This window comes from Dipteris shenzhenensis, chromosome 10, assembly GCF_047967505.1.
Source record: "Dipteris shenzhenensis isolate YYH24624 ecotype China chromosome 10, Dip_SZ_1.0, whole genome shotgun sequence".
Classification (NCBI taxonomy): Eukaryota; Viridiplantae; Streptophyta; class Polypodiopsida; order Gleicheniales; family Dipteridaceae; genus Dipteris; species Dipteris shenzhenensis.
Genome location: NC_141605.1, coordinates 11207530 through 11329425, shown reverse-complemented (window position 1 = coordinate 11329425; position 121896 = coordinate 11207530). Strand labels below are relative to the sequence as shown.

Here is a 121896-nt window from a genome sequence, read left to right as displayed (position 1 = left end):
ACCTCTTGAAAATTTCATTACCTCACACAATCTCTTTTGCATTCACTAGCTTGCAATTGTGATTGACCCTTATCCCAATATGCTAGATATTAGAGCAGTTGACCACTTTCGCAACCAAATTCAAATCATAATGCAAATCTTGTTTTCAAAAAAAGTTCCAAACTCCAAATGCAAAAGCATGCATCAATACAATCTCTCTAAATAAATAAGCACATCACATCAAGATAAAGGCAAGTTGCACCATCTTATTCACACAATGGTAAAGACGAGTTACATCATCAAAGAAATTGAAAGTGTATGTATGTGTGTATGTTGGTAACCTAAAAAATGTGCATAGTGAGACAGGCTCACATACAACAATTTTAGTGTTCTAAATGTTAATGAGAGCTTGGTCCCCAATATTGAGTACTAGAGACAATTCTTTCCTCTATGGTGAAAGTTTTTAATTCTAAGGTTAAATAAGAATCACTCTAATCCTACTACCTTTATTCACATGTTTCTTTACCAGTTATGATGTTAATGTCTTTGCTATTCTATCTATGGTAGAAGAAGAACTTTTGATGTAAGGGGTCCTTTTTTTTGTAACTCCCTATAATGAGGAGATATGGAGGATCATGTAAAATCTTTTGATACATAAATAAATACTTATTTTTACCCAAAAAAGAAATTTTCTAAGCTCTCCATATTGGTCTAGCTTGTCGACCCTCCTATGTACATAAGCACAAGGCTAGAAAAGATTTAACAAATTCAAAAGACCATAAGAAATCATGTTCTCCATGAAAGATGTTCCTAATCATGATCCTAGACTTTGAAAGAAAGAAGAATGAAAGCACATAAAGTAGTGGCATTTAGTAAAACTCCATGTAAGACCCAAACCACAAATAACAACATGGTTTTCACAACCATGGTGTCAAATTTTGGAGCCACAATAGCTGATAATTGCATGCAATATGATCACATAAAATAAGTTTTGGGTCACACAATCACTGCCAACCATCACACTTTTCATTGCATGGACAAAATCATAACTAGCTGCCATGTCCATTGGCTTATCATCCAACTCTCTAAGGTGCTAAACCACCCCCCCATGAGAAGATCTCCTTAACAAAACCCCCCCCCCCCACCAAAATAAAAATAAAAATAAAATCGAGCAACAAAATTCATACTAGACCATTGAAGTTTAAGGCATGCCAAAATAATCAAAGACCACTGCAATTAACAACACTGAGAGAGACAAAAAATGCCAAAGCTACCACCTACACAAGGCATGATAACAAATTTCCACCCACATAGGGCAGGACACCAAAAATAGCTACCTAGATAGGTCACAACCCCTAAATATGATCTCAATTAGCATAGATCATCTTCCAAGCATAGTGCACATGCTTCAACAAGCACTTTGAGTGCAAATTACTTCCTCTTTTGGTTGTAGCTCTTGCATTTCTTGGTGTCTAAATCACAAAAGTTTCTTGATCAATTCTCTTGATTCTGTCTCACAAACCCTCAAACTGTAGTGGGCATTCACCAAAAGATGATAAAGAATGAAGATTGTGCTTTCAAAATGCCTCCGCTCCAAACTAGGACAAAGCACCAGGGCACCTGCAATGTTCCACAAAAAGTCCTTGTTCTCAAAACTATGGTGATATACCAGGAGAGAACATAGCCACATGCATTAATAAATACTCAATGCAATGACTTGAATGGATAAAGCCTCTAAGTGGGCATCCACATCCAAGACAAATACAACATAATCATGGAAACAGTAAGACATAAAAATATTTGAGCCCATGGAGAGGATGGAAAGTGTGTTATGGCATCACACTGATTTCCTTGTGATGTTAGTGGAGGGGTCAACAAGCCCAAGGGGGTTGACAATGCTTCAAGGGAATATAACCTACGATAGAGCACTGGCAGCTATCAGTATGTCTAGTCTGCTATGGATTCCTAGACGTGGCCTTATGTCGAACAAGTGCCACTATCATTTCCATCGGCCATGCCTACAATATTGTGAAGATGGAGGGATGTCCCCAAGCATGATCTATGCATCAAGCCGTTGGTGAGCACATCATGTCTGTTGCCCTAAATTCAACTCCATCGTTTCCTTGGGGCTTGCTGGTCTGTGTTGTCTTGCTAGAAAAGCTTAGTGATTGTGCTTTGAGTGGAGTCTAGTACCTCTGGGTCTTGATTAGATGCTCTTTGTGTCGAACGGCCTCATGAATAAAAGTCACTATGCATCCTTGATCTCGGTGAGGCACGAAACTAGAGAGGGTTCCAAAACCATCCCCGAAGAGACAATGGCAATGATCTTCGATCTCATAATACACAGGGTAGCTGATAGCAAAGTTCTCTTAATCTCCTACTCAATCACAGAGTTTAGAAGTGACCCTTTCTAGGTATGCTCTAAGCTCATCCATTCTCAATGCGTAGGGGTACGATGAGACACAAAATTTTTTGATCGTTATCCTCAAGGAATTGTGGAGGGGGGGGGGAGAGAGAGAGAGAGAGAGAGAGAGAGAGAGAGAGAGAGAGAGAGAGAGAGAGAGAGAGAGAGAGAGAGAGAGATATTAACATCTGCAAAAGATCTTGTGGGGTCTACGAGGCAAAGTACAACAACCAAAACATGACTTACTATATTTGGATAACTAGAGAATAGAGGGAGTGCATAAAGCTCCTCGTAAGTTATTATAAAGCATAATAATGGTTTAGTATTATCGTAAGGTGGCCTTCATAACATCAGTTTAAGAATGAAAGTCTTTGGATCTAGATTTAAAGTCCTCTAATCAATGCTTGGCCATCTTGATAAACCACGCATTTTCCTGCTTTGCATGCTTCCTTTACTTTGGTGACTTCACTATTTCTGGATAGGGGTCAGCTCCTCAGATATCCAAGTCTTTGTACCCTTTAGCTTTGTGTTAGTCTGAGGATCTTAACTCTTGCTTCCCTCCCTCTAAATAGACCTGTGCTTATTGATATTGCATGTATCATTTTCATCCCATTTCAACTTATGGTACTTCTTTCTTACGGCATACAATTATGTCATTCATGTCTTTCTACTCATCATGACGAAGCTATCCATCTTTCAACCCTATAATGCATAAGATCATTCTATTTTCCACTCTAGATTCTTGGTCCTTTACGTCCATACAAAGATCAACTTTATTTACTCATCTCTTCATTTACTTGATTAGTGATCATGTCCTTAACCATGGAGACAAATTGTGGTACTAGTTGAGATAAGCTACATTTGAGTAGTAATTCTACCATAAATTATTGTTTTCCATTGGAAGGTCCTTGAGCTTTAGAAATTCCATGGTGGCTTGCTTGGATTGGGCACCTATTTCTTAAAACTAACCTCGGGTTAAGCTAGGGGTTCATTCCTACTCGAGATTAGGGAAGAGAGGAAACTAAACTAAACCTATACACTGAGGTAAATTGAGGTAAAAGGCAATTGAAAATGAAAGGACTAGGCTAAACTAAGTGAAGAGACGGGCTTGGAGCTTGTTGGTAGCACAAGGCCAAATGAAATGAAGAAATGAGCTATGACTTAGGCTAAGGGTTGATGTTGGCACTCTCATGATGGGATGAGCTACATCTTAGGCTAAGTTATAAAGACAGTGTCCCCACGAGAGAGAGAGAGAGAGAGAGAGAGAGAGAGAGAGAGAGAGAAGGGGGGGAGAGAGAGGGAGGGAGAGAGGGAGAGAAAGAGAGAGAGAGAGAGAGAGAGAGAAGGGGGGGGAGAGAGGGGGAGGGAGAGAGGGAGAGAGAGAGAGAGAGAGAGAGAGAGAGAGGGGGGGAGGGAGGGAGGGACAGAGGGGGGGAGAGAGAGAGAGAGAGAGAGAGAGAGAGAGAGAGAGAGATTAGCATCTGTAGGAGGCCTCACGAGCCTATGAGACAAGGTACAAAACCAAAAAAGTAACTCATACAAGCGCTAAAGCAAAGGCCTCACTAAGGCCCCTACTGAAAGCTAAAGTGGTAAACTAGTGAGCAAAATGGAAAAAAAGTATTAGGTGCTCACAGCTAACGCGCCCAGGTTCCCATATATCCAGGTACTCTGGTGGCTCTCTGATGGGATGTGAGGAGCTCTTGTATCTATGTCTTTCAAGCTGTCTCGAGGCGATAGATTGAGGCTACGTCAAGGGTAACGCCTCAATCTTTGGCGGTCTCCTCTGAGGAGGGCTTGTGCATGCTTTAGTCACTCCCCATGTAGCATGTGGAGTGTGTGACTCTCATGTGGCAGTACCATGGCAGAGACTCTCACTACTAATCCATGATGCTCTCATCTCATCAAGCTCCTCTCCCTCAGTCTTCCCAACAACGGAAGCAAATGGATAGAAATCTATAACATGTGTCTGTCCTCTGTCAATCTCAGTGACCTATGGCATCACCCCCTGCTGCTCTATGCTCTGTCGTATCAGTATATCTTTCTATTGTTGGCTCTTAATCAAATAGAGCCCGACCCAAATCTGGTTGGGAAAAATGGACCACTCGTGTAATTGGACCAAAGTCATGCCGCTCCTAAAGAGGTAGTGATATCGCCCTTGGATCTCGTAGACTGGGCTGACACACAGAAAGTGCTCCTCTATATCGACCTCCTCAATCCGCCATAGTAGTGTGCAGATCCTCAGCTTTTTGGGTATGCCTACAACTCCTCTCCTTGCCTCAATCCTCACTTGATGTCATGAGACATGCAACTATGCTACGGTGATCCTCAGTGCATGTGAGACCTATTGTCGAGGTACTAATGTCTGATGACGAGACCATGCTCAGAGATCCTCAGGAAGTGGTCATGGTAGAACTGGAGAGAGGGAGAGAGGGGGAGAGATGCAAAGAGAGAGAGAGAGAGAGAGAGAGAGAGAGAGAGAGAGAATTCTTCAAAACATTGAAGGAAAGAATCCAATATATAATGAGTCGAATGGATGGAGCCTCTAAGCCAGCATCAACACCCAAGACAATACAACAATCATATTCATATACATATGTGTGTTTGTGTGTGTGTGAGTGTGTGAGTGTGTGTGTGTGTGTGTGAGTGTGTGTGTGTGTGTGTGTGTGTGTGTGTGTAGATATATATACAATATGTATATATGTATATATATACATATGTATATATAGATATATACATATACATATGTGTATATATACATATACATATGTGTATACATACATATATATGTATATCACATATACATATATATGCACATAGACATAGACATAGACATAGACATAGACATATACATGCACATACATACATACCTACATAACATACATCCAAACATATACATACATACATACATAGATACATACATATATATATATATATATATATATATATATATATAGAGAGAGAGAGAGAGAGAGAGAGAGAGAGAGAGAGAGAAAGAAAGAAAGAAAGTTTATTAAAATCTTCGGAAGACCGATGGTCTATGAGACTAAAAAACCTGATACAATGAGCTATGGTAGTGAAGCTACTAAACGAGCATCCATACCAATGCAGAATGCAAAAAAATGAGTGTGAGAATGTGGTCCATGGTCCCATGATCCCGCCTGAAACCGGCTTGTCCCGCTGCTCTCCACAAATCTACTGACCTCAGAATCAAGTACTGATGCATAAATCTTGGACATCGCATGTCCAATCATGATGGTCCTGTGGTTCTCCGGATTCATGGGATCCCCTGCCTTGTGGATGGGTAAGATCGGGGCTAGGAGGTTAATCCCATATGCAATGAACTCAGTGCATAGTCCCTCATGATCCTTCACTCGGCCATTATGAAGTTTCGTTACGGCATCCTTTAACCCCCCTAGTGAAGAGGGTGTAGGATGTGGGGCGTGGCATATGTGATAGGTTAGGGGCTGGCTGATTTGGGATATCATAGAGCATGCGTGCATAATCAGAGAGAGAGAGAGAGAGAGAGAGAGAGAGAGAGAAGATTCTTTTAAATACCAAAGGGTCCATGAGATTGAAAGAACTCGATCCAATGACTAGAATGGATGGAGCCTCTAAGTGGGCATCGACATCCAACAAAAATACAACATAATCCTGGAAACACTAAGACAAAAAAATATTTGAGCCCATGGAGAGGATGGACACTTTGTTATGGCATCACAATGATATCCTTGTGATGTTAGTGGAGGTGTCAAGGCCAAGGGGGTGTACAAGGCTACAGTGGCATAGAACCTACAATAGAGCACTGGCGACTGTCGGCATGTCTAGTTTGCTATGGATTCCTAGCCGTGGCCTTATGTCGAACAAGTTACACTGTCATTTCCATTTGCCATGACTACAATATTGTGAAGATGGAGGGAATGTCCCCAAGCATGATCTATGCATCAAGCTATTGGTGAGCATATCGTGTCTGTTGCCCTTAATTCAACTCCATCGTCTCCTTGGGTCTTGCCGGTCTGTGTTGTCTTGCTGGAAAAGGTCAGTGATTATGCTTTGAGTGGAGTCTATTTGTACACCCTGATCTCACCTCTGTGTCTTTATTAGATGCTCTTTGCGTCGGACAACCTCATGAATGAAATCGCTAGGCATCCTTGATCTGGGGAGGCAAGAAACTAGAGAGGGTTCGAGGGACAAGACAATGGCAACGATCTCTGTTCTCATAATACACACGGTAGCTGATAGCAAAGTTCTCCTCTTACTCAATCTCCTACTGAAGTGGCCCTTTCTAGGTATGCTCTCAGCTCATCCATTCTCAATGCGTAGGCGTGCGTAGGCGTACGACGAGACACAATTTTTTTTTATCGCTATCCTCAAGGAATTGTGGGGGGGAGAGAGAGAGAGAGAGAGAGAGAGAGAGAGAGAGAGAGAGAAAGAGAGAGAGAGACCTATTAACATATGCAAAAGACCTCATGGGATCTATGAGACAAAGTACAACAACCAAAACACGACTTACTATAATTGGATAACGAGAGAATAGAGGGAGTGCATAAAGCTCAGCTCCTTGTAAGTTATTATGGAGCATAACTATAGTCTATTATTATCATAAGGTGGCCTTCATAACATCATTTTAAGATTGAAAGTGTTTGTTTGAGTTGGATCAGGGTGAGCTCCTCAAATATCCAAGTCTTTGTACCCTTTCGCTTTATGGTAGTCTGAGGATCTTAACTCTTGCTTCCCTCCCTCTAAATAGACCCGTGCTTATTGATATTGCATATATCATTTTCATCCCCTCTGGCTTGTGGTAGTTCTTTCTTAAGGCATACAATTATATTATCCATGTCTTTCTACTCATCATCAAGAAGGGATCCATCTTTCAACCCCCTAATGCATAAGGTCATTCTATTTTCCATTGTAGATTCTTGGTCCTTTACGTCCATACAAAGATCAGCTTTATTTACTTTGTTGCTAGCATCAACAATCATCTTTTCTTTGATAGAACTTACTTGATGAATGATCACCTCCTTAACCATGGAGACAAATTGTGGTACTAGTTTAGATAAGCTGCATTTGAGTAGTAATTCTGCCATAAATTCTTGTTTTTCATTGCTCTCCATGTCTTGTGCCTTCCTTCGAAGAGATGAAAGTTGTTAGCTTGAGCTCGTGTATTTCCTGTTATAACCAATAGATATGCTCTTGCGTGTCCAAAATGATCCTCCATTTCTAAATTTTTGCATAGGGGGAAGGCGATGGGAGGGCTCCAATGCTCGAGTAAGAGACCTTAGTGGCTCAAGGGTCTTGACCTTGGAAAATTCCATGGTGGCTTGCTTGGATTGGGCACCCCTTTTTTAAACTAACCTCGGGTTATAGGCTAGGGGTTCATTCCATTTCGAAATTTCGAGATTACAGAAGAGAGGAAACCTATAGACTGAGCTAAACTAAGGTAAAAGGTGGTTGAAAATGAAAGGACTAGGCTAAACTAAGTGAAGAGACCGGGACTTGGAGCTTGCTGGCAGAACAAGGCGAAACGTACATTGTGAGAGAAAGTCCAACATATTTGTAAGGTCGTTATAGAAATATTTACTGCAACTAGTTTCCAACTACATTATCATCATAAAACTAGTGTGCCTAACTTGGTTGTTTTATACTTCTACATTCTTTCAAAATGCTCCAAGGAATTTGCTCTATGGTTGGACATATGTGAGAGGGTCGTATCCTTTATGCCTACCAAAATCCTTAGTTAGAAGGTTATATGGGAAGTTGTTGTGATTGTATAGAAATTCTAGCGAGTATCCATATCAAGTGCCTACTGAATAAATAAGGTGGGAGGAAAGAGTTCTCCATGAGATGTCTAGTGGGTGTAAGTGCCTCGCACAGCAAGGCCGGCTCTCAAAACAAAACAAAATATCAAGTAATCAATTGTTCATATAGAAATTTTATTGCGCTTCTAGCAACCTCTTTCCTTACTGTTCTAGCCTTTGTCCATTTATTGAAATAGTATGTCGCAACAATGATATACCATAGTAGGTGTATAGGTAATCAATCCTCTGTTCTTCAAATGGGTTATGAGAACCACTATTTTTTAGAGATTGAAATCCTTGTGTTGAGGTCTATTAGTCCTCTAGCACACATTACTTTTTTAAACATATTTATGTGTGTCCTTCCATAGCCGTAGGGCCACTTGTGGTGAGCGTGGTCTTCCTAACATCAAATATCCAACAATATATCCATGTAATTTAGGAACATCTATTTGGAACAGGGGATGCATCTAATAGATCATCTTCTGTTATGTTGGTGCGTCCCCATCGCTCCCATGGGACATATGTTTTGCTATGTAGTGATAAGCTCTCGTTTGCCCCACAATTTTTAATCCAAATTGATGTAGTAACAATAGCCATCTTGCTATCCTCTCTACTATGTAGGCTCAAATAACCAAGTGTAGCAAGTGCCTGAAGGTTAGTGTAAGAGATGAACAATTTGTGGTGAGTTACTTCAATTTTCAAAGGCGTATGTTAAAATCAATTCATTCAATGGCATTGGAACATATTCTCAATATAGGAGACCATTGTTCCAAAGCAAAGATAGTGGTCCAAGAAAGGGATGTTACAATGATATTTGTTCAATGGTATTGGAACATACAAGAAAGCGATGTTACAATGATATATAAAAATGTTACATTGAGAGGAAGTCCTCCAAATTCATAACTAGTCATCCACTACTGATCTTCAACCCAAGTCACTTGCAATCGCCTCCTAATTTTCTGTACAAAATTTCCACCACTAAACGTCTACCCCCCTCCTACGCTTCATCTCTCTGATTCATTTAATTAGGCATGCTCTCATACTAATTAACCTAAGCTAAAGTGCTCAGTTAATTGACTGATGAGGATGTGTTGGTGGGCTCATGCGTGAGAGCGAGTACTGAAAGGGAGAGCAAGAGCGCTAGGGGTGGTGCGTACGCTGGCAATGCTTGTGATGGGGGGCGCCCAAGCTCAATGAAGGGAGCTGACAGATGAGGTGTGTTCTCATGCTGAGGGACGTAGAGACAGAGAGAGGGGGAAAGGATATGTAGAGAAGCGAAAGGCGATGAGGCTTCCAAAAGATGCAACCAGAACTTTCAAGATTAATCACAGTGCGCACCCTTTACTTAGCTTAATCAAAACTAATCCCCCCCTCATCTAATGCTAATACTCAATTAAAAGTCATCGTGGGACCTATTTATAAGGCCGTTGTTGAAACATTGCTCCAGCCACTTTACTCTCATAAAGCTAGTGCGCCTAACTTGCCTTTCTTATACTCCTACATCCTCCCTCTAACATTCCATTACGGTGACCACTTTTAAACAATTGTGTCCTCATAATGCTCTACCTCCTTATGGGATCCTTATTGGGTATTTTGATGTGCACACCTCCTCAAATTGGCCTAGTTTTTCAAAACTACAATACATAAGCTTAGCATACACGTAGACTTAATTTACTAACGTGGCACGATAGCTCAAGGCCCTTTGCATGGTAGCCTTATGCTTGCAAGCTACAATAATGTCAAAATTTGAGCAATTCTTGCTCCTTGTATGTACCTTGTATCAAATTCAAATGGAGATTATACATATATGCGAGTGGTTACAATCTCTCTCTGTCCCTTTCTCTCTCTCATGCTACATATAGACCATCAAAGTTTCACAAGCTAAAAGAGGAAACATTACTACATCACAGTTCTCAAATTAGTTCATTTGTAAACCATACTCCCTACTAAGAAGTTGCCTTATGTGAAGGTCATATCCTTTACGCTTACCAATCTCTATAGTTGAGAAATCATATGTGGTTGTATGAGAAGTGGCTGTCATGCCATGGAAATTCTTGAGAGCTAGGGTGTGACCTATGCATGTGAGAGCCATTAAGTGCTAGCAATCATATGTATGGGGATGCATTACATTTTTTTCTTTGGTAGGAGGGACATAGCACCTTGCAATAGACAAGTTGCATTTGATGAATTTCATGAAGATTGACCATTTAGGACTCTCCATTCAACCAATACGTCAAGATCCACCTCTACATCACCTTATTGTGTTACTTTCCACTTACAAGTTACATACACCCTTTGTGATTGTCATTGCTTGGATGAGTAAAGCAACATGCATAACAAAGCCCGAGAAAGAAAGAGATAGGGGCTCATTGTTCAATGGTATTGGAATACATTATCAATATGGGAGATCATGATCATTGTTTTGATGCAAAGAACCCAAAAAATGGTTCCTTCTTGCATGCATATAAGAAAGTGACGTTGGAAAGAATTGGTTGCTTCTTGCCTGCATACAAGAAAGCAACTCTGAAAAGAGATTTTAAAAGTTGTTGTACTTGAGAGAAAATCTAACCTTTACACTGCTTGTTCATAATGTACAATCAACAAACATGGAATATAGGTCTGTGGAGGGAACTGGTATGCGAAGTAAATTAGAAATGACTCCAACTCATCTACAATGTAAGCTCTGTCTACTTTTTTCCAGAGTCTATTTTGTTTGCAGGATTAACAACTTCTTAATTGTCAACCAAAATAAAGGTGTAGGATATTTCTTTTGTGGAGCCGTTTCTAAGCTGTTCTGGGGCAGTTATGTGTGCATCAGAGAGAGAGATCTCCCTGTGCACTATCAAATGATTAATCCATGAAACATAAAAGAGAGAGACATCAATAAATTTATGTATTAATTAAATCAATTTGTGAGTTTTTATGTCCAATAGGACAGTGCCATGACACAACAATTTGGCTATTACAATTTATGTCAATAGACTTTGCCATATCTTCAATGTTTAGCAACACCTACACTTCTATTGTTTATTGTGTGGACTTGCCTTCCTGCGTTCTACAACTTGATCTAATGTCTATCAGGACTTTTTTCCGTGGAATTGCCTTGCTATGTTTTATAAATTGATACCCTACTGCTATGAAATGTAACTGTGTGCAAACAATAACAATTCCTTGTGCAACGCATAAAAATCAATCTGGCTTTTTGTGCCTCTTCTTTGTCTTATCTCTAAAAATTGCTTTATGTGCAAACCCATACATAAAGAAGGAATTTATTTTTCAATACTCCTTGCGAATCTAATATCAAATACATCAATATGATTGAATCTCAAAATTAGAAAAATTGTTGTATTGCACTCTTAAGGTTGCCAGCTTGAGTAATACTCTGCTTTGAACGATATGGGATTGAACCCTCTAATGCTATTATAAATTATAAAGCAGCCATGACATTCAAAATAAATTCCCAGACCATACAGATCCTGTTCCACGATAACCCTGATTGGAGGATAAAGATACGGGGCTACCTTGAAATTATCTAATAGGAACAAACATACTCCAACGATGCAGATGGAATCCAATTTCACCTGTGACCAAGGAGAAGATTCATTTTAGTACGGAACGCTTCAAAAGGAGCAGTAAAGATAGCATTCTAATGGAAATGCCTGCCCTATATTTCATAATCCCTAGACAATTTACCAACTTTACAATCCAAAATAGTTTGCTTACTAAGGCCAAGGTGTGTTGAGCTCTGGAACATGAAAGACAGATGGAGATCACAAGCTACAACGTTACAAACAAATCTCTGTTCTTGTTGCTTCAACCTGTAGCTGCACTGTGCTGGAAATGGAATGTACGCAATATAGTAACTGCAAATGTGGCAATATGATTAAAGGCCTGAATAAAAGAGATCTAACTTGAAATGGAAGGTCTCACTTCTCTTTTAACTCTGATAAATCACATACAAATGATTGGGTGGCTATAGATTACACCTGAATTTGATAGAAAACTGAGGGTTACCCTGATAATCAACCACCATAAAACATTATAGCTGTTTTATAGACCAATATGCAGCCAAATATTCCTCCAAACATCCTGCATCCCATGAAAAATCCTTTGACATGGCATTCTGCATCAATTTCCTCCATTTCTGTGAATCTTTGGTCTGCATTCCAGTTCGACAAACTCAAACACTACTCGACATAGACGATATAGCCACAGTCCCCTTTAAAGACGATAATTGCTAAGTATTCATGCATGAGGATACCAAGCAATCAATAGCTCTGCTTAAAGCAGCAATCAGTTCAGGTCCTGTTGCAGATCGGAAAATGAAAGCGTTCGCTTCAGACTGGTGGGAGACATCATCTGCATCCACAAAACTAAAAAAGAAGTAATAGAGAAATAAGTCACTCTCATTGAAGTAACACAACAATCCATCATATGAATGAATCCATAGACAGCAATAACACAGCCTAGAGCTTTAGCAAAGATACTTGCCTTCCATTGAATCCCCCTTGTTGCCTTGTGACAGGAATACTCCCGTACTGCATGGATATAAGCTGAAATAAAGCATTTCAGTTTCAACTAGGGGTGGCTGACTGTCAGTTTGAAAAGATTTGCTTAAATGTCCAATTAAATCTTTAAAATATTGCACTACTTGAACATAATAAAACTCTGAAGGACTCTCACAGGCAATTGAGCTGTGGGTTCATTGACAGAAACACAAATCAAAATGTCTGATGCTGCCAGAACAAGATGTGCCATGGATTCATCATATTTGACTAATGCTCTTCCCCCTTTTTCCTTCACGTCACACAAAAATAAGTATCAAGAATAACAGTGCAAAAAGTACACCGTCCAATGGCCATTCAAACCTCACACCTTGATTAAAAAAGATGTCAATAGGTTTTTTATTACATTTCAAAACAGACCCTAGACGTTAATCATCAATGAGGAGGCCAAGTGCTTTTGGTGTTAATCTTCCAGCTAGTATGAAGTATAGCATATTTTACAAACAATACCTTGTTGATCCCTGGGTAGTGGTGAAGCATGACTTTGGTGTTACCTTATTACCTCAATGCTTACTTACAAAGTAATTCTTTTGACGGGATCAAGCAAGGCCCTAATTACCTCAAGCTCAAGCTGAAGGTCTTCGATAATCATTTGTACATGCTTGATCTTGCTTTCCCCTATGAAAACAAACTGGATGATACGGCAATGTCAGAACTAAATTTTTTAGCTTTAATACAAAAGGAATGAACTTGAATCACATTTTGTGAGAACGTAAGCACCAGAAACACACCTTAGATCCTTGCATCACTGCACAATCAAAGGCTGCTTTGATAAGTTCTACTTCATGCTCTGAAACTTGAGGTGCTAAACACCCAATCTGTTTACCAAATAAGATTTCATTTAAGGAACCTCATTTGGCCTGCATGAGCCCAATGATGGGAAAAACAGAGAGAGAGAGAGAGTGATGATGAACGATTGTGTTAACATCCACAGAAGGCCAAATGACGTGTGATCATATTACTGGTACAGGTTTGTCAGAAGATACATCAGCTCCTCAAAATAAAACGTGAAAAGGGACATTGTAACACAGAGAGAGAGAGAGACAGAGACAGAGACAGAGAGAGAGAAGGGATCTGTAGCTATAAACACATTGGTATTCCAACGTCACCAAAAAACATTCAGAATAGATACTTGATTTTCTATGTTGTGATGTACTGCTTTACTTTGATGCATTGTACTCATATGCGCAAATGTATTGGCAGAGTATGTCCAGAACATACACGGGCAGCAATTAAGAAAAGTATGTTTCAGATAAAGCTCACTCACCAGTGGTATAGAATCATCTGTATTTTGCAGGCCAAGTTGCTTCAGCAAATGTGATTTACAAAGTCCCTTTCCCACCAAATTCTCAAAAGAGTACGTCGATGGTAAAAAAGGATCATCCCTAGGGTTCCAGATGGATCCATCTAGTCCATTGTAAATACCTAAAAACTTACTTCTGCACATAATTCCACCATACTTTAAGACACACGAGAAAGACATGAAAACACAGCTAAAAGTGGAAAATAAAAATAAAATATTGATCAAAGGTATGCTCAGTACCCAAGCATAAGCTGCCGTACTTTATCACTTGACAGCAAAATCACACTCTCACCAAGTTCCTGCACACGCTCACTTGAACTGTCTGAGAATACTTACTTGTGTGTAATGAGAGTAGACTCAAGACCATGGCCATGCTCCCTGGTCATGACATCAAGAGCATACATGGGGGACACAGTTGTGACCTTGTTTGAATAGATGAGGCCTCCCTGATCAAATAAGCAAGCAACACCAACAGCTCAATGAGATGCAATTTAGGATGAATATATACCCAGACTCTCTCTCTCTCGCTCTCTCTCTCTCTCTCTCTCTCATACACGCAAGCACACGCACGTGTGCAATCATCAAATATGCAATCATCTATATGTGCATATAAACATACATGTGTATGTGTGTGTGTTTGTGTTTGCGTGTCCCTCCCCCCTGCCCCCCACCCAAACACCACACACACATACAAAAATGTATATGTGCATGTGGATTAAGTACAGAGTTTATACATGCAGAGAGCAACTATATGGGAAAGGAGAGTCGGAAAGACGAGAGCATTGCAGTGGAAGAGGGATGAAGCATGGTGGCATGGGGCAAGGGAGGGAAAGAGAGCACGAAGGAAAAGTGGAAGGTTCATGGTGGAGTAAAAAAAGCATCTATTATATACCTTTGTAAGACTAGAATAAGTCCAATCATACAAATTTAAATTTTTCGTTGTTCTAAAGACCAAAAATCTACACAAAAAATAAAAGAGAAAATGAAAGAGAAGAAAAAAGAGGTAAACAAAAACTTTTATGAAAAACGAAAGGAAGACATACTTAACAAGCAAAGCACACTTATGTCGTCATCAGTGCCGAAGCATAAGCAGCTACTACTGGGTTTCTAAAGACCCGCAGAGTCTGTTAGCATGTATTGGCATCTATTAGCATGGAAATGATACAAAAGGCGCTAGCAAGAGAGGAAGTGTTTGTGTCCTCTTCTTCCATAGCTTCCTCTTATAGCCAATGTCAACATCAATAAAGAGGCCTCCCACGTACGTAAGGGTATGAAGACAATTTGATGCTGGCACAAAGATACTTGCCACCTCCCTTCCTTGGACTACGTACAACCAACCTATTCAACACATGGGGCCATCCACATGGAGGGGTTGGTGCAAAAGGGAAAGCTTGCTATCTCAACCATGGGCGCTATGATCAAAACAGACTCCCTCAGCTAAAACAATGTGTCCAACTAAACCGCCTTCCATGGCACTAGTGGCACACTTCTGGGTTGAGATTGCCATGTGCTTCATCCATCTATTGAAAAGCCAACTTATACAATTTAATTTCTATTGAAATATAAGTAAACGTCATCCAAAAAAACCTATGGTAGAAAGATCAACACCAGCTCCTGCGAACTCCCTCCCCTCCCCCGCTCCCGTCTACCCCCCCCTCGCGCTGCGCGGCCCTCCCCTCTGCCTCCTCCCTCATTGCCGCTTCCGCGCAGCCATCCACCCCCTCTCCTCCCCCTCCGCCCGTCGATCCGCTCCCCCCCCTCGCCACACTCCGCTCACCCCCGCTTCCCTGCTCCACTCGGCTCCTCCCCTCCCCGCATTCAGCCCCCCCCCACCCGCCTCCCCCCCCTCCTCACCTCTCCTCCCCACCCCCCTCGTGCGGCGCTGCCACACCTCCCCTTCCCCTTCCTCTCACCCCCTGCGCTGCACTGCCCCTCCCCCCCCTCTCTTTCTCCTCCTCCTCCCTCCGCCACCCCTCTTCGTCACCACCTCTCTCCCACCCCGCTTCCTCATACCTCTCCATCCCTCCCTCTTCCCACCCCCGCCTTAATCCCCCATCCCCGCCTCTTCCGTTTCCTTCGCCTTGGAGCGTTCGCAGTTAGTCAATGCGATATGGCGGCTACGTGCCCGGAACCGGTGGCCCAGACGGACCCCCCCCTCCATCAGCCTATCGCGTAACATTGACAGAGCACCAGGTCTCTTTGGTGAAGCAGGCCGCCACGGACTTCTCCCAGACATCCGTTTATGGGAGAGTCATTGGCTACTCCCCTTCACGAGCAGACATCATGGACTGGTTGAAGTCCACCCTCTACCTCGAGGACAGTCACATTGAGGAGGTTGCACTCATGGGACGTGGCATCTTCTGGCTCAAGCTCTCCTCAGCACAGGTTGCGAGCGTTATGGTCAGGCGATCCCCTACTTCAGTGGGTGGGAAGATCATCCTCATGGTCCCATGGTACAGGGGTTTCAGTGTAGCGGACTTCGATGCCCGCTTTCGCATTCCTCGCCATCCAGTTAACCTTATCTTCCCAGGTCTCGCAACCGAGCTTCGCCCGAGATCATCAAGGACACCTACGTTGATGCGGCGGCAGCCCAAGGGGTGCCACATGTCAAAGTGGCAGTCCTCGATCCGCAGAGCATCCCCTCGGATTTCGAGATTGAGACGGACATAGGTGTGGTGACGCAGTGCATTCTGGTCACTAGTCGCCCAAATCAGTGTCTGAGATGCCGTGGCTTCGGGCACAAAGTGCGCTCATGTCCTCGCTTCACGGGTACAGAACCTCAGAAGGCCCCCGTTCAAGCAACTCAGGATCCCCCCTACCAGTCAGCGACATCCCCCCTTGAAGGGGAAGGCTGGACGGAGGTTAAAAGAAAACGGAAGGGAAACAAAGCAGGCCCCAAAAAACCTGTCCATCTACAGCAAGAGCCACTGTCCGATGGTGGTGATCTTAGTGCATGTGAGATTCTCCTATCCTCGAGATATTGAGGTCTGATGACGAGACCATACTCCGAGACCCTCAGGAAGTGGTCATGGTAGAACTGGATCTTGGTGGGGAACTCCTCCCCACCCCCCCCAAAGCCCTTATGAAGTTGGAGGAGGTTCAACCGTATGATATGGTTGATCTCATCTCGTGGGATCATCTCGGGTGGTGCATCCATGCTGTGCTAAAAGGGGGGAAGGCTGTCTATCTGAATGCCGTGATTATCAAACCAAGTGTAGACTTTCTGATGCCTCGACTTCGCCTCCTCAATGACAGCCCTCAAGATGAAGATGTGGTCCACGGTGGTATGCTCTCTCCAAAAACCTGCTTGCTCCCGAGCCCGCTGCCTGTGACCCTGTGTGTGGCTGTTGATCTCCTTCTCTAGTACCGACCCATGTAGAGTGTGGCCAATCATAAGAGTATAGTAGTTCCCAGTGTCCTTGGTCGGCACAGAGTGGAGGAGGCACAATAAAATCGTGTATCGTGAGGCAAAAGCTAGTGGACCCAACAGCTAGTCCCACCCCCACCATGTGGGAAACAAGTGAGCCCACTAGATGATGGCCATCACCGGAGACTGCTATATATGATCAAGTCATGGATAGCCCCTAACTCAAGTAGATGTCTCCCGTATGCTGTCACTGGTGTATCTGCATTTGTTGACCGCCTCACTATCCCCATCTCTGTTGCATCCATCTCCGGTACTATGAGGGAATCATCATCGAAATCTTCTAGCAAGCAAACCTGTCTGTTTCCAGTACATGCATGGAAGTCACAAAGGAGGAGAGTGTCCCCCATTCTAGAAAGATTTGTGGAATAGTCTCATATGGGTTGTGCCCTGTGCCCTTCAGAGGTGACTTCCCATGCATAAGATGATGTGTCTGGGAGAAAGTAACACTCTGCAATGAAAATCGGATGTGTATCTCGTAGCTGAACTTGCACCCACATATGTCGTGCATGCTCCTCTCTCCGGATCATAGATACGAGTGGTCTCAGGTGTGCTCTAAAAAGGACAGCCATGCCTCCCGACCCCTGTATCCCACTGTCTCCTCTCATCTCCTTCCTATGAGCTGATTTACAGATATATCAGTCATTGTCGGCAGCCCTCTTTCCGAGCTTTCATGGGTCTCAGTGTAGAAGATCATGTCTCTGTTGTGTGAGGGAAAGAGTGGGGGAGTGGAACGATGAAGACAGAGAGAGAGAGAGAGGGTAGACACAAGAAGTGTGGGTGTGTAAAGTGTTGAGCCACACCACAAACTCATAGGTTTTATTAGGATTAGGCTTTCACCCTATGACTGTCTTAAGACAGTCATAGGTGTCATAACTTTAAAAGGGTGGCAATGTGCCTTTACCCCAACAACCTCCCACCTAAAGGCCAATGTGCCTAAAGGGGAGAAAAGAATAAAAATTACAGCAATATACAGTTACTGTATACAAGACCATAAAATAAAAATGGTCTCATCCTAATCCCATGATGTGGCGACAATGTGCAAACCGCTCTGTAGGCAAGCTCTTAGTGAGCAAATCTGCAGGATTATCATCAGTATGCACCTTCACAAGCTCAAGCCGCTTGTCTTCAAGTACCTCCCTGATGAAATGGTATTTCACATCTATGTGCTTGGTCTTCTGATGAAAGACCGGATTCTTTGCCAACATGATAGCACTTTGACTATCACAATGCAAAACTGGCATATCTCCTGTAATGCCCAAATCTCCCACCAGCCAAGTAAGCCATATTGCTTCCTTGCAAGCCTCAGCGGCTGCAACATATTCAGCTTCAGTGGTTGACAGTGCAATGCATTTCTGCAACCGAGACACCCATGATATAGCACCTCCTGCAAATGTGAAAATATAACCGGTAGTAGACTTCCGGTTATCTGCATTCCCTGCATAGTCTGAATCTGTAAAACCATGCACCAAATGCATCCTGCCTACCATAGCATATGCACAAGTCTTTGGTACCCTTGAGATACCTCAAGACGCCTTTCACTGCTTCCCAGTGCCGCTTGCCTGGATTTGCCATATACCTGCTGATGACTCCCACCGCAAAAGCAATATCCGGACGAGTGGCAACCATGGCATACATCAAAGAACCAACTGCAGATGCATACGGAACCTTGGCCATTTCAGCCTTATCATCATCTGATCTGGGGCTGTCCAAACTGCTGAGTTTTAAATGTGGAGGCAACGGGGTAATAATAGACTTCCCCCCCTCCATTTTAAACCTCTGCAGTACTTTGTCAATGTACTCCTTCTGTGACAGAAACAAAAGTTTTCTGGACCTGTCACGAATAATCCGCATACCAAGAATATGGTTTGCATCACCCAAGTCTTTCATGTCAAAAGACTTATGCAGTTGCTTCTTCAAAGCACTAATCTCCTGCTGAGATTTGCTGGCAATCAGCATGTCATCCACATATAGAATGAGTAGCATCAAACTGCCATCCTTTGCCCGTTTGGTGTACAAGCAGTGATCGGTCTCACACCTATGATACCCTTGGGACTGCATGAAGGCATCAAACTTCTTGTATCATTCTCTTGGCGCCTGCTTGAGTCCATACAAGCTCCTCTTGAGCTTACACACAAGCTGCTCTTTCCCTTTAACAGCATATCCCTCTGGCTGACTCATATAGATCTCATCATGGAGATCTCCGTGAAGAAAAGCAGTCTTCACATCCATCTGACATAAGTCCATGTCCTCATGAGCAACAAGAGCCAACACTGCCCTCAAAGTAGTCATCTTGACTATAGGGGAAAAGATCTCATCAAAGTCAATGCCCTTCTCCTGCTTAAATCCCTTGGTAACCAATCTGGCCTTATACCTCGGTAAAGCATTTGAATCCACTTTGACTTTGTAAACCCACTTGCATGGCAAAACCTTTCTGCCTGCAGGTAGCTGCACCAAGTCCCATGTATCATTTTGAAGTAGAGAGTCCATTTCAGATTGCATGGCTTTCTCCCACTTCCTTTTCTCTGTTCTTCCCATAGCTTCCTTGAAGCTGGAAGGCTCACCACAATCTGTCAGCATGATAAAATCAGCCACATTATTGGCTCCTGGAACAAACCTGTCAGGAGGCCGTTGTACACGGGTGCTCCTCCTAACAAAATGTTCCGGATTAGGCTGCTGTCTAGCCTGTTCGTCATGCATGACGGGTGGCTGTACCACCATATTTGGCTGTTCTACAGCCCCATTTGCTGGCATATCCAGTGGTGCATCATTGGCAAAATTGTCTGGCTGATTTTCAGCCTGTACACCCTCTTGAACAGGGTTATCTACAGCAGCCTGCTGCTGCATATTAATGGGCATTCTTTGCTGTCCGACATCATCATAAACAACCCTTCTGTATTCCACAGGTTGCACGGGTTCTTTGTGTACACTATCCTCTTTAAAGATGACGTCATTGCTGCGTATAATCTTCCGTTTGACGGGATCCCATAACCTGTACCCCATTTCACCTTCATCACCGTAACCCATGAAGATGCATCTGAAAGACTTTGGCTCCAGTTTGGTGCGCAGTTCTTTGCGTATATGAGCAAAGCACTCGCAGCCAAACACACGTAAGTGCTTATATGAAGGTGGCTTGCCAGACCACTCCTCCTCTGGCACTTTCAACTCCAAAGCCTTGTTCGGCGACCTGTTAATTAGGTGAACTGCTGTTTGCACGGCTTCTGCCCAAAAGCCATGGGGCAATGCAGCATAAGACAACATACATCGAACCTTCTCCTGAATAGTTCGATTCATCCGCTCACTTACACCATTTTGAGATGCATCATGAGGGGCTGTGAGTTCCTGTTTAATGCCCTTAGCTTCGCAAAACTGTACAAAAGCATGTGACACATACTCACCCCCATTATCGGATCTGAGGCATTTCAGCCTGCGTCTTGTCCGATTCTCAACCTGAGCGACAAACTTCTTGAAAGCATCTAAGGCATCGCTCTTATGCTTCAAGAAATAGACCCACACTTTGCGTGTGGCATCATCAATAAAAGTAATGAAATACTTTGCACCCCCTAGTGATAGCTGTGGCATCTCACACAAATCAGTGTGCACTAGATCAAGCGGTGCTCTATTTTGGGGAGTTCTCCTCTTATGAGGAGTCATAGAATGCTTGCCAAATATGCAATGATCACAAGTAGGCAAATCTGAAAAAGAAAGAGACGGCAGATAACCCAAACGTGACAGTTCTTGCATTCCTTTAACGGACATGTGTCCCAACCGGCTATGCCACAATGAAACCTTCCGCAGCTCGGTTATGGCAACAACATGATTACCTACACTGGAAACATAAAGAGGATACAAGGTATCACTCTTATAACCCTCAGCCACTACAACCTGGCCATCAGTAATCACCCATTTGGAATCCCCAAATGTGGTGTGGTAACCACTGTCATCCAACAAGCCAGTGCTAATCAGATTTTTCTTGATTTGCGGCACATGGCGAACACCATCAAGCATAAATATGCGTCCATCAGGGAATACTATCTGTATACTGCCAATCCCTGCAATCTGACATGCATAGTTGTTCCCAAGATGAACAACTCCATGAGTACCTGTGTAGGAAGTAAACCACTCCCTATGAGGAGTAACATGAAAAGAAGCACCTGAATCTAAGAGCCAGGTGTGCATGTCATGGTCATCAATAACCAATGTATGTGCAATTACAGCAGAAGAGCACAAAACATCATGTCTGTCACTGTCACTGTCCTCTGCTGCAACATTCACTGTATCCAAGTCATCTGCCTTGGCCTTGCCTTTGCCTTTGCTTCCACTGCCTGCATCCTTTGTCTCAACCTTCTTGGCTTTCTGATCCCGTATAAACTTGAAGCACTTAGACTTCACATGTCCCTTCTTGCCACAGTAAAAGCATTCAATATCCTTTTTGCCACGGGACTGACTGCGGGATTTGGACTTGCCAGCAGATCTCCCCTTCTGCTGAGTCCTACCTCTTTCCTGTACCTGCAAAGCATTGGAAGACTTGCTGCCCATATTATTCTTCCTGCTCATCTCCTCCATAAGGAGAGAGCTCTCCACATCAGCATACATAAGAGTGACATTTGAATTTGACAGAGTAGTCTTGAAAGTGTCCCAACTCTCAGGGAGGGTACACAACAAGAAAGTAGCCTTGAACTCCTCATCAAGGTTCAATCCTTGTGCAATAAGCTGTGTAAAGATGGCATTGAACTCACTCAAGTGTGAGGTCATAGCTGTACCTTCCTTCATGCGAAGGTCGACAAGCTTCTTCAACCAATAAACCTTACTGGCTGAACTCTTTTGGGCATACAACTCTTCTAGCCTCTGCCATAGGCCATAAGAGGTCTTTTCAGCCTGAACATTGAACACAAGAGAATCACTGAGAGTAAGCATGATAGCAGCCCTAGCGGACAAATCAAGCTCCTCCCACTCATCATCTGACATCCCAGATGGCTTGACACCCTTCACCCTTATGGGCTTAGAAATCTTCTTTAGCAGAAGTACATTCAAACACTGTTCTGCCCATAATGCATAATTGTGTGCCCCTTCCAATTTCTTTATGTTCAGAATTGAAGACTCACTTCCCCATGATGCCATATCAGATAAGGAAAGTACCCGACTCCCTGTAAGTCAAAAAATGACTAAATAAAATTCTGATTTCTTAGAAAACCTGCTCTATCAAGAGCCAGGAGCACTCACAATAGTGCTGTTTTTACTGTCAAAAAATCTGCAGCAAAACAGAAAATTTTCCCTCCAGTCACTGTACCTTCTGACACACTGTACCGTGCTCAAATAGGCATAAAACAGTAACTTCAGAATGCTGCAGCTGTTCCACAAGTGCTTTATCAGTGCATCATCATCTGACAAAGCACAAAACACTCACTGCTGTCCTGGACACTTCTCCCACCTCAGATGAGGTATTGCACTGATTTTATATGCATAAACCACTTGTCATACACTGTTTTGTCCACTGAAAAAGGCTCCAAACACCTCAGCCTGTCACAAACCTGCAACAAAGTATGGGACAAATCCCAAACAATCACCCTTCTGCCAAGGGGATAAAAGGCATCTGAAGTTCTCAAACAGTAACTCAAGTGCTCACAAGCAAAATCTGGGCAAAAGCCCCTTGATTTGACACCTGTACCAAGTGAAAAACACCCTCAACACTGAGATGGCATACAAAATACAGCGCTCTCCTGGCACTTTCACCTGACAATGTAATGCATAAACGGCCCTGTGTACACAGTAACAACACAGATCCCAACGTACAAACACTGAAGAGAATCTTTTGAGCACTATCAACGATGGACAGTTAGGGACCGAGTAAACTCGATGCGCCCTGGCCAAGCGTGGCTCAACTGAGTTTTTCAAAGTGTTGTACACAGAATGTGACCTGCAAGAAATGTCACTGAATACACTGCGGAAACAAGACCAATGTGGGCACCCTGGCTCCACACTACCTCAAGGCATACACTGCATACACTTCCAAGCAAAAGCCCTTTGAAATTGTCACCCGAAAGCTGAGATTTGCACTCAGCAAAAGCATAAAAGCCCTCTACAAAATCAAGGCATTTGACCTTCCCGAAACAAAATAACTGTGCAACCACCACACACTGTGGCACTAGTCACCTCAAGCACAAGGGACACGAGGGTACTTGCTGTACCTCAAACACACAATTTTGAGAACTGAACAAATTCCGGGAATGAAGAGCAGAGTGCTCTCTCTTTTCCTTCTTCCCCAAAAAAATATTTCTGTGCCTGCTGTACCTCCTGTACCTGCGCAGGGTACCTGCTGTACCTTGTACCTGCGAGGGCACGAAATCCACAAAAAAAATTCCGACCTGTACCTCCTGTCGCAGCGTCCGTACGGCCGCGTCCATACGGTACGGTTGCCTGTACGACGTCCGTACAGTCGGTACGGATGGCCGTACCTGTCCGTACGACGGGCTGCACGCAGCCGGTACTGTGCGTTGCGCGCGCCTGGTAGGCTGCGGCCACCAGTGCTGTGCGGTGCGCAGCTAGCAGCAGCTAGCTACTGCTGCAACTGTGGCTGCGTGCGCGCCTGCTGCGTGTGGCGGGTCGCGCACCTGCTGCGCATGGCGGCGCCCTAGCTTGCTGCTGCTGCGCTGCTGCTGCACCCTGGCCAGGCTGCTGCTGCCCTGCTCGCGCGCCGCGTCCTGCTCGCTGCTGAGGGCACGAGGCCCGAGGGGAGAGGTAGAGTGAGGGGTAGACCGGAGAGAGGGGGAGAGGTAGAGGCTCAGCAGAAGGCTCTGATACCAGTTGTGAGGGAAAGAGTGGGGGAGTGGAACGATGAAGACACAGAGAGAGAGAGAGGGAGACACAAGAAGTGTGGGTGTGTAAAGTGTTGAGCCACACCACAAACTCATAGGTTTTATTAGGATTAGGCTTTCACCCTATGACTGTCTTAAGACAGTCATAGGTGTCATAACTTTAAAAGGGTGGCAATGTGCCTTCACCCCAACATGTTGATGTATGTTTCTAAGAAACTCCCAGGATTGGGGACCAAAGGGTACCATTGCAATTCCACACTGCTATTTTCAGTCCCCCTTTGTGCTCTCATCTCCAGGGTCTGACACCATCATGTGTTGTCCATCTCCCCCTCTTCCCTTCCATCCCTTTCTGCTCTTTTTTTTATGATCATTTTTCTATCTCTGTAGGCAGCCCATTTACCTGCATCTCTTGCTGCCATAACACACACCATTCCCTCCCTCCAATGCTCTTGCTGTAGCAATGTGAGGTCATCGTCTAAGTATATTCTTGTCCCTTTCAAGGTTGCCCTCATGCTCATGAGGGTAGACCTGTCCATTGCTGTTCGGAGTTTCATTATATTATAAGGGGTCTTGTTGAAGCCTCTGCTTTGCCAACTCTCCATGCTGTCTCGCATGTGAGGTTGACTCCCATCTTGATGAACAAGGTTTTGGCATCTGACATAGAGGTATCTCCAACTGTTAAGCCTCTAACCAAGACATTCAAAGCCTTGCTATTTCTCTTTTCTTTCTCCAGAGCCTAAAGATGATCTCTTTCTTGGGGTCTGCCGCACCTTTCTTGACCACATTCTTCCATTCTAGCATAACTGCTTTCCCTTTGGTGATTTGTTGTGTAAACTCAGCATGCTTTCCTTGTATGGTTGTCTGCAAGGCTGCCATCTTCTTCTTGAGCTTCTCATTCTCAAATTTCAGTGTGCCCCTTCCAGTGTTCCTTGCATGAGTTGCTGTGGTTCTGTCCCCATAGCTTGCATTTTGTAATTGAGGCTGGTCTTTTCAGTTTCACATGTTGCCTTCTTCTCCGACTCATCCTTCTTGTTTCTCTCCTTCCGCCATTCATCTTGCATACGCCCTCCTTGCTTCTTGATTTCATTGAATGTCTTATCAATATGTACTTTCCCTGCTATCAATGCCATGTTGGTCGTCTTGAGGCTATCTACCTTCTCAATCAAGGCCATACAAATTTTGCTAAGGTGGGTCAGAACCTCGGAGGTAATTTTGGGTGGTGATCCTGCCATGTAAACTGTCATTGCACGTTCAAGGGCTTTTACATAGCCTCGTGTCGTCATGATCCAAAGTATGAAACTGTTCACTGTTTATTGTATAGTCCAGAAATATTAAATTGAAAGACAAGATAGCTTCCCTGTTTGCAATAATCCCTTTCTCTGGAAATTCGAAATCTGATTTTCTTATTTTCGAGGTATCTTCTTGTACTTTGCAGCTTTGTGTGTCGATTTGTAGGTACTGGCAGGCCTGTGGAAGGGACTGAGATGGGCCTCCTATTTTCTTGATTTTCTTGACCTTGATTGGGCGTTCTTCCTGTTTTGTAGGTGCAGGGTCAGCTGGAGCAGGTCGCCTGGCCAATGCAAGCCCAAACGATGGGCTGTGCAGGGCTGGGCCTGTTGGACAGGCGCGGAGGTAGCCAGGGGGCTGGGAGCATCCTCGTGATGACAGGCGGGGGCTAGAGAGAGCCCCCCACAGTGCGGGACGGCTAAGGAGCCTCCCGAGAGAGATGCGGGGGCTGGAGGCAGCAGCCCCGCGCTGTGTAAGGAGGCAAGGGAGCCCCCCACGAAGCAAAGGGGGGGCCTGGAGGTCCCGTGAGGCAGAGAGAATCCCCCGCAGTGCGATAGGGGCCTGAGGTGAAGGGTCGTGACTAGGAAGGGAGGCGGCTAGGTGTGGAGCAGGTGCGTGAGGGGTAGCAGCATGGCCGGGAGAAGCATGGCGGGGGGAGAGAGAGAGAGAGAGAGGAGAATAGGGAAGAACTCAAGAGGGATCTTAGTTCCCTCCCCCCCCCCCCAAAAAAAAAAAAGGGAATTTATATTAAGTTTTTCAATACAAACGTAGGAAAAAAAACAAATAAAAAACAAATAGAAAGAGGAATAGAGAGCCATGCCTATGTAAAGACTCTCAATCCGAATAGCCACAGCAATTCTATAAGTCTTTGCTGCACCATGACCCATGTGGATTAAGTTTGTAAGTTTATACATGTAGAGGAATGAAGCATGGTGGCATGGGAAGGGAAGGGAAAGAGACTAATGGGAGAGAAATTGTGTCCCCTCTGCTCGCATAGATTCCTTTTATAGCCAATGTAAAAAATCAATAAAGAGGCCTCCCTGCATAAAGTGGGGAAGGGCATCTTCTATGTGATAAATAGCTTCAGTTGGGTGCGACAACCCTTGGCCTCTATTTTCACGTAGGGTTGCACAAGGGAAAGCTTGCCACCTCCTCCATGGGCCCTATGCCCGCTTATTGTACAACATTCTCACCTCTCTCTCTCTCTCTCTCTCTCTCTCTCTTTTCTTGTAAAAGAACCTTTCATTAAGAAGAATGTACATTCATAGCTACACCCATACACACACACACACTTTTTTTGGGTGAAATCCATTTGTATTATATTACAAGAAACTATGAAACTGTCCCCCCAAAGAAGAGAGGACAAGTAGTTACAAGCTTAAAAGATCTCATCATAGGGAAAGTAGGATAATCCAGATCTCGCATGTAGGCAGTCAAAGAATGAATCACCACACACACACACACACACACACACACACACAAGAGTACCTTTTCAATCATGGAGCTTTTACAAAAGAGGACCTGGACTACTTTAGGTCTTTTGGAGCTTTATGCTCCTAATGATGTGCCGAGGGGACCTTGAATATTGAGGCTGCACCATGCAAGATATTATGGCCATGACCTTCCACCAGTGATAGTGCCACAAAAAACCGACCTATACCTTGTGGGGAGGGCACATCTCTGCAGGTTCAATCGATAGCAAGCTTGTAGACAATCCAAGTATCCATTTGGTTGAGTAGGAGATTTTGGGTGGACTTTCAAGGTGTATCCTTTAGGATGGCTAAGGGGGAATGGAAACAATGAGCTATTGGCATAGGCATCTGCTCTATTACCACGAGGTCATTGAAGAACACATGCACACACGTTCACACACTAATAAATCAAGGAGCATGCCCATATCTCATAACGTAAAAGCACACCATGCAGTTTTAAACATCATAATGTCATCCACAAAATCAAAGGCAACAACTCCAACCTGCATGGCAGGGACAATGGCATCCCATGGATGTCATTTACCTACTGTGGTTATAAATAAGACATGCCATTCCTCTAAAAAAAATTTGAACAGCATTCTGGGAATCATTACCTTCAAAATATTGACTAGCCTAGGGTCCAGGTTATCTTGTAGCCGATCAGCACGGTGTAACCGCTGAGGATCCAATCCACAAAGTGCCAACTTTGCAGGTTCTTGTACGCACTGCAATTCAATATCACAAGAGCATAAACCTTGAATTCCTAGGCGATCAACCTTATACTTTCTCTATCAGAAAAAATATTCTAAACCTTGAGAGAAACAACCTGGTATTTAAAATCATGGCAGGTGAAAAGAATTCGGGTGCCTCCTAAACCCTGCTGAAACCATCACACGAGCACCCAGGTATCAAAGACATGGTAACAGAATGTAAGCATTGCTTGAGCATATTGAAGCGGTTTACAAACGATTGATTAAGATATTCCACATTCCAGTCTCCAGTGATAGCTGTTTAAAGAGTTTTAGATGCAACAATCAGATAGCGAACGAGTCTTGAGAGATACTCATGTTAGAAATGAATCTGACAGAGGGTATCCCCCACGGCAGAAGACTGATAGAGCATCCCAGGAATTACATACAGAAGTGTTTAACTATGGATTGTTGCCCTAACTGTCAGCCTAGGTCTGCAGTCTCCTTCCTACCTCTGTCTGCAACTCTTCTGCCCCTCTTTGTCCTCCTGGATGTAGGATCAAAGAGTGGTGATCTACTGCTTCAGTCTGCTGCTTGAAGGCTGCTCTGCTGGATGTGTTATGAGGCCCCAAGCTCCCCCTTTTATAGGGGCTGGATGCCCCCCAAAATGCCTGACTAGTAGGCCTAAAAACAGCTGACCCACCCACTCTGTAACAGCCGATTGGTGGGGGCACATTTCTTGAGGGTTTGCAGGCCCTGCCTGGCATGTGGCCAACTGCCACTGGCCAGGCAGTCCTGCCCTAGAACCGACCTGAAACTGGTCCTTTTCCAGGTCCATAACCTCTCCAAAACAGTTGCCACTTCTGCCTGCAATCAGCCTATGCTGTGGCCATTGCCAGGCCCTGGATGCTATCCAAACAGCTCTGTACTGCTGCTGACGACCTCCGTACAGCTGCTGACATCACCTGCCAGGTCATCACCCTGTTTCTGGCTGGATTCCCTGCGCAAACAAGCTCCCTCCAATTGTTGGCAGATGCATGGCAATTCCGTGCCATATCCGCCCTCCAGGAGAGCCTCCATCTGCCAAGTAAGTGGCCCCACCCTTAGGTTTCATTGTATCACTCATAGACCCTTTGGTCTTTCATAAACGTTAATAAACTTTCTTTCTTTCTTTCTTTCTCTATCAGCTCCACTAACACAGCACCGCTCAGCCCGTACAACTCCTTCTCTTCAACCCGTACAGCTGCAGTCCAGCTCGTGCAATTCCTCTTCCTCAGCCTGGGCCCTGTACAGCTCCGCTCCAACCTGTACACTCTTTTGTATACCCATTGTTTACCATACACCCGCCACTTCTAGCCCACTCAGTCCACTCAGCTCCGAAGTTTAGCCCATAATGGGGGGGACACCCTTTTTTCCTCTTTCACTCTGAGTTGGGCTGAACCCCTAGCCAACTCAGAGGTTAGTTCCAGCGTTGAAGGGCAACCTAGAGTAGATGGAATTTTCCAAAACAACCGTCTTTACTGCTTTGACCCCAACACGGAAATATTCAAATTCTGCCATTGCCTCCACTCCTACACCAATCCCTTTTACGAAGACATATAAGAGACATTACAACAAGCCTACAAGCATTGTAGGACTGCAGGAGTAAAACTTTCAATAATAACAAGTTATTATAGAACCTGAGGTTGGACTTGCAGCAATGGAGTAGAACGCCCTTGAGATAGATAGTATGGGCACGCAAGAAGTCATCGAAGAGGTAATACAAAAATACAATGTCTCCTCCTGAACCATAGTCTGTCTCTACTATTTAGGAAATGATCAATACTCAGATGATGTCAATGAAAGAAGAAATGAGAGCAGAAGTAGACAGCAAGGTTATGGGAGGTTCTTTTCTTTGGCCCGATTTTCATGATGTGCCCAGCGATGCAGGCCCGACTGAGCAGAGGATATGATGCACTTGCTAGACTTAAGCGGCAATGCTTTCACTCTCATTTTCAAATTCCGCAGACAAAGTCTCTTCTCTTTGACTCCTTGGTCCACCCAATGGGCATGTATGACGGTCCTTGCCGGGAGGTAGATTGGGCCGGAGTGTAGAGGCTCTAGGTTCTCTTATTGTCATGTATGATCCGCAACAGTCATCAGTCCCACACTAGATCATTCTAGCTATGTTTGGGGCACCCCCACTACAACTTGACGAAGCATTCTAGGTGATCACATACCTCTACCGAATCAAGGATTATGGTTCCTTGACCTCACGCTGACAAAGGTTAGCCATGATTATGGTTCCTTGACCTCACGCTGACAAAGGTTACATGGCTAGCCTTATCCTCTAGAAATTAGAGGTGTTGGTACGCTCTTACATGCATATGATTTGAGAGTCTGGGGCTCCATATGAAGAGATTACCCCCTTTCAATATAGCTCGAGTCCCCTTCTATTCCGCTCACTTACCATGAGGCTAAAAAGGTTACCTGGGCGGATCTCATACAACTAAACGCATTCATGAGTTGGTTAGCCCCCTAGCGAGCTTCTTGTGAAGCTTGGCTTCTACAGAGACCAATGCTTACACACATCCGAGGAGGGCTTCGTCAATTCACCAAGCTATACACAGGTCCACCTCCCCCAATCTTTGAGGATTTCGATCAGGCAGTTTCATCTTTCCTCGCACTGGCTACGCATAGAAACTAGATGGGCAAGGGGCATACATAGAGGGGGGCGCATTTGCACCCTATGTGATCTACGAGAGATTGAGCTAGAGGATCGTTTTGCTTTCATATGCCCTGTGTACTATGAGATTTGAGATCATCATTGCTCTCTAAGTTCAGACCCCTCTCCAACCTCTTGTCTCACCCTGACCAGGGATGCCTAGTGACTTTCATTCATGAGGCCGTACAACACAGAGACTAGCTGCTAGACGAGATCAAGGTGCTCAGCCAGATTCCACTCATAAAGTATGCTGCTGAGTTCTTCCAGTCAGATAGCACGGACCAACAGGCCCCAAGGAGATAAGATAGACACAGATCAGGCTCGAGATCAGACCCCTCTCCAACCTCTTGTCTCACCCTGACCAGGGATGCCTAGTGACTTTCATTCATGAGGCCGTACAACACAGAGACTAGCTGCTAGACGAGATCAAGGTGCTCAGCCAGATTCCACTCATAAAGTATGCTGCTGAGTTCTTCCAGTCAGATAGCACGGACCAACAGGCCCCAAGGAGATAAGATAGACACAGATCAGGCTCGAGATCTTGCCTCCATGCTCACCAGATCGGAGGCACGGCCAACGTGTGTGAGTGGCAATTGTCCAATGCAGGGCCACACCTAGGAGACCACAACAAACCGCGCATACTGACCATTACCACTGCTCTATCGTGGGTTTATGCTGTCACAGCCCCGTACATCACCCAAGTCTCTCTTGGACTTGACTCCTCCGCTAGCATATAGACAACCACCGCAGTGACGCCACACCATAGCTTTCCTTCTCCATGGGCTTAGACACTTTGTACTAGTGTTATGTTTATGTTATACTTGTCTTGGATGTAGATGCCCGCTGAAAGGCTCCACCCATTCAAAAAAATTGTATCCAGTTTTATCAGTCTCATAGACTCTTTGGTCTTTCGAACATTTTAATAATCTCTCTCTCTCTCTCTCTCTCAATAGAACAGTAGTAGGTCCAACAATTGCCCAAAACAAAAGGCATCATCAATGCTATTGATGATCTAGTTAATAGTAAAATAAGAGAGCAAAAAGAGCAGCATGAAAAAGCCCTCGACATCAGAATTGTGGGTGTGGAGAAGAGTGAAAATGGGAACATTGAAAAGGTCCTCACGCATGTTTTCCAAAGACCGTGCACATATTTGCACATGGCAAGATGCATTCGAAGTGGTGGAGGAAAGGCAAAAAACCAAAACAAATAATAGTTAAATTCCAAGATGCACAATCCCACCTCAAATTGCTGAATCATAAGCACCATCTCCAAAGACAATCCATGTGGATAAACGAGGATGTGTTTTTGTGTTCCACATTGATGTTTTCAGGGATCCCTCCATATTTTGATCCTGAGGGTCTTGAGTCCCTATTTATGCTTCTCTTTGCCCTTTGCTCTTTCCTGTAATGACAGCTTTCCCATCCTTCATGTAGGCACTCTTTCCTTACTTTCTCGCGTTTCTAATGACCTGAAGCTCCTTGAGTTTTTGGGCATATTGACTCCATGTGGATAAACGAGGATCTTACAAGGAGTCAATATGCCCAAAAACTCAAGGAGCTTCAGGTCATTAGAAACGTGAGAAAGTAAGGAAAGAGTGCCTACATGAAGGATGGGAAAGCTGTCATTACAGGAAAGAGCAAAGGGCAAAGAGAAGCATAAATAGGGACTCAAGACCCTCAGGATCAAAATATGGAGGGATCCCTGAAAACATCAATGTGGAACACAAAAACACACAAAGGAGGGAAGGTTTTGATGGGATAGCAGGTCGTGTCATCAGAAAGAGCCCAAAAGCGCTTCACTAAAAGCAAGGGCAGGAGTATTGGAATGCCATGCAGCTGTTGTATGAGCAGGAATGTAAAAATGCAAATAGGGCCTGGAAAACAGCAGATACAGCCAAGAAAGAGGTTAAAGCTTAAGCATACAAATCTACAAAATAGAAGGGGAAGAAAAAGAGGATCGTGACTTTTCCATCAAAGCAGCAAATAACATCATAACAGAAGAAGGTGTGGGAAAAGGGCTGAAAAAGCTAGCAAATGGGAAGCCTCCAGACACACAAGGGCTTGTGGCTGAAATGCTAACACGGGGGAGGAGAGAAGACAAAGAAAACGCTTACCAAGCTTATGAATATGGCTCTAGAGGAAGGATTTCCCTCAGAATGTGTGAGCCAATTACACACCTTGCCTTCAACATATTTACTGAAGACCATATTGGACCCACCACCCCATGAGACTTATACTGACATTTGCTTCCAACCACAACCTAGATGACATCTATAATGCCAATATAAGTCCTCTCCTTGTAAACATTCAAGACCTCACCTCTCTTGAAGCCAAAGTTGCCTTCATCACAGAGGCATTGTACACTAGCAAACATTACTCCTTCCCTTGCACTGTCAATTTCACCCAAAAAACGCTTCCTAGGAAGTATCCCTCACATCCACCCAAAAAACCTTCCATAGAGATTGCCACCCAAAAGGTATGGTATGATGAGAATGTCACATTCAAAGCATACAAGCTTCAAGGCTTGAGGGCTCCTCTCAGCCATACAATTTGAATAACTTATTGGTGATTGATCTGCCAGAAAAACCAAGAATTTTGTTGGACAATGACTCTAAACAACTTCGGAAGCGTATGGCATAACATCTAAAAGTCTATTGTTTCTTTGTAGATTATAGGAAAGCATTTGACACAATGCCTCACGCTCCCCTCATTAGGAGACCACGAGAGCTGCAAAATACCAGAATTTGAATATCTCAGCGGTGGCATTCTGTGAGATGTCAATAGTGAGTCCGTATAAAAGGAAAATGGACAGAGGAGATTGTATGCACCAAAGGGAATTATTAGGGATCAAACAAGTTGCCACCTATCACCAACTTCATTTGGCCTCTTATACCTTTTTATTCCCAGCTATGTTTTGGGCAAGTCTAAAATGAATAATATTGTCTTCACAAGCAATAAGCATGTGCAAAATCATAACCTTGGTTTTGCCAAGCTTGACCTTCAAATTCCTGCCCAAAGAAGTCTTGCGGGCCCCTCTAAAGCTATCTCACAGAGGACGACTTGAGAAGAAAATCATCTGCATACAATAAGATTGGGACCAATGTCTGGGCCAATGGTGGCGCCTCTCCTCTAGTTATGGGGAGGTTGCTCCAAAGTAGCTTTAAAGGTCCAAATGGACTCCCAATGCATGACTTGCAAGAGAATGAACTTGTCAATCTAAGACACAAAACAGCTCCAATGTAATTCAGGTAGCTCAACCTCTGGCGCATATTCATACATATAACACTGGATAAAATGAGTTAAAATGCATGTCAAAAGAAATAATTCCACCCCAACTGTACTAATCCTGAATAAGCAATACCCTGGACCGCAAACACAACAATTTAAGCAGCTTACTTGGCTAGCAAATACATCCCAAAACAAGGGTGCCACTGCTGCAGTCTGCCAATTGTGCAAATGTAAAATGTCTGGCTGCTTTCCAGATTTCACTATGTACTCCAAGGACGCTCTGCAAAAGTAGGTGAACCTACAGAAGAGGAACATAAGCTTAAAGGAACTTCTTGTCCTTCGAGCTCTATGTATTTAGACTTGAAGTCTGCAGAGACAATAAACATCTTTCTCAAGGCAGACGCATCTCACAGAGATGCTTACCTTTCAAAGTCATCACTGTAATCATACAAATGCTCTCGTGAAAAAAGACCACCCGGATGAAGAGGCTCAATGAACGTAACTGCAATGCCGTAAACAACCCTGTAAACACAAGTATCCAGCACAAAAAGCTCATATAAGCCTGCTTCCAGCAATTGTTCTGGTTTTAGGTTGAAGTAGCTTTGACAATGACCCCTTACATATTGCAACTTTAAAAAGGCCAGAACAAGTGTCCCACAAAACAGCATCTTGAACAGTAAAAAAACTGACCCAGTCCAAATTTTGTTTTTATGCCATTGGCCATCATAAAATGAATAAAAATCCACTGGTGTCTCCCTCAAGTTTTGCACATGATCCATATTGATCGTTGCATATCTGTGACGAAGTAATGTTAGACCTGATATTGAAGCCCCTACAAGAAAGACAAAATGACAACAGCAAGACTTTATGCAAAGTATAGATGAGTCATCACAATTGATAGAAATACATACTTTGGAAGAATCACCTCAACAAGGTTTCCTTTCCTTCTCAAAGCACGGCTTAATCCCATCACCGAAGTCCCTAGGGCTCCAGACTTCACAATGGGGTCTAGTTCTGTGCATATATGGGTTACATGCAACTGATACCTGAGTGGTGGCAACCATGCAAACCTTTGCTTAGATATTGGGCCCTCAAGTGTCATGATAACAATATATAAATCCATGAGAGTGAAGAAGCTCCAGCCTTCCATAATTTGAGTTTGTGGAAGAGATCCAAACAACAAAAAACTGAATGCATGAGTATCCACACTAGGGAGTCCTTTCCAAGAGGGAAGAAAGTATTCAAATTCATTATTAATGAACATGCTAAACCAATACAATCAGGGAATTCTGGAATCCAACCAATATGAAACCACAAAACCTGCTTACCAAAGTGAGGCTAAGATGTCACTGACATACCAAGCACAAGCTATTATCCACGCTTGATCAATTTCTAGAATCTCCACGGTAGAAACATATGCTGATGTACTAGAAGGCATCAATGAGAGGTGAACAAATAAGAGAGAGAAAGGAGAGATTGTGTTAGCACCTTCAAGAGATAAAAACATTTGTAAGACCAAAAAGGACACATATAGAAAGAAAGGCTTTAGTGCTAAGACTACAACACATCAATAAGACGTCTTCAATGGAAACCCCACATTGCAGCCTCTACCAAGGCACCAAGGCGGGGGCGCCACAATTGACATCAATAAAGTGTTGGGAAACGAGGTAGGGGGAGTGCATATACCTCTGTGGCCCTAGTCCTCCAGTGTAATGGTACCCATGTGCACAAATACTTGAATAAGCCCCCCTCCTGCTTCAATCAATGACATTGGTGGTGAGATCATTCTAAAGCAGGGTGATCTGCTCCTTTGTTCAGGATGCTTGTATTAGGTTTCCTTAGAGCAAGGCATTAAGATCCAGTACACATTAGGGCCATTTAAGATGTGAGGCTATTAACATACAGTGGACAAGGCCCTCACCTCTAGTTTGATGGAGACACCGGGGGGGGCTGGATGCTCTATTGCTGGTTACTTGATTCAGATCCTGTTATATGCAGATGGTGTGGTGCTATTATATTCTTCTACAAAAGGCTTCCAGAGACACCTAGATGCATTACAGGCGTTCTGTGAGTGCAAGCTGAGGGTCAACCTTGGTAAGACCAAGGTTATGGTCTTCAACACATCCCAAGCACCTATGCATAGAGAGCAGTTCAGTTTTGATGGATCACCGGTGGAGATTGTTTCATCATACACTCTCAAGGGTTCTCTTCTATGGCCCTATTTTCACGATGAAACCGGTGATGCAAAACCGTTTGAGCAAAAAACATGCCTCATTAGCCCAGCTGGAGAGGCAGTGCTTCCAGGACTTTCAGACCAAGGCTCTCCTTTTTGACGCCTTGGTCAGGCCAGCAAGCATGCTTGTTGGGGGCTGCCTCTCAAATACACCTCTCAAATACACGCTAGACTAGAGTAGAGCGACTTCAGGTTCTCATGTTATTGCGGATGATCCGCAGCAAGCCATCAGTTTCCCACCATATCATTCAGATTGAGTTTGGGTCATCTCTGTTGCTAGATGCGCCTTTCTAGGTCATCACATATTTGTATCATGTTAGAAAGTGCTAGCCCTAGCAACTGAGGGTGATCAAAGATGCTGGTATGCGCACACATGCAGGTGGTTTGAGAGATTGAGACTGCACATGGGCAGACTACCCCCCTTCTAGTACATCACTGATGCGCCATCTCTCCCCACTTAGATATCACGAGGTCAACCAAGTCATACGCAAGGAGCTTTTATAGGTGCATACATTCAGGACCTGGTTGGCACCCCAGTGAAGCTCCACATCACCCCGGTCTTCACCTTCACACTGATGAATTTCTGGCTCTGTTGCAAGGTCATCTGGAATAGGATCATCCTCAATCTGAATTATCATGGTCAGTTTAGTTACTGCTTTAGCCTTGCACAAATTTATACGTTTAGGTGTCCATTCCTCACCACATAGATAGCATAGGTTTTTCTTCTTCTATCCTCAATGATGGCCTGAACTGTTTAACCACTTTATCATTTTTGTCCTTTGGGTCTTCCTTAGGGCTGGGCCTATTTGAAGGCTTTGCTTCCTCAGCCTTGTAGGGCTTGAGGTTTCCCACATGGCTGCCATAAACAGAGGGGCATCTAGGAATAGGAGTGATTGATGTAGAGTGTACCACTTGCTTGGAAACGATTGGAGGGCTACTCTTGTTCACAGTTTTGCTATCCATGTGTCCAATGCCCACACCTTCTTTAGGTTATACTTGGGTTCATAGAGCTCAGCTAGTCTCATGGCCTCCTTAATAGTGCGGGCATTTTGGGCTCACACATTGGCAGCTATGCTGGGATGGAACCCATGAATGAACCTGAGCAGCCTGCTCCTATCATCAATACCATGGGCAAACAAAGATAAGCTTCCAAAGCCTTTTGATTTAATTTCTCACCATACCCTGCTGAGTTAATTCATACCATTCACACACAAGCTTATCTCTAGCAAGGGGAGATACAAAGGTCTGGAACATCTGCTCCTTGAAATCCTCCCAAGTGTGGACAGGGGTCCTCTCTTGTTGGAGGTGCCTCCACCAAGTATGGGCATATTCGTCCACGTGTAGCACAGTAAACCTAACCTTGCTTTGATCACTCTTGGGGTATAACAGGAAAAAGTCCTCCATTTTACTCAGCCACTCCTCCAGCTCATTGGGAGTACAAGAATGAGCCTTAAACTTAGACAAAACAAATTTTATCTTTAGCATCCTTGTCATGATGAGTGGGTTCCTTGGGTTCCACAGATTTAACAGTCTGAATATATTGGTGGAAACGCATGACTGACCTGAGTCTGCTAGTAGGGTCTTATTGTTATGCTCTAGCCGAGATAGCATGACCTCGGATAGATCGGTGGGCATTTTCTCTTAGATGACCAACTTTTGTAATAATTAATGTGCGTAATTAAATGGTCAAGAGAAGTAACTGCCAAGGTCCTAGGTGAGGGCGTAATGGCATTGACTAGATAGTTCTAATAGGGCTAGGGCCTAGGTGCATCTAAATGTGCAAATTGCCAAGGGGCAATTGTTTTTAAAGGAACTCCAAGAGAGGGGTGAAAAAGGATGCATCTAAGTAAGGGCCTAAAATGTAGACATGTGGCCAGGAACTATCTAGGGAGATGTGGGTCTCAAGGATAAACATGAAGGAAATACGTAGTGATGTATATATGAAGGAAAAAAATAATACGTATCATGCCCTTGAGAGTTGGCTAGGAGGATCGAAATATTGCCATCGCCCGTGAACGTGATAAGTTAGTGCGCAGGTTCAATACTAGTCAGGAACTGCAGATTAAAGCAAAGGAGAAATTTGTTAACACTTGGTATCAGAGCCAGGTTGGCAGAGCGATTTGGGGCAGTCCTGGATAAAGCGATTTGGAAAACTTTGCAGGCTGCGCACATACGTGATTTCTACTGGTGTCGGCAATATGCATGAAATGGGCCAGGTCGTTAATTGAGATTATGCCGTGACCCTTTGGTTGCTCAAGGGGATGAACTGCGGCTTTCTGTAAGGCGTGAAGGGGAAGTCACATAACGAACAGGCGGTGAATAGTTTTTTTGTTCGTGACAGTGGGCTGATCGAGACGCGTCGATTGAGATATACGGGCTGGGAATTAGTCGCGAAAGGCGATTATCAGTCAAAGAAGAATCATACGTGTACATGGTCGTCGCTGACAAGTGATTAGTTCTTGTGGAGAAATTGAGTTTTATAAATCTGTTTGACGGTCGGTATGGGAAGGAAGTTACAGCCTGTTCATCGAATGAACCAGTTACTCGTTGGAGTAAATCGTTGATTGACCCTGATTTAAAACGAAAGTGGGTGTTGATGCGTTCAGTACAGAGTTTGATAGCCGGTGTATGAAAGTACAATTGTGGCCTTGTATCTTCATCAGGCTGTGAGCAGCGACCCAGACTACCTTGTTTTCCCCTGCCTGTGCGCCTTCCGTTTTCGTTTGGCCTACCGCGTGCTCCGTTCTGTTGCTGCCCCTGCACTTGTGCTATATTGGTGGTGTGACTTCTGTTCGAGTATACCTCTTCGACCTGCCTGCTGTCTTCTTCCTGGGCTTCTCTTGTTTGAGCTCGTGTGGGGCTGGTCTACAAGAGATCAAAGGCTGCTTGCAGAATTGGGGAGACAGCCGTTGCGGAATTCGAGAGAGCACATCGAGTCCGAAGAATCCCAGGGAGCACAGTTTTTATATCGCTTTCCAGTTTTTTGTTTGCAGTTTATATTATTTAAAAAAAGCAGAAAAGTAAGAGTGAGAAAAGAATTTTTTAAAAAAAAATTTCCCTTTCAACGAAATGGAAGCAGAAGGGCAGGTTCAAGGGTGAATCCTAGCGAGTCTAGAGCTCAATCTACACAACAGATGTCACATCACGCAACACCTACATTGATTGGTAGGATTTCAATATTAGAGGATGCTTTACAGCAGATTATGAACCAGCAGCTTCAGGTGAATGCTGGTCAAAATGAGATTAGGGAGATGGTGCAAGCCTTGTCGGCTAGACCGTCTAGGATTGACAAGGGCAAAGCTCCAGCAGAGCCAGAGCCCAGTGTACATTCCTTAGAGAGCGCAAGGGTCAAAGTGCCTAATATCGCTAATTATAGACCGGAGAAGTACGCTGGTCGGATGACCGAGCGCAGCTCTGATGTGATCGAGGTTTGGTTGCACAAGTGGGAAGAAGCCTTCGCCATTTGTGAGATTAGATCCGATCTAAAGAAAATCCGCGAGGCCACACACCTGTTTATTGAGGCAGCGGACAGATGGTGGATAAAGCAACAGAAGGATCAAGTTGCTCCAACCACCTGGGAAGGGTTCAAAGCTGAATTCAAGAAACACTTTCTCCCACCTGATGAAGAATCCCGAGCTTGGGATGCTTATAGAAATCTTCGTCAGAGGAGCTTGTCAGTGGCAGAGTACACTGACAAATTTAGGGAATGTGTTATGAAAATAACAGACCCTCTCCCTATGTCGGTTCAGTTAAAAGACTATATCTATGGACTGAACGACAAAATAAAAATGGAAGTTCGGGCTAAATATGTGACTACACTAGATGAATCTATAGCAGTAGCCCTAAACTATGAGGATGCCAGAGGCAGATCTGGTGGATTTGTGTAGGCAGGGACTCAGTATGAGCACCCGAGAAAAGGGGGATTTCAGAGGAAATGGGTTTCAAAGACAAGTGTCTCGCAGCCAAGTGGCCAAACCAAGCAGGTGAAGCCGGTTGAGGGACCAACAAAAACAAGTACCACCGTTGGGGTGAAACGGAAAATAACTCCAATGGCAGCCCGGGCTTGGTCAAAGTCCTCATTGACCCCTGAACAAAAAGAGAAAGCTAGGAAAGAAGGATTGTGCTTTGGCTGCCTTCAGCGACATCAGTGGAAGGATTGTCCACTGAACAAAGATCGTCGCACGGCTAATATGATAATATCTGAATGCGACGTAGAAATGCAGGAGAGTCCCAGTGCGGAACATATGCAAATGCAACTGGCGGGACCTTCTCAGAGGTTAGTACCTTGTTTGTTATGTGTATCTGTTGCTAAGTTAGTGACGAGTGCACCTGATAACATCCTATCTAAGCCCGCAGCAACGGGGTATACAGCCTTCAACGATACGGAGTTGATCAAAATGAAAGGGCAAGTGGCCAGTCATGATGTCATTGTGTTGTTTGACTCAGCGTCAACTCACAATGTGATTAACTCCAAGCTCGTGAAGAGGCTGAAATTAAAGACAAGTCCATCTGACTATGCGTACACAGTCAGGATGGCAGACGGAAGTTCAACTGAAGTATGGGACCAAAGGGTTACCCAGTTGGAGCTTCGGATTCAGGACTATACTGAGAAGCTTGATTTTGAAATGACCAAGCTTGCTCATGCGGATATAGCCCTGGGAATGGCGTGGCATTCTAGGAAGAATCCAGCCATTGATTGGAAAAAGCACGTATATCAATTCAAGATGAATGATGTGCTTTATGTCTTGCGAGGTGAAAAAGATATACCTCAGGGACCGTTGGTTTCCGTGATGGAAATCAGAAAGGCTCAAGTAGAGTTTTTATACCTTTGCACAGCATCGGTAGAGTCGGTGGATGATTCTTCGACTAGCACTGATGTTACGCAAAGTGGTGAGATGGCCAAGCTGGCTAATCTTATAACAGAGGAGTTCTCTGAATGTTTTAGGGATGAACTACCTTATGGGTTACCTCCAGAGCGGAAAGTTCAGCATAAGATTGAACTGATCCCGGGGGCAGAACCTGTAAATAGACCTCCCTATAGAATGAGTTTTACTGAAGAAGCGGAGGTGCGTAGGCAACTGGAAGAATACCTCAAGTTGGGGCAGATTCAACCAAGTTTCTCACCTTTTGCTTCACCAGTGATATTAAAGAGGAAAAAGGATGATACGTTTCGCCTCTGTATAGATTACAGAGCATTGAATAATATCACTGTTAAGCACAGGTATCCGATGGCTCGGATTGATGATTTGCTAGATGCATTACATGGAGCCGTGATTTTCAGCAAGATAGATCTTAAGTGCGGCTATCATCAGATCCGGATTAGAGCCGAGGATGTGCATAAAACCGCTTTTAGAAGCAGGTTTGGTCATTATGAGTTTTTGGTAATGCCCTTCGGACTTACCAATGCTCCAGCGACCTTCGTCATGCTTATGAACGATTTACTACGTCCGTATATCGGAAAGTTCGTAGTACATTTTATTGACGATATCTTGATATTCAGTAAGAGTGTTACTGAGCATTGTGAACACTTAAGGATAGTGTTCAGTACTTTGAGGAAAGCCAGTCTTTATGTGAATAAAAAGAAAACTATACTGTGTATGGTTAGGCTTGAGTATTTAGGGTTCATAATTACTCCACAGGGGGTAGAAATGGATCCGAAGAAAGTGGCTGCGATACTAACTTGGCCAATCCCTCAGAGTCTGACCGCGTTGCGATCATTCTTGGGATTTGTCCAGTTTTATAGAAGGCATATCAAAGGATATTCCGAAATAGTATCGCCATTGACTGATCTGACCTCAGATAAAGTACCTTTTATTTGGGGACAGAATCAACAGGAAAGTTTTAACACCATAAAACAAGCTGTGGTCTCAGGACCGGTGTTGAAAATAGTTGATCCCCAGAAACCGTTGTTCCTAGAAACCGATGCAAGTGGCATTGCGGTAGGAGCAGTCCTCCTTCAAGAGGGAAGGCCAGTAGCCTTTGAAAGCAAGAAGCTTTCTCCCTCTCAAAGGAATTGGCCAACTCATGAATTGGAGTTGTATGCTGTTATCCATGCTTTGAAAACATGGAGGCATTATCTGTATGGTTCAGAGTTTTATGTGGATGTGGATCATGATACTCTGAAACATTTTTTGTAAACAACCTGACTTGAGGGGCCGCCAAGCTAGGTGGGCAGAGCTCATGCAGGAGTTTAATCTAACGATTCGGTACCGAAGAGGAAAAGACAATAAGGTAGCTGATGCGTTGTCTCGCATTATGCACAACCTGAGTTTCACGGTATTAGAGAGTGCTCTAATGACCGAGATCAGAGAAACTCAGAAGGTGGACGAGTTTGTCCAGAGCTTATGGCCTAAGGCTCATGTATTAAAACCCGGGGAAAGTGAAAAGGATGACCTGGCATCCAGAAAAGGCCAAACTTATGCAAGATATACCATAAGGGATGGTATGCTAGTTAGAAATGGCAAGGTTGTAGTACCTGGTCAGAATGATCTCAGGCAGAGAGTCATTCGACAATGCCATGATAGCCCGTGTGCGGGACATCCAGGTGTCGAGAAGACATATGATCTCGTGAAGCGAGATTTCTTTTGGCCAAAGATGAAAAAGCATATTCATGAATATGTGACACGGTGTTTCTCGTGTCAGGTAAGTAAGGCCGAGCGGGTGAAGCCACCCGGACTTTTACAGCCCTTGGAAATACCACTAAGTAAGTGGGAGAGCATTTCCATGGACTTTATTGTAGGGTTACCTGCAACACAAGGAGGGTATAATTCTATCCTTGTGGTGGTTGATCGTCTAACCAAGATGGCTCACTTCATTCCGACTAGAGAGTCTATTAGTGCCCCGCAAGTAGCGGATTTGTTTATTAGACATATATTTCGTCTGCATGGATTGCCTAGATCAATAGTGTCAGACAGAGATGTCAGGTTTACCGGTCACTTTTGGACAGCGGTATTTGAGACACTAAGGACTGAGTTGGGAATGAGTAGTGGGGATCATCCTGAGACGGATGGTCAGACGGAGAGAGTCAACCAGACTTTAGAGGATATGCTGAGAGCATATGTGTCATTGAGGCAACATACATGGGACAAGTGGTTGCCATTGTTGGAGTTTGCCTACAATGATCGAAAACATTCATCTACCGGGTTCAGTCCGTTTGAGCTGAACTATGGTTATAGACCAGCCAATCCGACTATAGTTGGAGTACCTCAGAAAGTGCCTAGTGCCGCGAACTTTGTAGTTCAGATGCGGGAGATGCTAGCACTTGCGAGAGCTAACATCCGCCAGGCTATGGATAGAGCCAAGGTGTATGCGGATGAAAATCGGTCTATAAGAGTATTTGAAGAAGGAGAAAAAGTTTTTCTCAGAATTCCTTCGCACTCGTAGTCGTTGACTTCAGGAGAGTGTGCTAAGTTATCACCTCGATACTGTGGGCCGTGGTTAATTCTGAAAAGAATAGGCAGTGTAGCCTATAAATTAGAATTGCCACAGGGGTGTAAGGTGCACCCGGTTTTTCATGTTTCGCGCTTAAAGAAATTTTTGCATACAGGTGACTCACTAATCGAAGGTGTGGTTTTGTTTCAGGAGATAGAGGATATTGCAAGGCGCAAACCAACAAGAATCCTGGACCGAGGAACAATGCAGATACGAAATCGGAAGATACCCACGGTGTTGGTTGGATGGCATGGTCAGCCTCTATCGGAAGCTACCTGGGAATCCGTATACCAGTTGCGGAGAGCATTCCCAGATTTCATCATCGAGGACGCTGATGCTTGAAGAGGGAAGGAATGTTATGCTCTAGCCGAGATAGCATGACCTCGGATAGATCGGTGGGCATTTTCTCTTAGATGACCAACTTTTGTAATAATTAATGTGCGTAATTAAATGGTCAAGAGAAGTAACTGCCAAGGTCCTAGGTGAGGGCGTAATGGCATTGACTAGATAGTTCTAATAGGGCTAGGGCCTAGGTGCATCTAAATGTGCAAATTGCCAAGGGGCAATTGTTTTTAAAGGAACTCCAAGAGAGGGGTGAAAAAGGATGCATCTAAGTAAGGGCCTAAAATGTAGACATGTGGCCAGGAACTATCTAGGGAGATGTGGGTCTCAAGGATAAACATGAAGGAAATACGTAGTGATGTATATATGAAGGAAAAAAATAATACGTATCATGCCCTTGAGAGTTGGCTGGGAGGATCGAAATATTGCCATCGCCCGTGAACGTGATAAGTTAGTGCGCAGGTTCAATACTAGTCAGGAACTGCAGATTAAAGCAAAGGAGAAATTTGTTAACACTTATACTCGTTGAATCTTTGACATAGGCCACCCACTCAGGGCTGGCACCCTTGGGAACATTTCTCCTTAGTGGCTCCCCTGCTGCTATGAGCTCACACCATTACAATGGTGGGCCTTCATTGCTGAGGACATAAAACCACTAGGGTCTGCAGTAGGTTCAGCACTAATGTCAGCATCAGATTTTGAGTCATCCCCTTTGGCCTGCTCCATAGGCTTTTTCCCTTCATGAATCTGGCTCCTCCTGAGCTGATCAAGACTTCTGTTCATGGTGGCTGCAACTGAATACCACCAAAAACAGCATCAAATTTCTTTAGCTTGAGCTGGCTGTGCACACACACACTTTTTTTTTTTGGGTGAAATCTTATATTTCTGTGTGGGAAACCCGAAAAAGGGGTAAAAACCCACCAATAAGTACAAAGTAAAAATTTACAAGTAAAGCCTCAGAGCAAAAGTCATGAGGCAGCCAAGTAAAAAGTTACAAGATTCAAACTGGAGGAGGATCGAAGACAATGTTGCTTTCTAAAAATTGATGCAGTGAAGAAACTGCACCATCAATAAAAACCACCTGTTTTTTGCCCTTGTGATTCTTCTTTATATAAGCAGGGAGCCTGAATTTTTGAATCACAAGGTCAAAAACCTGTTGCAACATAGGATGAAAAGACTCCAGAGAAAAAGAGACATCTTGTCACCACAATGTAAATATCCTAAGTCAAAGTACAGTTGACCATTTATTTGATCATAATTAAAGAGTTTTCCATATGCGTTAATTATGGTCAAAAGAGTTTTTCTATTGGTCAAAGAATTGACTACGGTCAAAGATACTTGACTTTGGTCAAGTAAGCCTGATCTCGGTCAAGAAGACTTGGTTTATACCAAGAAGGGTAACTACGGTTCACCAAGATGTGCCAACTTCGGTTGGAGAGACTTGACTATAATTAAGGTGCCTCGACCCTCGGTCAAAGCCCCTTAATTATGATCAACAGCGTTGACTTTGGTCAACCAGAGAATAAATATATATTTTTATATTTGTTATGTGTGCACATGTGTTCAGTGGGGACGCCCACTGTGACTAGAATTAGTCCAGAGTGTAATATTTGCATGCAAGGCGCTAACAATTAATGGGTGCCATGGTGGTGCGCTTTAATTAATTGTTACAAGTACTAGGAAGAGTTATGTTCCTAAGCGCAATGGAGCCTACCAAGAGTCTAGGAGGCGGTTCGCGTGACCAAGTGCTTCGAAGACTCCAAAGTTGCCCTTAGTGGCATGTAATTAGGAAAGTAATGTAGAAATTGACAAGTGGCTTGTTGCCAAGAAAGAGAGCCTAAGAGCTCATGTAATTTCGAATTCACGTTTTGAATTATGTATGCTCAGCTCTACGCTGAACTATTGTATTCACTTTTTCTCAAGAAATAAAATACCTTCAAGGGGGTCCAGCCCGACATGTTGTCCTCGGCCCTAGTGTATCTGTTGAGAGAGGGAGAGAGGGAGAAAGAAAGAAAGAAAGAAAGTTTATTAAAGTCTTCGGAAGACCGATGGGTCTATGAGACTGTGACAATCCTGATACAACGAGCTGTGGTAGTCGAGCTACTAAACGAGCGTCCATACCAATGCAAAATGCAAAATGCCAAAAATGCAGAATGGCAGTACTAAGTCCTAAGTACAACATAGTGATGTCACTGGTTGACTATATATCAATCTCAGCATCATCATCAATATCATCATCATCCCCAGCAACAGCAAGATATTAAGATGGATGAGGCAGTGGAGGCATGAAGTCGGCAATAGAGTGCTGTCGGCCACTCAGAGGTGCGGTCCTGGCACGTCTCTTGGTCGTAGCTCTACGTCTAACCAGGGCTACTATGACCCCCGTCGGTCGGGCTCCAACTCTAAACAAGGAGGGGATGTCTCCAAGTGTGATCTGTGTGTCGACCCTCTGTCTGAGCTGTCGGGTCACGGTCATGTCGAGGCCTCGTCTCGTTGGGATCCATGTGATCTAGCTCCGTGATAGAGCTCTGAGAGGGATCAACCGAGGAAGAAGTCTGCTCCTGTCTCCGTGCTCGAAGTATCCTCTCGCGATGTCTAAGTGCCTCATGAATGAAACCTGCCAAACACCGCTTGTCTGGGTAGGAGAGGAAATGGGCTAAAATCCCATAACTATCTTTGAAGAGGCAGCGGAAACGTCCTCGGATCTCATAGTACACAGGACACCTGAAGATGAAATGCTCCTCTGTCTCAACCTCCTGTATGTCACATAGTGTGCATATGCGCCGCTCCCTGGGTAGTCGCTCTGCTCTGCCGCTCTCGATGTGAAGTCTGTGTGAAGAGACCCGGAACTACCCAAGAGAGATCCTCATCGAGTGGGGTAGGTGAATCTGTGTGTATCCTGGTGTGTCTAAGTGCCTCATGAATGAAATCTGCCAAACACCGCTGGTCTGGGTAGGAGAGGAAATGGGCTAAAATCCCATAACTATCTCTGAAGAGGCAGTGGAAAAGTCCTCGGATCTCATAGTACACACGACACCTGAAGATGAAATGCTCCTCTGTCTCAACCTCCTGTATGTCACATAGTGTGCATATGCGCCGCTCCCTGGGTAGTCGCTCTGCTCTGCCGCTCTCGATGCGAAGTCTGTGTGAAGAGACCAGGAACTGCCCAAGAGAGATCCTCATCGAGTGGGGTAGGTGAATCTGTGTGTATCCTGGTGGGTCAATGAAACCCTCCGCTGTGATATGTAAGAAGTGATCTCTGTAGAAGCTAAGCTTCACTGGGAGTTCACTCGGTTCCAACCAGGTCCGAAAAGTGTAGCTGTAGTAGATCCTCACGGATAACCTGGTTGACCTCGTGTGATAAGAGGGGAGAGAACGGAGCATCCATGCTATACTGGAAGGGAGGTAGTCTATCCATGTGGAGCCCCAATCGCTCAAACCATCTCTCTATACGTGCATATCAGCACCTCTGATCTCCTTCTGCTGCAAGCGTCATAGAAGAGGATAAAGCTATCCATGGTAGCCTACTACGCCCCAAGGTATAATCCCCATATTCCCTAACTCGGTACAGATATGTGATGACCTGAAATGCAGCATCTAGCTGTAAAGGAGGTGACCCAAACTCAGCCTGAATGATTTGGTGAGGAACGGATGACTTACCACGAATCATCCGTGATAGCATGAGAACCTGTAGCCGCTCCACACGGGCCCACTCTGTATTCGACAAGTCTGGCCCCCAACAAAGACTGCCGTATATCCCCACTGGGCGAGCCAAGAAGTCAAAAAGCAACCCCTTGGTGCATGGATCCTGAAAGTGTGAGCGGAAGCACTGCCTCTCTAGCCTGGCCAATGAGGCATACCCTCTACTCAAGCGTGCCTGCATCGCAGGTCTCATAGTGAAGCTCGGTCCGGAGAAGATACCCCCAAGATAAGTGTATGATGAAACTATCTCAACAGATGACCCCGCAAATGTGAACTGCTCCTGACGCATGATGGCTCGAGATGTATTGAAGATCACAACCTTGGTTTTACCCAAGTTGACCTTCAAATCATGAGACTCACAAAAGGACTGTAGTGCGTCTAGGTGTCTCTGAAGCCCCTCTGCTGAGGAAGACAAGAGAGCCACGTCATCTGTGCGAGGGGGAAGAGAGGAGAGGAAGTGAGCAAGAGAGTGAGAGTGAGAGAGACACAATAGTGCGGGTGTGAAGTGATGAGTGAGCCACACCACAAACTCACTTATGTTATATTAGGATTAGGTTTATTCTATGACTGTCTTAAGACAGTCATAGGTGTCCTATCTTTAATTCTTTTAATTAAGGGTAGGCAATGTGCCTTTACCCCAACAACCTCCCACCTAAAGGCCAATGTGCCAAAAGGGGAGAAAAGAATAAAAATTACAGCAATATACAGTTACTGTATACTAGACCATAAAGTAAGAATGGTCTCATCCTAATCCCATGATGTGGCGGCAATGTGCAAACCGTTCTGTAGGCAAGCTCTTAGTGAGCAAATCTGCAGGATTATCATCAGTATGTACTTTCACAAGCTCAAGACGCTTGTCTTCCAGTACCTCCCTGATGAAATGATATTTCACTTCTATGTGCTTGGTCTTCTGATGAAAGACCGGATTCTTTGCCAACATGATAGCACTCTGACTATCACAATGCAAAATTGGCATGTCACTTGTAATGCCCAAATCTCCCACCAGCCGAGTAAGCCATATTGCTTCCTTGCAGGCCTCAATGGCTGCAACATATTCAGCTTCTGTGGTTGACAGTGCAACGCATTTCTGCAACCGAGACACCCATGATATAGCACCTCCTGCAAATGTGAAAATATAACCGGTAGTAGATTTCCGGTTATCTGCATTCCCTGCATAGTCTGAATCTGTAAAACCATGCACCAATGCATCCTTCCTACCATAGCATATGCACAAGTCTTTGGTACCTTTGAGATACCTCAAGACACCTTTCACTGCTTCCCAATGCCGCTTGCCTGGATTTGCCATATACCTGCTGATGACTCCCACCGCAAAAGCAATATCCGGACGAGTGGCAACCATGGCATACATCAAAGATCCAACTGCAGATGCATACGGAACCTTGGCCATTTCAGCCTTATCATCATCTGATCTGGGGCTGTCCTTACTGCTGAGTTTTAAATGTGGAGGCAACGGGGTACTAATGGACTTCCCCCCCTCCATTTTAAACCTCTGCAGTACTTTGTCAATATACTCTTTCTGTGACAGAAACAAAAGTCCCTTGGACCTGTCACGAGTAATACGCATGCCAAGAATATGATTTGCATCACCCAAGTCTTTCATGTCAAAAGACTTATGCAGTTGTTTCTTCAAAGCAGTAATCTCATGCTGAGATTTACTGGCAATAAGCATGTCATCCACATATAGAATGAGTAGCATCAAACTGCCATCCTTTGCCCGTTTGGTGTATAAGCAATGATCGGTCTCACACCGAAGATACCCTTGGGACTGCATGAAGGCATCAAACTTCTTGTACCATTCTCTTGGTGCCTGCTTGAGTCCATACAAGCTCCTTTTGAGCTTACATACAAGCTGCTCTTTCCCTTTAACAGCATATCCCTCTGGCTGACTCATATAGATCTCATCATGGAGATCTCCGTGAAGAAAAGCTGTCTTCACATCCATCTGACATAAATCCATGTCATCATGAGCAACAAGAGCTAACACTGCTCTCAAAGTAGTCATCTTGACTACAGGGGAAAAAATCTCATCAAAATCAATGCCCTTCTCCTGCTTAAATCCCTTGGCAACCAATCTGGCCTTATACCGAGGTAAAGCATTTGAATCCACTTTGACTTTGTAAACCCACTTGCATGGCAAAACCTTTCTGCCTGCAGGTAACTGCACCAAGTCCCATGTATCATTCTGAAGTAGGGAGTCCATTTCTGATTGCATGGCTTTCTCCCACTTCTTTTTCTCTGCTCTTCCCATAGCTTCCTTGAAGCTGGAAGGCTCACCACAATCTGTCAACATGATAAAATCAGCCACATTATTGGCTCCTGGAACAAACCTGACAGGAGGCCGTTGTGCACGGGAGCTCCTCCTAACAAAATGTTCCGGATTAGGCTGCTGTCCAGCCTGTTCTTCATGAATGACAGGTGGCTGTACCACCATATCTGGCTGTGCTACAGCTTCATCTGCTGGCATATCCAGTGGTACATCATTGGCAAAATCATCTGGCTGATTTCCAGCCTGTATACCCTCTTGAACAGGGTGATCTGCAGCAGGCTGCTGCTGCATATAAATGGGCATTCTTGGCTGTCCAACATCATCATAAATAACCCTCCTGTATTCCACAGGTTGCACGGGTTCCTTGTGTACACTATCTTCTTTAAAGATGACATCATTGCTGCGTATAATCTTCCGTTTAACGGGATCCCATAACCTGTACCCCATTTCACCTTCATCACCATATCCCATAAAGATGCATCTGATAGACTTTGGATCCAGCTTGGTGCGTAGATCTTTGCGTACATGAGCAAAGCACTCGCAGCCAAATACCCGTAAGTGCTTATATGAGGGTGGCTTGCCAGACCACACCTCCTCTGGCACTTTCAACTCCAAAGCCTTATTTGGTGACCTGTTAATAATGTGAATTGCTGTTTGCACGGCTTCTGCCCAAAAGCCATGGGGTAATGCAGCATAAGACAACATACATCGAACCTTCTCCTGAACAGTTCGATTCATCCGCTCACTTGCACCATTTTGAGATGCATTATGAGGGGCTGTGAGTTCCTGTTTGATGCCCTTAGCTTGGCAAAACTGCACAAAAGCATGTGACACATACTCACCCCCATTATCGGATCTGAGGCATTTCAGCCTACGACCTGTCCGATTCTCCACCTGAGCGACAAATCTCTTGAAAGCATCTAGGGCATCTCCCTTATGCTTCAAGAAATAGACCCACACCTTACGTGTGGCATCATCAATGAAAGTAATAAAATATTTGGCACCCCCTAGTGATAACTGTGGCATCTCACACAAATCAGTGTGCACTAGATCAAGTGGTGCTCTATTCTGAGGAGTTCTCCTCCTATGAGGAGTCACAGAATGCTTGCCAAAAATACAATGATCACAAGTAGGCAAATCTGAAAAAGAGAGAGGCGGCAGATAACCCAAACGTGACAGTTCTTGCATTCCCTTAACAGACATGTGTCCCAACCGGCTATGCCACAATGAAACCTTTGGCAGCTCGGTTATGGCAACAACATGATTACCCACACTGGAAACATAAAGAGGGTACAAGGTATCACTCTTAAAACCCTCAGCCACTACAGTATGGCCCTCAGTAATCACCCATTTGGAATCCCCAAATGTGGTGTGGTAACCACTGTCATCCAATAAGCCAGTGCTAATCAGATTTTTCTTGATTTGCGGCACATGGCGAACACCATCAAGCATAAATGACTGTCCATCAGGAAGTACTATCTGTATACTGCCAATCCCTGCAATCTGACATGCATAGTTGTTCCCAAGATGAACAACTCCATGAGTACCTGTGTAGGAAGTAAACCACTCCCTATGAGGTGTAACATGAAAAGAGGCACCTGAATCCAAGAGCCAGGTATGCATGTCATGGCCATCAATAACCAAAGCATGTGCTATTACTGTCACTGTCACTGTCCTCTGCTGCAACATTCACTGCATCCAAGTCATCTGCCTTGGCCTTGCCTTTGCCTTTGCTTGCATTTCCTGCATCCTTCGTTTCAGCCTTCTTGGCTTTCTGATCCCGTATGAACTTGAAGCACTTCGACTTCACATGTCCCTTCTTGCCACAATAAAAGCATTCAATGTCCTTTTTGCCACGGGACTGACTACGGGATTTGGACTTACTAGCAGATCTCCCCTTCTGCTGAGTCTTGCCTCTGTCCTGTACCTGCAAAGCACTTGAAGACTTGCTGCCCGCATTATTCTTCCTGCTCATCTCCTCCATAAGGAGAGAGCTCTCTACATCAGCATAAATAAGAGTGGCATTTGAGTTTGACAGGGTGGTCTTGAAAGTGTCCCAACTCTCAGGAAGAGTACACAACAAGAAAGTAGCCTTGAACTCCTCATCAAGGTTCAACCCCTGTGCAATCAGCTGTGTAAAGATAGCATTGAACTCACTCAAGTGTGAGGTCATAGCTGTACCTTCCTTCATGCGAAGATCGACCAGCTTCTTCAGCCAATAAACCTTACTGGCTGAGCTCTTTTGGGCATACAGTTCTTCTAGTCTTTGCCATAGACCATAAGAGGTCTTTTCAGCCTGTACATTGAACACAAGAGTGTCTGAAATAGTGAGCATGATAGCTGCCCTCGCAGACAGATCAAGCTCTTCCCAGTCATCAGCTGCCATATCAGATGGCTTGACACCCTTTACCCTTATGGGCTTAGCAATCTTCTTTAACAGAAGAACATTCAAGCACTGTTCTGCCCATAATGCATAGTTATGTGCTCCTTCCAGTTTCTTTATGTTCAGAATTGAAGAATCACCTCCTCCTGATGCCATATCAGATGAGGAAAGTACCTGACTCCCTGGAAGTAAAAAGACTGAATAAAAAAGTTCTGATTTCTCAGAAAAGCCTGCTCTATTCAAGAGCCAGAAGCACTCTCAAAGGTGCTGTTTTTACTGTCAGTAAAATCTGCAGCAAAACAGTAAATGTCCCTGCAAATACTGTACCTTCTGACAAACTGTTCTGAGCTCAAAAAGGCATAAAAACAGTAATTTCAGACTGCTGCTGCTGCTCAACAAGAGCTTAACAGTGCATAATTATCTGACAAAACCACCAACACTGCTGTAAACACTGCTGTACTGACTGTACTGATCACTTCTCCCACCTCAGATGAGGTATGTCACTGACTCAAATTGCAGAAACCACTTGACAGACACCCCAAAAAAAACAGTAAGTGACCCTTCAGCCTGTCACAAAAACCTGCAACAGTAAATGGGATAAATCCCAAGCAATCACCCTTATACCAAGGGGAGAAAATGCATCTGAAGATCTCTGTCGGTAACCCAAGTGCTATCAAACAAAGTCTGGGCAAAAGCCCCTTGATCTGACACCTGAATCAAGTGGAGAACACCTCAACACTGAGGTAGCATGCAAAATGAAATCTCTCTGACACTTATACCTGACAATGTGTAATGCAGAGACTGCTTCTGTGTACTCGGTAACAACACAACTCACAACGTACAGACACCAGGAAGAAAATCTTTTGAGCACTGTCAACGATGGGCAGTTAGGGACCGAGTAAACTCGATGCGCCCTGACCAAGCGTGGCTCAACTGAGATTTTCAAAGTGCGTACAAAGAATGTGACCTGCAACAAATGTCACCAAATGCACTGCGGAAATAAAGCAAATGTGTGCTCCCTGGATACACACTGCCTCAAGGCATATACTGCATACACATCCAGGCAAAAGCCCTTTGATAAAATCACCCAAAACTGAGATTTTCACTCAGTAAATGCATAGAAACTCCTGCTGTACTGCTGTCCTTCTTGTAGTGCTGTACTTCTTGTAGCACGCGCTTCCCCAAAAAAAAACTTTGCAGCAAAAAACACCAAGTCCTGCGTTCGACGCCAACCCCTGTGTATCTGCAGACGGACTGTCGTCCGTACCTGGGACAGTCTGTCGTCCGTACCTGTGTACGGCTGTCCGTACGACTGTACGGACAGTCCGTACAGCTGATGTACTGTATAGCACAGCAGCTATGCTGCTGGACTGCAGCAGGCTGGCGGCGCCTACGCACTCCTCAAGGATCTAGCAGCTGCTATGAAGCAGCTGGCTGCTTGCTGGATGTAATGCCTCGAGCTGCAGCTAGCAGCTCATGTGTACGGCGCCACCTGCGACCAGCGACCTGCAGATCTGCGCCGAAATGCGCCCGCCTGCGCCGCTCTGATGCCCTCGAAATGCGCCGCCCTAGCTGCAAAATGTGCCGCCCTAGCAGCCTGCGAACAGGAAAAACACCGCCGCTGTACCGTCGAGTGGTCTAGATCTGTCCGTACGGTCGTACGGACGTCGTACGGCCGTACGGATCGGCCGTACGGAACGGATTTGAAAGGCAGATGAGACTAGGGAGAGGAGGTGTGGCTAGGGAGAGGCTCTGATACCAGTTGCGAGGGGGAAGAGAGGAGAGGAAGTGAGCAAGAGAGTGAGAGTGAGAGAGACACAATAGTGCGGGTGTGAAGTGATGAGTGAGCCACACCACAAACTCACTTATGTTATATTAGGATTAGGTTTATTCTATGACTGTCTTAAGACAGTCATAGGTGTCCTATCTTTAATTCTTTTAATTAAGGGTAGGCAATGTGCCTTTACCCCAACAATCTGCATAGAGCAAGATCTGGATCAGCGTGCCTGCAAGAGAGCAACCTACACCCCCTTGTGTCTGCATCACTGTCTCAAGCTCGTCAATGTAGAGGCCAAACAAGGTAGGCGACAAAGGACACCCTTGTTTGACCCCGATGGTACTCATGATCTCGTCTGTCCACCCGGATCCTACCCGAACTCTGCCAGAAACTCTCTTGTAAAGTGCCATGACAGCCCAAATGATCTCCTGGTCATAACCCAAGTCCTGTAGGCGCCATATGAGGCGGGCTCTCGGGACTGTGTCGAATGCCTTGCGAAAATCCACAAAGCAACAATAAACCCTCTGCTTCCATGATCTCGCCAAGACCCAAATCGTGTCGAATGTGTCGAATGCCAGGACCGTCCTTCTAGAAATCTCCGCCAGAAGTCCTTAGAGTTGTTACTAAACAAAATGTTCAGTAGCTCCTCCTCGTTTCGATGAACGAAGTCTAGTTTCTTCCTTCGTACCAGTCTACGGTATTCACGTAGCGTATCTGATGCGGTCGGAAGTCTGTTTTTGGTTTCGAATCTGAGTTGACGGCGTAAGGCCTTACACTCATCATCGTACCAACTATTATAGGGTACGGTTCCAGGGGGTGGTGGGTGGGTGGAGCGGGTGGTGTGGGGAAAGGTGTGAATGGCAGCCTCATGTAGTGAGCGGGTGACAAGGGCAGCACGATCCTCTAAAAGGGGTATGAAGTCAATATAACTGAGAAGTATGTACAGACGGCCAGAGTAAGAAGGTGAGTGATCTCGATCAAAGCGTATATCGTGGTAGGTGGAGTAAGCCCTAAGTGGGGTGGAAGGTGCTGTGTGGGGTGGAAGGTGCTGTGCAAAGGGAGGTGGAGATGCGAAAGAAAAGGTATGTGTGATCAGCCCCTGGGGGGAGAGGTGCTACAATGAAGTCAGTAATGCGAGATGTGAAGACAGGGGATCCCATGATGTAATCAACAACACTGGAGCCCCCCCAATGTGGAAAGCATGTGAAACCACCTGAAGCGGGCCATCTGCCAAGACCATTATAGATAATGAGATCATGTATTCTGCCAAGGTCTAATAGGGCCTGCCCATAGGATGAAAGTGGACCTCGCCTGTCAGCCGAAACCCGTAGCATACCTGCCTCCTCAAGGTCAACATCTGCCAGTAGAGTGGAATCATCTCTGAAATCAAGAAGTGGTACCTGACGGGTTCTTGTCCTCACGGTGAAGTCCCCCACTAGAAGGACTTCTCCGCGGCTAGAAAAGTCAACGATGGACTGATAAAGGGCAGCAAATGGGGATGTCTCATCATCACCTTGAATATCTCTAGCAAAGTGGGAGGTCTCCGGGGGGAAGTAGCAAACTGCGACAAACAGATCTTGGCTATCCATGTGTCGTATCCGGATCCAAAGAAATCTGGAATGTGTATCTCTCTGCTCTACTGAAATGATCCCCCGAAGTGTGGATCTGAAAAGGATTGCAACTCCACCTGAACCTCGAACTCCTCCTATACCCCTTGTCTCATCTCTGTAGGCAGACTCCCATGTATATCCGCTGACTATTGGGAGAGGGCGCTTTGAACTCTGATGTGTCTCTATATAGAAGACTATGTCGTGGCCTGTATAGGATTCCGAGAAGTTCCTTGGTTCTGACCATAAGGTACCATTACAGTTCCAAATGGTGCAGGACAGGGTCTCGGATATCTGAGTCTCATAGGCCCCGCTTCCCTATGTAGGGGAGGGGACAGGTGTCCTACGAGGGCCTGTAAGAAGTCGTCCCTCTCGTACCACTGTCCACTTCCCCTCCTTTCGGGCTTGATCCCGCTGCTGCAGCAAAGAGCGCCTCTCCTCAACCTATAGAGGTGTGAGATCCTCATCCATAGAGATCGTTGGCTGATCTCGAAGGACTGACCTGCGTCGTAGATCTGAAAGTCGCGCCTGAGTGTCATGAAATCGTATGATCAGGGGTTGCTCTCGGTTGGGATCTCTCCCCACCCGCCATGCCCTCTCTATCTTGTGCTCAACCACACCCAGGGTAGCGGTCACGAACATAGTCGCATCTATCATCCGTGTAGCCTCAGTGCGTGGGATCCTGCGTACTCTGATGTTGAGAGCCTTACTGGCTCTCTGCTGCTGCTCCATGAGGGTAGCCGAAACGGTCGAGGTAGCCGTTAGTAGAGCGGTTAGCTGAGAGCGGGGGCTGAGAGAGGGGGGGGGGGGGGGGGGGCTGAGCGGGGGGGAGGGTAGTGGAGGGCTGAGCGGGGGGTAGCGGGGGGGGGGGGGCTGAGAGAAAATGAGAGTGTCTTTTGCTGTCTTTTACGGAAGAGGGCGCTTATGAGAGTGTTATGAGCGTGAGATTACACATCTACATCCTTAGAAAGAGACTCTGGCATAGTCATCACAGGCAAAGGAACTGGATCAATGTTTGCACTCTCTGACGAAGGAGCTGCATTGGATAAATCGGGGCTGATCATATCAGCTTCACTTGGAGTATCAACCAGAGAAATAGCAAGCACATCATCTTGTATAATGCCTTCATCAAGGGGCACATCCATATCCTGAGGAGGAGGAGGTTGGTGATGCTCAATAGAAGTCCGATCCTGAACTTCCGTAGCAGCAGAAAGATTGGCTTGTGACTTATCTACCTTTCTCCAATAGTGCTTCAGAACAAAAAGAGAAGGCTTCTCCAGTGAAGCCATAGCAGAAATTGGAGGAGAAGGGAGAGTAATCTTGACAGCTGAGGAAGGAGCAGGAGGAGTGGTCTTGGAAGCAGAAGAGCAATCACGTGCAAAGTGACCAACCTGGCGGCACCGATAACATGCTGTAGGAAAAGAGGCGAAATGCAGCTTGATTCGCATCGGATGAGCAAATCCCAAATCAAGATCCAGAGCAGAAGGCACTGTTGGAATCGGAGTCCTAGTGTGTGTGGTCCTAGTGTGTGTGGTCCTAGAGTCCTAGGCCATGTCCTACAGTTGAGTGAGTGTGAAGAGTCTTGAGGCCACTTGTGCCACCTCATGTGGTAGGTGTGATTCCTCCCCTAGATTATAGGATCTAGATTCTCTTGTGTGTGACCTCATCTATGAGGTATCAGTGTGGGAAGATAAGGCTTGCCCAGCCTATAAATGAGGCCATGTACTTGCTACGATTCATCTAACTATCAACATCAGCTATTGTGCCTCAGCTTTTGTCTCCAATCATGTGATGAGTGTCTCTCACCCTCTCCCCATTTTCAACAGGCACGGGCTGCATCATATCCCATTGAAAACAAAGTCGAACATCCCGAGTAGCCTGCAGGAACTCCTGTCTCGGAATCTGCAGAGGCCTCCCCAAAAAAACTGCAAGGGTAGGAAGATGCTGAAGAAGAGGCACAACGAGCGCTTTGAGGGTAATCCAAACCGGACAATACGTCAAAAGGGAAGCAACCAGATCAAAAAATGGATCCCACGGCATCACATAGGCAAAGAAACTTGCCCAGCACTAGGGCTCAAGACAAATCGTCCGCCTAGACCCCCCCGAAGGTCTTTATTCATTCAGAAAATCTGAGTACAAGAGTTCAGCTCACGGGTTGCTCCTACAGAAAATCATACGTGAATCAAATTACAAGGGAGCTCAAAGCTCATTTCTTTTGGCAACATGCCAAGTGTCCAAATCCTAGACTAGCGTTAATTCCATGCCTCAAAGGGCAATTTCTGGTGTCTTTGCAGCACTTGGTCACACGAACCATTCCTAGTCGCTTGCTAGGCTTCATATCGCTTAGGCCTTCAATCCCTCTTGGTATCTACAATCATTAATTGAAGCACACAACCATGGCACCCGTTAATGGTTAGCACTTTGCATGCAAATAATAATTTGTGGACTAATCCTAGTCACTGTGGGCATCCCCACCAAACAGACATGTGCACATAACATAAAACAAATTCTTTGGTCGACCGAGGTCAACCCTCTTGATCGTAATTAAGGGGCTTGACCATCAGTCAAAGCACCTTAATTATGGCCAAGTCTCTCCAACTGAGGTTGACACATCTTGGTTAACTAAAGTTAACCCTCTTGGTGTAAGCCAAATCTTGTTGACTGAAGTCAACACTCTCTTACCGAAGTCTGCGCTTTGGTTCTTGGTTAACCGTAGTTAACCATCTTGGTTGAAGCCAAGTCTTCCTAGCCAGAGTTAGGCTTACTTAACCGAGGTTAAGTATCTTTGACCAAATAAATATAACTTTTTAAACATAATTAAATAAATGAAGAACTCATTAATTATGAACAATAAATGGTCAACTAGAACATTGACTTTGGAGTATTTACAGCTTGGTGACATCCCCTCGGCTTCTATTCAGTTGACCTCAATTGAAAAGCTTCCTTGTAAATATCCAAAAGCTAATAAATGATCAGACAACATGTCTTTATCCATCCACTTGGCATCCAATGCTGAATAGTTTTTGAATTTTACAAGATACTTGCAAAATTCATTGCTCTGGGGCCTTTGCGTACGGTATGATACACAATTTGTTCTGGCTGAAGGACTTCCTCCAGCTTATCCACTTCTAGTGGATCCTTTGTTGCTGGCTCTGTAGGCTTCGATCCCTAAATTTCTTTAGAAGACTCACATGAAAGGCATTGTGAATCCTCCAATGCGCTGGCAGTGCCAGACTGTATGCAACCTCATTAATCTCTTCTGTAACTCGGAATGGGCCATAGCATCTGGGAGATAGCTTTGCATACACATTTTCCTTGCCCTTTAGGTTGAGCCTAGCTTTCTCAAACCTCAAAAGCACCCAATCCCCTTCTTTGAGATCTAACAGTCTCCTATGCTTATCTGCAGCCTCTTATGCTTTTCTTGAGACCTTTCAATTGCTGTCCGGACTTGGCTGAAAGCTGTTTGGAGGTCTCTGACAAACTGATCAGCTGCAAATATTTCATCTTTGGTCCTCAGGATAGGTGGCAGAATCACCTTCCCATAGATGACCTCAAAGGAGGCTTTCCCTGTGGAGCTATGGACTGTATGGTTATAAGCAAACTCCACCGGTACTTTTCCCAGTCTGAACTTTGGTCAGCCACGTAGTATTTCAATAAATCCAATACTATAGAATTTGCTACCTCACTTTGACCATTTGTTTGGGGATGAAAAGTAGAAGAAAATTTTAGATTCGTCGCCATATTATAAAAAAGAGCTCTCCAGAATAGACTAGTTATTCTAGGATCTTGGTCACTCTTTGCGAGCTGGATGATGAGCTTGCTTGCTGAATCTATCAATGATAGTCCAAATCCCATCATTCCCTGACTCTGATCTTGGCAAATAAAAAATGAAGTCCATTGTGATACTTTCCCATGGTGCTTGAGGCACGTGAAGAGGCATAAGTAAGACAGGTGCCTTGCGTCTGTCATATTAGAACTTCTGGCAGGTAAGGCATTCTGTAACAAATTGGTGTATATCTTTCCCCATCGCTGGCCAAAAGAAATACCTCTCTAGTGCTTGAGTTGTTGCTGTAATTCCTCTATGCCCAGCATAGGGAGGTGCATAGCATTCCTCCAAAATCTTTTTCCTCATCTCTTGGGTGATGCATAGGCAGTCATCTTTCAAGAATAGTGACTGGTGGACTGCCCCTCTTGCCCTTGCTATAAAGTCTCGACTCTCACCAAAACCTGCATCATTAGCATATTGCTCCCTCATGTCTTCAAGATCCCTATGATAAGGAATAGTTACATTGTTCACTTGGGGTCTTCGAGAGAAGGCATCTGCCACTCTATTTTGAGCTCCCGGAGTATGGACAATCTGAAAAATGATAAATTGACAACATGTTTGCCCATTTCATGTGCTTCTTGGAAAGCTTTGTTTGAACATCTCAGACTTTGGTGATCTGTCTTAACTGTAAAGTCTACACCCAAAAGATAATGCTTCCATGTATGGATGGCATGAGTTACAGCCAGCAACTCTTTCTAATAGATTCCCAAATATCTCTTTGCATCCTGAAGTCTCCTGCTCTCGTAGGCCACTACATGACCATTCTGATGCAATGCAGCCCCAACACATTCCCCACAAGCATCACAATCCACATCAAATGGCTGATACAAATCTGGAACTATCAAAATTGGCTCTGTGGTCAGCTTCTCTTTGAGTGTGGTGAATGCTTTCTTCTGTGGATTACCCATCTGAAAGCTGTGTTTTTCTTAGTAAGATCGTGAAATGGAGCGGCTATGTCCACGAAATGCCTGATAAATCTTCTATAGTAAGGACACAGGCCTAGGAAACTACAGACTTCATGCACAGTCTTCAACCCTGGCCATTCCTGAATGGCTTGGATCTTTGCCGGATCCATCTGTATCCCATCTTTGGATATTATATGCCCCAAAAAATGGATCTCTTCCAGTAAGGAATTCGCTCTTCTTGCTATTTCCATAGAGTTGGTGATTTCACAGCTCTTGGAAAACTGTAGCAAGATGTTTCTTGTGCTCTTCTTCATACTTAGAGAAAACAATAATGTCATTGAAGAAGGTTCCTGTGAGCTGTCTATAGAATTGGAAGATACGATCCATCATTCTATTGAAAGTAGCCGGGGCATTTGTCAATCCAAAAGGCATCACCAAATACTCATACAGCTCAAAAGTAGTGCGAAACTTGTCTTATGCACATCCTGTGGTGGTTATATCGTCACTTGGTGATAACCACTATTTAAGTCTATCCTGCTGAAAACCGAAGCCCCATTTAACTGGTCCAACACATCATCGATGCATAGAATTGGGAACCTGTTCTTGATGGTCATTTTGTTCAGTGCATGGTAGTCTACGCACATACAAAATGAACCATCTTTCTTCTGTACAAGCAGTACAGGGGAACAAAATGGAGAGAAACTGGACTGCATCAGCCCCTTGGACAACAAGTCCTGCACTTGGGCCATAATTTCTTCTCGCTAAGTTGCACTAATTCTGTATGGGGGCCTATTAGGTGGCTCACTACCAGGAATAAGTTCTATGCCATGTTCTTCAGGTCTCTCACGAGGTAACTCCCCTGATAAAGCGTCAGAAAAACAATCTTTATAGTTTACAAGAAACTGAAAGTTATTTTGATCTGCCTCAATCATTTCAGCATGCATTTCAACATCTCTTTCTTTTATAAAAACCATACGTTGAGACTGCAAACTTTATTGCTTTTCCAACCGAAATATTTGATACAATGGGGATAGTCTCCCCTCTATTCATGGCAACCACACGCTGCGTTTTACCCCTATGTACAAATTCAAGCACTCTCTTAGGAAGAATTAGCTTCACTGCCTTGCGATGGAACCAAGGCATGCCCAAAACCGCTTCGTGATGTTTCAGTGGGGAGATGAATAAGTCTTCCTGGTCAACATAATTTTGTACATGAAGACGGAGCTTCCCTGTCAGGGGAGTAACTGGCACAAGGTTCCCACAGAACATCTGGTCAGCGTCCAAAGCCCTACCCAACTTCTCCGTCTTTATTCCCAGCCTCAGGGCTAAATCCTCTGATATGAAGTTATCTGTAGCCCCGGGATCAAACAAAATCAATGACTGCTAATCTATGATCTTGCCTGAAGATTGCAGCGACTCTCTTTCCTCTGGCTTTGTCACTCGGCCCAAAATGTCAGGAATTCCTCCTGCCATTGGCTTTTGCTGTCCTAGTGGCTCTCTCTCCTGAAGGCTTCTCGGGGCACTGGGCAGCCACATGCCCTTCCTTTCCACACTGAAGCATTTCCCCTCTTTGCGAAATATGGCTATCTGCTCAAGGGGAAACTGGGGTTTGCCCTTGAAGGCTTTTGGTGCTTGGTTCCCTTGGTTTCTAAGGCTGAAATTCCCTCTTCGGAGCCTTGGGAAACTCCTTTTTCTCTGAGGTATGGCTGTCTTTTTCTTGTCTGTTGTCCCGGCATAAAGAGAAGTCACTATGGTGGGATCCTACATATTCATTAAACTCGTCATCACAGTGGCTATGTGCATGATATCATGTATGCCCTTAAGTTGCTGGGTACTAACCACAGCCTAAATCTTTGGCGTGAGACTAGACCTATGCTTTCTTACCTGGGTCTTCTTTGAGCCCTTCTTGAAGGGAGTGATTTGCAAAAATGCATCCCAAAATTTCTGGTTGTAGGTCTCTACAGTATCTAATGCATCCATATGCAAGCTGTCCCAGGTGACAAGGACATGGTCTTTGAATTGCTTGGGCATAAATTGTTTGTAGAAGGCTTTCTTGAAGCCCTTCCACTTTTTTAGAGCAGAGCCAACTATAGTCTGGGCGCTCCACCATGCACTAGCCATTGCTGTCAGGTGTAAACTCACCATGCGCAGCTTCAAAGACTGAAAATATCTCCGTGCCAAAAGCTGCATCAAACTGTCTAATGAATTGCATGGCTTTCTCTGTCTATCCATACTCGCCATAAAGGTTGCAAACCTGACAGATTTCCCATCTTCTTTGAACTCTTTGGTCTTTGCTCTTTGTCAAACTTCTTCTTCTTCTTCTTATGCTTTGGCTTCAATGATCCAGAAGAAGAAGATGATAACGAGGATGAAGAGGTAGAGCTAGAAGAAGAAGACGAACTTGAAGAACTATGATGATGCTTAGCCTTTTTCTTCTTGGAAGGCGTACTCCCTTCCTGACTGCTTGCTTTCCTCTTTTTGCTGTCCTCCTTTCGAGGTTTCTTGCTCTTCCTGGAAACATCATCTACAGGAAGAACACGAACTGCGTCTAGGGATCTCTTTTTGGCAGTCATCCTCTGGGTTGCTCCAAAAGAAACTCTCTGCTGCGCTTCCTCTTCATGAGGATTTACGAGCCTGCGAAAGAATGGATCCCTTCTGGCTTCCATGATCTGTGCCAGTAAATGTCTGTAACTTGCCGCATTCTTTTGACTCTGCTCTATGCCAACTCTTTCACAGAGTATATGCAACCAATGCACTCAGCCTGTATGATTGAAGAGCTGCTGCTCCTCCCTACTCTAGCTGCCCTCCGTTCTTCCTCCAACCCCCCCCTCCCCTCTCAGCCAGCCCCTCCCCCTCCCCTCAGCCCCCTACACCGCCCTCTCCTTCTGCCCCCCTCCCCTCTCGGCTCTCCTACCCGCCCCCTCCCTCACTCCTCTTTCCCTCCTCCCCCGCCCCCTCCTCCGCCCTCTCTCCCACCCCCTCCCCTGTCCCCTTCAACCCCCTTCTCTCAGCTGCCCTGCCCCCTTTCCCCACTCCCGCCCTCCTTCCCCATCCCCCTTCAACCCCTTTCCCTACCCCCTCCATCCTCCTCTCCCGGCATCCTTCTCCCGCCCCTCAGCCTCCTCTCCCGGCCACCCTCCCTCTCCCCTGCACCCCCTCAGCCGCCTCCTTCTGCCTCCTTCCTTCCGCCATCCTATGCCCCTTCCGGGCTTCTTCCTTCTGGCAGCATTGTCTAGAGTGGATGGAGCCTCATTTTGTTCAAGTTGGCCTTCCCACCTCGATTGACGATGGCTCAGCCTTCAGCCAATCCTCGTTCACTTCCACAGGCTGCGAAAACTATAACGTTCTCAAAAAAACGAGTTGCAGCAGCTCAGAAAAGATACGGATCAGAAGAGTTTGACATCACTCTTTGCTCGCATCCACGGGTCCCACCCTTCCAGGTTACAGGCCAAGGATTGGATGCTCCTCGCTTTACCTGGAGACCTCATTGGGCACCTCACAGATGTTCGTCTGCTTGGTCAAGGTTTCTTCTAGGTTGTTTTTTACTCCGCGGATGCAACAAGTTCAGTGCTTCAGGCCTGTCCCTTAGCACTAAGCTCTAGGAGGATTTTCTTGACGCCCTTCTCGTTGGGTTTTGACCTTGTGGAGGAAGGTAGCCGGACGACTTCACTCTTCATCAGATTCCTCGACCTCCCTCAGGTGTATCATCGACTCTTATCTTCCATTGGAGCCGCTTTCGGGATGGTCACCGAGATCCCCCCCTCCTTGGGATACCTCCTTCGGCAGCAAAGGTAGTCATGTCGGATGGGGTACCGCATGTTAGGTCATTGTCTCTGACCCTAACATCACGGATGACCACATCATGCTCCAGTGTCCAGATGGCTCATTCTTTAAGCAGGAGTCGAAATCGCTGGGAGACATAGGATCAATATAGGATTTGCAGGACCCCTGGGCACTTTGCCAGAGATTGCCCAAGGAAGAGAAAAAAGAAAAGGCCTAAAAGTTTCACGGATGTAGCGCCTCATAGCACCACCTCAGCTGGACCTACTGCACGTCCTACCACTTTTCGCGTTGCTCGATCTTCCCACCTCTCGCCTAGGACCGTCCGCTACAGCCTCTCATCTTGAACATTCTTCTACAACCCGACCAAGACTGTCAACATGTCTTGTTCCAGTCGTCTCACGTTGGATGCCAATCACAGTTGGTGAGCCAGTTCCCCCTCAAGAGGCTACTGATGGCGCCTTGGACCCTTCCTTACAGGAAGAAGATATTCATGTCCTAGTTCCTTATGCTGAGGTTGCTTTTGTCCCCTTAGATGTTCAAGTGGAGGAGCTTCCATCTCTCGAGCAACTCATTGCCGAAACTCGTGCCTTACTCCATGTTAATGCCACATTTATGGCTTTGCCCCCCCGTTGTCAGCAACCCCCTTCCTCTTCTGCTCCTCTTTCTTCACCTCTTGATAGAGGCAAGGGGGTTATTGCTTCCACTCCACCATCCGCAAGAATACTCTGCACACCTACGCCAGAAGCATCACTCAGGAATTCTTTTGTAGTTCTGGCAGACATGGCAAAGTTTGAGTTGGAGAAGAAGATTGTACCCTCTACCTTTGGGGAGTAGGTTGTTCAGTTCACCCTGGACAGAGCTTCCCCTTCTGCAGGTGTGGGAGTGCTTTCCCCAGTTAACTTCCCTCCTCTTGATAGGAATATTTTTTTCCAAGAGAGGGTTGTCTCCACTGCCAGGTCGGGTAAGGTTTTTCATCTAGCTTCTTTATCTCACCGATGAGGATTGTCAGTTGGAACGTCTAGGGCCTTGGAGGTGTACCTCACCGCCGCCGTAGGCAGCGGATTCATAACCAACTTCATCCATGTGTTACTGGGGACCCCATTGATATTCTTATGATTCAGGAATACAAATTGGATGTCGGGTATTGTGCCAAGTTGGGTAAGCTTCTCTCATGCCATACTTTTTTGTTTCAGAGCTGCTCATGCCTCGGTAGACACATCATGGGAGATTCTGGCTAGCATGGTAGCTTGGCATACTGAGCCTACTTGTCCTCAATGCCACGCAGCAATTGAGTCAGTTCAGCATTGCCTCTTGGAGTGCATACAGGCGAGGATGATCTGGAAGAGTGTTGCTAGGATATTTAGCATATTTCATAGAGCACCCTTCTTCATGGCTTGGGGATCACTGGCATGGTTATATCTTACTAGTCCTTAGGTGTTTTTCGAGAGACACGACTCTGACTAAGCCTTCATTATGTGGAGTCATGTTCTCTCCAAGATGTTCCCTTCACTCCTTTCAGAGCTGCTCATGCCTCGGTAGACACATCATGGGAGATTCTGGCTAGCATTGCAGCCTAGCATATATGGAGGGCCAGATGTATGGAGACGACGGAGGGTTCCTAGGTTCACCCTTCCCAGTCTATGGCTAGTATATAAACTGATACTATACACACACTGATGGCCATCTGGGTGAGCATGTAGGGATCCTTCAGAGCAGCTACAGCCAATAGAGATACTTTTTTCAGAGTTTGAAGAGGATCTCCTTTCTTCTCTGAGTCTCCTTCAGGGTTGAGGTGGCATTTTCAGCCTCCACCATGGATTTTTGTTAGCTCTTTTTGAGCTGGTTTTTAATTTTTCACATGCATGGCATGATGTACTCCCGTATTAGAGCTTGCTCTTGCGGTTTTCATTCATACTTAATGAAGCAATCCTTTTGGGGGGAAAAAATGCACTCAGCCTGTCTTTTTCAAGGAGAAAATACCTCAGCAATAGGTGTATTGCATTCACAACTTGTGCCAGTAATAGGCTGTCAACTCAAGGCATAAACGAAAAGTACAAACCCTTTCCTGGCTGCTGCAAAAAGCACTAAGAATGCATCTGTTTTCCCCTTTTTGTCTCTTCAAAGGCATGCATTTCCCTTTATTTCTGCACTCTCTGACTTTTACTGATTTTCTGCTGCATTTCTGGCGGAAAATAGCTGACAGATAGGTAGAAACTAGTGGCCAAAACTGTCTCTGCAACTTCTTTTTTTTTCAGTAACTGGATGGGTAACTATCTAGTTGCACTAACCAGACTGACTTTCTTTGATCTGGTTAGGTGAACAGGCCAGTTGGTCTGTAACTAAACCTCTAACCAAAGTAACTGAACCAAACTAAAATTTGGCTAATTGGGCCAATCTGGTCTGGTTAGCTGTAACCAGGGTTCACTTACCGAGGTTACACTAACCAGGTCAGCCACCTCAGCAACTGACACGTCACCCTCCACGTGTCATCTAGGTAACATTTATGTTGCCACTTCATCAAGTGTGTGTCCGCCGCGTCACCGTGCACATGTGTGTGCCACATCAGCGCACTATCTACGATTGGAGAATAGCCCAAATCGGGGTTCATCGGTGAACGGGATGACTAAACAGATAGCCAACGCCTGCAAATATGCCATCACCGTCACTTGCAGATTCTTGTGAGTCGGGCGTAATGGCAATTCACCGTATCTGGTTATCTTTGGCAAATCGGTCCCGGTTATCTTAGCGCTGTCTAGTACCAAGACTAATATAGCCTTGCACAAACACACTCCACGTAGGTCTACGCAAAAATCCACTGAGCCCAAACTACTTTCAACAGAGGACTGAACACACTTCAGAAGCATCTGGGAAGCTTGGACCGCCTACTGACGTGAGCTTGGGTGGCCTTTCATCGTTGCACATAAAACTCTCCATCTGGGGTCTGTGAACATGGTGCCTAAATTAAACGCCTTCTCGCCTAGTTCCCACGTGAGCTTTCCGTCCGCAACGCATGATTATCTTGGGCATCGTCTCTGTCACCGTTCTCTTTCAGGTCATCGAAGCCTCAGCGCTTATGCAACCGGCTCAGCCCTCTAGGCAAATTTCTTTAGCGCTGGACGTCCATGAGCTTCTATGATGCCTTCGTACTTGGCTCTTGCAAACAGATCTAGCAAAGATCACGTTCAATCGTCCACTTGCGTAGACTCCTTCCGTCTCTTGATCGTCACTTCTTCAGAAAGAAGATGGACCAGGCTCTAATACCAATGCAACTGAATACCACCAAAAACAGTGTCAAATTTCTTTAGTTCTAGCTGGCTGTGCAGAAAATCTTTGCTTTCAAGTCACACCCTCGCTCTCTCTCTCACACACAACACTAGGGCCCAGGACAAATCGTCGAGCTGGACCCCCCCGAAGCTCTTTATTCATTCAGAAAATCTGAGTACAAGAGTTCAGCTCACGGGCTGCTCCTACAGAAAATCATACGTGAGGGAGCTCAAAGCTCATTTCTTTTGGCAACATGCCAAGTGACCAAATCCTAGACTAGCCTTAATCACATGCCTCAAAGGGCAATTTCTAGGGTCTTCGTAGCACTTGGTCACACGAACTATTCCTGATCGCTTCCTAGGCTCTATATCGCTTAGGCCTTCAATCCCTCTTGGTACCTACATTCATTAACTAAAGCGCACAACCATGGCACCCGTTAATGGTTAGCGCTTACTGTCCCAACCTGTGTGATGATGTCTGCTCCAGCCAGAAACTACCGCATGGACCCGACCAGGAGACATGCCAGGACTGCACCTCTGAGTGGCCAACAACACTCTATTGCCAACTTCATGCCTCCACTACCTCATCCATCCTGATATCTTGCTGCTGCCGATGATGATGATGATATGGATGATGATGTTGAGATTGATATATAGTCAACCATCGACATGACTATGTTGTACTTAGGACTTAGTACTGCCATTCTGCATTTTTGCATTTTGCATTGGTATGGATGCTCGTTCAGTAGCTCCACTACCACAGCTTGTTGTATCAGGATTTTCACAGTCTCATAGACCCATCGGTCTTCCAAAGACTTTAATAAATTTTCTTTCTTTCTTTCTTTCTTTCTTTCTCATTCAAAATACAGCCAGGTCCTCGATTAAATTTGAACCTGTTCTATCCAGGTACTCCTAAATCCTACAGTGTCCTAACCCCTTGTCCTCCTCATTAGGGGAGGTCAGTGACACTCCAACACAATAGCCTTTTTACCTATGTGCACATCCTCATCACATAAGTTGCTCATATAAGCAGTATCCACAAAATGTGCATCATCAGAACAGGTCGGGCCAGATCTACTGATCGCAGTCTTCCTTGACTGCGAATTTTCGCAGCACTCTTGGCTGGAGGTTCTGGCTCTCTTTGTGAGCAGTTTTCCCACACTTGGTGGATGAATATACTGAGTACTATTCCTTCTCTACATGCTGCATTGTCTGAGTGCTTTCAGTGAGTGTTTGCTGCTGTGAGTGAGGAAGATCAGTGAGTATTCTGAGTTTATTCCACATGGTTAAAGTTGCTGTCCAAACAGTCCTAAAGTCCTAACATATTAGGACGAAATGTGTTTACAAGGTGAAAAGAAAACCTGACAGTACCATTCATAGGTACAAGGCAATGCTAGATGCTAAAGGCATTCCCAACAAATGGGAATAGACTATTATAAGACTTTTTCCCCCACTTCAACCATCCAGTGTGTTATAGCACTGGCATCTGGCTTGTCATTTCTGTTGGAGAGTGCATCCGTTAGACATTAAGACCACTTTCCTTAATGAGGACCTGTAGAGGAAGCCCATTGGATTTATGATGCCTGGACAGGAAGGTGAAGTGTGTAAGCTGCGTAAAGCAAAAAACTCCATGGGCTTGGTATGAGAAAATACACACTTATTTAAGCAGCCAGGGGTTGAAGAGCAATCCAACTGAATGCACCCTTTATGTCAAGGGAGACAAAGGGGATTTGATCATAATCATCCTTTAAGTGGATGATATGCTTCTCACAGGCACCAATGAGGACAGAATTGCAGAATTCAAGACTGATCTTGAAGCTTAATTTGAGATGTCAGATTTGGGACTCTTGCATTATTACTTCGGAATTCAATTTATACAGTCAGAAGAGGGCATCAGAAGAGGGCATTGTCTTGAAAAAGTCCAAGTATATACAAGGACTGCTACACAGGTTCAGAACAAAGAATCATAAGCCAATTTCAACTCCCATTGAACTTGGGCTGAAGCTGTCTATGTATGATGGCAGTGAATATTTTGATGCCACCCTATACAACCAAGCTGTTGGCTGCCTCATTTACCTACGCAACACGTCCTAATATTGAGTTTGGTGTGTCATAGGTGAGCAAATATATGCACAGCCCTAAGACCACGCACTGGTGTGCAACTAAGCGCATTTTTTGATACTTATAGGGCACCCAGCATCTTGGATTGTTCTATGCCGGGGGGTGAATTTCAGCTTAATGCATTCAGTGATTCAGATTGGACTGGTGACTATGATGGTAGGCAGTCCACAAGTGGAATCTTTTATTCCTTGGCAGCTCATGCATATCTTAGTTAAGTAAAAAGCAATTTACTGTACCATCTACCTAGCTAGAGGGGAGTGGCTACCAACAATGCCAACATGATTTGATGATATACTGAGGGCTTACCACAGAAAAGCTATGGAACATAAATGCTCAGAATATAACAAAAGCAAAGCTCCTACGTCCACATCTTCAAATAGTGCCTTTGTACATAATTGTTGGCTTGAGCAGTGAGCCAAACAAAAGAGACACTCAATGACGCTTAATCCAATCATGGTAAAATACTTTCAGACAGACCTGCTTCAATATAGAAACCTTGCATAAATTGAAGTTTGCAAGATCCTTTCACAATACCAGCCATGCCTTTAATTACAGTTGGGCATGAACCTTTAGGAGGTCAAATTTAAGTGGGCAATACAACCCATAAGAAAGTCTTTGCAGCCAGGATGACTCTATCATCCATACTCAGAATACCAAGATCCTTCATCGCCTTTAGTTACTTCTAGCTTCAAGAAATGTTTGATGTGACAGACCTTTGCCACCACATCATAGAGGCTTGCTGTGTAAATAGCAATCATTTATTGGTAATGAAAGCATGAAACCTGAAGACGTGGCCTCTAATCTTTCATTTGAGAGTATCCACAAATGAAAATTCTAAAGGCTTTCATGCCTTCAAGTTCCTCATAACCGCAATAGATAGGTAAAGCACAAGTATTAAATCACAACCACAACTGACATCTTTAAACGCTTCATCCCTTTTTCGTCTATCCTATCCCTTGTTGTATGCAAATCAAAGAGAAACTTGGCTTTTCAATTATACAGCTGTGAGACAGCAGTTTGCTGAAAAGGTACAGAAGGTCCACCTAAGAAAGAAATGCAGTAAAAACACCAACCAGCAGCTCACAGTGCACACCTTCTGTTTGGATTCAAAAGAGGTAGAAGGCTTGAAGCTAATTCCTTGTCATCCTCAGTTTGAATAGAAAACAAAATTTCTGCTGCTTGAGAATCCTTGTTCAAAGCAAGTTTTCTGAGTGCACTTGCTTGACCTGCAGATATAGCGCCTGTTAGCACCATTGAGTCGATACGAAGCAGAAGCTCACTGAAAACAGATGGCGGTTCCACCACATTTTTCAAAGCTCTTCTCCCAGCCTCATCCAACTTCACATCTGGCCAAAATTCAACATACAAAATGCAGGAAGTTAAACTTCAAAAATTGTATTCAAGAGGAAGGACAACCATATAAAATTAAAATTAAAATTGAATGTTACAGAATATCAGCTCTTTGAATTTGAATGCTAGCTTACTTTAGAAAATAAAATACGGATAAGACGAGAACACCACAAATAGCAGCTATTTCAAGGAAGGAAATGGATTTTATCCCACAAAGTAATCACCGAATTGATTGCAAACCTGAAATAGCTCCAACTGGATGCACTGCCATGCCTGGCTTATGTGGATATTGTTCCTTTGAAGAAACTCAGCTAGATGGCAAGTCCATCAGGTTCAAAGTAGCCTCATGATTTGCAAAGCTTAGAAGCTTAGTTATACCAGGCTGACCTACAGATTGCCATCCCCAACTCAGCCTCAAACAAGCACTGACTTGCAGATTGTCATCCAGCCTCCTGGGACACCAGGCTGACCTGCTCAAGGCCCTTGCCAACCTATCATGGCCGACTTGGCCACTGCCTACTGCCCCAATTTGGCTGCCATATCTGACACATGCCAGGCCTATAAAAGGCCCATAGGCCATTTACCCCATTCTTTAGGGCATGCTAGCCCTCATAGTTGGCCGATTTCAGCCCCAAGTGCATGGCCACCCAGCCCATGCTGCTGGGCCCTTTATACAGCCTATGTGGCAGCCTTTGCTGCTGCCCACATGGCTGTACATCATGCACAGCATAGTGCTGCACATAAGCAGCCCCTACTCTCCTCTCAGATCTGCCAAGTGGCACCTTCACCTTGTGTCCACATGGAAGCCCTCTCGAACCCATGCTTGTTGCATGTGTTCTGGACCCATGTCCTCATTTGGAGGTTCGAAAGTGGGGCAATGACCCATCTATCCTAACACATCCCATTGTGGTCGACACCCATCCAATCAATGAGATGCTCCTTGTACCTCCTAAAGAAGCTTTTTAGAACAGGCTGAATGTGTCCTTGTACTTAGCTCCAACCTCCCAAAAACACTTGCACATCCAAGTCTTGTTCCGTATCAACCACAAAAGCTAGAACCAACCTAGATCATAGGTACAATCAAAGCACCACCTGCATATGGCGCTGCCAAACCAGCTCACACACATTAGAATCTTTGAGATGCCTAGGTACCATCCTCAAGTTCAATGAGTGAATCATTCCCTGTTGAACATCACTAATGAGTAAGCCATGCACCAAGCATCTGGGAAACTAGGAACAACCTCGATCTTGCCAGCATAGTTACCAAGAAACGGTGTTCCGACATCCGGAACGTCTGGAACACCATTCCAAGAAGCAAACCGGAACAGGAACGGCCCCAGAACTTCCACCAAAATAAAATAAAATTGCTCTTTGAAAGTTTCAAATGGGCATTTCAGAGCTTATATAGAAAGTTTAAAGCTGTAAAATGTTAGTTTCTTTCATTTTCTAACATAATTTTATGTCATATGATGATGTGTCGTGTATGACATGGCGTTCTTGTTCCCGTTCCCCCTTCCCGGAACGATCCCATTCCGACACCTGAATTTCCAGAATGTTCCCGTTCCCTGGTAACTATGCTTGCCAGGCACCAAGCATCTAGGTTTGTTTCAATCCGTACTATCAGAACCGATATGTCTTGTGCAATCAGATCCTTCTGGCTAGTCTATAGATCCCCACTTCCAAAATCTTTCTTGAAACTCTGAATATGCTAAAGCTTTCTCTAGAACTAAGCTCTCTGTGATCTCCACTTGGGTCTTAATCTTGAGTCCAATAGGGTTGAAAACTCTCCTTTTCTTGTGGCTGCATAGTAACAAAGCCTTCAATTGGGTCTACCACACGCCTCTCTAGCATCATGCAATTGGAGACATCCTTGAGATGGAAAGTATCTCCTTTTAAGAGCCTCTAAAGGCAATCCAGCATTTTTAGAAGTCGTATCTTGCAATGTGTGTGGCGTGGAGCGATGTGGTGTGCTCACTATTTGTGACAATATGTCGAAAGGCCAAATTGGTAGCAAGAGCAGGCGGACTGCTCACATATGTGAGTGTATGGTGACAACATTGAGACATGGTCTTTACACTTAGGAGCCCCCAATTTTTTGCTCAAGCACGTAGGGCGGGGCAGTCCAAAGAGGGAGGTGATGTGCTCTCTACTTGTGGGTGGCAATCAATTGAAACAACGATTCATTAGTTAGAGCAAAGGAGTCGTCCCCTATGTTTGATATTCCTATTCAGCGATTGGTCGATCGTAAATCCCCATTTGGTGTGGGACCCAAAAGCCAGAGATGGTGACTATCTCTACCCTCCCTTCAGTGGTTCGATTGTCTCATGGTGAACAAAGGTTGAACAAGTAATAAAGATCTTATCAGATCAATGTGGATTTCCTCAAAGATTAAGCCATCTGAAAGTAAAGTAGAGTTACTGCACTTGATGACCGAGAGAGAAAATCAAAATCGGTAAATCACTAACATCAAAACTCCATAACTCAAAGACATGTCGGTTCCTTGAAAAAAGCCCCTAACTCATGAAAGTCAATGTGCTTAACTTAACATCATGCATAGAATATCACTGCATGGTTACATTTCCGAAGTGTGTTAAAACCCCCAATCTTCAAGATTCTCGTTGCTCAAAATCTTACAAAGAGCATTCATTTCCATCATTTAGTATGGTTAGAGAACTAATCAAAATCTCACCTGCATCATACTTTGACTTGAGCCCCTCCAACTGACGCTGTAAAACATTGCATTCTACAGCACTGGCCTCCATCTCAGCTTCCAATAGTCCTATTTTTGCAAGTAAGAGCTCTCTTTCTCTTTCAGCTTTCTGAAGGTCTTCAACCGCCATTAAACGTTGTTTATTTAGGTAAAGCATATCTGCATTGGCAAAGAAGTTTTATCATCACATGTAAGATCTTTTCCCAAAACAGAGAACAGAAAGCAGGCTTTTAACAAAAGGCTGCAAATTTCACAAACACACATGCAATTGTTAAAAGGACTAGTCATTTTATACAAAAGAAAGGCTCAAGAACAACAACTAGACATCTTATGAGGGATGAAAAACTCAAAGAAATAACTCTAGGTCTAATATAACAGCAAATATGCCCCGCACTTGAAGCTTCCTCATCAAGCTACATGAATGATCCTCATAAGGCTAAATACATATACCTAGATGAATCCAGGAACTTTCCCAAACTCATCCTCATAAGGCTAAATACATCTCAAAAGATACACCAAAAGTGTTATAAATGTTGTTGGAATGGAAAGCTTTGCGAAAGGCCTCAAACTTTAGATGAGGTAATGCTTTAGTGAAGAAATCTGCCACATTCTGCTATGTAGGGCAAAAAACCAAGCTGATGCCCCGTGCATGTAACCCCTCCATAACATAAAGATAATGAATTTCAATGTGTTTATTATGAGTATGAAACACAGGATTCCTTTAATTTCCATGCCACTGCAATGGCACTCTAACTATCAGTGAGTATTGGGTAGAGATGGGTTTGCAATTTTGTGAAATCTGAACAGTTCCAAGAGCTTATACCTAGATGAATCCAGGAAAATTCCCAAACTCATCCTCTAAAAACACAACATAGTGCAGTTTCAATCTCACGATAGTCACTCATAAGATTGAAAACCATAAACTCCATCACGCATAGCAGGGACTAGCTACTATGACATCCCCACTGACATCATCAGCACCCATAGTGGGTCTAGACCATAGTATAAAAGTATGCTCTCGCACATACAAATCCACACACCCACACATACTTGAGCATCCATTTATACACAGTCTTTGTACTGAGTTTCTGTTGGCACTCCGGAGGTGACGGGCAAACTCAGCCATGACGAAGGCTAGCACTAAAGGAGAAGGCTAATCAAAAAGTAGTCAAAATCTCTTCATTCAAGCTACAACTGCTTGTGAAGTCTAAACGATTTCATTTTAGTCTCTCCCAAACGAGCATCTCAATCTAAATCCGTTCCAAGAGCTTACCAATATTCTTGGACTGCAACAGCCCAATACCTCTATCATCCTATATAAACTGGATGCTCAAATGGTAGTGAAGTAACCCCAAATCTGACATCTCAAACATCTGCTGTAACTCAGCCTTGAAATCTGCTTTTTATGCAGCATTAGTACCAGTGAACGGCATGTCATCGACATAGAGAACAATGATGAGAAAATCTGGCCCTCCCTTCCTGACATAGAGGGTGCTCTCATGTGGATCAACGATGTACTGATCTTGCTTCCTGCAATGCTATACTTTCACATGATACAACATCATCAATCTCTTCCTGGAAAACAGACTCAGCCATAGGCTGAACTGAGGCATCACCCACTAGAGTATTTTGCTGCAAATTATCATTTTCCACTGGCATATTAGGTGCAGCATCTAAGGAAATGGGCAGCAGCCCGTCAGAGGGTTCAGGATTTCTGTCAAAACCAACAAAGGTCAGCTCTGCAATTTCAGCAAAGATAACATCCCAACTAGTGATAACTTCTTGGTCACGGGATTATAAAGTCTATACCCCTTGCTTTCACAATTGTAACCAAAGAAATGCACTTCTCTACCTTGTCATCAAGATTGCCATGCAACTTGTCAAGCACATGTGCATATCCTACATAACCAAATGTATGAAAATAGCCCACATTGGGCTTACAACCAAACCATGCTTGATAAGGTGTCATGACCTTAAGAGCCTTCGTGGGACACTGTTCAAAATATGATTCGAGCACATGATGGCTTCCATCCAAAATTTAAGTGGCAATCCTTTTGCTTTTAGCATGCATCTCCCCATCTCCAAAAGTGACCATTTCTTCCTTTCACCCTTCCCATTCTATTGAGGAGTATACCTCACCGTAAACTAACGTTTAACACCCTTCTCAGCAAAAAATTGTTACAATGCCTTGAACAGATATTCCCCCCCTCAATCTAAATAGAGGGTCTGCATTCAGATTGATTTTCAACCAATGCAACAAATTGTTTGACCACATTGCAAACTTCAGACTTCTGCTTAAAAGCATAGGCCCAAGTAAAACATGTGAAGTCATATACCTAGATGAATCCAGGAACATTCCCAAACTCATCCTCTTAGCCTTCTCCTTTAGTGCTAGCCTTCGTCATGGCTGAGTTTGCCCTTCACCTTCGGAGTGTTGACAGAAACTCGGTACGAAGACATTGTATAAATTGATGCTCAAGTATGTGTGGGTGTGTGGATTTGTATGTGTGAGAGCATAATTTTATACTATGGTCTACACCCACTGTTGGGCGCTGATGACGTCAGTGGGGATGTCATAGTAGCTAGTCCCTGCTATGCGTGATGGAGTTTATGGTTTTCAATCTTATGATTGACTATCATGAGATTCAAATTGCACTATGTTGTGTTTTTAGAGGATGAGTTTGGGAATGTTCCTAGATTCATCTAGGTATATGCTTTTGCCATATTAGCGGACATGCAAATTTCACCTTGTGAAGTTTTCTTCCAAGTTGCGGCCTGCTGGTATTGCGATAATTCTTTATATCTTAAATGGTCATTGCCCTGTCAGCTAGATTTAGATTTAGATGCTCATTTGGGAGAGACTAAAATGAAATCGTTAGACTTCACAAGCAGTTGTAGCTTGAATGAAGAGATTTGGACTACTTTTTTATTAGCCTTCTCCTTTAGTGCTAGCCTTCGTCATGGCTGAGTTTGCCCTTCACCTCCGGAGTGCCGACAGAAACTCAGTACGAAGACTTTGTATAAATTGATGCTCAAGTATGTGTGGGTGTGTGGATTTGTACGTGTGAGAGCATACTTTTATACTATGGTCTACACCCACTGTTGGGCGCTGATGACGTCAGTGGGAATGTCATAGTAGCTAGTCCCTGCTATGCGTGATGGAGTTTATAGTTTTCAATCTTATGAGTGACTATTGTGAGATTGAAACTGCACTATGTTGTGTTTTTAGAGGATGAGTTTTGGAATGTTCCTGGATTCATCTAGGTATATGCTTTTGCCGTATTAGCAGACGTGCAAATTTCACCTTGTGAATATTTCGTCCAAGTTGCGGCCTACTGGTATTGCGATAATTCTTTCTATCTTAAATGGTGTGTTGCCCTATCAGCTAGATTTAGATTTAGATGCTCATTTGGGAGAGACTAAAATGAAATCGTTAGACTTCACAAGCAGTTGTAGCTTGAATGAGGAGATTTGGACTACTTTTTTATTAGCCTTCTCCTTTAGTGCTAGCCTTCGTCTTGACTGAGTTTGTCATTTATCTCCAGAGTGCCGACAAAAACTCAGTACGAAGACTTTGTATAAATTGATGCTCAAGTATGTGTGGGTGTGTGGATTTGTATGTGTGAGAGCATAATTTTATACTATGGTCTACACCCACTGTTGGGCGCTGATGACGTCAGTGGGGATGTCATAGTAGCTAGTCCCTACTATGCATGATGGAGTTTATGGTTTTCAATCTTATGAGTGACTATCGTGAGATTGAAATTGCACTATGTTGTGTTTTTAGAGGATGAGTTTGGGAATGTTCCTGGATTCATCTAGGTATATGCTTCTACCGTATTAGCGGACATGCAAATTTCACCTTGTGAAGTTTTCATCCAAGTTGTGGCTTGCTGGTTCTGTGATCATTCTTTCTATCTTAAATGGTGTGTTGCCCTATCAGCTAGATTTCGATTTAGATGCTCATTTGGGAGAGACTAAAATGAAATCGTTAGACTTCACAAGCAGTTGTAGCTTGAATGAAGAGATTTGGACTACTTTTTGATTAGCCTTTTTGATTAGCCTTCTCCTTTAGTGCTAGCCTTTGTCATGGCTGAGTTTGCCCTTCACCTCCGGAGTGCCGATAGAAACTCAGTACGAAGACTTTGTATAAATTGATGCTCAAGTATGTGTGGGTGGTATGTGGATTTGTATGTATGAGAGCATAATTTTATACTATGGTCTACACCCACTATTGGGCGCTGATGACGTCAGTGGGGATGTCATAGTAGCTAGTCCCTGCTATGCGTGATGGAGTTTATGGTTTTCAATCTTATGAGTGACTATTGTGAGATTGAAACTGCACTATGTTGTGTATTTAGAGGATGAGTTGGGGAATGTTCCTGGATTCATCTAGGTATATGCTTCTGCCGTATTAGCGGACATGCGAATTTCACCTTGTGAAGTTTTCGTCCAAGTTGTGGTATGTTGGTATTGCGATAATTCTTTCTATCTTAAATGGTTATGGTTTTCAATCTTATGAGTGACTTTGTGAGATTGAAACTGTAGTATGTTGTGTTTTGAATCCAAGAACATTCCCAAACTCATCCTCTAAAAACACAACATAGTGCAGTTTCAATCTCATGATAGTCACTCACTAGATTGAAAACCATAAACATGTGAAGTCACATATGAATGTAACATAATAAAGATGACCTCTATGGATCCACAAACATCAGTATGGACGAGTTATAATTTTCATGTAGCCCCGACAGCACCATCCTTGGGAAAGAAAAAACACAGCATTTTACCCAAAATACAGCCCTCACATATTTTGTTTGGAGGAGTCTCCAGAGTCCAAACAAGGCAAGGCATCAACTATATTGAGCTTTTGCAATAACATAAGGCTTCCATAATTTACATGCCAAACTTGGCATACCATAACTTTGCATCTTGCATGGCAGAGGTAGAAGCCACAATAGCTGAATATGCTCTTTTCTCATAGGAATCAAGCTGAAATAACCCGTGACATAATGTACCGGTGAAAACCAAGGCATAATCTCTCTTCTTGTCACGGACCATACATCTGTCATCCTCAAAGGTGACCTAATAAACTCTTCGAGAGAAAGAGGAGACAAAGAAGTAAATTCTTTTTAATCCTAGGGATGCTGGATAACTTATCAAAGAAAGATTTATGTGAGCTAATATGACAGGAAGCACCGCTATCAAAGTACCATGTCTTAGCCGTCTCATTGATGCTGAAAAATACATGACTCCCAAGAAACATCATAGTTGCAAGTAAACAAAGCCCAATCATGCTCAACAAAATGGGCAAAACTATCATTGGAACCTGCATTATGAGCTGAGTCTGAAACTGACATACCAAACTCTCTATTTTTCCCCTTTGCAAGTCTCTTGGGACATTCACTGATGTGATGAATTGGCTTTTTGCAATAATGGCACTTGCCTTTCTTGAAAGGCTTTTAACTTCCCACCTGCACGTGCATGTCCAGAACCACTGGTAGAGGCGTGACTAGGCTGAACTTTATTTTTGCCCTTATCCTTGCTGAAAAAGCATGCTTCCCATTATGAGAACGTGAAGCCATATTTTTCCATATCTGCTCCTCCTACAAAATGAGGCGATTCTGATTCCCTCGCATCGAAAGATTGAGAGACAAATGAAAAGAAACATAAGATTCCGGCAAGGAGTTCAAAATAATGGGTCTAGAATGACCTCATCAATGTATAAGAGTTGCTCTCGCAAATCTTGAATCTTGGTGACATGTTCCCGCTTAGAGTCACCCTCATCCATGTGCACGCTATCAAGCTGTCCGCGCAAATATGAGACTCTCGACTCATTGCAAGCTTGATACATATGTTCCAAAATATCACAAGCATCTTTAGCAGTCCCGTAGGACCTGATATGAGGAACAATGAACGCATTACGTGCATCCCACGTTCTTTGCTCATGAGTAATACCTACAGGTGCTTGCCCAATCAAGGCAGCCTGTTGTCCATGTTGCCCATGACCTGCACCACTACCATCAGCCCCCTTGCTATGGAGAACCTGGCGCTATAGGATGGGACGAGCCTCATCACCTATAGCATAATTATTATATGCAAACCTGCTTACTCCTAGCTTTACATCAAATCACGGGCACAGGCACACGAAATCACCTCCCAGCCGATCTCGGTGGTAGTAGTAAGCTCTCTCTTCTTCACACTCGTTACGTTGAAGCTCTTGCTTACTTAATTTCCACCAAGCCCCAAAATTCCCTAGATGGATCTAGTATGCCACGTCTTCGTTTTAGGGTCCCTCCTTAATGCATCATTTACCCCTCTTGGGATATCATTAAAACCATTTGCCCCTTGGCACATTTCATGCATTTAGGTCCCTTAGCCTTAGATCCACCTAGTTTAGTGCCATGTCACCCTCACCAAGGACCTTGACCTTGATTCCTTTTTGATCATTTACATGAAGCCCAAACAAATATAAAATAAACATTGATCCTTTAAAGGAAAATGTCAACTGACCCTTCCGAGGTCATGTTACCTCGACTTGAGCGTAACATTCCTTCCCTCTTCAGGCATCAGCGTCCTCGATGATAAAGTCTGAGAATACTTCCCGTAACTGGTATACAGATTCCCAAGTAGCTTCTGATAGAGGTAAACCATGCCATGCAACCAACACTGTGGGTATCTTCCGATTGCGTACTTGCATTGTTCCTCGGTCCAAGATTCCTGTTGGTTTGCGTCTTGCATTATCCTCTATCTCCTAAAACAAAACAACACCCTCGATTAGTGAGTCACCTGTATGCAAAAATTTCTTTAAACAAGAAACATGAAACACTGGGTGCACCTTACAACCCTGTGGCAATTCTAATTTATAGGCTACCTTGCCTATTCTTTTTAGAATTAACCATGGCCCACAATATCAAGGTGATAATTTAGCACACTCTCCTGCAGTCAAAGACTTAGAGTGTCAAGGAACTCTGAGAAAAACTTTTTCTCCTTCCTTAAATTCTCTAGCGGATCGGTTTTCATCCGCATACGCCTTAGCTCTATCCATAGCTTGGCGGATGTTAGCTCTCGCAAGTGCTAGCATCTCCCGCATCTGAACCACAAAGTTTGCGGCACTAGGCACTTTCTGAGGCATTCCAACTATAGTTGGATTCGCTCGTCTATAACCATAGTTCAGCTCAAAAGGGCTCAACCCAGTAGAGGAATGTTTTCTATCATTGTAGGCAAACTCTTAAATGGCAACCACTTGTCCCATGTATGTTGCCTCAATGACACATATGCTCTAAGCATATCCTCTAAAATTTGGTTCATTCTTTCCGTTTGACCATCCGTTTCTGGATGATCCCCACTACTCATTCCCAACTCAGTCCTTAGTGTCTCAAACACCGCAGTCCAAAAATGACCGGTAAATTTGACATCTCTGACTGACACTATGGATTTGGGTAATCCATGCAAACGAAATATATGTCTAATAAACAAATCCGCTACTTGCGGGGCACTAATAGACTCTCTAGTTGGAATGAAGTCAGCCATCTTGATAAGACGATCAACCACCACAAGGATAGAATCATATCCACCTTGTGTCGTAGGCAGACCCACCTTGTGTCGTAGGCAGACGTTCAATAAAGTCCATGGAAATGCTCTCCCACCTATCCAGTGGTATCTCCAAGGACTGTAAAAGTCCGGGTGGCTTCACTCGTTCTGCCTTCCTTACTTGACACGAAAACAACGTGTCACATATTCATGAATATGCTTGTTCATCTTTGGCCAAAAGAAATCTCGTTTCACGAGATCATATGTCTTCTCGACTCCTGGATGTCCCGCACATGGGCTATCATGGCACTGTTGAATGACACTCTGCCTGAGATCATTCTGATTAGGTATAGTACCTTGCCATTTCTTTTCAGCATGCCATCCCTTATGGCATATCTTGCATAAGTTTGGCCTTTTCTGGATGCCAGGTCATTCTTTTCCCCGGGTTTGAGTACATGAGCCTTGGGCCAAACGCTCTGGACAAACTCGTCCACCTTTTGAGTTTCTCTAATCTCGGTCATTAGAGTACTCTCTAATACCGTGAAACTCATATTATGCATAATGCGTGACAGCGCATCATCAACTTTATTATCCTTCTCTCTTCGGTACCGAATCGTCAAGTTAAACTCCTACATGAGTTCTACCCACCTAGCTTGGCAGCCTCTCAAGTCAAGTTGTTTACAAAAATGTTTCAGAGTATCATGATCAACATCAACATAAAACTCTGACCCACACAAATAATGTCTCCATGTTTTCAGAGCATGGACAATAGCATACAACTCTAATTCATGAGTTCGCTACTTCCGTTGAGAGGGAGAAAGCTTCTTGCTTTCAAAGGCTACTGGCCTTCCCTCTTGGAGGAGAACTGCTCCTACCACAATGCCACTTGCATCGGTTTCAAGAAAAAACCGTTTTTGGAGATCAACTATTTTTACCACCGGTCCTGAGACCACAGCTTGTTTTATGGTGTTAAAACTTTCCTGTTGATTCTGTCCCCATATAAAAGGTACTTTATCTGAGGTCAGATCAGTCAATGGCAATACTATTTTGGAATATCCTTTGATATGCCTTCGATAAAATTGGACAAATCCCAAGAATGATCGCAAAGCGGTCAAACTCTGAGGGATTGGCCAAGTCAGTATCGCAGCCACTTTCTTTGGATCCATTTCTACCCCCTCAGGAATAATTATGAATCCTAAATCTTCAAGTCTTACCATACACAGTATAGTTTTCTTTTTATTTACATAAAGATTGGCTTTCCTCAAAGTACTGAACACTATTCTTAAGAGTTCATGATGCTCAGTAATACTTTTACTGAATACCAGAATATCGTCAATAAAGTGTACTATAAACTTTCAAATATACGGATGTAGTAAATCATTCATAAGCATGACGAATGTAGCTGGAGCATTAGTAAGTCCAAGGGGCATTACCAAAAACTCATAATGTCCAAACCTACTTCTAAAAGCAGTTTTATGCACATCCTTGGCTCTAATACGGATCTGATGGTAGCCACATTTAAGATTTATCTTACTGAAAATTACGGCCCCATGTAATGCATCTAGCAAATCATCGATCCGAGCCATCGGATACCTGTGCTTAATAGTGATATTATTCAATGCTCTGTAATCTATACAGAGGCGAAAACTATCATCTTTCTTCTTCTTTAATATCACTAGCGAAGCAAAAGGTGAGAAACTTAGTTGAATCTGCTCCAACTTGAGGTATTCTTCTGATTGTCTTCGCACCTCCGCCTCTTCAGTAAAACTCAACCTATAGAGAGGTCTATTTATAGGTTCTGCCCCCGGGATTAGTTCAATCTTATGCTGAACATTCTGCTCTGGAGGTAACCCATAAGGTAGCTCATCCCTAAAACAATAAGAGAACTCCTATGCTATTTGATCAGCCAGCTTGGCCATCTCTCCATTTTGAGCAACATCAGTGCTAGCCGAAGAATCATCAATTGGCTCTACCGATGCTGTACAAAGAAACAAAAACTCTTCTTAAGCTTTTCGAATTTCCATTACGGAAACCAACGGTCCTTAAGGTATATCTTTTTTACCTTGTAAGACATGCAGCACATCATTCATCTTGAATCGATAAATGTGCTTTTCCCAATCTATGGCTGGATTCTTTCTAGAATGCCAAGCCTTACCCAGGGCTATGTCTGCATGAGCAAGCTTTGTCATTTCAAAATCAAGCTTCTCAGCATAGTCCTGAATTCAAAGCTCCAACTGGGTAACCCTTTGGTTCCATACTTCAGTTGAACTTCCATCTGCCATTCTGACTGTATATGCATAGTCAGACGGACTAGTCTTTAGTTTCAGCCTCTTTACAAGCTTGGAGTTACTTACACTGTGTGTTGATGCTGAGGCAAACAACACAATGACATCATGATTAGCTACTTGCCCTTTCATCTTAATTAACTCCGTATCATTAAAGACTGTATACCCCGTTGCTGCGGGCTTTGATAGGATATTATCAGGTGCACTAGTTACTAACTTAGCAACAGACACACATAACAAAACACGTACTAACCTTCAAGAAGATCCCGCTGGCTGAATCTGCATCTGTTCTGCTCTTGGACTTCCCTCCATTTCCACGTCGCATTCTGAGACCACCATCTCCGCCATCCGACGATCCTTGTTTCGTGGACAATCTTTCCACTGATGTGGCTAAAGGCATCCCAAACACAAGCCTTCTCTCCTCGCTTTTTCCCTTTGCTCTGGGTTCAAAGAAGACTTCGACCAAGCCCGGGCTGCCATTGGTGTTACTTTTCTTTTCATTCCAATGGTGGTACTTGATTTTGGAGTCTCAATTGGTTTCGCCCGCTTCGCTTGACCACTAGGTTGTGAGGTACTCCCTTTGCTAATCCACTTCTTCTTAAACCCAGTTTTCTTCGGGTACCCATATTGAGTCCCAACCTACACAAACCCACTTCGTATGTTCCCTTTTGCATCCTCATAGTTCAGGGCTATGGCAATTGCTTCATCCAGCATGTTCGCATACTTAGCCCGAACTTCCATCTTGATTCGATCATTCAATCCAAAGATAAAATCTTTTACTTGGATTGACCGAGGTAGAGGTTCATCAACCTTCATTACACTTTCTCTGAACTTATCAGTGTATTCTGCCACTGATAAATTTCTCTGACGAAGGTTTCGATACTGATCCCAAGCTCGGGATGCTTCGTCAGGAGGTAAGTAGTGTTTTCTAAATTCTTTTTTAAACCCCTCCCAAGTAGTGGATGTCACTCCATCGTTCTGCTATTGTCACCACAATGTAAATATCCTAAGTCAAAGTACAGTTGACCATTTATTTGATCATAATTAAAAAGTTTTATATGTGTTAATTATGGTCAAAGAGTTATTTTAATGGTCAAAGGATTGACTACGGTCAAAGATACTTGACTCTAGTCAAGTAAACCTAACTGCGGTCAGAGAGTGTTGACTTCGGTCAACAAGACTTGGCATGCGCCAAGAGGGTTAACCCCGGTTAACCAAGATGTGCCAACTTCAGTTGGAGAGACTTGGCTATAATTAAAGCGCCTTGACCCTTGGTCAAAGCTCTTTAATTATAATCAAGAGTGTTGACTCCGGTCAACCAGAGAATATATATATTTATTTGAATATATATTTGTTTAGATGTGCACATGTGTTCAGTGGGGACGCCCACCGTGACTAGGATTACTCCACAGTGTGTTATTTGCATGCAAAGCGCTAACAATTAATGGGTACCATGGTGGTGCGCTTTAATTAATTGTTGCAGGTACTAGGAAGGATTATTTTTCCTAAGCGTAATGGGAGCCTGACAAGCATCTAGGAGGCGGTTCGTGTGACCGAGAGCTTTGAAGACTCCAGAATGGCCCTTAGTGGCATGTAATAGGATTTATTCTAGATTTTAGACAAGTGGCATGTTGCCAATTTGAATGGAGCTTGAAGCTCTTGTAAAAAAGTGGATTTCTCACGTTTTGGGAATGTAGAGAGAGAGAGAGAGGTTCCAAAACAGCTCTACGCTGAACTTCTGTAACAGATTTTCTCTCATGAATAAAGACCTTCGGGGGGGTCCAGCCCGACGATTCGTCCTGAGCCCTAGTGCATCTTCAGAGAGAGGGAGTGAGGGAGAGCTTATGAAAGCATAATTTCTGTCGATTTATGAGTGGTATTGGCTGTCTTTCACGAACGAGTCGGTTGTATTGGTATCAGAGCGTAAGGTCTCATTTCCTTCCTAGGAAGTGACGATCCAAGCAAGGTTGAAGAGTGCAGGTCTGTGACGCAGAAAAGTGACGGCATAGCGCAAGAAGAGCTGCCAACAAAGTTATCGGTCTAGACGTCGATGCAAGTAGCGAGCAGACGACGATGTGGCTATTGATAGCGCAAATGAGCTCCACTGCCATAGGTCCGATGATGGCAGACGAAGGAGAATACGCCGGCGATAACTGATACGATAGACATCGTATGCAGACGAGGAGCAGACGATTGCGTATGCTCAGGGCGGAGGGCTAGGAGGAAATAGAGGGAATATTGATGCTGTCATGCGGGCACACCTGGTCCTCACGCACGACGTATTGTAACACGGCGTTTGCGTGACGAACAGCGATGCCACCTAGGAGGACACGTGCTGACGCTGACGTGGCAGATGAGTAGTGGGCCTGATGACGTGGCAGTCCATGCTAGCAGACAGCTCAGCAGACACGTGGCACACAGGTGACGTGGCGTCCGCATGTGCAGGTGCTGACGTGGCAGTACATGTGGCAGCCAGCTCAGCAGATGACGTGGCATGCACGTGTGAGATGACCTGGCATTCTGACAGGTGACATGGATGCTGACATCGCTGACCAGGGGTTAATCTAACTCAACCTTGGTTAGTGGACTGGTTAGAGGTCCAGTTAGTTGACCCAACCAGTCTAGTCTGGTCACTGTAACCAGACTGTGACCAGTCCAGTTGGTCCAGTTGCAAACTAACCAGACCAGAACCAGTCAGTCTGGTTAGAGTAACTAGCCAGTTACTCCATCTGGTTACTGTTCTTTTCCCCCAAAAAAAAAAAAAAAAGTTGCAGAGACTGTTTCTGCTAGCAATTTTCACCTGTTTGTCAGACTTTACTGTCAGAAAACAGCAGAAAAACAGAGAAATCAGAGATTTGCAGAAAAAGAGTATGCATGCCTTTGAGCAGTAAAAAGAGGGAAAAACAGATGCCTTTTGAAGCCATCTGCAGCAGCCAGAAAAGGGCAATATAGTTGTTGACGCTTTGGCAACTGTGTGGGTATATGCCTTGAACTGACAGCCAGTACTGGCATAGATTGTGAATGCAAAACACCTCTTGTTGAGGTACTTTTTCTGTTGGAAAAGCAAAGGTAGTGTGCATTAGTTACCTGCACGGTGTGAGAAATCTGCAGATCTCAGAATATGGATCAATCACCTATCCAGTGGGATTCACAAGATAGGGATGTACATCCAGGACAGAGAAATGTGCCGCAAACTCAACAAGAATTTGAACAGATGGTACGCACTCGTATACAAGAGCTGGAAAATCTCAAAAGGGATCCCAGGGCTCAGCATTTGTTTCAAGCAGAAGCTATGCCTAATCCAGTATATGACGTGTCAATGCCAAAGGCACACTCTCGTGTACAGCCTGAGAGAGAGAGATCTCATAGATCTCATAGGAGACGGTCCCATAGTAAAAAGAGATCGAGGCATTATCACCGATCTCCTAGTCCATCACCGTCTACCTCGAGTTCGACTTCTGTGTCTTCTTCTTCCTTATCAGATAAACCATCCAGGAAAAGAAGGAAACACAAGAAGTCTAGGAAGAGAAAGTCTTCCAAAGCGACCAAGGAATTTAAAGAGGGAGGAAAATCTGTCAAGTTTATGACCTACAATGGACAGTATGGTCATACAGACAAAGCATTGCAGTTTATCAGACAGTTTGATGCTGCATTCGGTACTGAAAAATTTTCAGAATCCTCCAAGTTAAGAATGGTCAGTTTACACTTGACAGCAACGGCTAGTGCATGGTGGAGTGCACAAACCACAGGTGGGTCAGCCCCAAGGAAGTGGAAGGACTTCAAGAAAGCCTTCTACCAGCAGTTTATGCCTAAACAGTTTAGAGACCATGTTCTTCAAGACTGGGACAGCTTGCACATGGATGCAGGAGATACAGTGGATGGGTACAACCAAAAGTTTTGGGATGCTTATTTGCAGGTTGCACCTTTCAAAAAGATCTCCAAAGGCACCCAAATGAGGAAGTACAGAGCAGGTCTCACTCCAAGAATTCAGGCAGTAGTGAATGCTTTGGGGGCAAAGAATATTCAAGATCTTATGCATTCAGCTTTAGTAGCGAGTCTTGTGCCGCTACAAGATCCATCTACAGTGCCATCCTTGCATGCAGGACGTGCTGATAAAAAGAAAACTGATTTTCCAAAATCAGAAAAGAAAGAGTATCCCAAGGCTGAAAAGAAAGGATTTCAGCCTCAGAAGCCGAGGGGTACTCAGTTTTCAAAGACTTATAAGGGCAAATCTCTATTCACCCCTGAACAGATAGCGGAATTCCGTAGAGATGGGAAATGCTTCAGGTGCGGTAAAGAGGGGCATGTGGCTGCCCAGTGCCCAGAAAAGCCTTCAACTTTGAAGGGAAAAGAGGCAGAGAAGCCACGAGGACCGCAAAAGCCAATGGCGGGGGGAATTCCTGATATACTTGGGTCATGCTTTGAACCCAGAAGAACGAGAATTGCTGCTATCATGGGGCAAAGTTAGAGACCAGCAAGCGCTAATTTTATTTGATCCAGGGGCTACTGATAATTTCATATCAGAGGATCTAGCCCTGAGGCTGGGAATAAAGACGGAAGAGTTAGGCAGGGCTTTGGATGCCGATCAAATGTTTTGTGGGAATCCTGTGCCAGTTACTCCCTTGATAGGGAAGCTCCGTCTTCATGTTCAAAGTTATGTGGATCAGGAAGACTTCTTCATTTCTCCACTGAAACATTATGATGTAGTTCTGGGGATGCCTTGGTTTCACCGCAAGGCAGTGAAGTTGACTCTTCCTGAAAGAGTGCTGGAGTTTGTGCATAGAGGAAAAAATCAGCGTTTAATTGCCAGGAATAAAGGGGACACTATCCCCATTGTATCTGATGTTTCATGCGGTAAAGCAATAAAGTCTGCAATTTCTGCGTACATGGTTTTTGTAAAAGAAAAAGAGAATGATAGGCATGCTGAAATGAATGATGCAGACAAAGATAAGTTTCAGTTTCTTGTAAACTTTAAAGATTGCTTTTCTGATGTTTTGCCAGGGGAGTTACCCCCACAGAGACCAGAAGATCATCAGATAGAGTTAATGCCTGGTAGTGAGCCACCAAACAGACCACCTTATAGAGTCAGTGCGACTCAGAGAGAGGAGATTATGGCTCAGGTACAGGACTTGCTGTCCAAAGGGTTGATTCAGCCCAGCTCGTCTCCTTTTTGTTCCCCTGTACTGTTAGTACAGAAGAAAGATGGTTCATTCCGTATGTGCGTTGATTATCGCGCACTGAACAAAATGACCATCAAGAATAGATTCCCTATTCCGCGCATTGATGATGTCCTGGATCAGTTAAATGGAGCTTCAGTTTTCAGCAGGATAGACTTAAAGAGTGGCTACCACCAAGTGAGGATACAGCCTCAGGATGTGCACAAGACAGCATTCCGCACTACATTCGGGTTGTATGAATACTTAGTGATGCCTTTTGGGTTGACAAATGCTCCAGCCACATTCAATAGAATGATGGATCGCATCTTCCGGAAGTACAGGCATTTTACGGGTACTTTCTTTGATGATATCTTAGTTTTTTCTAAGACAGAGGAAGAGCACAGAGAACATCTTGCTATAGTGTTTCAAGAGCTGAGAAATCATCAGCTCTATGCAAACAGCAAGAAAAGTGAGTTCTTCTTGGAAGAAATTCACTATCTGGGGCATATAATATCCAAGAATGGGATACAAATGGATCCAGCGAAGATCCGTGCCATTCAGGAATGGCCAGAGCTGAAAACTGTGCATGAAGTTTGAAGCTTCTTAGGCCTGTGTTCTTACTACAGAAGGTTTATCAGACATTTTGCTGATATCGCAGCTCCATTACATGACCTTACTAAGAAAAATGCAGCCTTCACATGGGGATTATCACAGAAGAAAGCATTCAATACACTCAAGGAGAAGTTGACTACAGAGCCTATTTTGGTAGTTCCGGATCTTTATCAGTCTTTTGATGTGGATTGCGATGCTTGTGGAGAATGTGTTGGGGCTGCATTGCATCAGAATGGTCATGTAGTAGCCTATGAAAGCAAGCGACTTCGGGATGCAGAAAGATATCTAGGAATCTATGAGAAAGAGTTATTGGCTGTAATTCATGCCATTCATACATGGAAACACTATCTTTTGGGTGCAGATTTTACTGTCAAAACAGATCACCAAAGTCTGAGATACTTTTTGACTCAGACTAAGCTTTCCGAGAAGCATATGAAATGGGCAAATATGCTGTCAATGTATCATTTTCAGATTGTCCATACTCCAGGAATTCGGAACAGAGTGGCAGATGCCTTGTCCCGAAGACCCCAGGTCAATAATGTAACTATTGCTTATCATCAGGACCTGGAAGGCATGAAGGAGCAATATGCTCATGATCCTGATTTTGGTGAAATTTTACAGCAAATGCAAGAGGGGCAATCCACCAGTCACTATTCCCTGAAAGATGGGTATTTAATGAAAGATGATTGCCTATGCATCACCCAGGAGATGAGGAAAAAGATTTTGGGGGAATGCCATGCACCTCCCTATGCTGGACATAGAGGAATTACAGCAACAACTCTAGCACTAGAGAGGTATTTCTTTTGGCCAGGAATGCGGAAAGATATACATCAGTTTGTTACTGAATGCCTTACGTGTCAGAAAATGAAGTATGATAGACGGAAGGCACCTGGCCTACTTATGCCTCTTCCCGTGCCTCAGGCACCATGGGAAAGTATTACAATGGACTTTATTTTTGATTTGCCGAGATCAAAGTCAGGGAATGATGGGATTTGGACTATCATAGATAGATTCAGCAAGCAAGCTCATTTCATTCCGGTTCGCAAAACCATAAAGGCAGATCATATGGCTAAGCTGTTCATGGCACAAATTTTTAAACATCATGGTATGCCTAAGTCCATTGTTAGTGATCGAGATCCCAGAATGACCAGTCTATTCTGGAGAGCTTTATTTGATAACATGGGGACGAATCTGAATTTTTCTTCTTCTTTCCATCCCCAGACAGATGGTCAAAGTGAAGTAGCAAATTCTACAATTTTGGATATGCTGAAATGCTACGTGGGTGACCAAAGTTCAGACTGGGAAAAGTACCTACAGTTAGTAGAGTTTGCTTACAATAATACAATACATAGCTCTACAGGGAAAGCCCCTTTTGAAGTCATATATGGGAAGGTGATTTTGCCACCTATATTGAGGACCAAAGATGAAATATTTGCAGCTGATCAGTTTGTGAGAGACCTCCAGACAGCTTACAGCCAAGTCCGGACAGCAATTGAAAGGTCTCAAGAGAAACATAAAAGAGCTGCAGATAAACATAGGAGACAATTAGATCTCAAGGAAGGGGATTGGGTACTTTTGAGGTTTGAAAAAGCTACGCTCCGCAAGTTTAAAGGCAAACAGAAAGTGTATGCAAAGTTATCTCCCAGATACTATGGCCCTTTCAGGGTTACAGAAAGAATAAATGAGGTTGCATACAGATTAGCATTGCCAGAGCATTGGAGGATTCACAATGCATTCCATGTGAGTCTTCTAAAGAAATTTCAGGAACCAGAGCCTACAGAAACAATATCAGAAGATCCACCAGAAGTGGATGAGCTGGAGGAAGTCCTTCAGCCAGAGCAAATTGTGTACCATATTGTACGTAAAGGCCCTCAGGGTAAGGAGTTTTACAGGTATCTTGTAAAATTCAAGAATTATACGGCATTAGATGCCAAGTGGATGGACGAAGACATGTTATCCGATTATCCACAGCTTTTGGATGTTTACAAGGAAGCTTTTCAGTTGAGGTCAACTGAATAGAAGCCGAGGGGATGTCACCACAATGTAAATATCCTAAGTCAAAGTACAGTTGACCATTTATTTGATCATAATTAAAGAGTTTTATGTGTTAATTATGGTCAAAGAGTTATTTTAATGGTCAAAGGATTGACTACGGTCAAAGATACTTGACTCTAGTCAAGTAAACCTGACTGCGGTCAGAGAGTGTTGACTTCGGTCAACAAGACTTGGCATGCGCCAAGAGGGTTAACCCCGGTTAACCAAGATGTGCCAACTTCGGTTGGAGAGACTTGGCTATAATTAAGGCGCCTTGACCCTTGGTCAAAGCTCTTTAATTATAATCAAGAGTGTTGACTCCGGTCAACTAGAGAATATATATATTTATTTGAACATATATTTGTTTAGATGTGCACATGTGTTCAGTGGGGACGCCCACCGTGACTAGGATTAGTCCACAGTGTGTGATTTGCATGCAAAGCGCTAACAATTAATGGGTACCATGGTGGTGCGCTTTAATTAATTGTTGCAGGTACTAGGAAGGATTATTTTTCCTAAGCGTAATGGGAGCCTGACAAGCATCTAGGAGGCGGTTCGTGTGACCGAGAGCTTTGAAGACTCCAGAATGGCCCTTAGTGGCATGTGATAGGATTTATTCTAGATTTTAGACAAGTGGCATGTTGCCAATTTGAATGGAGCTTGAAGCTCTTGTAAAAAAGTGGATTTCTCACGTTTTGGGAATGTAGAGAGAGATAGAGATATTCCAAAACAGCTCTACGCTGAACTTCTGTAACAGATTTTCTCTCATGAATAAAGACCTTCGGGGGAGTCCAGCCCGACGATTTGTCATGGGCCCTAGTGCATCTTCAGAGAGAGGGAGTGAGGGAGAGCTTATGAAAGCATAATTTCTATCGATTTATGAGTGGTATTGGCTGTCTTTCACGAACGAGTCGGTTGGTTGTAGCTATTTTATCCACCACCTATCCGCTGCCTCATTAAACATATGGGTGGCCTTGAGGATTTTCTTCATATCATTCCTGATTTCACAAATGGCGAAGGCCTCGTCCCATTTGTATAACCAGGTCTCAATGATATCGGAACTACCGTCAGACATCCGACCAGAATACTTTTCTAGCCTATAATTGGCAATATTAGGCACCTTAGCCCTCCTAGGCTCGACCGTATGAACATTGGACTCCGGTTCCATTAGAAATTTACCTTTCTCTTCACGAGATGGTCTAGCAGACATACTATGAACCATTTTTCTGAGCTCAGATTGCCCTACATTTGCTTGTAACTGTTGCGCTAAAATCTGTTGCAAGGCATCCTCTAACATTGCAATTCTACTAGATAATGTATGACCTGCTGGGTGCGACACCTGCACGGTTGGCCGGACTCCCGACTCTACGGGATCCATCCTAGAAGCTTCTTCTTCTACTTTCATTTAGGTCAATGGGTGGTGGTGTTTTTTTTTTTAATAAATAAATATAAAACAACACTTGAAACTGTATTTACAATTCGAAGGTCCAACTTCCAAATTTACAGCTGACCAGACATTTATCAAATTGCAGTCAAAACCACTTTTCCCTATGCTAGGAAAACTCCTGCAATCTCAGAAACCTCAAATCCTTAAATCCAAAGCATAATTTCGCTCCCAATCCAGCTCACACACCTCGAAGCTTTAGAAATTTAAACCAAAAAAATAAAACAGAGGGAAAAAAGAAATCGAAAGCCCCCTGGTATCTCCACGCGATCAACACACGCCAGACTGGTCTCATGGGTGGTGGGTGGTGCGATCATCTGCGAACTGCAACCATACAGAGTTATTTCGGCTTCATGGAACCTTTCTTCGACGAGAAGACCTCCGCTCAATTCTTCGACAAGTGGAATTTTACTTCAGTGACAGTGACGCCTCTTGACAAGTATTTTGTGAAAATGTCTAGAGGAAAGTGAGGATGGCTTGGTTAGTCTTCCCCTAGTATGCTCTTTTTCACGGATGAGGAGTTATCTTGGGCTGAAGGAGGCTGGTCCTGACAAGGTTCCTTCAGAAGTTACCACTGCTGTGGCTCCGGTCCTTCACTCATCATCTAGTTTAAGAGTATCATATGATGGTAAAGTGTTATGCTCAAGTCCCGATATCCCTCCTTAGCATGTTTCTAGTTTCCTTCCCAACCGGCCTCCCGTTACATAATTTCTTCACGCCCTGCTCCTTTAGACGAATAGCCAAGGCTTTTTTATGCAAAAGAATATCCAGCTTTTAATTGCCCTTCCGTATGTCGATTCCTTGCTGAACAATAAGTGGGGCTACTGCGTGCTAACCCAAAACCACCAGTGTCATCCGCTCAATATGATGCAGTGATATTACCGATCACTCTCTTCAGGTTCGTCAGCTCGACAGTCAACAAGTCGTGACCAGTGCGTGCACCACCCTGATGTTCAACGTCCACCCAAACTAATGAACTACCTGATGGCCCGAACCAGACAACGCAAACAATCTACCACCTTAGTCTTCTACTCATCCCATAAGACAAGATCCCAGCTCCATATTGTCCGTCGCCAAATCGTTCCCTCAGATCGTCATGCTGATGAGTCCTTGATCCAACCCAATCACGACCGCTCTGATACCAAAGATTATATGCAAACCTGCTTACTCCTAGCTTTACATCAAATCACGGGCACAGGCACACGAAATCACCTCCCAGCCGATCTCGGTGGTAAGTAGTAAGCTCTCTCTTCTTCACACTCGTTACGTTGAAGCTTTTGCTTACTTAATTTCCACCAAGCCCCAAAATTCCCTAGATGGATCTAGTATGCCACGTCTTCATTTTAGGGTCCCTCCTTAATGCATCATTTACCCCTCTCTTGGGATATCATTAAAACCATTTGCCCCTTGGCACATTTCATCCATTTCAGTCCCTTAGCCTTGGATCCACCTAGTCTAGTGCCATGTCACCCTCACCAAGGCCCTTGACCTTGATTCCTTTTTTATAATTTACATGAAGCCCAAACAAATATAAAACAAACATTGATCCTTTAAAGGAAAATGTCAACTGACCCTTCCGAGGTCATGTTGCCTCGACTTGAGCGTAACAATAATCCTAGAAGCCCTTGGCAACCAACAAATTGTGAATCAAAAACTTCCAAAGAGCATAGTTGGTGCCATACAACCGATCGTCTTGGACAAGCAACTAAAACACATCATTCGGATTTTGATGTGCCATTGGAGCACACAACAAAAGGCAAAGAAATTCAACAAAGTTCACTTGCATGTAAACAACACCCTGCTTAAGTAACAGAGATCACTGCCAAAGCCTATACTATGCTTGAGGATGCCCCTTACATATACCAAAAAGATCCCATGCTGGAATATGTGCTACAATCTCAAAATTTTCCCTCAAAAACCAACCAAAGCTTGGCTCAACAAGGCATAAACCCAACTGAATCTTGATTGTACTTGCAACAAAGGCAAACCCTAGCCGCACGAGGGCCAACAAATGCAAGCAATGGAACGAGAAAAGAACGCCCAATGCAAGCAGTAACAAAACTGAAAGTTTACCAAACCGAAACCCAAGCAAATTGGCTGCGAAATGCCTCCCCAAAGAGCTCCGAGTTGAACTAAAAATGATCTCCCACGACCTATATCCTTGGAGTAAGCTTGCCTTAGCAAGCATATCTGTTTTGAAAATAACAGCAAGTCCCCAACTGAAAAGACTGAAAATGCACCTGGAGGTGCAAAATATGAGCTGTCCTTGCACAATACTATCTGAGACAGGTTCATTTGGTGCTCTGAATGCAGCCCAATCTGAGGCACAAGCTTCCTTCGTGATCCCATCTTCCTTGTGGCTCTTGAGGACAGCCAATGGTGAAGACTCTTGAGCTCCTTGATCCCTGCGGACAGCCACTTCCCTTGCTGCACCAAAATCCCCCTAGATTGGACCTTGAGGCAAGCTGGACTGCTCCACAATTTGCTCTTCAAATTGATGGTAGAATGAGCCCTGAAAGCTCCATCTGATAGCTCCAAGGGGACCCAAAAACAGCCAACCAGTTCGCCCAAAAAACTGATTCAGCCAGTCTGTGTATCTGACCTGAACAGTCAGCTGTTTGCTGACCTGCCTGGCCACGTGGCAGCCTGCCATTAGCCCAGGCCTTCCTGCATAGATTCCACCTATTTCCAGGCCTTCTACTTGGTCCATTTTGCACTCCAGCCAGTCGCCTATCTGTCCTGTTCCTGGTAGCAAGCACCTGGTACAGCTCCGTACAGCCACCTGTCACAGTCCGTACAACCACCTGTCCCTGTTCCAGACGCCTTTGTTACAGTCCTTTCAGACAAGTACAACTGCTGTGCACGCTCCAAGGCATGCCACATGGCATCACGGAATTTCCTAGCAAAGATCCCTTCACTGTTGCTGCTCCGAATCTTACCACCAGCAGGCTCTAAATACAGCCAGGTACATGTTTGAGTGCTGCCCACATGGCAGTCTATGTGCTGCCCATGTGGCAGCCCTGTTTTGTGTTTATGCTTTTTATGCTTGCTGCCCACATGGCAGCCCATGTGTTGTCCATGTGGCAGCCTAGCTTTTCAGTATTCCAAAAAGAGCACCCAATGTCCATACAAGAACTCCAAAGGGCAAACTTAGTCTTGTCCTAATTTCATCCAAGCTAGAAGACAAGACCTTGCATTTTATTCTCTCCCCAAACTAACACCTCTAAGAAAAAAAACTTCAAAAAGGTAGCTAATAGGGCAACACACCACAACATAAAAGAACTATCGTGCGAAGCAAGTTGGACAAAAGCTACAATCAGGTGAAATTTGCATGTCCGTAAATACAGTGAAAACATAGGAACTTGCCCAAACTCATCTAATGAAAACAAAATGAACAGTGCCAATAACCTAATAACAAAATTTACTTCAACGACACTTTCGTTCAAATGCCATAGGGATGTTGTATTGCATAGTTGTAGCGGGCTCTAAACAAAAAATTTGCACAGCATTATCTCTTAATGCAAGTTCTCTATTGCTGCTGAACAATGGTAACTGGTTCTTTGGGTGGCGGAGAGTCAACTTAGGGCGTAGGGCCTTTTTTTAAAATAAAAACTGGTGCTGGATTCGCATCAGCGCATTGTTACGGTTACCCATAAAACTGTTTATCGGCAAGCCTATAATAACATGGGCAAACAAACAGACAGCTTCATACAATAAGCCATCAAATTAAACAGAAGTAATAGAACGGGAACAAGCACTTGCTTTGTTGAACATCGTTGAAGAGTTTCACGACATCACTTGAGTTAGCTACCGATCCTTTTTCCTGAAGAAGCTGACGTTTAGTCAGTTGCCATTCAAACTAAGCAGGACAACCTTACGAGAGTGATCGGTTACCAATCTCACCCCCGATTCAAGCAATTGAATGGTCTCAACACCATTTCCTTGCGTTCTGCAGACAAGGAAAAGAGAGATTTAGTTCTTTACTCATTTTTAAAGCATGCCATTTTCGATAAAAAGTAATTAAGCGTGGTCGCAAGGCCCAACGAAGCGCCTACTTGAGATGAAATTTTGAAAAAGGTTCTCCATCACCAGTTTCCCGTTCACCCCTAGTGTGAAAAAAAAATGATTGAGAGAGCATGAGCTTCGACAAAGAAAATGCAAGCTGAGAATTAAAACATTAAAATCGAGATGAAAACAACAAGCATGATAAAAACAAGTAGTCAGCTTTAATAATGTAGACTTGCTAATCCAACAGCGTCAAGCAACAGCGTTACGAATTTCCCTATTGCACTGATAATCAGCCCAGCGCAGGCAGAAGAGCAGAAGGAGAAACAATTGGATTGGACGAGAGAAAACGAGCAACTAAGGACATAAAAACTTCGCAAAAGCAAAATTGAAAGGGGCGCGGAAAAGCAGGGTGAAGGAAGATACCCGGGGGAGACTCCCAAGCAAGCTGAAAGATCACGGTGATGAGCACCACGAGCTCGAGAGATTCTAGAGGCGAAGCAACTGGAGGTCGCAGGGAATGCACAAGACTTGGAAGCCATGAAACCACAGAACGCCATTGCAGAGCAAATGGATTATCATCAGTTCACATGAGGAGGGACACGGTCTCACGTGACTTAGTGAGTAGGATGGACAAACGTGTCACGTGATACGATAGGGAATGTGTATCAGCAGCGCGCAGCCGCTTGGCAGCATGCCCCGCCAACTCATCAAGCCACATGAAGCCTCACGGCATTGTCACAAGGCGCAAGCTTGATTGTGACAGATTGCCTTTCCAGTAGGTGATGATGGCAAATTCTATCGGTCTGCTAGACAAGCGGCGACCCTCGCATACTGTCATGTGAGAGGGTGTTGTGACTTTCCACTCGGGCCATGTGCGCACATCTAGGTTGCTGCACCCACTCAGTTCATGGAGGTGGAACGGAGGTGACGGCCTCCACATATGGGTAACGAGCAAGCATTTTTCGATAATGGTGGATCCATTCGAACATCGGTGCTTAACAGTGTGTCACCTCCTGGCCAAGGCAAGAGTGCCACCCCATGCCTGGAGCGTGTGGCCTGGGTGGCCGGTGCTCCACCGCAAGGCCACCCCATAACTTGAGCAACAGGGATCGGTCTTTCCAGGTATTACCATCAGCTCACACGTCTCCATCTCATGACTTGAAGGGCCACAAGATTGTCATCATTCTAGAAATGGTGAGATGCCATAGTCTATGGTCCCGTCGCGCAACTTGTCATAGGAGAAAAGGAGGTATTGTTTTGTTGCTTCTTGGTGTTCTACAAGAGTCTTCTTTTAAGTGTGATTTTCATTAACAAAGCACTCTTGGTCTAAGGTGGTAATAGCTTACATAAAGTGGATCTACCATGTGAAAACTTATTTGATTTGCATCAATCCGAGCATGAGCATAAGGTCTTATAAGAAACATGAGTTGTTGATGACTTCCCAAGACCTCACACTAAAGAACATAACCCACTTTGGTAACATCTAGTACTTGGACAAGCTATGTATTACATGTCGCTAAGGCATGATATTGCCATAAAAAGTTCGACGTTAGCTCATAAATGAGTGTGCAATAAGAGAGTTTGGGTTTGACTAAAGACACAAAACACATAATTGGCAAAATCATTGATGATTACAAACGAATTGGGCATAGCGGTTAAATTTTTCGCTTAGCTAACTAACACTAATAGTAAATGAAGTCATTTATTAGTCATTTCAACAATCTAGCATTTATGCAATTCTTAAAGTTCAAAGTGGGTTCCTCTTCTCTTTGACTTACGTTGCACAACATTGCATGGTGCTCAAGCACACAACACCCATGGGAATGAGGATTTGAAGAGGTGATGTTTTAACCTAGTGGTAGCTCTTCATGCTATATTTTGATAGTTGCAATAATGGAGCACTACGGTACCATGCCATTCCACACCTAGAATCATGTGCTAAGTACAACTCCTATGAATGTGGATGAGTAGGATTGCAATGCATTGCTTGACTTGTATTCCATATCCCTAAATGCTTTAATGGGTGCTGGAAATGTATAGACACCTAGACTAAAGGGCAACATCCACGGTAGGGCGATTCTTATTTTAGTGGAGACTCATAGCACTGGCAACACGAAGACTACAAACAATGAAACTTGCAATCATTATGATTAGCCATGGGTTGAGAGCTGAGGTTGGCAATTGGTTAGCACATGATAAGCAGGTTGGCAATTGATTAGCACACAATAAGCCAGTTGTGTTACAAAGCTACACGAATCCACCTCTCACATGATTACTCAATTACAATGTTTGCGTCGGATGATTGAGATTTTTATGGGATGTGATTCTTGGATGAGAGTGTGAGTATAGTAATTGACATGTCATTCTAAGGATATGGCATTGAGCCATTATCCTATGTTGTGGGCAATATTTTGTTGAGAGGGTTTAAATACTATCATAATTTTGGGCTCAATGAGCTACGTCTATGATTCATTAAAAAAGGGATATTTTTGTGTACTTTGTTTTTAGCTCAACTTGCTAAATGGCATATCTAAATACTTTAGACATGGAAGCCTTAGGAACCCTTCTAGTAGAGAAGGGGCGGGAGGGGATATTGTATTTAATCTAAGTGGCCATTTTCATGCTTTTGTATCATGTGGTCTTTGGTGTCTCTATCTTCAACACCTCACCTTTTGGTTCGACCGGTGTTGTAGCTACACTCAGGAGCTTTTGTCTACTAGTTCTTATAAAGAGGAATCAATCAATTCCAACTCCCCAAGGTCCCATTGCAAACCCTTTATGGGGACACCTCCATAAAACCAAATCCTCCATGAACCTTGGGGAATGGGATCTTAGCTTCGGTCTAGGTATGAACCTAAAGTCAAGAAACAATGCTCCACATGAGCCCCCCCCCCCCCCCCCCCCCCCAAAAAAAAGCTCCACATGACCCAAAACTCTAACAGGCTCAAAAACAATGTCCACAAGGATATCCTCACCCTTGGACCCGGATAACCTGCCCCTATAATGAACATCAAAAACAAAGGCATCCCCATTTGAACCTCATTGAACCCTATGACCTAGAGTGGAATATCTAACCTCATAAAACCTCCAAGCCATGCATGCAAGGCATCTATCATGTCAATCAATGTGTAGTTTACTATACTTAAAATCCATATACCACTAGCTAATGAATCACACGGTCAGCTCTAGTTATGTCTAACTAGCACTTACAACAATTGCTTGTGAGGACAGTGGCCTAAATACCTAAATTTCAAAATGCCTTCTTTGTCCAAACGTAAAACTGTGTCCTATCATAAACTTTCATTCACCGATAAATGCTAAATATACATATACTTTATATCAAAATTTTAAAACAATTTCTCCATTTCTCCTTTTTAATTTGACATCGATAATTTCTAGCCATTGGTAATAAACAAAAAATACACCCTAGTGACAATAAAGTTGATGTCAAATTTAAGCTCTAATTGGCCATCTCATAGAGCAATAATTAATTGTAGCCAACAAATAGCAATAGCCCATATTGTGGCAAAAGAGTTGTTAGAAATGACTCAATATAACAATACAATAAACAAGCCCAAAAGAATATTCAACAAGTTGCAAAAAATGTGAAGAAAACAAAAGAAAGAAATGCATTTTTAAAAAAGGGTTACACCTAGCATAAACAGAGGCATAAACTACAAGGCTCTCATAGTCAGAAGATTCAAAAGAGCCAAATAATTCAAAAGGGTGATTAAACTGCAAATCTATCAAGCCAAGATCTTGAGACGTGTGAATAATGGAGATACAACACAAGACAAGGATTAGATTTTGTATTAAACCCATCTACCAATCACTTTAAGAGCAAGATAACATTTTAGATTTTGTATTAAACCCATCTACCAATCACTTTAAGAGCAAGATAACATGTTATATTTCTTTTATTTCATATCAAAACACACACATACACAACTTTTGTTTTTTGGAAAATATATTACAAAAAGAAGTCCCAAAGAAGGGGACATCCAACTACAAACATCATAAAATATTATTATATAACGAGAAGGTAGTACAATCTAGATCACATGCATGTAGACAACCATAAAACTTTATGATTGCCTTAGAGATGATTGGAAGAAATGATACTTAGCCATGGAGGGATCACCAAAGACCTGATGGTTGCAGTCTTTCAATAGGATCCATAGTGCCCAAAAACAAACATAATATAAGAGAAGATAATGTCCTTGCCTTGGAGGATAAAAACCAAACAACCAAGATTCCTTGCCAAAGAAAACACTAGGGAAACAAGCCTATAGTTGTTTGCTACATTAAAATCAATAAATCTTGAGATTTAGGGCAATGCCAGAATAGATGGTGCATAGACTCCCGCAAGGATAGGCGTCGTCGCTCGACAAGTGGCAAGAGCAATATGATGATGAGCCAAGACCTGTCCAAATGGAAGAACCCCGAGCAAAACTTTCCATAAGAAAAGCTCTTACCAAAAAGAGAGTTTAGAAGCCCAAATGTGTTGCAATCTTTTATGCCACCACCGAGAGGTGCATGTTATAGACCAGTTCGATTGGCATGAAGAGAAACCCAAGGAGGAGGATGCATTGAAACCTCATACAAAGATGCAACTATGATATCAGCTAACGGTAGGGCATGACAAACATAATCATCCAATTGTAGAACTAATCTTAAAGGTAGTCAAGACTCTGAAGACGAGGAATTGGTGGGAATTCATGGAACACTTGTGATAATGAATAACTTAAAGGCCTAGAATGTTGTCCGAAAAGCATGATGTCTGAAAACTATGGGAAAAGGGATCACCATACCAGCGGCCTCAATCACATCATCCACAAGGTAGATTCCTTTGGACCAAATAAAATAAGAGTGGCGATGTCTTACAAAGCTAAAGGAGGTTTGAACACCTTGGACCAATGAAGACTTTTGGCACACAAAGAATTTCATACAAGAGTATCCTTGTTGTTCTGTTTAAGGTCGAAAAAGATGTGCCTTCAATCAAAAAACAAGCAAGTGACATAAAGGCATCCCTTTACTCAGCCATCAATGTGCCCAAAAGAAAGTCCCATTGGGTAGGTTGCCAATGGCCAAAGGCTGCAAAGACAAGTGCAAAACTATATACATGCATGGCTCTGCGTAAATTGCAACATCATTATTCCATGTCAGCTATAATATGCACGTGAAAATTGAGTTCTTTATGCATGTTAGGTGATCCACTAAAAGCACCCTAATGCCTTTTTGGCGACCATGTGAGCTCCAAAAAATCTCCATGATATTAGATGTAAAATAAGAGATGTCCTGCATGACAAACATCATCAATGGTAAATAAAATGAGATATAGGCAACAAGAATGGATTGAACAATGTGATAGTGGAAATGTTATGACTATGTGGCCAGCTTCTAGTATTCTAGTTTCTTCTAAAGCATGTGAAGCATGTCAAGCAACCAGTCCAATTTCCTCTTAAGCATGTCAAGCACCCAATCCATTTGCTCTGACAACGAATTGAACCCTTTAATCACATAGAGAAGACGATATAATGTTCTTGCTAGGTCCCATAGTCCATGTCTCGTTGGTCTCCCAAGGATGCTAATATATTATCATCATCATCATCATGATTTTCATATTGTATCATGGTATCAAAGCATGTTCATGCCTTCCCCGAGGCATTTTCTTGGTGGATAGTGTAGATCTCCTCTTCTTAAGTAGCTTTAGAAATCTCATGATTTCAACAATGAGATCTAAAGCTATGGGGTTTGCTTCATATGATTTGAGAACATCTTTTGAGTGTGAGAGAGGTTGAGTGAGTGATTCTTCAAAGCCCACTGCATCATGAATGGGACCTCCAGCCCTAGCTTGGCTGCACAATGGTGTGTCTCTAGGAGTGGTTCTTTGAGAGAAAGAGAGACTTCCTCGATAAGAATATTGTTTTGTAGCCTCTTTGTTTTTTGAGAGTTCTTTTTGTAATGTACCTACCTAGTGCTATGCCTATTGTAAATCTATCTATAGCATCTACAGGTAGCACGACAAGTATAGAAGCCACTAGTAATCCCTACAATTAAGCAAGTGATGCTACCTAGTGGTTACAACTATCATGCAAGATCCAGAAGTAGACCTACATCAACCAATGACTCATGGCAAAGATGCAAGATAGCACTCGTAAAAATCGACACAAGGTAAACACATGCAATAGTAGCAACATATGAGCAAAACAACATGCCATTGACGTCAATGACTACAACCAAAGATGCAGGACTTGGAAAGCTTCAATGCAAGACAAAAAGGCATTCTCGGAAGCAAACTAATAGGCAAGTAAAAATCAACAAAGCAAATCCATAAGCCAACAACAAAGCTATCTGCATTATAGTGGTAAATGCAATAAACAAGCAACACCTATGATGTCTAAAACGCCCTAGAAAAGAAACAAAACAAGATGTAGACAATGATGGCAAAAGGTACAAAAGACAATAGCTACTAGTGCCGACTAGCAATGTGATACATATGAGATGGACACACATCAACATCCACAAGCAATCCATGTGAGAAGGAAGAAGGTCATGTGCTAATGACGCATGGAAGAGGATATGCTCCATGTGGCATCAACTCACATGGTTAATAACGCATGCCATCATTGACACATGGCAAACCTAACCACATCATCGTACCATGTGGTACAATAGCCTAGCATTGCCATGTGGCACACAGTGCCACATCATCCTGTACCGCCAAGCACACTTGTATTTCAACATATCTCACACCTATGCTCCACTAGCATAGTGCTTCATAGGGACACACTTTGCAATTTACTTGAATTGCCACATCATTCTTTGCATAGTGAAGATGCATGTTGAGGATTCCTAAGAGAGATTATTCCTAGCCTTATGTAAGTGCAAGCATAGCTTTGCCGCCGCTACTCTACATATGCATTCTATGCTACCTAACTCCATGTTGGCATAGAGACAACATACCCTCAGGTCCATTTTATTACCCATCCTCAGGTTATGGCTTATTGTGATCACAGAGTTGGGATGCCATGCGCGTAACCCAGTGGCTGTGGAACTTGTGATGTGCCAGCCAATCCTATTGTAAAGCCTTGGCACCATACAATTTTTACTCTATTTCCAAGAAGTCTATATCCACCATTTGTTTGAACACAAATGTGTGGCGTGTTTCTAAGACGATGACTATTTGATAGAGTTGGCTTGTAGTATGAGCATCGATCCATTCATTGTGATTGAAATTGAGTGTAGGCAATTGGCGGTCGATGTGGATGGGGACCTCTAGAATGTATTCCAATGTTTTGCAGAAGATAGCACTTTGGCGAAGGATGCAGTTAATGTTTTTGTGCATTATTTTCTCATGCTGTTAAAGTGTTTGGATCAGTGTGCCTTGGATATTCCATTCTACACCAGAGTATGGCTCAATCATTGGCCAATTAATGGTGCGATGCTCACCCAAAGTGTGTATGTTGGCTTCCCATCTGTGCCGTCATGTAACTGCATAGATCTTGGGATGGGTTCTGAGACATGGAGGTGCACACAGGTATTCTTTTAAGAAGATTACATCAAAGAGCTTGGGGCAGTACCAATCAGGTTGGGGATCCAACTTGCTAACCCAAGCTTCATTAAACTGGTGCTGAAGAAGGTTGATAGGGAAGTTGTCTAGGGTCCATTCACCTCGAGTTTTAATATTAGGATATTTGCTCTAGAAATCCTTGATGGGGTTACTGGGAAGTGCTATTACATCAAAATCATACCCATCATTCGAATTTGGCATGGGATTGCGAATTGGATTATTTAGATCTTGATATCCAAAATCAAATATTGGGTCATTTTTCGTTGATGGTAGTACAAGTAGTGTTAGAGGTGATGGCGAGGCAAGGAGAGAATATGGGGATATGGGGGAGAAATATGGAAGAGTGTTATTTTTGTTGGAGGATTCGGCCTGTCCATTCCCTTGGGGGTAGTAGAGTGCGCTTTTTCTATGGATTACCATAAAGCCAGTCAAAAGTTATAGGATAACCTCATTGACAAAACGCGTGCCTCTATCTGACACAATTTCAATGGGTTATCCAAATCGGGTGATCACATTCTCATATAAGAACCTTGCTATGCTTATGGCATCCGCCTTTCTGACAGCTTAGCTTCAGCCCATTTGGTAAAGTAATCAGTGGCCACAATGATGTAGCATGCCTATGTTTCTTTTACCACTAGATGGATGGGACCCACAAAATCAATCCCCCATTTTTCAAATGGTTTTTGTGCAATGATTGTTGTTAGGGGGTTGAGGTCCTTGTGTTGTGGTTTAGTAGTCCATTGGCATACATCATAGCTTTTGACATATTCATAAGCATCTACCCAAAGTGTTGGCCACCAGTAGCCTATAAGAGGACTTTTCTTGCTCTCGCTTCCCCTTGGAAGTGTCCTCCTACAATGCCTTCATGGACTTCACTGAGGATTGGCATGATCTCATGTGGCATTACACATCTTCTTAAAACCTATCTTGCCCATCTTGTATAGTTGTCCTGTAATGAGTTGATAGGGTGCAGCTTTTAAAATTAGTTTTCTCGCATCCACTACTTTCATTTCAAGGGGTGGTCTTTCTGCCATTAAGTATCTAATGATATTTGCACACCATTTTGGAACACCATCTATTTGAAATAGTGTGGCATTTAGCAAGTCATCTTCTACTCTAGTGGCTTCTTCTCCCCACTTGACATGAGACATGTGATTGGCAATGTAGTGTTGGGCACCTTTGCAGACCACTATTTTGAAATTGAATTCTTGAAGCAAGAGGAGCCATCTGGTTATTCTTCTTATTGTACATGGATGGTTCACTAGATAAAGCAATGCTTGATGGTCAGTGTAGAAGACAAAATCATTTGCCAATAAATAGTGTCGGAATTTCTTAACACTTACACCATTGCTAGGGCTTCTCTTTTGGTGGTGGTATAATTGATCTCTGCATCATTGAGTTGTCGATTGACAAAGTAGAATGGGTAGTCCTTCTTATGTTCACCAGGTTGGCAAAGCACACTTCCAATTGCATACTTGGAGAAATCACTATGAACATGAAAATCAATATTCCAATTGGGAGATATAAGGATGGGAGCTATGTTTAGGTGCCACTTTAAAAGCTTAAAGGCTTGGTCGCACTCTTCTGTCCAAAAGAATTCCATTGATAATTTGTAAAGTGGTCTAGCTATCATAGCATACTGCAAGATAAATCTTCTATGATAGCCGGCATGTCCCATAAAGACCTGTACACCTTTGGAATTTGTAGGCGAAGGTAATCCCATGTTGAGAAACAATGTGTCCCAAAACAACTCCGTGGGTGACCATGAATTGGCATTTTGTTGGATTTAGGGAGATGCCAAATTCCTTGCATTTGATAAGAACTGCTTCAAGACATTTTAAGTGGTCTTTTTGGTTTGAGTGGATGCACAAATCATCCAAGAACACCTATAGGAACTTATTCAAAAATGACTTGAAAGCGGTGAACATGACTCTCTGGAATGTGGCAGGGGATTACATAGGCTAAAGGGCATGACTAGGTATGCAAAGATACCCCATTCTGTAGCAAATATTGTTTTTGATTAGTCAGCAGGAGCGATTTGCACTTGGTTATATCCACTAAAGCCATCCAAGAAGTTGTATATCTCTCTAATCCAGCTGCCTTTTCCAACACTGTTTCTATTAAGGGTAGGGGATAGTGATCCTTGATTGTGGCAGCATTCACATTCTTTAAGTTAACACATATTCTTTGCTTCTAGTTACATTTAGGCATGATGACAATGGGTGAAACCCAATCAGTGTGCTCTATCTCATAGATGAATCTGGCATCGAAGAGTTTTTCCAGCTCGTCATAGACCATGGTGCCATATTTTGGATTTGTTCGATGAGGTCCACATACCTTAGGGTGGGCACCTTCCCTAATAGGTATCGTGTGTACTACCACTTCTAGTGAAATTCCCTTCATTTCCTTGTATGACCATGCTAGGCAATCTCGGTATTCCATTAGGAGTGCTTTGAGATTTATTTCATCTTCATGTGTAAGCTGTTTCCAAATGAATACCAATTTCTCGTCCTCCCCTTCAAGGGTGAGGTTTATTGTGTGAGTTTTGGCTGGCGGTCCCTCATTGATTGAAGTCTCTCCAATGTTTTTGGTTTCTTACACATTAGATTCTCTTACTGGTCTTGGCGTTGCTATGGGACTGGGTGGCATAGGATCATTAACCAATTTTTGAGGCTCTTGTGGACTTTCTTTTTCTAAACTCTCAATATCAAGCTTCATCTGCACATGTGGCTTAAACTTTCAACACTTCTTACATTGGCAACTGTGCAAAAGGTTTAGCATAGCAGTATAGATAGGTTTTGCATAACAGTACAAGTAGTATTTTTTAATGAAGAATCATGATATGGTGCAGTTTTGTAAGGCTTCCTTGATCTTTCACTACATGAGGGGGTTAGTATTATATGGTGCAGTTTTGTAAGGCTTACCTTATCTTTCACTACATGAAAGGGTTAGTATTGACAGTTGTCAAAAACTTGGAGAAGAACCCACAAGACCATTTGTTACCACAACCAGCTCCAAGAGTAACTTCTTATGGTGAACTTATGGTGCATTCCCTTGAAATACAGCCAGCTAGGCCTTTGGGATAGGCTAAGAGGGGATGCTCTGTAGGTCGCATGGGATATACAAGTGGAAGGGGACATAGTGTCTATTACTCTCCAATAAATCAAGGTCCCAACAAGATGATTGAGTGGTAGCCTACTTCATAAAGTTCTGTTCACTTGGATAGCTAGGATTCCTAGGTACGTCCCTCCAAAATTTTAAGGGTTGGGAAGATAATATAAATTATGAGCGATAAATTGACCTCTTATCCAGTGAGACACATCTTATATGACAATAAGGATTGACATGTTGTTGCAGGTATCTAATAAGGTAACGAGAGAATTGATTACCGTGCCTCATGGTAGACTTTCTTTACATTGCAAAAATGATGATTAAAAAACATTTATCAAAGTATTATTTGAAAATCCTTTAATGGAATGCTTTTCTATAAAGAAATTGTTTATAAAATTTTTATACCAATACGGTCTACATGAAGCACAAAAACTTTATTAAAAGTTCAACATTTGGATGGTCCTACATGGGTAAATTTTTTTTTTCATAAAAGAGACTTCTATTAAGTAAGAAAGAAACCCGCTAGAGCAAGCTTTGTGCGAAAATACACCATGCTAAGCATGTAATAAAAAACACTTCAGAGGAATGAGGTAGAAAGAAACCAAGGCTGAGGCTGAAAATGCCATTTCAACCCTATAGAAGTCTCAGCAAAGAAGGGAGAGTCTCTCCAATCTCTGAGAAAAGTAACTCTCCTAGAGGAGGCTGCTCGAGATGATCCTTGCATGGTCACCCAAATGGCCATCAGAGTGTATCGTATTTGTCCAAGTATTGGCCAAAATTTGAGAAGGGTGAACATGAGAACCCTCCAAAGCCTCAGTGCATCTGGCTCTCCAAATGTGACATGCTGTAATGCTAGCTAGGATCTCCAATGGAGAGTTGACCGAGGAGTGAGTAGCCCTGAAAAGAGTGGCCGGAACATCCTCTAGAGAGCACGACTCCACAAGGTGTCATTGGATGTGAAAAGCCCAAGAGGAATCAAGTCTCTCAAAAAATACCTGGGGCCCTGAAAGAGTAAGCCAAGCCACTGATCCCCAGGTCATATAGAAAGGTAGGCGAACAAAAGTGCTGAAAAGTCTTGCGATCCCCTTCCATATGATTCTCGCCTATCTGCAATCCCAAAGGCAGTGCTGTATTGTCTCCAAAGCAGAAAGGCAGCGAGGGCAAGAAGGGTCAGCTCCGAACCTGGATCTCCAATGGTTTATTGCTATCCCACCATGAATAGAAAGCCAAAAGAAGAGAGTGATTTTTCTATTCCGGTGGGATTTCCAGAGTCTCTGCCAAAAAAATTTCTGCAAAAGTCAGCAGGAATCTGAAAGTTCTCCTAATGATGAGCTCTAGTGGGCCTCCAACCCCTACAGCTGAGCTAGAATTTCTTGGCAAAACTGACCGTGTAACGAAAGAAGGGGATGCCCTTCTCTCGGTGCCCTTCATCTATCCATTCCCATTCCCCAGGGTCCCACTGCAAAAACTTAATTGGGACACCTCCATAGAGCCACAGCCTCCATGAGCTAAGGGCGAGGAGAAGCGGCTCAGGATCCAAGTAACACTGTGAAAGAGAGCCATGCTCCATGAAGCCCACTATCCTGATTGGCTGAAACGGTACCTCCAACAAGATATCGTCTGTGGATCTGCTGGACAGAGCCTGCCCCCCCAAGAAACGTAAAAAACTAAGGCATCCTCATGTGTGTCAAGAAAAGCAATCACCTGTAAAGGAACTCCCAATCTAGAAAATGCCCCCATCTAGGTGGAGCAAGTAATAGGCATGTCATCTATGTCCACCCAATCCATGGGCAAGGCTGCATCAATCTGTTGGACTCTCCCTGCACTCCCTCTGAGATTAAGAACCATCTGGGCCTGTCGGTTTGCAAGAAGCTTCTTGAAGGCTTTCCATGCTCCCACCGTAGATGCAGGGCCCCTCTCCCATCTTGGCCACTGCATGTAAGGAGAAGCTCTAAGTGGTCTGCCAAGCTCATCCAAAACCTTGTCATTCCACATGATAGGCTGCCTTTCATTCTCTTCACGGGTGGATGGGGGAATCCTGCAAAGAGTACTCCTGAAGTTGGCCCATGCTTTCAAGATAGCAACCATGAGGGGAAGAGGGAGACCTGAGGTGGGCTATGGTGAAAACCCATCTAATACTGTGTCCAATCCTCTCTTGAAGTGGGCGTGTGAGATTGTATGCATCTGATAAAAAAATCCTTCCAAGGCTCTTGCCTTGGCATAAGCCCTCTCACAACGAACTTGCAGAGTAAAGCTATGCACTATAGATATGGGTCGATGATATTCAAACCCCCTTCTCTTGTAGGAAGAATCAAGGTCTCCCAAGCCACCCTGGATGTAACATCAGTTGTGCCATCTAGACCACTCCATAAAAAGTTTCGTAACAGGCCTCTTAAGCTGAGTGATACAATCCCTAGAGTGGCACCAACAAGAGCATACAAACCATGATGTGGCTAGAAGAACCTGGTTAACCACCACCACCCTGGAAGCCAAGTCAAGTTTGGCTAAGCTCCAGAAAAGGAGCTTTCTTCTGATGCTTTCCAACACAGGAGCAAACTGTTGTGAAGGAGAGATGCCCACCCCAACCTGGCAGCCCAAATATATGATGGAGAAGCCTCTCTGTACCTAAGTGAAGCCAATATCATTACCCCAATCCGAGATGTCATCCTCCCAAATCCAAAAGCCACTGGATTTATGCCAATTAATGTGTGCACCTGCAGCCATGCAAAACAAATCCAAGGCTGTTTGGAAGGAAGTGTGTCTTGTGGGAGGCATCCAAAAAAACAACCGTGTTATCTGCCAACTCACTATCTAGGTGCTCTTCTTCTCGGCAGATAGGAAGCCTTAGCCCATAAATATCAGCTTGAGATCTAATGTAGATACTCATAGCTTCTGCCACAAACAGAAAAAGAAACGGGGCAAGAGGACATTGCTGGCGGACGGATCTGGAAATCTGAAATCTGTCCCCTCTTACCCCCCCAATGAGCAACTGGCTATGGGCTGATCTGTAGAGAGAGGATACTCCTCTAATCCATGCATCTGAAAAGCCAAAGTGAGATAAAGTACCCTCTAAAAAATCCCAGTGTACTCTGTCGTAAGCTTTCTCAAAGTCCAAGAGTAGAATGGCCAATCTCTAGCAGCTCTGCATGGCCCATTCTGAGGCCTCCCAAAATGAGAAAATATTATCAAAAATACTTTTGCCATGCACAAACCCTGTCTGCATGTCATGAATCAAATCTAGAAGAAAAACATGTAGTCGCAGACTGATGGCTTTTGCCAGAATCTTGTAAAAAGTGCCCAATAGAGTGATGGGTCTCCATTGAGACACAAGATTCCTATCACCCCCCTTTGGGATGAGATGAATGAGACCATCTGTAAGTGAGTCTGGCATCTCACCAGAGTCCCACATGCCCTGCAGGGCGTAAATCCATCTGAACCTAGGCACTTGCCTTTGTGAAGGGCAAGTAATGCAGTCTTGAATTCTGCATTGGTGAAAGGTGCATCTAGAGAAACATACATGTCATCCTTCACCAATATAGGGATACACTGCCAAATAACCTCTCTGGCATCATCAATGGCCTGTGTGCCTGGATCTGTAGTAAGAAGGGATGCAAAAAAATCTGACGCTTCATGCATGATAACATCAGGATCTGACTGTAGCACCTGTCTGAGTCAACAAGTTGCAAAACACTATCTCTACTATGTCTGGGCCCATGAGTAGAGAAAAAGTGTTTGTTGACCCAGCCACCCATCTGAATCCAAAAGGATTCCCGTGCATGAAAGGCATATTCTGCTCTCTGATCCAACAATGTCTGCAAATGAGTCCTTGCTACAGCAAGGCGCTCCTGAATCCAAGCATCTGTGGGCCTCTTTTGCTCTTCCCTTTGAACGGACGCTAACTGCTGGCGTATACCAATCTCACATCTGAGAATCTCATGTCTCCTAGAATTAGCGCCTGTATGATAATAGTCATTAATTCCGGATAAGGCTGTAGCTACCTGAGATGGGTGGATAGCTCCACCCTGTATGTGAGAAACCCAAATCTGTAAAATATCCTCTGTGAGGCTCTCCTCTGCATAAAAAGCATCTGGAATCCTGACACTGGCAGAGCGTCCTCTCCGATGAGGCTCAAGAATCTGCAACACCATTGGAAAATGATATGAGGTGGAAACCCCAGTAGAAATGCATATAGATCCTCCTCTATCAAGTGCCCCATCATCTACATAAAATCTATCAATCCATGCATGAATGGGCATGTGTATTCTCATGTTCGACCAGAGTATAGGAGTGACTGCGGCATAATATGAAAGTGTCCCTGCCATTGAACTGAAAGAGGAAGGCATCCCTGGCTGCCCTCTCCAAAGAATAAATTCCACCCTGTCTGCCTCCCTTTTTGTTTGAAGGCAACTCAACCATGTTGAAGTTGCCACCAATGATCCAAGAATCTGCAATGGGGGCCCAAGACAGTAGTAACTCCTTCCAAAAGGAGATCTGCTCCCCTCTGTTGTTGGGAGCATAAAGATTGAGAAGACCAATCTTATGCCCTCCAATCAAAATAATGATCCATTGAGCTCTAGAAGGGGAGATAATACCATGACCAATACCTAAGGGGAGAATAGAAAGAGAGACCAAAATGCAAGTACCTCCCCTTATGCCCATAGCAGGTGACTAGAAGGTATGTCCTGAAAGTAGTTTGCCAGACTTAGAGCAATCACTGGCATCCAGCTTGTGTTCTTGGATAAAAAGGATATCAATAGCACCTCCAGTGACACCTGGATGAAGCTGGTTTCGGATCTTAGCTACCTACGGTGATAGTGTGGAACTCCGCCTAGGCCCTGTATGTTCCAGCTCACTATCCTCATCGATAGGAGGATGCTGGATGGAAAGGCTTATCTGACCTAGTAGAGGAGACTAGCTTCCCTTGGGTCGAAACACTCCTGCTGAGGGCAGGAAACTCAACAGGTGAAAGGATCCCCACACCTGCTAAAAGGGAGGCCTTGTCAGAAGGAATCCCAATGACCGGGACCCCTAAGGTGGAGGGCACAAACTCATTTATCCATGAAAGTCGCCAAATCTGCCAGTGCCGAAAAAAAATTCCTGCTAATAAGCAAGTCTGGCCAAGGAGTGTGAAGAAGACCTGCACCTCGTGGAAGATGGAGGAGAAGGACCTGCCAGGCCTCTATCAGTAGAACTGGAGTTGGGGGTTGAGGAGGCCTATGGCTGGGGTGAAGAGGAATCAGGAGCCTTCATCTGCACCTGCACTTTCTCGGTTGTCCTGATTGTGGTAGGAACAGTCTGCGGGGAAGAAGTACCTGTAGCCCCTCGTGGTCAGAAACTAAGGGGTCAAAAACCAAAGTGACTGGGGCTGGTGGATCTAAAGGCCCCTCCTAATGTGGAACTGTAGTGTTTGGGGTTGCAGCAACATCCACCTCTGTATTCTGGAAGGCGGTTGTCTAAACAGGATCAAAAGTCTCCTCCTAAGGTAAGGGAGCCGCTCTGATAGCTCTCCATCATGGTACTGGGTGTGCTGCAGGCATTGGGCGCCCTGCTGCCCCTAGTGGTCTTGGGGTGCACGAAGCAGGGCGCCTTGTTGCTCTTGGTGTTCCTAGAGTGCATGGTAGAGGGTGCTGGGGAGGTGCAGTCATGGTAGTACGTGAAGGAGCCGCACCAGAAGACCTCTTGGGTCTTTTTCTCTTCCTTGGGCAGTCTCTAGCAAAGTGTCCAAGGGTCCTGCAAATCCTGCACTGGTCTTGTCTACTTGAAATCTCGACTCTGTCAAAAGAGAGAGCCGTCTGGATGCTGAAGCATAATGTGGTCATCTGAGATGTTAGGGTCAGAGACAATGACCCTAACACGAGACACCCCATCTGCACTGACTGCCTCTATCAAGGAAGAAGGCATGCCGGGAAGGGAGGGGATCTCAGTGACCACTCCGAATGTGGCTCCAATAGTGGCAAGCAGTCGATGGTAGACCTGAGGAAGACCAGGAAATCTAATGAATAGTAATGTGACGTACCTGTCCTCCTCGATCGGATCGAAGCCCAAGGTGTAGGGTAAAAGAAAGATCCTCCTCGAACCCAAAGCTAGGGGATTAGCTTTGAGAACAAGGGTTGTGGACTCGTGGGAGTCGAAAAGCACTTGGAAGAATCCACGTCCCAAAAGTCGAATATCCCTAAGGTGTGGGGTGAGGTCTTCTGGTAATGCCGCCAACGTCCAGTGATCTAGAAGGGTGAGACCCAAAGATGCGGGCAAAAAGTGATGTGGAGCCCTCTAATTCCACATCTTTCTTGAGCTGCTGCAGCTCGTCTTTTGAAAAAATGACGGTTCTCGCGGCCGGTGGAAGTGGATGGAGATTGGTTGAATGGGGATCCATTCGCCAATCGATGTGAAAAGGACGATTCCAACACTGAAAAAGCTCAGTCCGTGAAATTACTGCCCAGGATGCCATGAACGTGAGCATAGGAAGAAGGAGAAAGAGAGGGTAGGAGAGAGGGGAAGGGAAGGAGAGGATAGACTAAAGGGGGAGACGAAGGTAGGCTGAGGGGGAGGCATGGGGAGTTGAGTTAGGAAGGAAGGGGGCAGGGAGGGAGAGGGAGGAGGTTTTTTTTTTTTTTAACACTCTTTATTATTATTTTTTTGGGGTCTCCTTGGGGGGGGGATACGAGGGAGGGAAAGGGAGGGCAGGGGAGAGGAAGGAGGGGGAGGGGGAGAGGAAAGGAGGGCAGGCTAGGAGGGAGGGAAAGGGAGGGCGAGGGAGAGGAAAGGATGGGGGAGGGGGAGAGTAGCGGGGGGGGAGAGGGAGGGCGAGGGAGGGGGGCGGGGGAGGAGAAGGGGCAGGGGGCTGGCGGGGGACAGGGATGGCGGAGGAGAAGGGGGCAGTGGGGAGGGGGGCAGCGGGGGGGGGAGAGGGATGACGGGGAAGGGGGCAGGGGAGGAGAAGGGGGGCAAGGGGGTTAATGAGTGGGGGAGAGGTAGGGCGGGGAGGATTACCAAGAGGCGAGCGACAAAAAGTGAGCGAGCCAAAAAAAGCGAGCAATAAAAAACAATAAAAGATTTATAAATCCCCCATTTTAGTAGCAAAAAATAATAACTTATTCAAAAGTCCATATGTTTTCTCAATGCTAGAAGGTTAAATATGCATATAACTTTCTGAGCCACTAACACTAATTTCACATCATCCATGAGACAGTTTGTATGTTCAATTTCCAATTCATTGTTTGTATTAAAGACAAACCCTACAGTAACTGCAATCAAGTTCTCTCTTTCCACTAGAGTAATTGAGATCATCAATTTGTGCAACCTTCCACACAGGTGGGGTGTTTCCAAGGAGTCCTTGCATGGATTAGTCTAGATTCCATGCATATGTAAATGCTTAACCTTTTTAACTCTGTTCACTCTTGGAATAAAACCCATGTTTCTTTGTTACTGGAAAAATCCTTCCCTAATGATTTATTATTACCTCCCACTAATCTAACCAATGCAACAAATTAACCACAAATTCATATTTTGGTGCATGAAATTTTACTAGATGGTGCACAAAGACATGATAATCATCTAAGGTACGTGTTGTCATTTGATTTGATATGTAATATGACCCTATTTGGACTTGTAAATCAAAAGATACAAGGATGCGAAAATGTCTTGTTTTGGGCCAAAACAGGGAGCACATTAATGCGCTCCCTGTTTTGGCCCAAAAACGAACATTTTCACATCCCTATATTTTTGCAAGATGTCAACATATGATTTTTTTGGCCCAAAAGATGAGTTTTTATCATCCCTAGATCTTTTTATTGTCAAATATAAATGGCATAATGTACATATCGAATCAAATGATAAGGCATGATTTAGATCAATATCATGCCTTTTTGCACCATCTAAAAAAATTGTGTGCATCAGAATATGAATTTTGTGAAATTCTGTCCAATTTTTTGCACCAAGTTTAAAGCAAGGTTTCCCATAATGGGGACTGAGAAGACACTGTTTATTTTGGCCAAAAAAAACCAAAATTTAAAATCCTCTACCTTTTAATTGCACTCTGGGGATCACTCTTCATAAACCCACAAAGCATGTCCAAGCAAGCATGTATTAAAAATTACCCCTATTCTTGCAATTTACATTTTGTCATGTAAATGGTTGAACCCATGTATGTGTTTACGTTTTAAAATATCTACATATATAAATTACATTAAGTTGCTATTTTATAAATCCCCTCATGCACACAAACAACATTAAGTCCCCCCACCCCTCAATGCACAAAAGTGGTATGTTACATGTTTATGAGTGACCCCCCAGGATAATTGCCAAACCCAAATGGGGTCATGTTACAATAGTCCTTAACTTTAGACCACTCAATTTCAAGAAATGTGACACATAACCACTCTTTTGAATACTTTATACTTCAAGCAATTATTTTATAAAAAACTTAGATTCTTTCTTTGCTTGCTTGATTTTCCAATCACTTCAACTAATTATCACTTGCTTTTTTGGGCTTGCTCGCTTTTTCTCGCTCGCTCTATTGACTGCCTCGTGGGCGAGGAGAGAGAGGTAGGGGTAGCAAGGAGGGAGAGGTAGGGGGTAGCGGGGGGGGAGAGGGAGGGTGGGGAGGAGGAAGGGGAGAGGGAGGGTGAGGGAGGAGGGAGAGGGGGCTAGCGAGAGGGGAGGGAGAGGAGGAGCAGCGAAGGGGGGAGAGGGGGGGCAGCGAGGGAGAGGGAGAGGGGGCTGGCTAAGAGAGGGAGAGGGGGGGGCAGTAGCTCATGGGGAGGAGCAACAGCTCACAATTGTTCCCAGGTGTGAATTTTTTGCACACCACATGGTCCTACATGGGTAATTTGGCTTCACCACTCTCCAAACCCACAATGACTTTCAGGGATGGAGGAGGTAATGTTTGCATATGTCACACCCTAGATAAAAGTGAGTTTATAAATGAAGAATGGGGACATGTGGTCACATTTGACCTTCCGTAGATAAATAAGCCAACATCCCAACATTCATATGAAATAAATATATATTCGACCTTGCACGTAAAAGGTTGATGAGCACAGACTTTTAAGAACTCATAGACTAGGACTCCCTAGACCGTCGAGATTGGCCAAGGATCTTACTCACTTTGACCTTAACATTTCTACTGATTCACTTTAACTACCATACCTTATGGCCATTTATAAAGCCCATAAGAACACATTTCATTGGATTATGAATGCCCACTCTTGTGTATTTTTTGAACTAGCATCTCATTACTTTGGCCCTTTAAGCTTGTATGAACCCTATTATGGAGATAGCCAGGGAATTATAGGAGATGGTGCATAGAGACTTCTAGAGACTGAGGTCAATTCTTTTTCGGTGGTCAACTTAATCTATGAGGTAAAGTGGAATTTACCCAAACACATACATTCAGTATTCACCTCAGATATTGGAAGAGTTATGGAATTTAACTTTGCAAGGGGACATAGGACTAAAATCAATCCTATCAAAGGTAATAGATAAGAGAATGGGCATGTTTCTTAGCATTAATCTGAGTAGAGGTTGGTCTGAATGGAGTAAGTCTTCTAACAGGGGTTCTCTAGCCTTGACTAGAGAAACTTCAGATCAAGAAGTTGATTGATAGCTTTACAAAAAATGGCTTCTAGTCTACCCAGAGTCGAAAGATCATTAGAGCATTCCTGGACCAGTTGTTATTTTCTAGACTGCCAATTGGACATCCAAAAGATTAGGCGTTAGATGAGTTAGTTCCCTTTACCATATAGATACATATTCGGTGTTTTTGGATTATTTAGACTCAGTAGTCTGACTCAACCCTATAAGATGGGTGGACTACTATCAATATGAGATCGTGTGTCAGACTTGTAGGATTGTGGTTAGCGGGTCACAGACACACACACACACACACACACACTCTTCCCCTTGCTTCGGCCTTAAGCAAAGTTTATGACCAATGAGACAAATTGATATGATGACTTGCCAAACCCACTCTATGAGCCCATGGGGACAAGAGATATTTTATGATTGACAATAACATTGATAAAGTAGAGTGTGATTGGATGGCCGTGTTGGCTTGAGCACCACCATTAAGTATATATAGAATTGAGATATTATTAGGTGAACTTTATGAGAACTAGTGCCATGGATACATTGAACCATAGCAATACTATTATGTTTTAGTACTCAGTGTTTTTATGCCCCAGGTCTATATAATGAAGTATTTCGTATACCTAGGACTTTGAACCAAATATTATCCATGAACACTATTAGAGATGATGTTAGACACATCATACATCAAACAAACCATCAAGAGCTCTAACACATCAATGATATGGCTATGAGAAATTCATTTATTGAGACACGTAATAGTTTCCTAGAGCTAATGCTAACAATAGCCTTTAAAAAAATATTGATAGTCCACAATGGGGACTAGTGGTACTTTTAGAGACTCATGGATGACTCTAACATATCACTTACATGATAATCAAACACTTACTGATTAGCATTCAACGTATTAACCTATAATGAGCTTGAAGGACCCTAATCATGATACTAATTTTATATCTTTGAAAAGTAAGCCAAGTATGATATGGAAAACGAGTGATCTAAATGCCACACCCTAAAACAATCTAGGGGACAATCTGTGGGTAGGATACTCTTTCAAGAATGCTGATCATTCTACTAGCATGGGGAAATGACCCATTGTGTGCATTTATGGTCCCATGCAAGGGGCCACTTACCTTACATTATGGAGGAATAGTACTACTGCAAATTAAGCACCTAAAGGAAGAGCATCCAAAGATGCTCACACAGATGCTCTAATCAAGGTTAGAGAAGACAATCCACCATTCACCACTATGAGACAAACTTGGCATAGAAACTGGAATGTGAAATGACCAAGCTTGAAATGTCTCTTTGATCCACAAGAAGGTGAACTTGAAGGGAGTGCGACTAGCCTGAGTAATTACATGCCTACCACTTTGGTTTTCGAGGTCGTTCATGGCAAATGAGACATAGAAGGGAGGCCAGTGCGAGCCAAATGACTCACCAATGCATTAATTTGCACGGAGCTTGAGACTTGACCATTGAATACAAGCTCGACTAGATCCATCGACTATGGAGCCAAACAAGGTATGGGATATGGAACCATATACTACTACTTGTTGGAGCTTATGCCAAATTCCCACAAGGCTCACACTTCACCATAGTCTGTTAACTATTCTTTGGAAGCTTGCTCTCGGCTACATACTTCTTCTTCTATCCCTTACTCTTCCATCAAGCCCATTAGGATTGAGGCATTTGGCTGTTCCCAAAAGCGAGCAAGGGAACCATATAGTGCTTGCCACCTGAGAGCACATAGGACTTTGGTATCCCATGCCTCGCCTCAGCACCATCTATCTGGTTCTTGTTGACTAATACCATGGTCCCATGAAATAGTGCGCTCATGTTTGAGCACATCCTCCCATCGATGAAATGCGAGGCCAAGTGTCATCAGTATCCTTATATGTAATCACGAGGTTGCAAGCTAAATCCTAAGCCTAATAAAGAGCTTTGCAAACAAGCAAAAAGGGATAAAGCTAGCATGTTACAACCTAGGGAGGCAATTGAATCAGCACGAGTAAGCACCAAGGGTGCAACAAATATTGGGAAGGGACACATTGAGGTCGTCATCCAAGATGGGTCGGATGAAGACACGGCCTTCCTAGCAACATCAGCTTTCCTCTGGTGGTACTTTATCAAATGGTAGCAGCAACAAGCACCTACATGAGGCAAATGAGGGAATGATAAGGGACTTAGCCCATGGCCAAGCCATAACACCTAAGGGTCATGGTGAATATCCCAACCCATGGGTGGATAAACAACACCTTATTGAGGTGCAAAACTTGGTAAGTGAGTGCCAATAAAAGTTTGCACAAAGACTCAAGGAAAGCAAGGGACCTGATATGACCTACCCAAGGCACCAAGCAATCAATAGAGCCTCCTCTAAATCCTTGCAAGTGCCCCAAAGAGTGGAAGAGGAAATTACCTCACGCTCTAATGGAAGGGTCTATACTAATGTAGTGGATGTTTGAAGAAGACACCGCCTTGCAACAACTAAAGAAGGTTGACAACATGTTCATATATGGCTTAGAAGACTCAACATCAATAGGTAGGGAACTATCACTAGTCCTCAAGACATTGCAAGATTAGCCTCATTCATGTCCACTAAGGTCAAGATGCCCATCGCGACACTATCATGGGGTAACCCTACTCTATGGAGAGAACTCTCAGATTGGATGAATGGGCATATAGTGACATCCCACCCCACTAATCCTAAGAATATTGAATCTCTCAATTAAGCACAAGATCTTCTGAGGGTGCCAGTCAACAAACTAGGCCAATACTTTGAGAGTGATGACACGAACGCAATGTTACCCATCTCCTTCCATGATCACAAAGCAACGACAATCTTAGACGGAGGAGAATACGTTAGGATTATCACAAAACAATGTTGGGAAAAGTGGGAAAGGTTCGACCGAGTTAGTACTTCCTTGGTAGTTAAGTTGGCTGATGGAGGCACAACTAACCCCATAGGAGAACTCAAAGACATTGAAATCAAAACCTTTGGTCTCACATATCAGGTTTGCCTTGTTGTAATGGATTTCCAAAATGACATTGGGTATGAGGCCATACTAGGAAAACCTTTCTTGCATAAGGAAGGATTAGTCATGGCTGGCTCTCCAACAACATTTATCTAAGAAAGAGACTAGCAAGTCATGAGAGTTGATCTCCAAACATGGAAGGCTCACCCTATGTCTAGAAATCTACTTGCAACTAAATCTGATACCACCAATAGGTATGTGCCAATAAAGATGCTTAAAGCATGTAAGGAATATGATAATGAGAAGGGCCTTAAAGACACTTGGTGTGCTCCTTTGTTTAAACTAGAAGACTCATTAAATTGGATGCATACACTAGCAACAATTGATCTACCAAACGCTCAAGGCACTTAGACAATGCATGATCAACCTAACTCCATTGCACGGTGCACCTTTTTACAATATAAGAGTGATAGTACCTAATGAAATGGAACAACCAATAAATAACTCTATTGTTAATAGGGAGACAGATATTACTCCATCTCAACTTTGGGTGGAGTTGAAATCAACAGATACATCATGTCGAATGCAGGCTTTGGCAAATAGTCAAGCAAGCCACAACCTCATCTCTTGGAAGACATTAAAGCATCTTGGCCAAATACACCTTAAAGTATGTGATTATGAAATCCAATCCATAGAAGGTACGTCTATTATTAAGGTTATTGGTTCTTTAATGTTGGACGTTTCCTTGAACAATTACCTTGTGCCTACTTGGTAAAAGTTGGATTCAAGACACTTATGGAGGGTTGTTTGGTGATGAAATCCAATCCATAGAAGGTACCTCTATTATTAAGGTTATTGGTTCTTAAATGTTGGATGTTTCCTTGAACAATTACCTTGAGCCTGCTTGATAAAAGTTGGATCCAAGACACTTACTGTGCCTTGAACAATTACCTTGATCCAAGACACTTACCGAGGGTTGTTTGGTGATGAATTGTCCCAACAAGATGCACCAATTGCTAGCCAAGGATCAAAATCAACATCTACTTCCACCTCCCACCTTGACAAGGACGCACCAAGGAAGAAGACAAAGACAAAAGCCAACCAAGCAACTTTGGGTCTGAAAGGATCTATTGAAGGCTCAAGGATACGTTGAGGGTGAATTATATTTTTGGATTTTAAAGAAACCTCAACATATAAAGCCACCTCCTCCTCTAAACATCAAGCCTTGCCATCGCTAGCCACCCCCTCATCTAAACAACAAACCTCAACATCAAAGAAGAAGACGATGCCATCCAACAAGGAAGGCACATTACCAATGGGTTCCCACAAGACTACTCGAGGCCTAGGGACATTACCTTGGCAACTATTATACCCAAGCCTTGCTAGAGCAATCAATAGCCCATCCATGCTTGCCCTAAGGCTAAATGTACACCATCGCCATAATAAAAAAGTAGGAGCGGAGCCACAAACTATCAATACAAAAGCATCAACGAGTGCAAATGTACTAGTAGTAGTCACACAAGAACCTACTCTGCAAAGATGCCAAGAACAACAAGAACCTACTTGGAAGGACAAGGGAAAAGAACCAATGCAAGAGGATCATACACAAAGGATTTTATCTACCTCCTCTCAAGTAGTTATACAAGAACCTATCTAAAAAATGGAGATAGTTACACAAGAACCTGCTCCACCACAAGTCTATAAAAACACATGTTAATTCTTCAAGGCAATTGGTAGTAACACAAGTACTTGCTGTCTTGAAAAAAGAGATAGTAACACAAGAACCTACCAAGACACAAATAGAATCCACTTTAGGAGCCACACAAGAACCTTCCTTACTGAGAAATTTGACATCTATCATTAGAGTAGCTATGCAAGAATTGGCCATACCAGTAATGCCCATCCCAACGAAAGTCCCACAAGAACCTTCCAATGTGAACAACGAATTGACTTCATCACCGACAACTTTCTCAGCTGAAAGTTGGGCTCAACAAAAGCAAAAGATCTCTGAGACATTTCAATCCTACTCACATTGAATATATAGATCATATATCTCCTTATTATTATGAGTATCATAGAAGTGGTACATGTGGAAGACTATAATGTTCAATGGTGCAACATTGACAAAGAAGGAACATGCCAACAGTAGATCCACAAGAACCTACTCCTAAAAATGGAGTAGCTCCACAAGAACCT

At 43.9% G+C, this 121896-nt stretch overlaps 1 protein-coding gene across 2 annotated transcripts; it reads right to left on the bottom strand.

Annotated features, from left to right (window-relative positions):
- Window positions 1-11445: 11445 nt before the first annotated feature.
- Window positions 11446-97040, bottom strand: LOC147897397 (uncharacterized). 2 transcript variants are annotated; one of them, XM_087380513.1, is made up of 22 exons: window positions 96880-97040; window positions 96504-96554; window positions 96352-96397; window positions 96211-96271; window positions 73364-73543; window positions 70418-70670; window positions 34576-34710; window positions 34355-34459; window positions 34088-34186; window positions 33833-33962; window positions 27871-27921; window positions 27659-27769; window positions 14383-14492; window positions 14011-14182; window positions 13475-13561; window positions 13303-13374; window positions 12862-12975; window positions 12670-12731; window positions 12440-12551; window positions 12165-12337; window positions 11902-12041; window positions 11446-11759 (listed from the first exon to the last, which is right to left on the bottom strand). In XM_087380513.1, exons 1-20 carry the CDS (start codon window positions 97011-97013, stop codon window positions 12218-12220), a joined length of 2205 nt encoding a protein of 734 aa, XP_087236639.1. In that variant the 5' UTR covers window positions 97014-97040; the 3' UTR covers window positions 11446-11759; window positions 11902-12041; window positions 12165-12217. The 2 variants fall into 2 exon arrangements, with proteins under 2 accessions (XP_087236639.1, XP_087236638.1); XM_087380512.1 differs by having other exon boundaries at window positions 11447-11759; window positions 27871-27924.
- Between the last annotated feature and the right edge of the window lie 24856 nt (window positions 97041-121896).

Coding starts and splice junctions, on each gene's coding strand:
- LOC147897397 (XM_087380512.1), bottom strand. CDS start 97,013: ATGGCGTTCTGTGGTTTCATGGCTTCCAAGTCTTGTGCATTCCCTGCG. Junction 34,460..34,575: donor GTTGAGGTGATTCTTCCAAA/GTATGTATTTCT, acceptor ACTTCGTCACAG/ATATGCAACGATCAATATGG. Junction 12,732..12,861: donor AACCCACAGCTCAATTGCCT/GTGAGAGTCCTT, acceptor GCTTTATTTCAG/CTTATATCCATGCAGTACGG.